Source organism: Mytilus edulis, chromosome 7 (assembly GCF_963676685.1).
Source record: "Mytilus edulis chromosome 7, xbMytEdul2.2, whole genome shotgun sequence".
Classification (NCBI taxonomy): domain Eukaryota; kingdom Metazoa; phylum Mollusca; class Bivalvia; order Mytilida; family Mytilidae; genus Mytilus; species Mytilus edulis.
The window spans coordinates 52,410,581-52,540,514 of NC_092350.1; the positions used below are offsets into that span (position 1 = coordinate 52,410,581).

A 129,934-nucleotide genomic window follows, 5' to 3' on the forward strand; every position below is an offset into this window, starting at 1 on the left:
CACGATTCACGAGTTGAAATTTTTGTCAATCACGATTCACAGAAAACAAATTTCCATGATCACGGATCACGAAAAGATAAAGAAAAAAATTCTGTAGAAAAACGGATCACGATAGCGAATATGCGACGATCACGAAGAATGAAAATAACCCATCAGGCCCCTCTTTGGTATGCCACATATTTAGAGAGGTGTTACAAGGTTTCTTTAACGTGCATAGAGGAAAGATATATATAGATTGCAACTCACACCTAACACTAGAAGCGTCGGATTTAGCGTCAACATTCCGACCGGACATTGAAACGAATTTACACATTTTGCAAGGTTTTTACTATCGAACAGGAGAAACCCAAGGAAGACCTGTACATGTACCCAAATCAATCCATTGAATTTAGATTATAAGTCTTATTTATTAGTCTTTGAGCTTATAGCGAGATTCACTGATACAAAAAAATCACATCATTGCCTCCTGAAAATCCAAGCATCACAGAAAACAAAAAATGAAAAGACTAATCATTCATTTATCTAGTTTTTAAATTCTTATCTATCTATTTTTTGGCAAAAATCTAATGAGACAGTTTGTCCACTAAATAAATGCGAAATAAAGAATTCCAATTTTTCTAACTGAATGTCCTAGAATTGGGCGTAAAGACCGGAACTAAAATTAGATTAAAGAAAATTTTCAAATCAAGTAAAATGATTACGACATAAAACAGTATTTAGGCCTACTGTATATAGGAAGAAATCAATAAAGACTTATATTTTGGTGTAAATTTAAATTTTATATTGAACTTTATGTTATTTAATTTTTCCATACAGTGACAGTAAACTTCTTAGTAAGTATTGCTCATAAGTGGGGTTGGGGGTGGGTCCTCAACATACACGTTAATTTAATGACAGACGTGTGGCTGGGAGTTACCTTAATTGACAACTAATAGTGTTTGGCGAAAGGTGCTTTATTATAGTAATGCATATATAGTTATACCAAGCATGGTATCAATAAGCTACAATGAACAAAATGTGAATATGAAGCACTTGAACCCCAATGTGGGTAATAATAAAAGTAATTAGAAAAAATTAACAATAAAAAGAAAAAGAAAAAAAAAAATATTTTATATCAATTACATAATAAAAGTGGCCTGGAACATGCTCTTTGCTTAAAACCACATGGTAATATAAACCCGGATGAAGTATCAAAGGGAAGCAATTCTTACAAGGTGTTATCAATTATGTACAATGAGAGTTGCCTCCCATTGTACGCAATTGACAACTAATAGTGTTTGGCGAAAGGTGCTTTATTATAGTAATGCATATATAGTTATACCAAGCATGGTATCAATAAGCTGCAATGAACAAAATGTGAATATGAAGCACCTGAACCCAAAACGAAGTCGCCAAACACAGGGGTTAATAATATATACATAAAAAAAAACAAAAAAAAAACAAACCAACAACAACATCAAATCAAGAATATAAAAATACACCGGCGAAAATACCCTAACACTAACTACCAATCAAATAATTCATAGCTGACGTAACCCGATACATATCAACACTAGCTTGTTTAATGTAAGTCTGAAAACAATCAGATCTCCAGTCTCCGTGATGTTTCAAGATCTTTCAATAAAATCTCAGGAATGCCAGCCTTGGTGGCTAATGTAGCCCCTCCGTGTCTCAGCGAATGAAAAGAATAAACTGAAGGGTCTAAACCAACAAGAACAATTAACTCTCTAAAACGGTTCAACAAAACGGATCTAGATAAAGGCAATAATTTACCATGAACAGGTAAAGCAAAAACGGGAGCATTCTTATCACCAGGTATTAAAGACAGAAGATGCTTATAAGCTCGAGCAGGACATATTGATGGCTCAACTGAGCAACACAAAGAAACCTGATGGGTGTAATCATGATTTTGTCTAGTCTTTGACCATTTCAATAAAAGGAGGATACCCTTTTCACTAACAACAACATTATCTCTGATCAATTGTTCACGGGAATTAAAAGATGTAGAGCTTCTGCTGACCAGGTTTGACGCCCTAAGCATACCAAAAAAAGCAAACGTTAGAAAACACCATAAACAAGCATCTAAATAATCATAAATATTCAACAACCTAACAATATCAATTAAATGTGTAGGTAACAATGGTAATTTTGACACAGCCACATGCTGATTCTTATGACTCAATCCTCTTAAAGTCAATTTGAATTCTGTAGATAAAAAAGGTTCCACAGTAAACCAAAAAGTTGACTCCAGGTCTTAATGCCAGAAATATAATTCTTAACAGATGAAAAACTGCTTAAACTCTTGGATAGAAAACATGCATAAGCACACAATATATCCTTAATACAAGGAAATGGTCGAAATTTATAATAAACACAAAAAATATGGTATGCATTGAGTTGACTCTTCAAATTTGAATAAGTACCAGGCCGAAAGGCTGCACCCTTAGCAAGCTTGACCTCTTTCTGCAAAACTGCTCTTCTGGACTTAAGACCTGGAAGTCATAAACAACAGTAATTAGATAAACAACAATGTCATATTAATTATCAAAGTTAGTCTTATCTGACACTAAATATGCGCAAAAAAATGTCAATGTATCATGTATGAAAACCTAAATGTTTATAATATCATTAAACATATGACCAAACACTTCTTTCTCAATAAAATCTGAATTGTAAAGTTTAGATTCGATAAAAAACTGTGATCTGTTCTTCTCCGAAAGATTCCAACGGGATAGCAAATCCGATAACCTATTTTCAACAGATGCTATATAACTCACACGCAGTTGAACATTACTTGACGCACACAAGTACCATATTGACGTGCCAAATTCAACATTTCCTGATCACGTCCTGTTCCCCTATTTAAAATTTCAACACATAATTGATTGTCACAAAACAGCTGTACCCGTTTATTTGAGATACTTGATGTCCAGAATTGAATTGCTATGTAAATCGCATACATTTCAAGCACAGATATGTTGCTTAAAACCACATGGTAATATAAACCCGGATGAAGTATCAAAGGGAAGCAATTCTTACAAGGTGTTATCAATTATGTACAATGAGAGTTGCCTCCCATTGTACGCCATATTTGGATCCCTTCCTCACCTTACACCGCGATATTGCGCCATTTATCGTTTATTCTATTTTCTTTCACAAGACAAAATTTTTATGATTTTTTTTTTAAGGTATGTTTAAAAATGAAATCTTTATTGATTGGGTATAAAAATGCGTTTCAGCTTAACCTTAAGAGAACAAAACACAAATTTTAAATTAAGGTGGCAAAATACATGACACAATCTCCCGAATGACGTTGTTCAATTCGTTACGTCTTTGCACTTGTGACGTCATCATTCAAACGTTTATACGCCATTGCGGAAGACCAGTAAACATGACCCTGTTTCTTCTTTTAGTTTGTATTGCAAGCTTTGGTATTAATTGTGCACCATTCACGGACAGTGAGAAGCATGGTAGGTTGATTTATATAGGATTATTGTTCAAATGAAAGATACCGAAGTCTAAATATATTGGCATTGCTACAACAAAACTAAACGATCTTTCTGGAAATTTCTCGAATAACTCTTTGATTACGAGTTCTCATGTTTTTAAATGGATTTTAGCGGGGACGGGTACAAAGTGTATTTGAAATAAAAAGGCAAGACCGAGAATTAAACGAAAAATATAAAGGGTGACCCATTGCTAAAAAAGATGGGCAGCAGCTGCAGAATCGTATTTTCTGCCCGTTGCATATCATTTGAAACAGTTATTAAGATGTAAAAAAATCAAAAACAATTTCGGTTTTGGGTTGATTGAAGACTATATTCAACGAGAACTGTATTATTTTAACAAAAACTACTTATACTGTATCAAAGTTATTTGTATATGATTATGTCATTCAATGCATTCATGTATATATTTGGAAAATAAAATAAGATATGGTGGTCAAGCAGACGACAGATAGACGACAGATTTTCCACATATCTTATCTTATAGTATTAAATTTTAAGACTTGGACAAAAGCATACAGTTACCCCCTCTACACTCCTTGAATTTAATTGTTGCAATGTTGGTTCCTTAGTTTCTGTGTTTTTTAATTAATTTTTTTCATGTCTTTGTTGTCTCTGCAGTTTTGTATTTTTGTTTTTTCGAAACAGAATTAATTGTTGTGCCCAAATAATATGTATAATCAATAAACAAAAACAAAATAGTTCTGTCTCATTCAACAAATGATTTAAATAAAAATAAGTTATTAAAATTTCTATGATTACAAAACGACTATGTTAAGAAATGGAAGTATTCAAGTGACAAATACACCTTATCGCTATTAGCCTTATCGACCGGGTCACCGGCCGCTTGAACTTTTGACGCATACAACAATCACTTTTCCATTGTGGCGTCAGATATTTTGTTTTATGACGTCAAAATCTTACGGGAACCTTTGTGATATCCAGTAATGGCGGACAAATAGCGATAAGGTGTATACTCATTGGTCCGCTAAAAATGCAACTTTCCATTCAAGCCAATGCCGTACGACTTGTGGTTTAACCCTCTTGTTGTCAGTTGTTTTTCAAGGTTGCATTTCGTGTACCAGAAAATACGACAGTTCGACATCTGTCACAGACGTCGTAGATGTCCAACGATGACGTCATGTCATAATGACCGTTACATTTTGGACCCATTGAATGATGAAACATATAGCCATGTTTGATCTTTAGTCTCTTTACTCTCTCATTTGAAAAAGATACAGCACTGAGGAGAAGCTTAAATTATAACATGGACAGTCCGAGGTTTAAGCGTCAAGACTGATGTTAACTCTGAGAGTGGGGGTTGTATTGTAAATAATCGATATATAAAATAATGTATTTGAAAGGTGGTACGTAAAAAAAGGGAATAAAAAAGAAAGAATAACACTCTAATCTTTGTCTTTGAGTTAAACAAAAACATGTTTCCTTATTGGGATTTTTTTTCTCCAGGGGAAAAAGCCTTTTTTCTCCACTAATTTAAGGCAAACAATATCACTGTCAGTCAGTTTGTTGTGGTAATTATTTCAATATTTGGAACAACCAGAAGCGAAGAGACGACATTGCATTTCCACACACATCGTTTGGACAACTTAAAAAAAAATGGCTTAAAATTATTCCCAAAAAGACAACTTTTTTCCCAAACAGTGCAGTCTCAGTCATGTCAGTAGTAAGTGTGCATGAATACAAACTGAAATAATACTCGTGCCTAAAATGACTATATGTGCACATTTGAGGGTCTATTTATGTATCATCACTGACAAAATGTGGTCTTATTTTAAAGCAGAGTTTGACTCTTGAAAATGGGTCTGTAAATTGAAGTTTCAGTCAAATTCATGGTTTATTTTAAATTTCCCAATTTGATGAAAATGATGCATATTTTCCCAATACACCTTATCGCTATTTGTCCGCCATTACTGGACATCACACAGGTTCCCGTAAAATTTTGACGTCATAATTCAAAATATCTGACGCCACAATGGAAAAGTGATTGTTGTATGACGCCAATAGTTCAAGCGGAACAGATTCTCGGGTCAAGCGGAAATAGCGATAAGGTGTATAAAAAAGGGTAGAGGTCGTTTTGAAAAAAGCGAACAATATCACTGACTGATACTGAAACACCTTATCGATATTTGTTTGCTGGACAGCCTTCACTTTCAACTTTTGAGTCCAAAACTGGCAAAAGTTAAGTTAGAAGCTCAACTTTTTTGAAAATTATAGTTGGATTCTGTTGCCTTGTAGCAAAGAATTTTACACAACAAGCCAATGCCATACTTAGGACTTGAGGCTAAGAGTAAAGAATGCTTGACATCACAAAGATTCTCTACAAAATTTAACGCCTAAATGTCTCACGCCAATAAGGAAAAGCGATTTTTGTATGACGTCAATAGTTCAAATGTTGCAGATTGCTAAATATTGAAATAGAGACAATTCTAATGTCCTACGACGCGTTTTCCCCCGAAAATACTTTATCGCTATTTTTCCACCATTCAATGACTTGACATCTGACACAAAAGTTCCCGTATAATTTTGACGCCACAATGAAAAAAGTGATTGTTATATGATGTAAAAAGTTCAAGCGGGACAGATTCTCTGGTCAAGCAGGGCAGATTTCTAAAAAAAAAACCGATAAGGTGTATGCCCCAGGTCAATACACCTTATCGCTAATCCCGGCTGACCCGGCCGCTTGAACTTTTGACGCATACAACAATCACTTTTCCATTGTGGCGTCAGATATTTTGTTTTATGACGTCAAAATTTTACGGGAACCTGTGCGATATCCAGTAAAGGCGGACAAATAGCGATAAGGTGTATAAGGACAGGTTATTCATAAAGTAAATATTGAAAACTCGTCCATCATACCATATTATATCTTCTTATTTGTATAAAGTACTTTGAAAGGATCTGACAGCAGCTCCTGCTACACAAGTAACACCCGTCGTGTTACACTTTAAAAAAAAGTACATTATGATTAATGAGACAAATCGAGAGATTAGAATAATTACAATAACGGATTGGTGTAGGTCTATTTGATAATAAACTCGCCCCACATTCTGTACGTATGTGCCTGTCCCAATTCAGGAGTTTGCATTCAATGGTCGTCGTTTGTTTATGTGTTACACTTTAGTTTTTCGTTCTTTTTATGTACTTTGATTTATAGGCCGTTATTTTTTTTCGTTTGAATTGTTTAACTGTTACATTGTCATTTCGGGGCCTTTTATAGCTTACTATATGCGGTATTGGCTTTGCTCATTGTTGAAGGCCGTACGACTACGGTGACCTATAGTTGTTAATTTCAGTGTCATTTTGGTCTCTTGTGAAGAGTAGTCTCTTTTGGCAATCATACCACATATTCTTTTTGTATATTAAAATCATCATCGATACAAGGATTGAAATTTTGTATTTGCGCCACGCGCGCGTTTCGTCTACAGAAGACTAATCAGTAGCTCTCGAATCGAGAAAAAGTTAAACAGGCCAAATAAATTTTGAAGTCCACAAGTCAGAAGCTAATTTTTTTCTAAATTTTTAAAAGTTGGACTCTGTTGGCTTGTAGTGAAGAAATTTACAAGCCCGAAAAAAATTTAACAAGCCAGTGGGTAGGACTTGTGTTTAAGCGTGAAGACTGGGGACATTAGAGCTAAATAATCCAAAAACAACATTCGGTTCCGCAGCTAGGGGAGGGGGGAGGTCTTGGAGTTGGAGGAAACATTATTGTCTTCTATAAATTTTTGTCAACTCAAATCCCTATCTTTAGATAAAGGAACAGTAAATGCGCTATGTCGCAGAATTTTCTAAAATTTTGCCTACAACCGAAAATATGCGCCTGTGAAAATCATATCTCCAGGCCAATAGAATCTTTAATGATCTTAGTATCTGTCGGTTTGGGTTTTAATTTAAGAATTATACCATCATGTCATGCTGAGCTCTATATATGCTCATTTTTACATGAGTAGGCATTATATTTGTCGATATTTTACACTGAGCGTAATATTTGTTAGAGTTTATTAAAAGTTAGAAACACAAGACCAAGTTTTAAAGTTACTGTTTTTTTTTAAACGGACTCAAGTATCTAGTGTAGTTAAAATTATCTGGGACATATGTTTCGGATTGTTCCGCTGTTTCGGATCAGTATACCAGATGATATGCCATCAGATTCTATAAATACTAAATAGATCGAGATAGCATTTATTTAATAAAATTTCGTGCTATCTAGAGAATCCAAATGGCATTGAATACTAGTAGGTTATTATTAATGACATCACTTGGATAGTTTAGCTAAGTAGCCATCGTTCAGCATATCTGCTCTAGGATAAAGCGGGCGGCTATACTAGCTGCTACGACATTTAACGCAACCCTGGTTGGTACCAAACAACGGTTTAGTGTACGGTATTGAAAATATTACCCAGGATACTTTAGAAATTTTTTAAATGATTATGTTTTTCGACCACTGAAATTGCCAATGCTAATATTTATCAATTTCGCGTACATATCTTTCAAATTAACTGCTTTTCAATTACAGATATAAGTGTCCAAGCAAATAGCAATGTAGCACAAGACACTCTAAGTCATATTGTAAAGCGAGATGTCGAAGATGAAGTTGAATTATTTAGAAAGAAAATGAACGTTGATTCATCCGAGGATGATGAAGAGAGACGGTCGATTGAAGATTTATCTAATGACGAAGAAAGGCGGGCAGCTGAAGATTTGGCAGTTGACGAAGAGAGACGGGCAGCCGATGATTCATCAAATGATGAAGAGAGACGTGAGGCTGAAGATTTTTCAAATGAGGAAGAGAGACGTGAAGCTGAAGTAAGTCTTTAGATGTTTTTTATGCATACTAATAGTAGTATTGCCAGTGCGTGCAAAACAAAATAAAGGAACTGTCTGATTGGGGTCACAAATTAGAATTAAATGTCAAACGGTCATTTTTTAAATCTATTTATAAGATCCTGATAAGGTTTGTCAATGAGTATCCGAGTCCTGGCCTTGAAGGCATAACACTTTACTCAGTGCTCGGAACACAAAAATCATGCTCAAAACATGAAATCCAGCAATTTGATTGGTTGATTTTCGAGTCTGAGTACAAAAATCATGCTCGAAAGTTTTAGGACCGTGAGGCCTGAAGCATTACGCTCTGAAATAAGTATGTAATAGTTGTCGCTGAGTGAATGAAATGGCATGATTTATATGGGATCTATACTTTAATTAATAAGCATTTGAAAAAATCAAGTTTTCTAATTGGTTTTTGACCAATTGAAGAAGGACATTGGTCGGATGGTAACAGCTGTAGTGTTGTAGGAATGTTTGAATCTTTGATGTTTCCGGGCCAACCATTGGATATGATTTATATATTTATTTTTTCGGGACTGCCCGGAGATGGCCGAGCTTGATTGCTTATATAATTATAAGGAAAATTTCATGTGGAGCAAATGGCTATATAATAAACATTGGCACATACAGCTTGCCTGAGCATGTTGTCATATGTAAATTGTCAAACAATTGCTAGGAACCTGTCACGATTTGAAGTTTGTCTTTGGTTGCTATCTATCGTTTTACTGTTTAAAAAATAAATCAGACCTATGATAATCTATTTTGAAGTTTTAATCATTTTGTCATCCGGGCGTGGCCATTTACAAAGCTTACAGTACGATATTGATTTTGTTCATTATTGAAATCAGTTAACGTGGGCGTACGGTGCCCATTGTGTCATACTCTTGTTTAAATCCTCGTCCTTTGGATTCTTGCAGTCTTGGGGCGAGTCGTCTCATTGGCAATCTTACCACATCTTATAATGATTTTTAATTTCTTTGCTTCATTTATAGGCATTATGTTTTCTGGTCTGTGCGTCCGTTCGTCTGTTCGTTCGTTTGTTCGTCTGTCCCGCTTCAGGTTAAAGTTTTTCGTCGAGATAGTTTTTGAAGAAGTTGAAGTCCAATCAACTTGAAACTTAGTATACATGTTCCTTATGATATAAACTTTCTCATTTTAATGCCAAATTAGAGTTCTGACCCCCCTATTTCAAGGTCCACTGAACACAGAAAATGATTGTGCGATTTAGGCATCTGTGTACTATTGACACATTCTTGTTATTCGTGTTATAAACATGTATTATGTTGATCTCATTAAAATTCAACCCAATCGAAATCTAATTCTAAAATTTTAAAGTTAATGCAATTTTGGGGAACACCTTTAAATGCTCCAGCCGTACGCAACGGTATCACTAAGTGTTACCCTTGACCGTCCGTCCGTCCCATTTTCATTCCGCTAACAAGTTTTCCTCATCCTAATATTATGAAACTCTGAACACAACGATAAGAACCAAAATCATCAGACATAGTTTGAATTTGGGCAGTGAGTCACTAACCATTCTAGAGAGTTATGCCCCTTTTCAACTTTTGAAAAAGCAATTTAGCGTGAGTGGTAGTATTCTTGTCTAAGTGTCACTTAGTCACGTGCTTCTTTTATTCCTTTCAAACACTTTAAAAATTGTCCAGGATTTTCCAAACTGTATGCAATAAAATTGTTAAATAAAAAGTAGGGGTTAGAGGGCACTTTTTGTAATGGACCTACATGACTAAAACTAGAGGATTCCGAATATCTGACAAAAAGTCGAAAACAAGTTTAGCGAACATTCATAAACAAAATTGAACACTGTGTATTTAAACTTGCCTTTCTACTGATAGAGATCTGATTTAAACAAAAGTTTGTTCGAAATCAAGTCTTCTTTTGACTCGGTCCTGGATAATACTGATGGATTGCCATAAGTCATAAATATTATTGATATGCACCGTTATTCTTTTTATTTTATGACAGGATAGTTATGAAGAAGCTAAAAGAGAGGATGTTGCGGAAGAGGATGTAGCCAAACGATCTGGTGAAGTGGCCGCAGAAAATGGAGATATGAGCGAACGAAGTTCAGACGATGATGATGAAGACGAACGGGCACAAAGAGATATAGATGACGACGACGATGATGATGATATGCGCGAGAGGAGAAATCATCATGATGATGATGACGACGATGATGATGATGATATGCGCGAAAGGAGAAATGATGATGATGATGATGACGACGACGATGAGGATGATATGCGTGAAAGGAGAAATGATGATGATGATGAAGACGACGATGATGATGATGAAGATGATGATGACATGCGCGAAAAGAGAAATGATGACGATGACGATGACGACGATGATGATGATGATATGCGCGAAAGGAGAAATGATGATGATGATGACGACGACGATGATGATATGCGCGAAAGGAGAAATGATGATGATGATGATGACGACGACGACGATGATGATGATGATATGCGCGAAAGGAGAAATGATGATGATGATGACGACGATGACGATGATGATGATAAACGTGTAAAGAGAGACGATGATGACGATGATGATGATGACGATGACGATGATAAACGCGAAAGAAGAGATCATGACGACGATGATGATGATGACGAACGAGTAAGACGTGATGGTGATGTCACTGCCAACGAAAATGAAGGTGAGGAGGACGACAAAGCTGAACGCTCTGTTTTGGATTCATTAATTAGAAAAGAAGCCGATGCTAAACGTGATGCTATGGACAACGAGGAAATTAGTGAACGAGACGCTGAGGATGTTGAATTTAAACGTAATGATGATGATGATGATGATGACGATGATGATGATGATGACGACGATGATGACGACAAACGTGAAGCTTTCGACAATGATGATGTTGAATTTAAACGTAATGATGATGATGATGATGACGATGATGACGACAAACGTGAAGCTTTCGACAATGATGATGTTGAGTTTAAACGTGATGCTGATGATGACGATGATGATGATGATGATGATGACAAACGTGATGCTGATGATGACGATGATGATGATGATGATGATGATGACGATGACAAACGTGAAGCTGATGATGATGACGATAAATCAGAACGAGATATCGACGATGATGATGATGAAGATAAATTAAAACGAAACAGCGACGATTATGATGATGAGGATGATGACGATAAACGTGACATTAGCCCTCATGATAATAATCCAGCAAATGATATGAGCCATTCTGAAAATAATCCAGCAATGGATGTTAGCCACGAAGGAGATAGTAATAGTCATTTTCCAACAGGTGACGTTAGTAATAGTTATGATCATTCTGAGTCAATACGAGACACAAGTGATGAAAATGAAGAATCAACACGTGATCTAAGTAATGCCGAAGATGACTTAATGGCTCATATGGAACAACAGAAAAGGGAGATGCAAAACGAGGAGGAGGAATCTAGAGAAAAAAGGGATATAAATGACCAAAGAAGTAAGTTTATTCTGCCTTTTGACAACTGTTTAGTTTTCATAGGGATACAATTTATATTTGCATGCCTGTTTAGTTTGGTTTTTCTATTTGTGTTTGAAGTTTTTTTGGGTTGTTTTTTTACGCTCTTTTTTATTACACGTTACCTCTTTTTGTTTGTCTTTGCTTCACATCACAGAACTTCCAATAGTTTTTTACGTCACTGGAGAACATTTATATTAATGCCTCAAAGTAAAAGAGATAGTTGTATGACATTGTATTGTCGACATACTGTGGATACAAATTTTCGTGTATTTCATGGAAACAGGGGAACCACGATTTTAAATATTCAACGAATTACAAATTTTCAAAAGGACTGGATATGCACTGCAGACTTTGCTTAAACCACGAAATTTAATATCCACAAAAAAAATAGTATCCACACAAAATACAAGTTTCCCTCAATCCACGAAAATTGGTATCCAAGAAATTAAAGGAATCCACAGTAGTTTAAGTGTCTCGCAAATTCTCGGGTCAATTTATTCAGATTTTCAAAAAGGATAAAGTCTATTGCTTTTTGCTCTTTTCGTTTAGTTTCGTTTTTGTTTGCTCGTTTGTTTGTTTGGGTTGGGTTTGGAGGGAGGATAGTCCTTGTATAGTGGGACAGGGCTATTTTCTGTTATCTGTTTTTGGTGTTAGTGAGGTTTTTTTTGGGGGGGGCGATGTTATTTTGGTGTACGAACAATTATACAATTACTTTATATACGGTCCGGAACGACCGAGCCTTTTCAATCTATCATAAAGACTTTTTCTCATTTTATATTTAAATAAACAAGTTTTTTTTAAATGATGACACTATATCATAACTGCTAAAAATGCAATAAGACCCCATTTTCAAATCCTATTGCAGTATGTGCAAAACTGTTTAAAAAGTTGTCTGACCGAAAAAGAAACTTTTCGTCTATATTTTCAACTAAAAAAACCTGAAAATTTCTGTCTGACCGAATGACTTTTTGTCTGACATTTTGTCGGTCAGACAAAGTTTGGGATACGCTGCTATTGATGCAGAAATAATTTAGACATGCCATAAAAGAAAAAGAAATAACCCAAGTAAGAAGGGACATTCATTTTTACAGTGCGCAGGTACCTTCACAGTTATTTTATAATTTATATGATAACTGGTGAGCAATGCAGGCTCCTTATAATGTGAGCAACACAGACTACTAGTAATCAGTGAATCGTTGAGTTCGTTAATCTAATCGTTCCTGTATTTTGATTGCTTTCTTATATACAATTTTAGGTATTGTAAAGGAGAGCCAGAAGATATCAACGGGATATTTATACTCATTAATAAGTCGATAATACATTGACAACTAGCTAAAAAAAAATAAAAAAACAACACCAAAAGTCTAACAAATGTATATGTACAAAACACAATGTTACCATCTAAATACTGAGCAACACGTATACCAGAAACCGGAAGTGATCTAATGTATTCTGGAAGGGTTAGTAGATCCTGCTCCACATGTGAAACTCAGTCTCGTCGTGTTGTTCTAAAACCAATGTAGATTTTATATCTTTCGATATTTTAGAAGTAGTTTTTTTACTTCCCAATATAGTAAGATTATAAATATTGATGCTGAACTAGTAACCTTAAAGGGTAGTTAGTGTCATGATGGAAGAGTTGATGCCATGGTATTGTGATTTCTCAACTTATCTGTTGTCATGGTTGCATAAGTTGTCTACGAGTTTTTTTCTTCCAAAGATTCTAACAAAGAATTTCGTAGATTTTGGTTTCTCCCTCTCCCATACAAAATGTCCGATCATGATACAATACAATAAGGTATACAAACTGACAAAAATACTTCACAGAAAAGATAGTTGGTGTAAGGCCAAAACAAATAATACTTGTTTTTATCCGCTAACTCTACCTACCCTTAAACTTTTTATGCCATTTTGGAACAACTCTGTTAAAGTCAGACTGATTCCCTAAGTTAGGGAAGTAAGGTAGTAAATGTATTTATAACCAGCTACAAAATCTATGTAAAGTAAAATGACATTGCCTGCCTACCTACGCTATTTGTTTTAACACGTTTGCGGAAACACATGTTTTGTTAAGTTGGCCTAATCTTTCAGTCATGTCCGATCAGCAGACGATTTAATCTGAAAGAACATAGCAAACGAGATTTGATTACGTAAAATAATTCTGAGAAATGAAGGAAAATTTGGTTTTGACGTTATGCTGATTCGAGCATTTAACGACTGTTAAAGATGAATGCTCAGTTACATGAGGTCATAACCATTTATCTTCATTTCTGTTTTGTAGTTCGAACTCAAGACGAGGATGACGATTTGTATTCCGATCAACGAAAACGAAGTGAAAAGGCTAAAAGTGACAAAAAATGGTCAACTTACCGATCAGACAATAGCGATAATTTTGAAATTCATGAAAACTCAGACGAGTCCTCTCCCCACAAAGTAGACACTAGAGTAGCAAAGGATGTGAAGATACCCGGGGTTTATTACAAACATCTGGGTGGGAAGCCGTCTGGTCAGATTGCTTTACAAGAATTGTATGAACAGGAATATTTATCTTACTTTTCAAAAGACGCAAAAGGTAATTGTCCTAAGTCACTGTTAGGTTTAAACTTTAAAGCTTAACAAATTCAAAATTCAAAAGATTGAATTTGCGTTAAAAGTAAAATAAGTGTTCTATCTATGAGTTTTTAATCATAATTCACATTTTTTTTTTATTATTTCCTTGTTAAAAAAATTAAGCATGTGCAACCGATTTCAAAAATTGCTCAGATAACAATAATCATAAAACTTGCAAGAATTTCAGTTATTTCAATCGCATAAATATAATCTGAATCTTGAGTTCGAACTGCAAGATAATTGAAGAAATAATTTTTAATTTTTCAAACCTCTATTGGAATCCATTAAAGGTTTTAATGCGTAAAATCCGTAACATTCTGTTTTGTAGCAAATGTTCCGTGGGAGGAACCACAAATGTTAAAGAACTGCTGGGCACAAACAATGCTTGCCAGTAGATACGGCTTTTCTCCTAGCTGTAATATGGACGGCTCATTTTCTCCTAAACAATGCTATCTTGAGAGGTACGGTTTTGTATGAGTTGAACGATTGTGTATCAGTTGTACGGTTCTGTATCAGTTGAACGGTTGTGTAGCAGTTGTACAGTTTTGTATCAGTTGAACGGTTTTGTATCAGGTTTTGTATCAGTTGAAAGGTTTTGGAGTGTTTGTAACACTGTTGTTTTTGATTGTAACTGTTCCTCATTTCAAGGATTCCAATTGAATATAAAAAAAACTGCTTCAACGTTATTGTTTCTCTGTCAGATAGTACTGATACCATTCTTGAATAAATGATTGTCCTCGAGAAATCATTGGAAAACCGTCGCCTCGGTTGTTGACAATGTTTTCTCGGTGTAAAAATCTGCTCTATCAACCTCCCTTCGTTGTGCTATCTATACAATAACATATAGTTTACCATGAAAAGGATTAGGGCTTGGTGAAAACATGACATATATATTTGATGTCTTTGAAAAATTTGTCATGAAATTCAGCCTGTCCTAATTTTTACCGTGCACCTTAAAACAAAACAAAAACTATTCATAGAAGTGTCCAAGAAAGGAGAAAGATTTAGATGACGAGAAAAAATAATCGCAGACGCGTTAGGCCATAGTTATTATATTTTTAGTTTTACGAAATTTTTTGACAAAACCAATGGGTAGGAGGACGAAAAAAAAAAAAAAAAAAAAACTGCTGCTGCTGATTTTTTTTTTAATACCAACCGTCAATATCAAAAAAAAAAATTTTTATTTCACCAGGAGATTTTCTACTAGTGTAACAACTATTTTTTTTTCTTGACAAGGTTTGAATTGAAAATCAATGTGCAACAACTTACTAAATCACCAAGAGCATAAATTTAGATTCTTTCATGCAGTTATGAACTAAAATTTATTTTTTTTGCATGAAAAACACTGGGTCAGAGGAGAAAAAAAAATAAAAATCAACATTTTTAATTTTATTTTTTTTCCTATTTGGCAAAAATTAGGGTAGGAGGGTTCGTAAAACTAAAAATAAAAAAACTATGGCCTTATTTGGAAAATATTTTTACAAATATGTTTTTAGCTCTTTAATCTTATGTACTCATAATTTTTAATTTTGTTTCCCCGTGGCTGGTTAAAGATAGTTATCTCCCACAACCCAGGTCTAACTTATTATTAGAGCTCGTCTGTTTATAGTTGAAATGGTATTGATAGATGCGAGTTACATGGAACTGATAAATTTAATCCTTGTTAATTCTTGATTTAATATTTTTCAGGTGTTGGTGTGTAAACAGAGACGGAAAATCACAAGCACAGACCCCAGACACACGATTTTATTATTCTATTGCGGGAATTATGTTGGTTTGCACTCAGAACGATTGACTGATAATTTCTACTTATTTATAAACTTTATACTGATTTTGTTCTGTTTGTTGATGCAGTTTTATGCGAAGAAAATTCAACACAAAATTTTGATATATTGCAAAAATTCGGCGGGCAGTAATTTCAAGATTATTCAGAAAGAAGATAAATATTTTTGTACTAGTGTAGTAAATTGACTATTTTTCAGTATATAATTGTGCTTTTTTATATTATAATAATATTTATAACAGTATAATAAAAAAAATGTCGGACAAGGAGATCCAATAATATATACAGATACGATTTCTTATTTCAATCATTCCTGATACACGTCAGAATACATGGAATTGCAAGGTAGAGGCCAATGAGACAACAATCCAAAAACAAACAAAAAACCCACAAAATGTGCAAAACTTATCAAACCTACCGTCGAAGTTCCCAACAGACAAAAATCATCTGTTAAACAAATTCCCACAAGATTGGAAACATGCAAATGTGTGTACTGTATTTAAAAAGGGGGACAAACGCATTGCTATAAATTACAGACCCATATCACTCATAATGACACATGCATACTATGTAAAATCATGGAAAACATTTATTGAAAATTGGTATCCAACGAATAATAATGAATCCACAGTATCCAGTACTGAGTAGTATGATGGACCACATAGAAAATAACCAAATTTTGTATGACCTTCAACATGAATTCTATAGCTAGCATCAAGATCATCGGAAACCGATCTTTTATCATTCGTCCGAGAACAATCCAAAGCATTTGACAAAATACTTCACAAAATATGAAAAAAAGAAGGTGTGGTATTATTGCCAAAAAGACAACTCTCCAAAAGAGACCAAAATGACACAGAAATTAGCAACTATATGTCAACGTACGGCTTTCAACAATAAGCAAAGCTACAAAAGACTACTCTGAAAACTGAAATATCATTGCATTGAAAGCAACAACACCTTAATTTCCTCACATCCTGCATACTAAAAGTCATTATTGATGGTTTTTAATCAGACAAAGTAAACGTTACATCTGGTGTTCCCCAAGGAATAGTTTTGGGTCCTATCCTGTTCCGTGTGTATATAAACGACTTTAATGTATACATCGAACACAGCACTAAGAATATTTGCAGATGGCAGTATAATTTATTTACGAAACAAAAGAAAACACACAAAAACTGCAAGAAGACCTTACATCAACAGCAAAATGGGAAGGAATAGGGCTAATGTCATTCGATCCAGTCACGTGCTCAGTCCTTCAGATTACAATCAAGAAAAAAAAACTTTTAAAATTTGACTATACTCTTCATCAACATGTAGCGCAAAAAGAAACATCCACACATATCTTGGCAAAACAATACAAACTGACATAAAAGCTGAACTTTATTCAGAGATTTAATGGTTAATTAAAAAACATATCTACCACTTGTAAGACCAAAGCTAGAATACAGCAGCTGCGCCTGGGACCCACATACCAAATCATAAACTCACCATTGGTCTTGAGATGGTACATCGCAGAGCAGCTAGGTATAACATAAGAGCCAACCATAAAAAAAAATCAGCTGAAAAGGGCTTAAGAACCGTTAGTTTTCTCGTTTGAATTGCTTTACATTTGTGATTTCGGGGCCTTTTATAGCTGACTATGCGGTATTGACTTTGCTCATTGTATAGTGACCTATAGCAGTTAGTTTCTGTGGAGATTAGTCTCATTAGCAATAATACCACATCTTTTTTTTTTATATTAACTCATCATATGGATACAAATAGAAATACATCTAACAAAAACACTGAGTGGACGTAGCCAGGTACTTGCACATCCCAACAACAAATGAACACAAATAACAAATAAGTCCAGACCTGAGAGTACTTGCAGTTACTGAAATCTAGGTCAAAGCCAATAGCAACTAATAAAAATAATCATGTATCTGAGACTCAATTATCAATCCTTAGGCATCCATGTGTAGTACCTTTTAAGTACACCATTTATTTTGTTCCAGTTTAATATTATAGTCATAGATAAGTAGAAACAACTCAAAACTTGATTATGTAGGTACATTATAAGGCATTTGAAATTATAGTACTGAAATACATTTGCAAAAGTAGCTGTGTAGTAAATATCAAGGTCCATATTCATATCACAATAACATGTTTTCGCCAGGATATACACGAAAGTCAAGACTTTGTACGTTTTCAAATATCACTTTCAATTGGTATTCTGAAAAAGAGAACTTTGAAATACGTTTTGGGTATTCTTCAAGAAGGAACTTTGAAATACCTTTAGATATTCTTCAAGAGGGAACTTACAAAATGTAAAGAACTGTCTTCGTTCAACAAGTCAAGGGATGGACTCCGAACCCACCAAGAAGAAAGTAAATTATAAAAATTTCGAACCCCGAGGAAAATTCAGAACGGAAAGTCCCTAATCAACTGGCAAAATCATAAGCTCAAACACACCAAACGAATGGATAACAACTGTCATATTCCTGACTTGGTATGGACATTTTCCTTTTGTATAAAATAGTAGATTAAACCATGTTTTATAGATAGCTAAAACTCGCACGTCTTGTACGACTGGTGTACAATACCATTATATTGACCACACTGGGTGAACAAAACAAACAGGCAATGGACCCATTGGTGGCCTTCGGCTGTTGTCTGCTTTTTGGTCAGGTTCTCTTTGACACATTCCCCATCTCCATTCTCAATTTTATGTAATAGGTAAAAATATCAAAAAAGGAGTACAGCAGTTGATTATTATGATAGTGACGTCCCAGATAGCAGTGAATTAAAAACGAAATCGATTCTGTCAGTTAGATGAATAATAAGCCAATTGGAACCCCCTTTTCTTTTTCACTTCATTCTTAATTTATATCTGGTGATACTTAGTTTTATTAATGAGGTTTACCCTCTCAATTGATTTTTGTTGTTGTTGTTGTGCAAAACCAACAAACAAATAAAAAAACAAACAAACAAATAATTTATTAGAGTCTCACCTCTTTAAAACATTTGATATACAACACAATATAATATTAACAATTTATAAAAAAGAGCCACTCTAAAAAGAGTTATGAGAGACTGTAAAAACACAGATTAAAATACATTTATATTACATCTATTACATATATCAATATATCTTAGCATAAAACACCATACTATTAAAAGCGTTAAGCATTGTTCATGAATGACAGTCCAACTTGTAAATATTCTACAACAGGTTCAGTGACGGATCCCGCAGCAACCCAGGAAAAAAGGGGGTTCAACCATATGTCCCCATTCAAATGCATTGCTCGTCTAAAAAGGGGGTTCAAGCACCCGGATACATTTTGAACCGCCACTGAGATGTATATATACTTGTTTAGGTTCTATAAAATAATTCATGAAATTCATATCTCATATAATCTGCAGTGAGAACGTCCCGATTTATATCTCATATAAACGGCAATGAGAATGTCCTGATTCATATCTCGTATGAACTGCAGTGATAATGTCCCGATTCATATCTCATATAAACAGCAATGAGAATGTCCCGATTCGTATCTCGTATAAACAGCAGTGAGCATGTCCTGATTCATATCTTATATAAACTGCAGTGAGAATGTCCTGATTCATATCTCTTATGAACTGCTATGGTGATTAATGTCCCGATTTATATCTCATATAAACTGCAATAAGAATTTCACGATTCATATCTCATATAAACAGCAATGAGTATGTCCCGATTCATATATCGTATGAACTGCAGTGAGAATGTTCTGATTCATATCTCATATAAACTGCAGTGAGAATTTCACGATGCATATCTCATTTAAACTGCTATGGTGATTAATGTCCCGATTTATATCTCATATAAACTGCAATAAGAATTTCACGATGCATATCTCATTTAAACTGCTATGGTGATTAATGTCACGATTTATATCTCATATAAACTGCAGTGATAATATCTTGATTCATATCTCATATAAACTGTAGTGAGAATGTCCCGATTCATATCTTATATAAACTGTAGTGAGAATGTCTGATTCATATCTCATATAGAATGAAATTCAAAACAGTGTGGCTGTGGCCATTGATTGACACATTAAATTCATCCATTGACTGGGACAATTTAGATGAACGTTTGTATGTAACGACCACTGATCATTATGTACTTTTTAAAGACACTTAAACTATGGGGTCACCAAAAGTAATTCGAAAAAAATAATCAGAAATAACACGATGTTTTGATTTATACCAATTATATAAATCAAAACATAAAGGTTATTCCTGATTATTTTTTTGAATTACTTTATAATTAAAGGCGTTAAGAAACCTTTGGTGACCCCACAGTTTAAATGTCTATCGTAGGTACGTCGTGAACAGTGGTCGTTACAGACAAACGTTCACGTAAATTGTCCCAGTCAATGGATGAATTTAATGTGTCAATCAATGGCCACAGCCACACTGTTTTGAATTTCATACTAAACTGCAGTGAGAATGTCTTGATTCAAATCTCATATAAACTGCACTGAAATAGTCCCGATTCATATCTTATATAAACTGAAGTGAGAATGTCCTGATTCATATCTCATATAAACTGCAGTGAGAGGGTCCCGATGCATATATTAGACAATCATCTCAAAACATAACTGAAAGATACAACAATCAACTAACACTAAGAATAAAGTGCTTTCTTTTTCCTCAATTTCTCTTCATGAGTTCAAAAGAAAGAGTATGTTTGACAATTAAAAGTAATGTTTTTGCAAGTAATGTTTTTGAAACCATGAGAAAACATATGAGTAGTCATTATAATTGATATTATTTAATTTATATTTGATGTAATATGAATATTACAACTAATTACTACATTGAATGATTAGTGGAATGTAACAGGAAACATCAGGAGGAGCTTGGACTCCTGAAGGATATTGTAACAAGGATATCCAAACAATATTTGAAATAAATATTTAATTATGTTATTAAAAAAAAGAAGAAGAATAAAGTGCTTTCTTTTTATTACAAAAATCAACAGCCATACATATTCATCAACAATTTAATTTCAACTTAGTTCAAGAAATAACCTGATGATGCAAAACAATAATGAAAAGTTACCAAAAAATAATATGGTTGGTTTACAGTAACAATAGCTTTTAAATTCCATAATATCATACCTGGTCCATTACTTGGGGGTAACCTCTGCAACATTTTGAAACACCATTTCTTAAATTTATATCTGTGTAATATTTTCTATATATAATTACAAGAATTTGTTTTTTTAATACAAAAGTATTGTTGACATTTCATATATGTATAATTTTTAATACAAACTACAAATGCCTTAACAAAAATAGATTATAAATTATAAATGCTAAGTAAGACAGTAAAATGGACTCTTTGTACAATACAGGAATGAGAGGGATCTGTTGGTCTTACATCACTGCACATTAGTGCTAGACTTACCAGGGGAAATAACTCTGTCAATCCCTGTGGTAAGATTTACTGCAGATTGTAAGAATGTACTTTTATTTAGTCTGATAGTCTAGAAGTTAGTCAGTTTCTTTCATGTTCAATAATTTTATTGTAAATTTTTTTTTTTTTTTTTTTGCGGTTGTATAAAAAGGGGGAAAGGAGAGGGGGGGGGGTCTTAAATTCAAAGTTTCACTTTCATACCTGTGACCTTGACCTACAAAATATCTTCTTTGGCCATGGTCATTTAAGTTTTAAGCATTTGTTTGACCATATTTTGCTGGATATTACACCTTCAATATCCCTTAGTCCTGTACCCAAATGGATCATACTACCACTAGACCCCTTAGAGTATCCATTGATTGAATAAAGATTCATAATAAATTTACCATTCACAATATAAGACCATTTTTTAAAAGGAATTCATAACAGAGGGTGTGGAATAACTAACAAATAAGAAACCACATCCAGACAAACCTAGTATTTTTAGTCATGACCTTTGATATAACATGTCATACGGTCATACCACATTAATTGTTCTTAGAATATGCAAATTTCTTGTTGCTTTTGGCAGTGTTAATATCTTCAAGTGTGGTATGAATCTAGATTTAAAAGTGATTTTTTATTGCTGTATATAAATGAAGATCTGCTTCCTTCTGAATTTTTTTTTTTATGAAAATACCAGTTTTCAAATTTTGTAGCAAGAGGAAATAATACTAATATCTTGATTCATGTTCTTCAATGCATGTGGTTAATGTTTTGATAAGCAAATTTGCACAAATAATATAAAATATGTAAAATTAACATTTTCAGCATCTGATAAGGTGTACAAATTTGCTGTCACTATAACATCCTTCATGATTCAATGAGTCCAACTAAACTACATATATTCTTTGGTTGATTTTTTCATGATAATAACTTCAGAAATTATTGTAAAGTTTTAATTAATGCCAATAATTAAACTCACATTCTGATTTCGGACACATATGGCGCAACGTTAGATATTGCTACTACCACGAAAAATAGAGCTAATTAAATATTTAATGGGGAAATTTTCTTAGAAATTCTGAAATAAATATTTCAAATTATATATGAAAATAAAGATTGCTTCTTAAATTTTCACATATAGATAGAGAAAGAATAAAAATATAATATTTATAGGCTTTGGAAGACACAGATTATCAGAAAAAAACGTTTACTTAGAGTTGTCCCATGTAACAAACTCGATACATAAAACTCGAAAAATTCGCGAAATGTTCACACAACTCTTAAAAATTTTGCATGAATGTTCTATGACGTGAACTATTTCAGTATTGGTTTACATTGCTATCTTCATTTAAAATATTCATAGACATTTTGAAATGAATATGATGTTCGGAAATGTCCCATGGGAAATTTTGTTTGGAAACTTGAAACATTTCAGTTAAAAAAATAAAATTTTGACAGATAATTTATTAAATTGTTAGCACGATTGTTTTGTACTCAGTGTAAGCTCCAAAAATTCAAATAAACAAATACATTGAGCTACATATTCAATCCAAAACAATAGGTTTGTAATGTCTTGCGGAAATGTCCGAGTTAAACTTTCACACCTTCACAAAACTTTTACAGCCAAAAAACAGAGATTTGATTTCGTGGAGATTATTTTTTCGGCTTTGATTTCTATACCAATAAAAAGTACTTTAAAAGTTGAAGTTGGTACATCAAATTGTATTAAGATTACGGGGTTGTCTACAAAAGATAAGGATTAATGAAAATGTCTTGCAAGGTTGTCCGTTAACTACGGAAGCCGATAAGGGCCATTCAAAAAAAAATTTTATGTCGTAATTACGACATAGCATGTCGTAATTTCGACATAACATGTCGTTATTACGACATCGATATGTCGTTATTACGACATCGATATGTCGTAATTTCGACATATCATGTCGTAATAACGACATCACTATGTCGTTATAACGACATCGCTATGTCGTAATAACGACATCGCTTAATATAAAAGAATATGTATTATGATTGCCAAGAGACTAAATGACACAGATATTAACAATTACACATCATCATAATGCCCCCAATAATTAGAAAAGCCCCCGCATAGTCAGCTATAAAAGAGGGAGGAAAGATACCAGAGGGAGAGTCTCCGGCGAAATGCTGTGTTGCAGACAGTGTTTTTATTCAATTATTAGCTCCCTTGGTAAAACTCCAAATTTCATATTTAATGCAAAAGCCATGTTATTGTTAAATAATTTACATGAAGCTTAATAAGTATATACTTGTTAATTGCATAGCTTTTGCTATTTGAATTCATTGGTTAAAGATATTTATTTATATTGTAAAGTTTTAATTTATATTGTAAAGTTTTAATTTATATTTGCATCGTCGCAAAATCTTTGGATACCTTCTTTGAATACCTTCAGTGAGAAACGTATATATTTTATAAAATATAATTGAGGTAAATAAATTAACGAATGTCAAATGGCTGTACAGACAGATTAGGTAGATAATACTATGTGATTATGCGAGCCCAACTTGCCAGCTTAGCATCCCATCTCCCTCAAAATAAGCACATACTACATGGCTTCTTGTTATAAGTGTGATTAAAGTATCAATTGCTCTAATGCTACTTTCAAACGTTGGGCACGATATTCCTACAACACGTTACACTTAAAATGTGACGTCGAAGAGGGTCTTTGACTTCAATTAATTTTTGCAAGTTTTATTCGGTTTTTTATATTGTTGGTTGATTCTGGTTCTGTTCGTTTTGTGATGTCATTTTATAAAAAAAATTACCTCGAGTTGTGGAAATCGATATAATAATGTTTACCCTTTAAGTTATTTCAACTTAAAATGCAGCACTGTCGCAAGTAATGTAGGAAGGAAAGATGGGACGGAAGTACATGTATACGGTTTTCATATTTTTTTTTTATCATAGGATGTTTAACTTTCAAGTTTCATATCATCTGTCATTGTAAAATTTCTATATCTTAATTCATCCCCAATACAAATATATCTGACACTCTGCAAGTTAACCTTGGTTAAATTTGAATAGAACTGTATTTTCCCTGACATATAAGTTGTCGAAATACACCCCTTCAATTACTTGAACCTTGGCTTGAGAATTATTTCCCAAGTCATCTTCAGATATATACATTTTAAAATATAGTAGTCTACTCCTGGGTCGTCCGCGAAAACGGCAAATAAAAATACAATCCCGTTTTTTTTTTTTAATTTGATGAACCGGTTTCGTTGCTGTTTGGGATTCGTCTTTCAATTACCTCCATTTCATGCACAAGTTTATATTGACGAAAAGTTCCGGCTTCGCTAGTACAGGAATTACTTTCATCACGAAATAGCAGGACAAATCGCGAAGTTAAACATTCCGTGAACTGGTATTAAGTGTTTTGATATTGGTGATTGCACCTAACTGAAGTGACGACTTTAAATGATCTATTTCGGAGTACTTCCGTAACATAAATTTCAATTTATTTTATAAAATGGGATTTTTCCCCCATTTCCAAATTCTTTTAAATAAATCGTTAAAAGCTATACAATTAATAAAAATTGCAAAATTTAACCTGTGTCGAACCTATTTCCCCGGGCGGAGTCTTTAGCAACATGCACTATTTTTTTCCGGCAGCAATCATTAACATCTTTCTCCAAATTTCATAACACGATTTGTTTTAATTATCATAAACATTTAATTGAAACTTTAGCACATTTAACGTCGGAAATTAGCGTCTTTAGGATTTTAGACGTTTTCAGACATTTGGAAAAATTGGCTACCGTTTTGTAATGTATGGAAGCATTTTATTTCTTTAAGACCCAAATATGTAGTTAATATTAAAGGAAAGAATCTTGGCATTTTTTACTCTTCGTATGTCTTTGGACAAACTGGCTACCGTTTGAAAAACGACTGTGTAGAGAAGATTTTTATTGAATCAGCAATATTTGAACTCACATGAGGCAAATATTTGTACTTTTGTTAGATATTATTATTGTCTTACTATTTTTATTCATTTTCTACTATAATATACAGTCGAGTCAAATGAAATTTGGAAGAATAAGGGCTTTAACGCCACAAAGAAACGACACATGTCGTTGTTCCTGTCAAGAATCAAGAAGATCAGAGAATAAGAAATAGGATCACTATACATAAGAGTTAAAACAGTTTTTCATAAAAGTAACGTTGGATGGGGACATCCGTTTTTTTCACATAGCTTTCTTTTTTTAATCATCAAATATACTAGATATTACTTAGGAGATGATCAAGAGCTGTAAAAACATAATTTAAAACATATATTGAATTTGTTTTAATATTGGTTCGTGTTTTCTAACATTTTTATTTTGTTTTGCGGATGAAATTTCGGAGATTCTGTTTAAAATCCTAGGGGTTGTAGGAACATCGCACGTGCCCAACGTTTGAAAGTAGAAATAGAGCTATCAATACTTCAATACACCCTTATACCAAGAAGCCATGTAGTTTTCGCTTATTTAAAGGGAGATGGATAGCTTGGCTTGACTTGGTTGTACAATTTCAGTCCTCTAATAATTCCACATTTCATTCTTCCAACATGGGTGACTGCATAGCTTTTCTACCGATAACTTGTTAATCTAAACGACTTTGACTGACTGTACAGCCTTAGCACTATGGGCAATGTTAATCGAAATTGGTATCTATAACATATATAAGTTTCTCACTGAAGGTATCCAAAGAAGGTAACCAAAGATTTTGCGACGATGCAAATATTAAACTTTACAATATAAATAAATATCTTTAACCAATGAATTCAAATAGCAAAAGCTATGCAATTAACAAATATATACTTATTAAGCTTTATGTAAATTATTTAACAATAGAATACATTAAATATGAAATTTGGATTTTACCAAGGGAGCTAATAATTGAATAATAACACTGTCTGCCACACAGCATTTCGGGGACTCTCCCTCTGGTAGCTTTCTTCCCTCTTTTATAGCTGACCATGAGGGGGCTTTTATAATTATCGGGAACATTATGATGACGTATAATTGTTACTTTCTTTGTCATTTAGTCTCTTGCCAATAATAATACATATTCTTTTAATAAAATATAGCGATGTCGTTATTACGACATAGCTATATGTCGTTAAAACGACATAGTGATGTCGTTATTACGACATGATATGTCGAAATTACGGCATAGCGATGTCGTTATAACGACATGTTATGTCGAAATTACGACATAGCGATGTCGTAAAAACGACATGTTATGTCGAAATTACGACATGCTATGTCGTAATAACGACATAAAATATTTTTTTTGAATGGCCCTTATCGGCTTCCGTAGTTAACAGTATTTGACGTCGCCGTAATATGTTAGGGACGGCATGAACTGCATTCGGGGTTCCTTCCTCCACTTAATGTAAATGTCCTGCTTTCAAAGAAACGAAATGATGCACATATTACAAACTACACATATATCAGACAGTCACAAAGTAAGAAAACTTCAGTATCATAAATATTAAGCCATTGTATTGTCTCTTGTACAACTGCTTGAATAAACTCATACTCGGTTTGAATATATAATGCAGCAATATTTCCAAAAAGCACATAATTTCTTGCAGTAAAAATTAATATCCTATGTAAATTATAAAATCATATTGGATTGGAATCTCATGGCATTCCTACTTGTGTGTTATACTTTACATTTACCCAACAAGGAAAGCAGGAAAAATTTGATAGTGCGCATTTCCAAATTAACATCATTTTTCTGTTATGCTAAATGGTAGCAATATCTGACGTTGCGTCATATACATTTTTGTATCTGTATTCAACTTTTCCTGAAATTTCAGTTTTATTTCTGGAATTACAATACTTGAATGAAATATCATTTGGAATCAATACATATAAAAACTATCAATGAACCGTCTTAAAAATATAAGAACTAAACAAAATTCAAATCCATCTTTTTTAGTATTCTACCTTTAAGTTTATGGCTTAGACCTTAATTTCTAACAAATATGACAATATCACAACTATTGAATGGTTTTTAGGTTAAATACAAATACATTAGACCTTCTGTAAATCATATGATTGTGTGTCTTGACTGTCTGTTTGTGTATTACTTTTTGCTTGTGATGCTGACAAGTCTTGATTGGTTTCTGCCTCCGGTTTTTGTTCCATTTCTTTATTTTGCTCCTTTCCCGAATTCTCTTCTTGTTTTTGTCCCTGTTCAGTGTCCATTGCATCTGAATCACGGATTTCACTACCTTCATCACATTTATTGTCAACTTCCAATTTTCCTTGATCAACAATATTATCGAGTGACATCTGACTTTCAAGCGGTACTTTTTCTGATCCTTCCTCAGCTTCCTTTGCATAATGCTTCATTTCTTGTGAATCATCGTCCATATCGACATCATTAGGGGTAGATACTAAATTTGACATGTTGCTGTCATCTGCTTTGTTACTATGACGACCATATTTGTCATCACCTGATTCATAACCTTCCTCAACTTTTCTCATGTAATCTTGAAGTCTTTTTCTTTCATCGTCAGCTCGTAATGTTTCTACCCAATAGTCTTTACAGCTCTCGTAACAGTTTTTCAAAGTTTTCTTCTCTAATGCTTCTTCTATAATAAATTCTAGAAATCTGACTTTCATGTGTTCATATCCAAGTTCTCCAAGACATTTTAAGATTCTGGTTATTCTCAAATAATTGTGATATGACCTGAAAATACAAAAATGTATAAAAAATCAATTGAAACTTTTGAGGACAAAAGGTATAATGAAAAGGTTCTAAAGTAATGTCTCTCAGGGTTTGGGTTAAAATGCATTGACTTTATAAAAGTCAAACTCTCAATTTAAATAGTCTTTCTTGGAACTTTTTGTTTTCAATTTGCAGTATTAGTTTCATTGTATAGTCATAATATGTCAAAGAATCTTTAATTCTTCCCTCCCCCTTTATTTCCCATTCTCTTTTTACTCCCTAATTTATTCTTCTCATCTCTCAACAGACAATATCTTCAGTAATTCAACTGAAGACGGCAATATTTACATAAACTTAATCATGTGTTTGTCCTTGTACCATGTTGGAGTGAAAAAAAATAATCGCAATCAATAGTATATATATTTCATTCTTACATAATACAAGGTCTAAAGTCATTTCAATTTATTTTGTATCAAAGCCTCAGTATGATTAAATGATCATGACCTTTTTGCACCTTCATTTCTTTAAATCATACAAAGAAACAAAACAAATAAATTTTTGTTTTAACTTTACTGACTTAAAACACATTAATATATTAAAACAATCATTGCAAATTCCATAAGGGGACAAAACGTTTTACAATTGCGTCAACTTACGGAGCCACAAGGCTTATTTGTATATTTAAAGTACCGCACATTCTCAAGTTAACCAAAAAAGAATATGTGCCCGTATCTGATTAGCGGTAATTTATAGCTTGATAAGAGTTTAATTTTCAAGTCTATGATAGTTGTCCTTTGTGCCAACAGTGAGAAAATTAACATGGGTGTCGTAACTAATAATAAAATTGTACAATTGTATCTACGAATTGCACGTAAAATAAGAGATAATATTTAATGATTTACAAGTAAAGGACAAATATTTAATTCAAGATAATTCGGTTGTTAAAGGGTCTAAATCAGAAATAAATCTATTAATATATTAATCATTTTAAAAATCTTAACAAGAGTGCACCCTGAGTTATAACTAAAACCTTTTTAATATATCTTTATTTACCACAATTCTTGTGCGTAAATTTATAAATCTTTTCAAAGTTATTGGTGAAGCCCCCTTATGATAAAAGTTATTTGTTTGCTAATATTTATCTTATTGGACATCAATTCTAAAGCCGAATACAGTAAATTACAAAACTGCTTTTCCAATAGTTTTTGTTTATGACGGATATTAACTTGATCTAGTTGAACTTGATATCTTTACTGAACAAAAATCTAACCAATAAAACTGATTGTAAGTTACAGTCTCCAGAACTAAAAATGTCTAGTGTTTAACAAAAAACTAAAATGTTATTGACTTAATTAATTCAATTGTTTCCTTTATTTGGTCTTACAGGAGTTCATCCTGCAGAGCAGAGTTGAATCAGAAAGCAGCCTCTTAAAAAAGATTTTTTTGTTATTTTGAGCAAAAACAATAATTTTTCCAGAGGAAAATATTTAAATAGTATATTATTATAAATTATTGAGCATTATAGGGTAAGCTATAAACAGATAAATTAAATTTTGGTGTTTTAGCATGCTAAATGGGAAACAACTCTTAAAAAAATCTAACATTAATAAAAGACATCTGTTTATAAGACCAGAATCCAGTTGTCAGAGACTGCAGTTACCATATATGTACCCTAAATATTTTCCTAAGATGATTAGATTTTCTGTGTCATTTTGGTCTCTTGTGGACAGTTGTCTCATTGGCAATCATACCACATCTTCTTTTTTATATATAAGAATGTGTGATATGAATTCCCTCCAAAAGACATTACACATTTTGGTCAAGGAGGTGTTGTGTAACACGAGGACTCTATAAACATTTTTACCATTACAAATCAAAAACAAGTGTATTAACTACAAACAAATAGCTCAGAACTATTCAAAACATTAACACATGAAGGTTTTTAATAGCATCTAAAGTGTTAAAATACTAAGTAATTCATGCTTGGTCTTAATCTGTATGTTTTTAAAATTAAATCTTGTTTTATCTAAATCCACCCATATGATGAATGCACTAGGTATCTTAGTACAGTGACTGAACTGTACCTTGTACTGATAGACCACTTGATCTACTTTAAAGATGATATCACAAGTCATTTGTTGATGGAAAAACTTATTTGATACTTCTGCAGGCTTCATTATTTGATTTTAAAACAAGATTTTTAAAGTTTAAAGACAAAAAACAGCTTTCATTTTAACATTAAACTAGATACCTTCTCTTGCAAATTAAGCTAATTTTCTAGAGAACTTAATTTCCCTATTTTTAAGAATATTTATTTTGAATATCTTAACTTTAAGAATGACGATATAAAGGAGACGTGGAGATTGATGCAGGATTGCCAATTTGTTATTTTTGTCAATGGGTTGCTGTCTCGTGGACGTATACCTGAACTTAATTAAGATTATTTTCATGTAAACAAAAAAATACGGAAATATGTTTGATTCATATATTCCAGAAATCAAATTCAAAGTTGCAAACATTACCGGTATATAAATCTATAACAATGACTTCGTGCTCAAATAGGTCTTTAAACTACTTTTTTTCTTCAAATATAAATCATATATATTCAGTCGATGGTCATAAACTTAGTTTTAACACAAATTTAGGTTATTATTCAGCAATATTTAAATAATTTAGGCTATTTTTATCTTTTTAACACCCTGATTTAACGACTTATACAAAGATATATCATATATTTTCATCTAAAGTTTTTGATATAATATACGATATCAGAAATATAATTTTCAATTTCTGACCAAAATGAACAATGGCACTACAAACTCTAGATGATGTATGGTAAATATTTAGGCCTATGTTTGATCTTAATTATCACTATTATAAAAAGTCTTCATTTTCACTTTTAAATACTATGTCTAATCTATTATGCTTTGTACAAGGTGTTAAAATAACCCAGTTTGATAACGACTGTATCAAATTCAATGTTAAATATTAAAGACAGATAATTAACAGTTATGAATATGGGGTAATGTTTTTTTTGGTTATGAATATAGAATATGGCATAGTTTTTATTCTTTTTCATAACTAGGATATATATCTTAAACAGTTGATCAACAAATGTTGTTATGTACCGTGCCTGTGTATTTGATATGGGTTGGGTTAAGGACCAAAAATGTACATGTAATTTCAGACTCTTCTAACAATGATGTTAAAATGAACTTTAGTTTCTCCTTTCTTTTTTTTTCTTATTATTAATCTATTTTCTGTCAAGTTTTATTTTTCTTATTATAAGAGCAGCATAATCATCTTAAGAACATAAAACTCAACATTAGTTTTGAAACATGTATGACAGATGATCAGGATGGGAGGTCCGCCATTTTTTTTCTTTTTAAATTTTTTAGACAATTATTCTTAATTCTCTATCTATTTGTATAGATTATCATTGATCATCTCAACAAGATTGATTTTCTCGCTTGAGCTGGTACGGCGAAATCAGTGCCTCCTTAGTTTTTAGCGATTATTTTCCATCTCAAGCCAGTAGCATGATATGAAAACTTATCACCAAAAAAGATAAATTTAAAGGAAAATTGCACAAAATAGCAATAATGCCAATAATCAATGATTCTTCATATTTTAACACCTCAATATTCATTAAACTTTAATTGTTAGGCTAATTTTCTATATTCTGTATTTTAAGCCCTTTATTCAGCTCTTATTGCCCATTATTTACTATTCTATAAACCCTATCTATGCAGACCCTCATGACAGGTATCCATTTAAAATAAATCAAGACTGATACTGTACATTAACTTAATTTCACAAGTGATTTATTTACTTTATTCTTGTCAGAAGAAGAAAAAACCCAATATGAATACAACATTCTTGCTATTCTAAATTCATAATTATTTGTGGGATATCAATTGTCTTCGATTGCATTGGTAAACTACAAATTTAATAAATGTTTATCAAAGTATTCAGACTTTAGCAAACAGAAAAATCAAATATACACAAATATCCCTTATTTCTGCATTCCAAGACAACCAGTACTAATCAAATGTATCCACAGTAATTTGTCAAATTGTATCTTCTCTTGTTTGAATACACGAAGGACTGGATTTAGGGGGTCCTTCTTCATTTCATTCTTATTTAACATTTTAGACAATTTTTTTCTATTCTGTATTTATTTTTACCCTTTTTATTTATTCTTTATACTTCAGCACTTCATGATTCTCTATTTCCTACAGTTGTGCACCCATTTTTCTGTATTCTTTATATGTTTAGCCCTTTCAATCTACACATATTACCTTTTTTCCCTATTCTTTAAACCCCATTCCAACCCAAACACAAGGACAAAATGTGGAAACTCCAAATAATATGTAAGCGCTCATATACTGATGATTGAAAGAGGGAGACATCTAAATATTCCCAGAAATGAGAGATACTGCTCTGTATGTAATTCTGGTCAAAATTGAAAATGAAAAACATTTTCTTTTACATTGTGTAAAATACTCAACTAAAAGGGCCATATTTTACCAAAAGTTTCAAATATAATCGTTGATCCTATTTGTAAACTTAAAGCTTACTTGACATGGCTGAATGTAAAAATAAGTTGGTTTAATCTACATCATTCTTTTCAAAATTAGAAATTGGAAATTAAGAAAATCAATAAATTCTAGAGGAGTAATTGTTGATAAATCTAAAAAAAAAAAATGGATTAATTATATTACTGTGCAATATGTCTTTCTGGAATTAGATGAAACTCGAGAAAAATTGTCAGTTAAAATGGATTTACCCACATATCTATCTAATACCCCTCATAACTGATAGCTATCGGATTAATTTAAAATCCTCAAATATATGAAGTATCTCAGAGCCCGCCCATGATCAAATTATGCCGAGTCATCCAGTATGGTTTGACTTGAACAACATAAAGATTTAATAAATGTAGTTTTAGCAATTAAACGCATAACCTGAATATTTTATAGGTTAATCTACGTAATGATATAGACCTCCAGATGTCTTTTGATTATTTGTGCAGAAAAACAGCATATAATTTGACTTTGTAAACCAGTCAAAGGGAGATAATTGTGTTCTGAAGTTTATTTTATATGGGTGATGTGTCGAAAGGCCCCAAAATGCCCAAACTCCCTATTAGGTTCTAGAAATTTTGGACTCAATATTAAAATACAGAGAAAGGATTCATAAGGCAATTTTATAAAAAAAAATAACCACCAAAGAGAAAAAGTATGATATAACTTTATTAAAGAGAATTATTTTAGATCTCTGATGAATCATGATTATGATAATTCAATAAATCATGGTACAATTTTAACCAATTTGACTCTAATAGTAGCCTAAAATTACCGTTTGAAGGCTGGCTGTAAAGGGTGTTCCCTGCCCTCTATCAATACGAATAATAGTATTATTCTAGAATCTTTATTATTCATCTGACAGTTAACATAAGCAGTCTCTATGAAATTTATCTGATTTGAGACTGAGAAAAATCCAAAGTTTATGAAAATTCTTTCAGCTGTGGTTGTTTTGATGCAGACATTTCTCCTAATGAGTATTAACTTTGTTGTTTTAATACTCTGCACCCAACAATTCAGTGAAAATATGCATTTTATTTGTTTCATTTCATGCTTAATAGCAACACTAAATCTAAAACAACTGATTCTAACTAAATAATAATTCTTCAACAGTATCAGTAAACTAAACTATTTTTTAACATTTAGAACATATTCTATCATACTTTGTGTATATTTTTTCACTTTTAAATCAATTTTTCAATCAAAACTGTCATTTAACTTTGATATCTCACAAATTATGTGTACCAAGGAATTTTCTATTCTAAATCAACTTTCAATTCTTATGTAAAAATATAAAAATTTTAATCCAGAAACGAACATTATGCTATAATAACTATAATCGTTACGATTAGAAATTGAAAGGATCAGCAATCCCCAGTGCATAGTTGAGCTGTGAGTTGGTAAAATAACATGATCCCCTAATGAGAAACCTGACCACTTTTTGCTTGTAAAAGGATCAGAGATGGATTAGTATAGACTCTTATCAACTAAAACAATGATGACTTTCTCAAATGCACTCTATACAAAAATCTATCTTATAAAATCTTCTACATGGATTTTAATACAAGGCCATGTTGAGGAGAAATCATTTTTGAATGTTTATCAATTACTTATCATCATTACATGTATTTCCTTTTTTTAAAATAGCAGCGAAAATACCAATTTTATAGGAAATAGGGAATAAATTACAAATTATGAAAATCTTATCACAGAATTAATCGTTAGCGAAAAAATAATAAAAAAGCCCCTAAAAGGCCTCAATTTTTTAAGATCATTTAAAAAATTCAGAGAGATATGACTTCACAGGGGGAATGTCACAAGTATGGGATGTTAACCCCGACTTGTCCATTAAAATGTTTCCAGAATTATTCACCAGATGAGATGGCAGTTTTTATACATATAGATCTGTGTTAAGGAGCATGGGAAAGAATTATTTCTGAGGATTTGTTTTTTTTATTTTGTATACATTCTTTGCTTAATATCTTTGTTTATCCTGCAAGTGTTTTATATTGACTTATATCTATTACAGAATTTTAATGCAGTTTTGTAAGATTTAAGCCACATGAAAGGCAATGATGATGCACAATATTGAATAAACTTTGACAGTACTTGGCATGCTTAAAATGTGGTTGTTTCACTACATTCTAAAAATAGTCCCATATGTTGTCAAGAATGAATCAATATTGTGCTGAAGTTTATTAAGCGATATCCTGATATCCTCGTTGAATATATGGGGAAAAAAAGCAAACAAATATAAAAATGTGGATAATCCTTTGCTTAGCTTTGGATGTGTAAATTTGCAAAATATGAAAGTATAAAGATCACCTTAAAATGTGGAAAAAAAAATCATTACAATAATTTTTAGAAAATTGGGCATACAAAAGATTCTTCCACAATTTCAAATATGAGACCAATCTCTGATGGGGCCGGATACAAACAGCAGCCTATGGGGATGTAAATACAATAAAGACCCCCCCCCCTTTTTTCATCTGTCAACACATAATTTTAATTAGGAATGCCTAATCTGACATGGAAAAACCATAAAGATGTCTCATTACAGTAGGGCCATGCAATACTTAGAATGTAGAAGATATAATAGTACCTCACTAAGAGGAGGTCTATTTTGAGAGTTGAAATACATCAGATGTTTCAATGTACAATTAAAGAGGTAACTTTTGTTTTTTTTGTGTGGTTGGTTTGCTGCTGTAATTACATATACTTGTACCACACATCTCCTTGTCTTCATGCCTACAAAAGGGTTGGGGCTGAAATTGTATAGACTGATCAAAACGAAAAATCTGCTATTAAAAGAATTGGGAATCCTTTATGAGGCTTTTAATTGTAAGTTACTACAATTATTGTACAACCATTTATGTAAATAAAGAGCAAAGTTCAATAGAAATGCATTTATAATTATTTAAATGTAATATGCATGGTATTATTATATATAAGTTCTCTTGGTGTAAGATGGGGTGGACTGATTTTTTTCAACATCCTTTAAAAGTTACTTTTTATTACATGTGTTATATGAAATTGATCCAAACTTTTTTAAGAACTTTGACAAATATAATTTGGAGTGATTTTTTTTGCTATTTGTTGTAAATATTTGGGAATATTAATGAAATTTTGCCTCTGATAGAAATAGTTATGTTGGGGTGGAGTGCTGTTTATACCCAGGGCCAGGGGATTGAACAATCAGGTTGTAAGATTTTTGCTTTGTAAAAAGTAGCATGGATCTACCTTTGCACTCCCTACAGTGTGTGGTCAAAGGGAAATAACTACAATGCAGCTCTGCTTTCTTTTTCAATATTTGCTAGAAAAAGATCCATCCCTACCTCTTACACTTAGGTTCCTAGTACCATTATGATATACCCTATTCCATTAAGCATTTTTAAACAAAAAATTGAACAAAATTATGAAAAGAAACTAAAGTTTAAATATACAATGATGAAACCATATCACAAATAATATTTTTTTGCTATAGGATTTAGATAAAGAAAATGACAAGATGTTCAAATAACAATTTTAAAATCTTTCAGCTAGTAAGAAACTAAAAGATCCTATGTGCAAATGAAATATATGTCTATTCCAAGAGAGATCCCCATCTTTTGTGTTAAACCATTTATTTGCAACTGATATTTAGTTTGTTCTTGTTGTAACACCCCAGTCTAAGTTAAGGGGAGATATGAGGGCTTACAAACATGTTTAACTCTGTCACATTCAATATGTGCCTGTCTCAAATCTGGAGCCTGTTTAGTTGTTGTTGTTGGTTCATGTCTAAGATATTTGTGTTTCGTAAATTGTTTTGTTATAAATAAGCATTTCAGTGTCTCTATCATTAAGTCTTTCCACTTTTCCGTTGAAAGACCTTTAGATTTTGTTCTTCTCCTTATTTTTTTAATGGTTTTACATTTACAAACTGTGACTTGGACAGAGAGTTGTCCCATTGGCCCTTATACCACATCTTCTTATATCTATGGCTGTGTATTTAAACAAATAAATGTGCTACTTAGGCAATCATGTTTTACTGCAGGTCTGAGTATATTCTTGAGGGCTAAATAAACACAGTTCTCTGCTACATTCACTATAGTGATTTATTATATGTTGATGTATACTGGAACATGCATGACATGTGCAGAGATATACAAGAATATATAAGCCTCTTTCTATCCATCTTACATGGAGAGGATTTTTTTTGGCAATGCCTTCTGGTCTATACCTAAATGATTCTTTGGACCATTTATACCTAACTCTGTCTAACTTCAGTATTAAATAAACTTTTAGAAACGCAAAAAATAACTTATTTCTTGTATTTGTAGATTGTGTTTTTCTTAACAGTGTAATTATCTATAGTAGAAATGGGTAAATTATACCATGAATGGATTGAACTATTTACAAAAAAGGTATTACAATCTGACAGAGAATGGAGTGTCCCAAAATGGTCAAGTCCATTTATTTCAGCATAAATTATGCCATGAATGGATTGAACTATTTCAAAAATGGGTAAATCTGACAGAGACTGGAATGATCCAAAATGGTCAAGTCCATTTATCACAGCAATGAAATTGGATTGAATACAAGCAGAGTAAGTGAGAAGGGGAACAGTGTTCATAACTGTTCATAACTGTTCACCAATCATTTGAACTATTATGTTTTATCTTCCAATGAATACATTTAATAAACAGTTATGTTCATTAAACCTTTTCATACTTTGTTGTTCAAAACAAACTCCAAGAAATGTGTTTACTTACCAGTGAACAGGAAAATATCATTTGATGAACAGTTAAAACACAGTTTAACAAGTAGTCTTATGTTGGAACTGTTAATATATTGTCATAATAAGCTGATATTATGTCTGTTTGGAGAAATACCTACACGCATGACTTTTGTATATTAAGAAAAATAAATATTTACTGTTTATTTTTTTTCTTAAAACATAAAATATACTTAAATGTAACATAAAATATTGTCCCCCATGATATATTGTCTGTCGGACAAAATTTCATATAAAATATTGTCCACTGACAGTATTTCATAATGAAATGTCTTGGACAATATTTCATTATGAAATAGTGTCCTTGTCCATGAAATTTGTCACCTCCATCTGGACAATATTTCACAATGAAATTCGGTTCATGACAATACTTCACTATGAAATACTGTCTTTTGAAAATATTTTTTAATCGAATTATTACACAATTAGAAATAGTACACAAGCATGCAGCATGCACATTTTTAGATTTATATTATAAACTGAAATTGTTTTGTATAGTAAGGAATTTAAATTATTACTAATAATGAGTTTCAAATTTACATAGATACATTACAAATGGTTAATTAATTATTATAGATTAAAGAATTGTCTAACATGTGTTTCATTTTATTACATATAATAATAGTGTACAAATATAGTGTACAAATATAAGTAATGACAATCGCTTATTTTGTAAATATATACACAACCACGTGTCGCAGAAAAAAAATCCTATATACCTTCTCTAAACTATATATGTTGATCAATAACCTTCTCTAAACTGAATATATGTTGATAACCTCCCCTTAATGAGACAAAATCCCATGACATCTTTCTATGAAATATTGTCTCAATACTCACAAAATATAATCAAATTATAACCTCCCTTTAACAGGACACAATTTCAAAATATTCATCTGTGAAATATTGTCTTAATTCACACAAAATATAACCTCCCTTTAACAAGACAAAATTCCATAGTATTCATCTGTGAAATATTGGCTATATGCATATACAATTTCACTATGAAAATTTGTCCTTCTCTGGACATTTTTCCATAGATGAGGACAATATTTCATGATACATAGTTATGAAATATTGTCTTATGGTACAATATTTCATAGGACAATATTTTGCTTTACATAAACACATTCTCTTCAGATCTCTAAAAACTACAGCTTGATATTCTTAACGTGAACTGTTGTCCTAAAAAAATAAATGGGGGAATGTGTCTATGGAACACAAATAATGCCCCCGCTTGCATATCATATAAAGTAATAAAGGGACATAACTGAAGAATGGTAAAAGTAAAACAACCCCCAGTGGTGGATCTAGAGGGGGCGTAGAGGGCGTACCCTCCCCCTTTGTATGGACTTTTTTTTTGTTTTTTTGTAAAATGATAAATCAACTATAGACTTAGTGAACTTTGCCATTTCCCATGTACTCTAATATTAATTTTTTTTGCAACAATTCTTATCTTATAAAGATATTTTTTGAGGAATTTACTGATTATCAATGTCATTTGACTCAATATGGTGGAGTTGACCAGTGCGTCGAACAAACGTCACTTAGTCATTTTGAAATTTAAATTACAGTAATACATTGCTCAGGCTGGGGATGACAATCATAACACCTTCAAAGCGACAAAGGATTGAGCAAGAACGTATTGACTTCTATTTCACTATTCCACCAAACAGAAAGTAATACTCTATAGACTATTACACTCTTATGAAAAAAAATTCCACAGCAATATTATTTACCTACGAAAACATGTTTAACCACAAACGGCACACCCAGCCTATTTTAAAACAACATAGCTGAATAATGATCTCAAGTCTGTATAAGCTCTAGATAGATTTATAGTCTAAGGTACGAACCATTTGATTTGAGGAGGCAGTCTTAGATATTTGAGAGAAAAAAATTGACTCTGATTTTTGCCTTAATCTAGTTCTGGCCTGAACTATCTTGAAAACAATAATCTTGTCCACTTTTTTGCTTTTAGAAACAAAAATTTCCAACAGAATTATTTAGCATTAAATGAACATGATGAATGAAAACAAGCGTATTTTTTTGTGGCCGGGGTTTGCATGTCTGACCGGAATGTATGTTTCGCTGAACTGAAATACGTGTATTGAAAACTTTTTTCAAGACCAGACTGCAACCTGCCTGCTGGGTGTGGCCTTTATGTCTCCATTTGTCGACCGTCATTCATAAATTCATTGTCATTAGACTCATTCGTAGCCTTTGGTTGATTTGGAACCCCTCACTTCTGTCAATTTTGTTGGGTGAAACAAATCAACCAAACATTGGGATAAAAATTGCTTGTCTTCTTTAGCTCACCTGGCCTGAAGGGCCAAGTGAGCTTTTCTCATCACTTTGCGTCCGTTGTCTGTCGTCGTCCGGCGTCGTCTGTTAACTTTTACAAGAATCTTCTCCTCTGAAACTACTGGGCCAAATTAAACCAAACTTGGCCACAATCATTATTGGGGTATCTAATTTATATAATGTGTGGCTTGACCCGGCCAACCAACCAAGATAGCCACCATGGTTAAAAATAGAACATAGGGGTAAAATGCAGTTTTTGGCTTATAACTCACAAACCAAAGCATTTAGAGCAAAACATGGGGTACAATTGTTTATCAGGTCAAGATCTATTTGCCCTGAATTGGTAATTTTAAAGAAATTTTGCTGTTTTTAGTTATTACCTTGAATATTATTTTAGATAGAGATAAACTGTAAACTGCAATAATGTTCAGCATAGTAAGATTTACAAATAAGTCAACATGACCGAAATGGTCAGTTGACCCCTTTAGGAGTTATTGCCCTTTATAGTCAATTTTTAACCATTTTTCGTAAATCTTAGTAATATTTTACAAAAATCTTCTTCTCTGAAACTACTTGGCCAAATTAATCAAAACTTGGCAACAATCATCTTTGGGGTATCTAGTTTAAAAAATGTGTGGTTTGACCCGGTCAACCAACCATGATGGCCACCATGGCTAAAAATAGAACATAGAGGTAAAATACAGTTTTTGGCTTATAACTCAAAAACCAAAGGCTTTAAGCATTTAGAGCAAATCTGACATGGAGTAAAATTGTTTATCAGGTCAAGATCTATCTGCCCTGAAATTTTCAGATGAATTGGACAATTAACCCATTGTTGGGTTGCTGCCCCTGAATAGGTAATTTTAAGGAAATTTTGCTGTTTTTGGTTATTACCTTGAATATTATTATAGATAGAGATAAACTGTAAACTGCAATAATGTTCAGCATAGTAAGATTTACAAATAAGTCAACATGACCGAAATGGTCAGTTGACCCCTTTAGGAGTTATTGCCCTTTATAGTCAATTTTTAACAATTTTTTTGTAAATCTTTGTAATCTTTTCAAAAATCTTCTCCTCTGAAACTACTGGGCCAAGTTCAATATAGATAGAAATAATTGTTAGCAGCAAGAATGTTCAGTCAAGTAAGATGTAAAAACACATCACCCTTACCAAAACACAATTTTGTCATGAATCCATCTGTGTCCTTTGTTTAATATTCACATCGACCAAGGTGAGCGACACAGGCTCTTTAGAGCCTTTAGTTTTAACTCTTGTCAGTCATATTGTAAATTCCATCAAATAGCCAGGCGTATATCTTGTTTACAACAAGAAATCCGTGAGGTTATGATAACTTAACTTACAACATGTTTAAACTGGTGAGAATTTCCATGTCTATATTTTACTGACAAGTCCCACATCAACTTTATCAGTTTAAAGCTTTCGATCCATACTATCATTTTATGAAAGACAATTAATAGGGAGAATACAGGATCGAAAATGTCCAACCCTTACTCTTTACAGCAACTACAAAATAAGCATGCCCCACGACAGGAACCGTTTAAAAAGTTGCATTTTACAATTATTTTATGTTTTTTTGCCCCAAAAAGGTCCCAAAAATGTTTCGCCTCGCTCCTATCAATAGTCTTCACCCCCACTTTCCAAAATCCTGGATCCTCCCCAGAACCAGTACTTGATTCAAGTTTTGTTAAAATAAATATTGTCATTTGTGAACAACTTTCAAACTTTTATGTTAAGGACGAACACCAAAAATTTCAACAATTTTTCCATTTGTAAAGAGGTATATAAGCCTTATATTCTTTATTTATCTATTTGACCTGCAATCCATATATCAATATTTTATTAAGGAAATATCTACATGTTTCCTCAAAACAAACCTATATACAATGTGACAGTCACTTTTTAATTAGTCCAAAGTATTTATTCGTAAATGTCAATAAAAAGTTCAAACTGTGCATTACATGTTATTTGTCATGTAAATCAAAGCATATTTGCATTTGTTAAATAATTACATGTATTTCAATTCATATTTGCACATATTTATCCATGTCAAGGACAAATAATTTACTTCATTGTATATAAATATAAATCAAGGACAAAGTTCATTGCATTTGCATATTTGTATTTGACAACTGCTGTTGAAAAGGACAATAGATATAACAAGATGTGGTACGAGTGCCAATGAGTCACATTTTGTAAAAGTAAATCATTATAGGTCAAAGTATGGTCTTCAACACAGAGATTTGGCTCACTTCAAACAGCAAGCTATAAAGGGCCGCACAAAATGACTAGTATAAAACCATTCAAATGGAAAAACCAACGGTTTAATCTATATAAAAAATCATTATAGGTCAAAGTACGGTCTTCAACACAGAGATTTGGCTCACTTCAAACAGCAAGCTATAAAGGGCCGCACAAAATGACTAGTATAAAACCATTCAAATGGAAAAACCAACGGTTTAATCTATATAAAAAACGACAACTACTGAACATCAGATTCCTGACTAAGGCCAGTCTGTGCAAAGAAATGCAGCAGGTTTAAATGTTTTAATAGGTATCAACCTTCACCTTATCTGAAACAATAGTGTAACATCACAATACAGAAAGACACACTATAAAATAACAATTGAAATGGCTCAATCAAAAGACAAAACACATTGAACATACACTGAAAATTATCTATTTGACCTGCAATCCATATATCAATATTTCATTAAGAAATATCTGTGTGCTTCCTCAAATCAAACCTATATAAAATGTGACAGTCTGACAGTCACTTTTTAATTACTCCAAAGTATTTATTTGTAAATTTCAATAAAAAGTCCAAACTGTGCATTACATGACATTTGTCATTTAAATCAGTGCATATTCGCATTTGTTAAATAATTACATGTATTTCAATTCATATTTGCACTTATATCCATGTCAAGGACAAATAATTTACTTCATTGTATACAAATGTATATCAAGGACAAAGTTCATGACAGTTGTATACTTGTATTTGACAACTACTGACAAAGTTCATGACAGTTGTATACTTGTATTTGACAACTACTGACAGTGTTGAACAATTCACAATAGTATTTCCTTGAAAAGGACAATGACTTGCTTAAGTATACTCTAGATTTAAGGTCAAGAGCAATAACTTACATGACATTGTGTCCTTCAAATTTTGGGTTTTTAGCATCAAGAAACTTATTATGAATTCAAATGTGACATAATGTTTAGGTACCAGTGCTAAAAAGGTTTAAAGTGACTTTTATAAGATATATACATGTACTAGTAAAATCCCAGATGAAGGTATAGAATCTGCTAAATGTTTGCAACAAGGGTGCACACACTGAAATATCTTGCCAGCTTTACTGATCATTGATTTTATGTTGATAGTCCGAAATATGAAGTTTGACTACAAGTATCAACATAATCCTAGAAAATGAGGCCAAGGTTTGGTAAACCAAGTAGGAAATATATGTTCACCTGACATTCATTCCATACACCAAATATAGTTTACCTATTGCTTATAGTTTATGAGAAACAGACCATAAAACTTTTGAGACAACTATCCACAATGCTCAGTATTTCATGATAAATTCCCGTATGATGTGTAAATTACAATTTTATTGAAATATCAGAATATTTTACTAAAGTCATTTACCGGTATACACTGTAAGGAATTCTGATTTCTTATTTTCTGTGTTTCAACGCCACTTTTAAGCATAGCTTTTGGGCTATTTCATGGTGGCCAGTTTTTATTGGTGGAGGTAGCAAGAGTGCCCATAGAAACCAACAACTTTCAATAGGAAAACTGATAATCCTTGTCAATAAAGATTAGAGTCGAGTGTATCTGGACAAGCGGTGTTTGAACTCACAACCTCAGTGTTGACTGGCTAGTGATTACAGTAGTAACTACTTAGACCACTTGGCCACCAAAGCCCCTATAAGGAATTCTGATCATACTGTTCATATACCAGTAAATATTCAATCAACTTACTATCAGATGTGAGATGTTACATACATTTACCATGATCAGATGCAGTGGACAATATTGACATGAACAATTTATTTTGCTACCTTAGTTGTCATACCTATATCCAAGGGTTTGTAATTCTCTAGTTTGCAATATTCATTACATATATTGTTTTCATAATTTGTTTAAAAAGGAGCCAATAGAAATGTATTTAAAAAAAAAACCTCAAATATCCATGAAAATTAAGCGAGTTCTGGTGCTTCTTGGACTACAGTATGAGTAGAGAGGTGACAACTTTTTTAACATATTTTCATTTTAGCTACCTACTAATGTGGCTTCATTAGTATTCATGGGATACCAATTTTTATTTATTTTGAGGTTGAAGTTGAACCACAAATTCAATTGTTAATCAAAATTTAAATTTCTATAGGATTGTACAATTTTTCCTCAATTCACTAAACTGGTACCTACAAAAACAAATGAATCCAACTTTTCACTGCCATGCAAGAATGAGACTTAGTCTGTGGATTTAATACTATTCCTATGTTGTACTTAATTATTTACAAATATATTGTGGTTATAGGTGGAGCAGGCATTTGATAGTACAATGTACACCAAAATTTTAAATTTCTATAGGCTTGTTATTAGAACTGAGTCAAGATCTAGAGCAAATGGATCAAAAGGCAAAAGCACTGGACGAAAACAGTTCATCTTATAAAAACAATCATCAAATTCAAGTGCATGTCTCAGTTATAATGCCAACAACTTGTTTATTGGGTTTCCACAAATAAATAATCATGAAGACATAGGGTTCTTGGTCTATCTATATCTCTATCTATTGAACACTTTTTTGTTCATTTGTCAAAAAAGACTTAAGTTACCCTTAACTTTTACTCTTAAAAGCATCAGTAAAATAGGAAAGAAAAAATATGTGGATTTCATACATGTAGTCAGGGGGGTAAAGGGGGGGGGGGGGTCGTGAAACCCCCTTGAAAAACAAATAAGCACTGTTAAAGTCAATGTTCTGTTTCAATTCTGACTGTTAAAGTTGATATAAGCAGATATATACAATACCTAAATATGATAAATTAATAATTTATTTATCAGATTGTATTTTGTATTTACTATGACATGACTGATCTGATCATGTTTAAATTATATCAAAATGTTGGGTGGTAAGAAAAAAGGGGGCAGGGTTAATAGCTTCATGGCATATCTACTACTTTTTAACACATAGCACTGAAAATCAACAGACTACACATTCAGATATTATAATAAAATACTTTGCAGAGCACACCCTGATAAGACTGCAGAGGTCGAACCCTAAACAGGTGGTCTGAATTTGGATTGTGATCAAATTTGACATAACATAGGTCTCTGACACATAATAAATGTGGTGAACGATCTTAAAAAAAATGAAATTGGTTAAAATATTTGTATAATCAATGTAAATATTGAAAATATTTAGATAAAACAACAAAAAATTATGAGAAAAAATAATTACCTCTTATTTTTTTTTAACCCATTGAAGTAATCACCCCCAAACTCAATCCCAGCCTTCCCTTTTAGGTATGGTACCTTGAAGTACAATTTCAGAGAGATCTATACACTTAAACACAAGTTATTGTCTGGAAACTACTAAAGTGCTTGTTTTTGGCCCCTTTTTGGCTCCAAATTACCAAAATAATGATACCATAACCCCCCAAATCAATCCCAAGCTTCCTTTAGTGGTATTGAACCTTCTGGTAAAATTTCAAAGAGATCCATTTACTTTAACTAAAGTTATTGTTCCAGGAATCAAAAAGTGTATTTGGATGACGCCTACAACAACATCATACCATTATATGATGCAAAATTTGTTTGCAGTTGTATAAAAAGTAGTTTATTTTCTGACTTCACATCATACCTGTTCAGATGGCTAAATCTTTCTTTCCAATTTTCTGCTTTTTCTATCTCTCCTGTTACTTCATCTTTGATTTGCATCCCATAAAAGTCTAACATCATCTTATAAGACTTTAAAACTCTTCTACGGGCCTTTTCATCCTTCATTATTCCCTGGAAAATATGTGTACAATTTAAGAGGGTGGTAATGCCCATTACTGTCAGGCGTCAAACGGTCATTTTTAGCTACCGTCAAATTGGTTAAAATTTTACCATGATTCGTCAAATTATCCTTATTGTAATTCGTCAGATTCTCAAATAATTATCATTACCATTATTTTGGGGGAAAAAAATAGCGTGATTCTTCAAATTCAGCTGATTTTTTTATCGTCTACAAGAAAGTGTACATTTTATCGTCATGCACTAAAAATTACTGTTAACCTCATTTTGCAAGAATTTTTACTGCCATACGTCATGAAGGTACCCCCATTACTACCCTCATTTAAGCACCAACCTCAATAATGAATCGAAGGAAAATATTTCTAATACATTTTATCAGTAAAGTGAATTGTTCTCTTCCTATTAGTTGGACAAGTTTTAGTAAATGTGCCTATACAAGCGTAAAATTGAGAATTGAAATGGGAAATATGTCTAAGAGACAACAATCCACCAAAAGGCAGAAAACATCAATGAGTCTTCAACACAGTTAAAACTCTAGCACCGGAAGACAGGATTCAGCTGGCCCCTAAACAAAAAGGTGTACTAGGGGGAAATGAAAGCCACATTAAACTCTGAACAAATAAATTAAATGAACTAAAATTAAAAAAAAAAAAAACAAGACTAAGAGGCTCCTGACTATGAATATATATATGAAAATACAAAATAGACTTACTTCTGCTTCATGTTTTTGTAAAATCTGTGCATGATAATTCATCCCTGATTCTCTTATAGGAAACAACCTGTATGTAAATATAATCAGAGCTCAATGTTATGTCATAAAGACAAACAATTATTCGCTTATTTAAGAAATTTCACATTTTACTATATCATAAACAAATATTTTTGAAAAAATTATATTGAGTAATTAATGGTAATATTTTTCATGATGCAATAAACAAGAGCTGTAATAAACTTGAGCTTAAAGGATAGTGTGGTCATGGTGACCTTATTTCTGTGTTATTTGGTCTATTGTAGAGAGTTGTTTCATTGGCCAACATACCACATCTTTTTTTTATCATAATATAATAATGTGTGGTTGTATAACTTGAGTGTTCTCAATACTTCACTTGAGGCACAATTCATGAATTCACTTTTTTTTAGTCAACCCATCTCATAGCACCTGTATAGAATATGTCTGCCATGAATCAAAATAAAATATTTCCCCAAAATTTGCAGTTACCAAAACAAATAAATCATTGACTTCTCAAACAAAAATGATTGTTTTGCTAATTTCATCAGGTTATAAAATTTACATAAAATAGAGGTTAATTGAAGAAGATTCCTGTCCAGTGCTTTAAAAAAATCTTACAACTAAAATACTGCATAATACGTAAACAGCTTTCAATTTTATTCATCACAACTAAATTCAAGTCAAATGATTTTTGTGTTTTTCTTAAAACTCAGTCTTGGAACTTGAAATTAGTGTATTGACTGTTTCAACTCTAAATTGTTATGGCAAAAATAATATCTTGACGGTGTTACATAAATGTCCAATATTTTTATTATAAAAGCAATTTATTATGAAGCCTTCAATTTGAAATAAATAAATAAAATGATTAGTCAAGATAAATAAACTTTGGGAAAATGAAAGATTGATGGAGTCAACATTCTTCCCTTCTTATTATATTTAACAAAGTCAAAATTATTAATTTATCTCAGTTACCTCCCCTCATAAAACTAAAATTTTTACAAGAAAACATAGTTCTGAATACAAAAGGATGATTCTCAACTATTCAAAGAAATTCCTGAGCTTGTAAGTCAGAGGTTGATGTTATTTGCTTGTGTGTTATACATCTGAATAAAAATTGCCTTTAAAAGTGCTCTCACAACACAAACAAATATATATACTTATCCCCAGCTTAGTATATATCTAGGATTTTGATTGGTTAACGCACGTCGTTACAAAACCCATAGCCTTTGGGTGTTGCTAACTCATATCCCCGGACGTTGCTAACCATTATCCCGGGGAACTTCACGCAAGTTTTCCTTAGTTCCATGATTGCTCCTTGTGAAATATTGAATTCTGTAGATTAACCATGATGTTTGTAATAAAATATTTAATTCAATAACGATTTTGTCCTATTATGCCGATCATTAACACTCATTTCATAAAATGCATCACTTGACTGCCACATTTGTAAGGAATGGGACTACTGACCTAGCTATGCAAATTACCCACGTTGACGTCACACCATCTATGGCGTAATGCTCACAACATTGAGCGCCAAATTTGACTCAATCCAGTTTCTCTGTCTCCGTATTAAAAATGTCTTATATTTGACTACCTGTAGGGTTCTACCAAAGGTAGTCCCCTACACCCCATAAAAAATATGTAAAATTTCATTATTTCAATAAAACTTTTTTAGATAATGAAAAAAACGTTGTTTTCGCGTTACACTTTGTACCCGAATTTCCATAAAACTCGCCCGATTCGGACTAAGACCGGGGATAAATTCGTTATCTACGTTCATATCCGTAGATATGGATATTTTAACACCCTTCGGCTACACCTCATGGTGTACTGGGGTACTTCAAGGTGTTAAAATATCCATATCTACGGATATGAACGTAGATAACTTATAATATTACAACCAGGTCAAATTTTAAATTGAAAAAAACCCATTACCATTGGATATAGCCGTGATGTCTTTCAAGTAACTTGTAGTTACCCCACCATTTCTTGTGAATTGTGTCTATTAAATCACCTATAAATAAACAAATAACAACATTCATTTACACAGTATTTTATAAAATCTATAGCTATGACTAAATACATAAAATAGAAAATTCAAATATATTGCAAAATTGCAAATTTTTTTACATTAAAAAAAATATAACAGCCCCATAAGAATTTTGGGTATAGAAATATATAAATTCATCTCTTGGATTTCTCATCTGGCAATTAAACCCAATGCTTAAGAAGTATTTATCTATTTGTAAGGAATATTTAAAGCCACATCTGATGGGGTGCCTCATGTAAAGTGCCACACTAAAAACTACTGCAACAATTACAAGACATTCATAGGTTGCCTTTTGCAAATCAAAAGGTCTAGTCACACTGTGGATTCATTGATTTTTGTGGGTACCAATTTTCGAGGTGCATCTATTTGTATGTAAAGAATGTAATGAGTTATTATAATACATGTTTATTTTTGTATGACATAAGGTTGGTGCAATTTAACCAGATTCCACTAATCTCAATTTCTTCTGGTGGATCTATATACTTACCATCAGGATAAGATTTTAATTCATTCTTGTAAAACTGTAAGTTATCATTTTGATCAAGTTTATCACTTTTACCCTGAAAAAATATTTAAATAAGGTTTCTTGAACAAGAAATAAAATTGATTATTGTCATATGTGATCAGGTGATAGATGCAGTTTTGTGACAAACTTAGTTACTTAAACTATTTACCGGGTTTGTAATAACACAAGCAACACAATGGGTGCCACATGTGGAGCAGGATCTGCTTACCCTTGTGGGGCACCAGAGATCACCCCAGTTTGTGTGGGGTTCATGTTGCTTACTCTTTACTTTTCTATGTTGTGTCATGTGTACTAAAAATGTAATTGTCAGTTTGTCTTTTTCTTTTTTAGCCATGGCGTTGTCAGTTTATTTTCAACCTATGAGTTTGACTGTCCCTCAGGTATTTTTTGGCCCCTCTTAAAGTTAAATACATGTATCATGATCTCATATTTTCAGGTAAGGCGATTGAAAATGTGTTCCCCATCACCTCTTATCAAAGTTGGTTTACTGAATGATGAATGATGAGTTGTTCAACTTTACTCAAAATCTGGAGTATGACAAGTAAACAAGGCCTTTCAGTTATAAAACGTAACTCAGTACTTGGGGAGAACAAAATTTAAGCTTGTAACACCAAATCCAGTTAATTGATATTATAATAATAAAATAATCCTTTTCTTAACCTTGTTAAAGTAACATAGATTTTTTGTAATCATGGTAATGTTGATTTTTATATATTTTCTTCAAATTTATTGCCATTTTCTCCTTTTAAAATCATTACATGTATGTACAAAAAAAAACTATCTCTTATGAACAAGTATTCATCAAATACATGCCTGGCTATTAGGTTATATATCATAAGCTTTAAATCTTACAGGATATCCATTTCGATAATCCTCTGTATCTTTCTTTTTCCAGTCACCAGAACTCCATCCAGTTGACCATCCAGATGTCCAATCATCATTGGTTGAACTGTTCTTAAATCTGGTTTTCTGTAAGTAAAAAAAGTACAATCTTTGTTGAAAGTATATTATCATTATTACCATATAAAATAAGAAGATGTTGCATGATTAACAACAAAACTACTATCCAACAAGCAGCAGAGTCCATATATTTTCAATGTTCACCAAGTTATTCTTCTTTTAGAAGTTCAGTAGTAGTTTTTATATTAACCTTTCTCACACTCCATAGACGGTGCAAACAGAAAGAACTGTCAGTGAAAAAGATTAGATTTTAAGATTAAATGTCCATTTTCTAATAAAATATTAAAAGGGTAACAAGTTAATGTCCTTGCTTATAAACTCATCCTATCATTTCTTTTATAAAGATTGTTTGAATATTACTGTCAGATTACGCCTATTTTATGTATTTCTTCAATATCATTAACAGTGCTCCAGCTAGAAATCAAAAGGGGCAGGGTGCCAGTATAGGGCAGGAAACTTTTTTATGATAGGAAAAGGCACTGCTCATTTCTTTTGTCTACGTTCCTGCGTGTATCACGAGTGCACATATTTTTTTACTCTATATGTTGTTAATAAAGTTGCATATGTTGTTGTTTTGATTATTTATTCTATAAAATTTGCATTAGAAAAGACATTCATACTATATCATATTCATAATACATGGCAATACACGTTCATACTATAAGCCAAAAGAGGCAAAATATACTTACTATTCTCCCCCATCCCCTTTCCTTCCAAAAAAACTACATAAACTAAACACCTCATAGTTTAGCATACATATATATCAGGGATGGGGTTGATTACTTTAAAATGTAATGATTAAATTACAATTACTTTGCTAATAAAATGTAATCGATTACATTACAATTACACCCTATTTTATATGTAATCGATTACATTAGGTTACTTTTCTTTATTGTAATCATGATTACTTAAGATTACATTGTATATTGCTATATCAAAGTTTTTTTATAACTTTTTATTCTCACAATAAAGCTTATTTTGGTAATTTTTTTTAAAAGCCTTAATTCATTCATCTTTTTAAAAGAATTTACAGACAAGACAGTTACAGTACTAGTGTAAAATAGCTATAGACAAGTGTCCTTTCTCTCTGTAAAAGATATTACTTTATTTCTAACTACAAATTGTAACCAACTGTCTAATTAACAAAAAAACTGAAAATATGGAAAAATTAATTAAGTATAGTTTTATTGTCTGTTGAGACATAATTGACACATCCATTAATGTGTTTACAGGTGTTAATCACTACTTCCATTTTTTTAAACAAACAATAGGTGGGCTTGGGTATTAAAATTTTATTGTCTTAATAACCATATCAATAAAGTTAAAAGTGGTTGATTGTCATTATTTGTTTGAAAATTTTTAATACTTGATCTAATTGAAATTAATAGAATTATTGTCAGGTGAAAACACAAAACAGTTTTGTAACTTAGGAAAAATTATACATTTCTCTTTATATTAAGAAACAGTTTTAATATTGTATTGATGAAACTTCTGACGTCACCTATTGTTTACTTTGCATATTGTTTGCAATATTATGCCATATGTATACACTGTACATGTACTTGTTTATACCGGTGAGCCTTAAGGCTTAAAGTTAATAAAAAATAAAAATAAGAAAGCACATATTATACATGTACACAAATTTATGGAAAATAAAATTTATTCAATTTTGTCAATAAATGAAACCTGGTTTTAACTTCCATTTTGAATTAAATGGGCTTATATATTTATACCGACCATCAAAGTCAAATAGGAACTAAATGTTGTCTGCATTTGAATTGAAATGTATTTATGTAAAAATATTGGGTAAACTGATATGAAATTGGAGTTAATATCAGAAGTTTTCAATGAAGGAAAACAAATCCTTTCAAGGCATATTCTTGTATCATAAGAGCTCAATCTCACAAAGAAATATTGGAGAGTGAATTTCCTTTTGTAAGCTGTTAACAAAATAAAACACTTGGTTATACAGATTTGTTATATAGATGATTACATTAAACAAGGTTCCGTCATTGTGATTACTAGTTTCATAATTTTTCATTCAAGCTTTACATTTTCTTATTTTCATCTTGTCTATCAAAAACTATTTTTATATATATACAAGATTTGTAATCAGCAAGTAATCATATGAATGTAATCTTAAAGTAAGCTAAATGTAATCATGATTACACCTGTTTTTTGCCATGTAATCGATTACATTACGATTACTTGTAATCAGAAATGGCATGATAACTGATTACATAGGATTACACTGCAAAATGTTATCGATTACAGCTGATTACGATTACTGATTACGATTACTGATTACGATTACCCCATGCCTGATATATATGCATGTATGTGACAGAGTAGTTGTATTTCAAAATTTTCATCTAGAGCTTGGCCCCTCAAAACCTTTTTTTCATTGTTCATGTTGTTTGTGTTCAGTTTGTTTGTGTTCAGGAATTATTTAGTATAGCTTCAACAAGTTGATTTGTGATGATAGTTTAAAAAAAAGCACACTACCATTTTGAAACATTCATAGCTTAAAACACCATTATGTACAAATTTCTTAATTGAGAATGTATAAAACATGGATTGCCAAAAGTATGATTATCAAAAATAAATTGCAATATATTTTTTGTGTATATATATATCCTTAAGGTAACATTCTTATATAATTTTGTATTCTATTGGTTACTTTTTCCTATTCTTAATACTAGATAATATTTTAGGAGCACAAATTTGTAATAAGCTTTTTCAGGAGAAGTAACTCCAACATTAATTTCCAACATGTTTACGTCTGCTTGTTGAGATGGACGTCGTTCCTGTGAAGGCATAGTTTTATTTTGATTACTTAAACTCTATTCTAAAGTTATGAAAGTCTTCCATTGCGAATTGGAGATGGAAAAAGCCCACCCAAGCTTTAAACACTTGTGTCATATTCATCAAATTTATGACAAAAAGGCACATTGTCTTAATTAAATTACCTAGTAATTAACACCTTTGAAGTCCTATCAACAATAATTGATTGTAATGACTTGAATAACCTGGGGGCAATCACCAGGTGTCACCACTGTGTATCATAGTACAGCAGATATAGGTACTAACCAAGTTGGCGTGGGCGATTTTGATCTTACACGATAACAAAATCTTTGTTTTGTTCACATAATATCCATGTGTACTTCAATCTAAACATAATTGCTGTTTTAAGAAATGATTTTGTCGTAGGTTGGTGATAAGATATGTGTCATTATTTTCCAAAAACAAGAGGGATTACTAAAACATTGTAAAAGCATGTGCAAATACTTGTCAAAGAAGTTGGCTCTCGTCTCATCCGATATAATTCTATATTCATTGCAACTCTTTTTCTGATAGAAGGTCAATGTGTGTGTGTAATAAGTATAGCTGTTTCAATAATTAGCATTGAAATCTTTCATACATATGTTATTTTTCGATATTTGATACCTAAACAAGAGGCTGTCACAACGACAGCAAACCAGATTTATTAATATTTATTTGTGTCCTGGCAATATCACAAGAACCATTACTGATGAATGGTGAAAGTGAAAATCGTCAATATCAAATTTGACCTCCATTTTGTCATCAGTATCAACATCTTAAAATTGGAAAAGCTTAGATTGAATGGTTCATGAGTAAATGCAACAACCTGAATTGAAACGCCATTTCACAATCTTTCAAGAACCATATAACTCCTGAATGGTAAACGTCAAAATCATCATTATTGAACTTGACCTCTAATTTGCCATCAGTAACAACATATAAAAATTTCAAAAGCTTTGGTTGAATGGTTCATGAGAAAATGCACGGACACGACTGGAAACACCATTTTTCAATCTTTCAAGAACCATAACTCCTGTTTTTTGCCATGTAATCGATTACATTACGATTACTTGTAATCAGAAATGGCATGATAACTGATTACATAGGATTACACTGCAAAATGTTATCGATTACAGCTGATTACGATTACTGATTACGATTACCCCATGCCTGATATATATGCATGTATGTGACAGAGTAGTTGTATTTCAAAATTTTCATCTAGAGCTTGGCCCCTCAAAACCTTTTTTTCATTGTTCATGTTGTTTGTGTTCAGTTTGTTTGTGTTCAGGAATTATTTAGTATAGCTTCAACAAGTTGATTTGTGATGATAGTTTAAAAAAAAGCACACTACCATTTTGAAACATTCATAGCTTAAAACACCATTATGTACAAATTTCTTAATTGAGAATGTATAAAACATGGATTGCCAAAAGTATGATTATCAAAAATAAATTGCAATATATTTTTTGTGTATATATATATCCTTAAGGTAACATTCTTATATAATTTTGTATTCTATTGGTTACTTTTTCCTATTCTTAATACTAGATAATATTTTAGGAGCACAAATTTGTAATAAGCTTTTTCAGGAGAAGTAACTCCAACATTAATTTCCAACATGTTTACGTCTGCTTGTTGAGATGGACGTCGTTCCTGTGAAGGCATAGTTTTATTTTGATTACTTAAACTCTATTCTAAAGTTATGAAAGTCGACTGGAAACACCATTTTTCAATCTTTCAAGAACCACAACTCCTGAACGGTAAAAGTCAAAATCGTCATTATTGAACTTGACCTCCATTTTGTCATCAGTAACAACATATTAAAATTTGGGAAGCTTAGGTAGAACAGTTCATGCGTAAATGCACGGACACGACTGGAAACTCCATTTTTCAATCTTTCAAGAACCATAACTCCTGAACGGTAAAAGTCAAAATCGCCATTATTGAACTTGACCTCCATTTTGTCATCAGTAACAACATATTAAAATTTGGGAAGCTTAGGTAGAACAGTTCATGCATAAATGCACGGACACGACTGGAAACTCCATTTTTCAATCTTTCAAGAACCATAACTCCTGAACGGTAAAAGTCAAAATCGCCATTATTGAACTTGACCTTCATTTAGTTGTCAGTAACAACATATTAAAATTTTAAAAGCTTTGGTTGAACGGTTCATGAGTTAATGCACGGACAACATTTGATTGCCACCCGCCCGCCCGACCGACCGCCCGCCCGCCGTACATCCCCAAATCAATAACCGACATTTTTGTCACAAAAATCCGGTTAAAAAGTGTTGTGTACGGTGTTTAGCTGACCACATAAATCCTTATGTATGGTGCATAGTTGTTGTACACCGTACACAAAAACATTATTTTTATACTCGTTTATTATCCAAAAAAATTCAAGAAATGAGTAATCACATGTAGGTTTATGATTGGTGACTATTACATTTGTACTTTTGCCCTGTATTACGTTTCTTTCAGATAAAACATGTAAATGTCTCAACAACTGTATCGAAATTGAAAGTTGGTGTTGACATTCACAACTATTTGCTCATGTACAAGTTAATTGTTCTTATAAGGATATCAAATTTGTTTTATGAATAGGAAAAAATTGATGCAAAAATTATTTGGGAGCAGGAATTTCAAATGTTGAGAAATGTATCTTGAATATTGATAAAGCAAAACAAAGATTTTCGTTACTGTGTAAGGTCAAAATCGATCATGCCAGCTTGGTTAGTACCTATATCCGGTGTACTGATGATACACGGTGGTCACATATGTAATTTAACTTCTGGTAAGAAATAGATGAAACAGAAGGCAATTTAACCAAAACGGCACAAGGGTTTTTCAGAAAAAAAGGTGTCAGGACAGAAGGGCACGGCTGAGGGCACCGGGGGCGAGGCGCCCTTCCATTTTGGGACCAACGAGATCACTAATTAACAAATGATTATGAAGAAATCAATTTCATGCAAATTTTTGTCTGATTACACCAAAAAAAGAGAAAGTTTATGATTTTCTACAATATGTAGAATATACAAAGAATCTGATAGTTAAAAGATTAACAATATTCTTTTAACATGTTTATAACAGAAGAATTCGTTTTTTTTTCAATTACTATTTTTATCTTTGTTTTGTTTTGGTAACTAACATGGTTAATAGCATTTCCATTTCAATTCTTATTTTAGAACAACCCAACAAAATGAGTTTTCCGGGAAAATTTATTCAAAACACACCTGCATGTCTCTTCATCATTTTCAGGGCAGATTCAGGTATAATTTTAATAAATTATAAGATTTTTAATGAAGCTTGTTAAAGTATTAAATGTATTTAAATTTAAATAAACCTGTCAACAGAAGCCATGTACATGTAATATCATAATTCCAATTATGCAAGAAACTTATGATTTATATTGTCTTTGTCTATTACATGTAAATATGAAACTGTTTTATGAATCTTGGTTTTTTTTTGGTTGTATGAGCAAATACATTAATTTGCTGAGCAAAATGGTCATCTCTGGTTGTTTCTTATTTTACCTGTCATTTATTGAATTTATTGTATCCTTTTATTGTCAGTATGCTGTCAGAAGTCCTGGAGCAAAAGCACAGGCCAAATCCTTCTTCCTGTAACGTAAACAGCTGAGCTAACGGAGTATAATGTCACAAGACAGATTATGACTTTATGTAATTACTTTGAGTATTTCACTAAATACTTATTTTATAATAATCATTGTGTTATGATGTTTATGTATCTTGATCGACAAGGGCCCATGATTGGTAAAATAAATAATGTTGTATGTCCTATATTTTATAAATTATGTGAGCCCCTTACTCCATGTACCCAGGCCTGAGCTTCTGTCTCTTATATTCTAGCAAGATAAATGAAATGAATTGTTTTTTTTTCCTTGCTGATATCATTTGAATGCTTAGTGAATGTAAAAACTAGAACAAAATATGACTTGATACAATTTGAGGAAAACGAAAGTACAAAAATTTATGTACCCTATCAATAAAATTTGTGGGTTTATCTTCTTCCATTTTTTCTTTCTTGTCTTTTTCTTTATCTTTAGATTGACGTGTAAAGTAACTTCCCATCGTCGTTTGTTTCGATTTGTCTTTAGAACTTTCGTTCATCTCAAATATCAGGAAATATAAATGCTTGATTGGATACTGCACAACAAATCAAACGATTGTGAAACCGGAAGTTAAATGTCTTATCTTACGAAAGTAAATCATTCGATAGCGCGTTTATGTGATTATAGTATAATCCGTTAATCATTAATTATTTTTATCACCTTATATTATAAAAACAAATTTTAAAGTTTTCTTGTACAATTATGATCTATATATCAGGATAGTACGAAACTATACGTGCACACTTTACAAACATGGCTGCCCCCATAGAAAATATAAAAATTCAGAAATTTTGATATTTCATTTAAATTAATGCAATATGGTTTTCGTTCAAATACAAAGAACGTTCGGCAAACCATTTGCATTTAGGTAAAGCACATATTTTGTAAATGACAAACTCTTTGTCATAAACTTTTAACCTTGGCCAATGTCTTTCCAACAGTGCCTGACAGTGGTACTTTGGGCATGGACCCCCCTTTTTTTGATTATTTTTTTTCTTAAATCATTTAAAATTCTTTGTTATGAGACAGGCGTTTCTTGTTAAAAGAATGAAATCTATATACTTTTTTGGTACTCTGTCAGACTGTCACTGTCTGAGTGTCTGTTATTCATACTTGCTAAAATCTATGCGGTTTATATAACTATAACTAATTTATAGTTTCTAATATGCCTTTTATAGCACTTAACATCTATCAACAGGGAAAATTATCACCGTTTTTGCACGTGTTATGCTAGTCCAGAAAATCATGCTGTCTGCTGTGGGTAAATTTCAATTTTGACTTTTAGGCGACAAAGCATAAAGTCAAAATAGCCTATCTTGCCAAATTACCTGGATCTTCTACATGACACAGTGTTCATCATGCTCATGTACACACACTTTCCGCCTGCCATTTAATATGAGGCAGGCATAACCTGTGAATGGGGACGAAGTCTGTATGTATTATTTTCTTAATTCAATCATGTTGATAAAAGAAACCGAAATACCGTACGTAACGTTCCCGATTTTGGTTCTGTTGTTAGGGAATTAGCTGTGACGTTCTTTAAGTTATGACGTCATATTCGATGTAAACAAAAGAAACGCTTTCATCAGGGAACGTAACGGTTTTTTTTCATATCAAACAATTATTAAAATTGAATTTGTATTGAGATCCAATCTTATGTTTTACTAGACTGATAAATATAAAAAAAAAATCAAAGTCTCATGCAAACAAGACAGATTTCTGCGCAAATGCGGGAAAACCGGAACAGGAACTAGATCTGAAAAAAAACGTTAACGATTTTGAGTTCATTAGTACAATGAAAAATTCGGGAAATTTTCCCAGATTTTTTTTTTTTTTTTTTTTTTCATTGATTTTTCTACCGTAATTGGGGACTTCGTCCCCATATTAATGATTTTGAATTCACATGTCTTTGTTACCATGTATGTGTGTTCTGATTTCTTACTCATACCAACTGAGCCCTCATAAGTAAACTGACTTCTTAACAATAATGTTGTGGAAAATAAAGAGACATTTGGTCATTGATGATGGTGACCAAATCTTTTAGCAGATCACTCTGATCCAATGCAAGAGTGTCGGTGTAAGGAATGAACAGTAAAAAAGTGTGGTAGCAATTTAACAGGAGATGCTTAACATTTCCCTCTCAAATAATCTTCTTTTACTAGTGTTTTTTTAGTTTTAAACATTGGTGAACTACCCCAGAACTGTTGCCTCATGTTTTGTCAGAGTAATAAAAATTAGCCAAATACAAAATAAAGTATGTTTGTGTACACAAAAATCTGTTTATTTAAATACTTTACAAACCATGCAAACAGTTGTTAAACATAAAACATTGTAAATTTTCTTAATCTTTTAATAGGATCCTCAACAGATGTAACCAAAATTTGGCAGTCGGAAGGAACTTAGAAACATGTAAAATAAAATTAAGGACACACTTTAACACAGCATTGAATTCATCATCAAAGAAAACTTCCCAGAATTCCTCAAAATGGCTTTTAGGACTTTCAGGAATATGTGGCTGTGTTACCATAGCAATAAAACACTGTCCTGTGGCACACTGTAAAACAAATGTGATCAAATCAAGACTAGACCATTTAGACAATGAAGATGTAAAGAGTGATGCTAAATTTGATTGGTCAGGATTTTTTAAATTATTAGTTCCAGAATTAGGATATTTAATAGCTGCAATCATAGTAAGTTATATAAATGCACCTGTATGACTTTTTCTTGTTATTGAAGACCTTACAGTGACCCACAGTTGTTAATGTCAGTGTCATTAAGTCTCTCGTGGAGAGTTGTCTCATCAGCAATCATACTACATCTTCTTATTTTTATAAGTCAATTATAATATGGGAATAGTATTATAGTGCTGGTTCATTCGATATTAAACCATTTTAAACACTGCTATATATACCATAACATAGAAAAAAGCTATATATTAACATTTCCAAAAAAAAGTGGCAAAAATTTGTACTTTCATACATTGTTTGTACCTTCTACATAGAAAAAAAAGTATAAATACACTTTTATTTCTGGTGATCATTTATAGGGATGTAATTGTTTTTATTGTTACCAGGTGAAAGCATAAAGAAAGATGTAACGATACGTATACATGTACGTATTATCCTGTACTAAACAATATCAATATGTTCTATTTTCAGAGTGCCTTAGCTGCTGCCTTTATAAATATAAAAATTCCAATAGTTCTTGGTGAATTGGTAAATGTCCTGTCAAATTTTTCCAGAGAAGAGGCTCAAAATATTTTAGACGAAATCAAGAAACCTGCTTTAAAATTAGTTAAATATTATTGCATACAGGTATAATAATTTAGACTTTTTAAAATTCGATGTAAAATAGTGTTATTTGATATTACAGTTTGTTCTATATACACAACTGTTATTTTGAATAAATGCAGATTTCAGAAAATGCACCACCGTTTTTAGTTTACAACATTGTTTGACAAGAGAAAAAATGAATCCATTACAAAATTTTCAGCAAGCAAGATAATATATAAATTTATATTAACAAAACATGACCTTTCAGGAAAACTAATTTACACCCTACTCCAAAGGATAAGGGTTTACCTCTGTCCACCTGTTCCTATCATGAAATTTTCATTGTATTCTCAGGAACTACAAATCAGAGTTTCATAAAATTTGTTATCAAGCTTTTTGTTTAAATAGCATGTTATACATTTGTACCTTGGAATGAGTTAAAATATTTATGATAATTCCACCTTATGTAATAATGCTGTATTTTGATTGGATGAGAAACATGGTATTTTTCACCAATTTATACATATTAAGATTTCTTTTCTCTGCCGGGGTGTTTGCCATTAGGGAATTCCATGTGCCGGGGTATTTGCTAGCAAATACCATGGCAGATATGGGAAATACCCTAGCAAATACCATGGCAGATGGGGAATACCATGTCTAAAAATAACTCAATGAATTATTTCTATTCTAATATGACAAATTCATGGTCATTCCAAATATATGGTTCCAGATGAAAAAATTAGGATAAAAAGCATCATTATTGAATTTGAACCGACTGACGTAAATAATCCGTGAATGACGTCATAAATAAAACTCAAAGGAATCGAATATTGTCAACCGATCACATAAAACTGAGATCCACTTGTATTACGCTTCACTGAAACTGATGAACAAAGTGTAGTAGTCAGTCGAGAACCAGCTTATGATCATAAAAAGGGAGATATATATACAGTCAGTGACTGTACATAAAAAAAAAGGATAAGAAACGATTATACGGTTAATGCAACTTGACTTCGCAAATAGCACAGCTGCAGTGTATAAAAAAATTATACATTCAAGTCGAAGTTTCATAAGATTCAAAAATGTATCTGATTATAATCAACTTTCTGAGGTGGAACATTCGGTGGAATTAAACAATTATATCATGCTTACAAGGGGTATTTGCCAAAAATACCGGTTTCGAGGTAATCAAATTTCCCTCGCCTAACGGCTCTGGAAATTTGTACCTCTCAACCGGTATTTTTGGCAAATACCCCTTGTAAGCATGATATATTTGTATAATATATGTTTGGTATGTATAAACTTTTCAACATATAATTTAACAATGTTGTTTTGTATTACAGGGTTTGTTGACATTCTGTTACATATCACTGCTTACAACTGTAGGAGAAAATGTTGCCACAAGTTTACGTAAACAGCTGTTTGATGCCTACCTCAGACAAGATATAGAATTCTTCGATAGAAATAAAACTGGAGAATTGGTAGACAGGTATAGGATGAGACTCTTTTATACTATTGATAGGTTTTTTATGCTCCACCTACGATAGTAGAGGGGCATTATGTTTTCTGGTCTGTGGCTCCGTTTTCATTCGTCCGTCCGTTCGTTTGTCCCGCTTCAGGTTAAAGTTTTTGGTCAAGGTAGTTTTTGATGAAATTTAAGTCCAATCATCTGGAAACTTAGTACACATGTTCCCTATAGTATAATCTTTCTAATTTTAATGCCAAATTAGATATTTACCCAATTTCAAAGTCCATGGAACATCATGAACATGGAAAATGATAGTGCGAGTGGGGCATCCGTGTACTTTGGACACATTTTTGTTATGTCTAAGAAGTAGATTTTTTTGAGCTGTGTATTATTTTTACAGTTATTTGAAGGATTTCACATTGGACAGAAGAACAAACATTTTTTTAATAGGAAAATTTTAACAATTTTGTTAAAAACTTAAAATTTTAAAGATTTGTTTCCAGATTTTTGTAAATTTTCTAAAATAAGTACACTTTTTCAATTTTGTTCAAAGACATCATTTATTTATTTAAGTACATTTTATCCAAGTTTCATGGATTATCATATTACAAAATGTATTGATATAAACAATTTTTGTATTTATGAAGAATTTCCAATGCAGAGTTTATTGTTTATGGCAAAAATGTTTATGCTGTTGAATTGATATGTCAATTTATACATTCATGTATCAAACAATAAAAAATATTAAGATGTTGGACTTTCATTTTGTATTGATTTTGTTAGGGGGGTTAACACAATGTTAACAAAAATTGGTAGATCTACCACACAAGTATTCTGCAAAAATTGAATCATTTATTAATCACAATGAAAAATTTAGAAATGTTTAACAGGGAAATATTTTTTAATTTTTTTAGTTTTAATTTTTTTTATCTTAAATTTCATTGATGAACATCATAAAATCTACAAAATTTACACATTCAAATAATCCATTGCACAATGTTGTGAGTATATATTCTGCAATCAAATAGGTTCAGTAAATATCTACCTTTTTTTTACACAAAAAATTATCTTCTATAGCATTTTATTGGTACAAATGTATCAAAATTAATAAATGTTATTTTGACAGAATACATGTTTATTGTATTTCAACTCTCAGACAGAAAATACTTTATTCAGGTTATGAATAAGTCATCGGAGTTCACAAATCAATAATTCCATCAAAATTACTACTATAAAGACATTACAATGCTCTTTGAAGTTATTTCATGTGAAATTTTGAATTAGAAAAAGACTGGCTATTCCAGAAAAAAATGTATGGGGGGGGGGGGGGGGGGTGGTAGACTCTAAACATCCAGAATTCTGATTTGTTTTAAGAATAATGAACGCAAGAGGTATTTGTCAAATGTCAAGGTTGCAGGTAGTCAGCAAATAATTATCACAACTAAAAACAAACATTGTAAGGTGATTTTGAGCTTGACCTGTTCAATGAACATTTATTTTTTTATGACCTTTAGCTATCCTGTAGACATCTTGTTCGTTTATCTTCCTTGTTGGGTTGCTGTCTCATTTGTTTTTCTACATCTTGTTTGTTTATCTTCTTTGTTGGGTTGCTGTCTCATTTGTTTTTCTACATCTTGTTTTCTTCATACATTTTGTATTTAGAATAGCTATATATTCTAGGACAAAAGAAATAAATTTGTTCGATTAAAAGAATGGATCAGATTAATTTTACAGCTCTTCTATAAACACATGCAAAAAAAAATTTTGATCAACTTGCTTGTTGTGTCTGCTTGGATGTTTGCAAACAATAGGTAGGCGGAGTTTCAATATAAACTGGGATTTGATTGGACATGAATTGAAGTTAATGTTTATTGCCCAATCAAATTTCATTATATAGTAAACAGACTACCTACCTGTTGTTTACAAACATTCAAACAAACATAGCAAGCAAGTTGATCAATGGTTTGCTATGCATGCTTTAATAGAAAAGCTGTAAAGAATATTTTCTTTTGCAGATTGACCTCAGATATCCAAGACTTCAAAAGTTCTTTTAAACTATGCATATCATCAGGACTCAGGGCCACAGCACAGGTAAAATACTTATGTATATACATTTTATCTTCCATGGCATTAAAATGAAAAAAAAATAATTAAAGTTTTTAGATAACTGTAAGTTCTAATATTAATCTACAAATAGAAATATTACAGCAATTATATAAAAGTAAAAAGAGATGGGGTGATTGCCAATGAGACAACTCTCCACAACAACAGAATGACACAGGAATTAACAGCTATAGGTCACTGTACGCCTTTTAACACTGTACATAGCCCATACTGCAAAATAAGCATATTGAGATCAATTGAAATGTCAAGTTCTTTAGCTTTTTTATGCACTTTGGGGTAAATAAAGATATTATTAGCTCACCTGACCCAAAGGGCCAAGTAAGCTTTTCCCATCACTTGACGTCCGTCCTCGTCCGTCGTCAATAACTTTTACAAAAATCTTCTCCTCTGAAACTACTGGGCAAAATTTAATCAAACTTGGCCACAATCATCATTGAGGTATGTAGTTTAAAAAATGTGTGGCATGACCTGGCCAACCAACCAAGATGGCCGTCATGGCTAAAAATAGGGGTAAAATGTAGATTTTGGCTTATAACTCTGAAACCAAAGCATTTAGAGCAAATCTGACATGGTACAATTGTCTATAAGGTCACGATCTATCTGCCCTGAAATTTTCAGACAAATCAGACAACCTGTTGTTGGGTTGCTGCCACCAAATTAGTAATTTTAAGGAAAATTTTGCAGTTTTTGGTTATTATCTTGAATATTATTATGGATAGAGATAAATTGTAAAAAGCAATAATGTTCAGCAAAGTAAGATCTACAAAAAAGTCAACATGACCAAAGTTAAGGAGTTATTGCCCTTTATAGTAAATTTTTAACCATTTTTCAAAAATTTTAATATTCTTTTAAAAAAATCTTCTCCTGTGAAACTACTGGGCCAAATTTAACCAAACTTGGCCACAATCATTATTGGGGTATATAGTTTAAAAAATGTGTGGCGTGACCTGGCCAACCAACCAAGATGGCCACCATGGCTAAAAATAGTACATATGGGTGACATGTAGATCTCTGAAACCAAAGCATTTAGAGCAAATCTGACAAGAGATTAAATTGTTTATCAGATCAAGATCTATCTGCCCATAAATTTTCAGACAAATCAGACAACTCCTTTTGGGGTTTCTGCCCCTGAATTAGTAATTTTAAATAAAATTTTGCAGTTTTTGGTTATTATTTTGAATACTTTTATAGATAGAGATAAACTGTAAACAGCAATAATGTTCAGCAAAGAAAAATCTACAATTAAGTCAAACATGACCAAAATTTTCAAATGACCCTTTAAGGAGTTATTACCCTTTAAAGTCAATTTTAAACAATTTTCATAAATTTTTGTAAATTTTTAGAAAATATTTTTCACTGTAATTACTGGGCCAAGTTCATTATAGATATAGATAATTGTAACAACAAGAATGTTCAGTAAAGTAAGATCTACAAACACATCACCATCACCAAAACACAATTTGTCAAGAATGTATCTGTGTCCATTGTTTAATATGCACATAGACCAAGGTGAGCAACACAGGCTCTTGAGAGCCTCTAGTTTATTTAACATTTGTATACTTTTAGTACTAAGCAATCTCTTTTTACATTAAAGAGGAAAATATTTGTTTTCATTAGAGCTTTTGAAATAGTTTTCGTGAATATCGGATGACTGAGAATTATTTGAAAATGGTCATACTTTTTGAATGCAACTTATGTTTTTCAATAACCTGTCACAATAATAGAATAATATTAATAACTTACAGTAAATGTCATTGTTATATGTAGCTGATCTTGCCAAAATACTTTTCTAATATACTGTTAATTCATTATCCTTCATTGAATACCAATTTTCATTGGTTTCGATGATACATGTGAACCAAAAATTCAATGTTCTCGAACTGACACATTTTCTGTAGGCTTTGTATGCAGAGATTGAGAAACCACAAAATCAAATACCCACACAAATGCAAGTTTGCCTCAATCCACGAAAACTGATACCCGTGAAAATAAACGAATCCATAATATTCTGAGGATTGGAGGGATAGATAATATAACAAACTAATATTTACAAACAGAATAGTTTGTGACTAGCTGTTTTATCTCTTTTTTTCAGACAATAGGATGTGTTGGGACTATGTATACCATATCTCCAAAATTAACGGGACTAATGATCACAGTTGTGCCAGCTATTATAGGAACAGGGACACTTATGGGGTCTGGTCTAAGGAAATTATCTAAAAAGGCCCAGTCACAGGTGAGGCATTGTACATTTTAAAGTGGGCTTTGTTTCAGAAGGACATGAAGGAGAAGGTAGGTTTTGGAGTCAAAATGACCTTGTATGGAGCTGGTTCTATACTTCTGAAAAACTTGTAATTTAAAAGTAAACTGATACTCGATTCATATTGTATCATAAACCATACAATCTTCATATCAGGAAAGACCCAGTTACTGATATGATAGAAAGGACTTGGAAACAAGATGGATTCATTTGAGATGATATACCAACCACACACCTGAAAGTTATTTTAAAAAAGGAACTAAACTTTTATTCAGGAGAAAAACCGATTTTCAACACATTACATCTAAACACTGATAACTTGATCTTTTTAATGTTTGTCCCTTTTGGGAAGGACACTATTAATCATAAATTTACAAGAAAATATACTTGTACATTGAATTGTAACAACAAGAAGAAATTGAAATAAAAACTTTTTTTTCATATAATGCTATCATTTCCCACACAAAATAGCAAACTGAGAGTACAGCAGGTTATAGTAGCTTGCGTAAAATTGGTTAAACATATTGCTATGCGAATAAGTTCCTGGAGTATCAACTTCAATTTATTTGTACATGTAGTGAAATCTTCTCTATGTATTACATATAGAGAAGGTCACACTGCATGTACAAAAATTGAGACAACCTATTTCAAAACTTATATGAAAAAAAAAAAATAAAAAAATAAAAAGATATTATACAGATATTATACAAATAACCTGATATTTGTAAAAATATTAATTGTTAATTTTTATACGACCGCAAAAATTGAAAATTTTTTGGTCGTATATTGGTATCACATTGGCGTCGTCGTCCGAATACTTTTAGTTTTCGCACTCTAACTTTAATAAAAGTGAATAGAAATCTATGAAATTTTAACACAAGGTTTATGACCACAAAAGGAAGGTAAGAATTGATTTTGGGAGTTTTGGTCCCAATATTTTAGGAATTAGGCGCCAAAAAGGGCCCAAATAAGCATTTTCTTGGTTTTCCCACAATAACTTTGTTTGATTTCATCAAAAATTGAATAATTGGGGTTTTTTGATATGCCAAATCTAACTGTGTATGTAGGTTCTTAATTTTTGGTCCCGTTTTCAAATTGGTCTACATTAAGGTCCAAAGGGTCCAAAATTAAACTTAGTTTGATTTTAACAAAAATTGAATCCTTGGGGTTCTTTGATATGCTGAATCTAAAAATGTACTTAGATTTTTTGGGGAAAGACGGCTTCAAGCCGTCAATCCCCTAGGGGGTTGACCAGAGTGACACTCCCTCACATCATTCATTTTGTTTTTATACATGTTATAATGTGGAAAACCCCCCAACAAACCTTACTTAGATTGAAGAGAAGGAGACCCAGAAATAAATAGTTTGACTTTAAACACTTTTTTACACATTTCCCTTCTGTTTCTCACGAAACTATCGTATCTTGAACTCTCCTTTACACTATTTACGTTTATTTTACAATCCGGAAAAATTAGTATGACGAGATATTCTAAATATATCCAACCTACATTGTATTTTATAGTGAGTCTGTGACGTCATTCTTGGAAGAAGCAGGGATATCCTTCACAAGTTCACTGGTTATTTAAATCAATCTTAGAGATCGTGCATTAATAACAAATTGGTATTTGTTAAATCTAAACATAATATTGTTTACTGTAGATGATTTAAACATCAACATGCAATACTTTAATTTGTAGGTCAATAACTTTCAAAATAAACAAAGATCGTGGGGTTACATGAGACAGGGGAAAGAAACGATTTTATTACTTTTTTCGGGTCTCACTAATTAGAGACAAAAAGCGTCAAGAAGCGACAAGAAGCGTCAAAAAGACTATTTAGCGACAAGAAAAAAAATTCTTATTGTCGCTTCTTGTCGCTAAAATTCTTCTTGTCGCTAATTAGTGAGACCACTTTTTTCTGTAAAAATTCTGAGAATCTTCCTCCAATTCAGAGCACCTCAATTGATGAGTTATCCACTAAAATAAAAGTTAATGTTTTTAAACACTTCAAATGTGACATTTCATTGGATAAGTAGTCTTCTATTAAAACTAAATGTTTGTGTACCTACATAATCATTGTAATGGTAAAAAAATAAATAATAAAAATTTGCGTTTTGTAGTTTTAACATATTTATTATTTACAAATATTTCAAAATAAGATTTGGAAACAAGCTTCACACAGTTTACATTACTCTTAATGTTTTTTTTTTTTTTATAAGTACCTGTTTCCCTGTGATGAGAGTTGTAACTCGGAATTTTAACAATGGAAATTTTAAACTGAATAGATTTTTCAGTCCACACTTTCTAAAGAAAAAACTTAAAAATCCAAGGAGTACTGTCACAAAAAATGGAAAATGGCCCTAGCCTGCAGTTCAGTGATACACAATCAAGATTTCAATAAATATTGTAGTTGTTGTGAAATGACAGAATTCAGTGAGTTTTAGATAATTAGCTATCAACGTTAATCAATGGTTTAGATTTAGAAGATGCAAATCTCTTTCATTGGTCCAAATTGAATCCTAAACTAAGGAAATGAAATTACATACACAACAATTGATTTCAATATTGTCAACCTTTCTACATGTTCTAGCTGTTCTCTTTTTCATTCTTCATATGAAAACTATCAAAAGATACCCCCCCCCCCCCCCCCCCTGTTCCAAAAACATAATTAAATAGAAACAAGGGCCGTCTTTCCCTTCAGAGCTATTCAGCTCTTTGATTATTATTGGCACGGTTTTCAAGTTGGTTCAAATCGGGGTCCAAAATTAAACTTTGTTTGATTTCATCAAAAATTGAATAATTGGGGCTCTTTGATATGCCAAATCTAACTGTGTATTTAGATTCTTAATTTTTGGTCCCGTTTTCAAATTGGTCTACATTAAAATCCAAAGGATCCAAAATTAAACTAAGTTCAAAGCAAAATAAATATTTTAAGTTCATTAGACCACATTCATTCTGTGTCAGAAACCTATGCTGTGTCAACTATTTAATCACAATCCAAATTTAGAGCTGAATCCAGCTTGAATGTTGTGTCCATACTTGCCCCAACCGTTCAGGGTTCAACCTCTGCGGTCGTATAAAGCTGCGCCCTGCGGAGCATCTGGTTTAACCTACCCAGACAAAACTTTTAAATCTGAATATATTCATGAAAAGACATTATTTCTATATTGATAATTTACAATATTTAAGCAGAGTGACATATTCAAAAACTTTGATGTGAGAAATGTAAAATGCTAAGGAACATTTTGAACAAAAAAAACTAGTGACTTGTAAGAGCTTTAGAATTTGTATGTACATGATTTTTTTCCAATATTTTTTTATCAGCATGCAGCAAAGATGAACATTTTTCAAATTTCAGTTTCACAAGATTCTAATGCAATTATCTAAATAAATAAAGAAAATAAAAACATCTGATATCTGATAAATCTGTAAGAAGCTTTTCCTGAAATCACATAGTTAGTATAATATTTTTGTTCATTCTACAAAATTAGCAAATTGCTAATAGCAATACATTAATAAATCTACCCAACAATTTCTAAATTTACATTATTTCGTCATTGTCCATTATAAGTTGTTATCTACTTTTTAGTTATCAAAATCAACAGCAGTAGCAGATGAAGCTATAGGAAATGTTAGAACAGTCAGAGCTTTTGCCATGGAGTCTAAAGAAAATGAGTTTGTACATAAAATTACAAAATATATTTGCATTATTAAAACCTCATTAAAATTTATAAAATAATGCATGAATTCTTGACCGCTGTTAAAAAGAAAAAATATAAATATTGTGAATGCAAATTTTTTATAAAAGATAATTTTATTTATTGCAAACCTGATACTCAGCAAATTTTTCATTTATAAAATTATCTCAAGAATTTCTCCACCTTCTTCTTTCGTAATTCCCTCCTGTTTAGGAGCACTTGGATGAGACCGATAAATGTTTACAGTATCTGTTCGTATGGCCTACTACTCTTAAGTTTTTAGATATAAAACTGGCATGACCAAACACAGAGATATACCCCTTACTCTACGCACCACCTACAGTTATAACTTGTGTTGTTTTGGACCTTGAATTAACAAAAAAGTGTTGTAAAATTTGCCAATGCGAAAATTATTCACTGAAGAAGGGTCAAATAATGTCCTCATTTAAGTTTTTAACATGAAATAAACAAATTTAACACGAGCACGACAGCAACCATTCATCAACAGGTTTCTGTACTATAATTGATTATAAGGTTTTGGGAAAGACAGCACTTTATTTGTGTGAGGTAATTTATCCCTTAATTTTATTGATGCATATATTTGATAGAAGTAGGGAATGTGTCAAAGAGACAAAAACCTGACCAAAGAGTAGAAAACATCCCAATGCCACCAAGGGTCTTCTGAACACACAGAGAGAATATAACTCACCTGGATGTAGATTACAGCTTGCCTATAATCAATAATGTATACTAGTTCAGAGTTTTTTAAATCTTATGAAATAGGAAAAAAAATCAAAGAAACACTCTAGAGATAGTTGTGAATACATGTACCAGTATTGACTCTTTAGAATAAGTTGGCATTGAACTTCATCTATATATGAGGTAGTCCTCTGGTTAAGTTTTCGAATGGTATTATTTTATTCAATTTTCATGACGTTGATAGGTAAAAGTAGCATCTTAAAAAGCTTATAGAGTTTAAAAATATGAAGAAAAAAAACAATTATATTTTATGAGTTATATCTTTTCTTTTTAGAATGTTTGGACAGGAAGTAGAGAGTTCCAGGAAGTTAAATATTCAACTTGGTCTTGGTATAGGAGCATTCCAGTGCTTGGCTAATATTGCTTTAAATGGTAAGAATAAAACTGTAGTGGTGATTGTATGGTAGGGTAAAAATGAGTGGATACCGCTAGGTATTCACAGTTGTCTTGAAATAAAAGAATATGTGTCACAAAAGACAACAACACTCAGATATTTTTAACGCATAGTAATAGTTTTAATGGTTGACATGTTTCACCTATATATATATAGACGTCATCAGGTAAGAATAAAAGACAGATTATGAAATCATCAGAAAAACTGAATGAAGCAATCATTATTATACCAAATGAAATTGAGAATGGAAATGTGGAATGTGTCAAAAAGCAGAAAACAGCCGAAAGGCCACCAATGGGTATTCAACACAGCGAAAATCCTGCACCTGGAGGTGGTCTTCAGCTTTCCCTTTAACAAGAAGGGGTACTAGCTCAGTGACAATGGATGTCATACTAGTACTGAACTCCAAAACATGAACTAAAATTACAGCAGTCACAAGATTCTGCTTTTTCAGAATTTCAGAAAATATGAATTAAATAAGCAGTTATAAGTTTATATATAAGACATCAACCTACCAATGCAAAAAAGTGAGAGAATATATAAATGTAATAACATACCAGATTATCAAAAATGTTAGAAAGATTTACTGTGAATTCATTTATTTTCATGGATTGGGGGAAAATAGCATATTCATGGATATTTAAGTTCCTGATTTTAGCAAAGTATGCATACATTATTTTAGAAAATTTGTATTTTGTTGAACATTCAAATTCATGGTTCACCTGAACCCACAAAATCCACGACAATTGGTATCCAACGAATATTAATGAATCCACAGTATACATGCCTTGAATAGTTGCTGATCATTTATTTAGAATTTGTGGATTTGTTTTTGGTTGTATGCTGAGGTATTTAGAAATATTTGGTGATGAATTAATTTTTGTTTAAAGAATTTTGAACTATGTTTGAATGAGGCAAATTAATTTTCCAGATATTATATTAAGAACCACAGTGGTTGGTGGCACGAAGATTTATTAATTTTTACCCGTAATTTGTTAATGAAGCATGCTTGTTGGAAGACACATGATTTAGGGTATATCTAAAGAACTTTTATTTTTTCCAGGAATTGTATAAGGAACCATGTTTTTTGGTGACTGATGATTTTTGCTGTATATATATATATATATTTCAGGAATTGTATTAGGAACGATGTTTGCTGGTGGTAGATTGATGACAAGGGATGAAATATCTGCTGGTGATTTAATGTCATTTTTAGTATCAACACAAACTATTGAAAGGTAACATAGTACTCATGTACATAAATATTGTCAGCAAATATAATGTTATGAATTGAAAGTCACTAAAGGAAAGACATAAATATGACAGTTAAAAAAAGCAAAGACATGAAGTTATTGTAAAACAATAAGGAGATGTGGTATGATTGCGAAATGGTGTGGATATAAACAACTATAGATAATAGTATGGCCTTCAACAATAAGCAAAAACTATACCATATAGTAAGTTTTAAAGAGACTTAACATGATAATACCAGAAGGGGGGGGGGGTATGTACAACATTAAACATCATAGATAGAACATGTAGAAGAGCTAGATTACACATATCTTCTATAAAGATGCCTCATGGTCACAAGTTTTCACTATTCCTTTGTCTGCAGACACATGTAGTTATTTTTAGGCAGTTAAGCTGCCTTATGCGAGCACCCTGGATTTGGGTTCCCCTCTGGGAATTTTTGAAAAAGTGCCATTGCTCTGATCTGGCAGGTCTGGTAGATTCTTTATAACTAATTAGACATTTTTTTCACACTTTTTGTTATAAAAAACAATAAATATAAGGAAGATTACCATAAATGATCGTCTATTTTCCCAAAACAATTGATGTTCCCCATTTGAAAAAGTGCTAATTAAAAAGTTAAGCATAGCTTTTTATCGTCTGTGCTTTTGATGAAGATGTAAGTGAACTATTGTAAGAATAATTTCATCGCCGAAAATGTTTGTAATGAAGGCATTAAAATTTGCCAAATGGCATGAATGGCGCATGGATATTATTTTGCGGCTATTACGCCGTTGAATTTGGTGGATTCCATCCTACTAAAGGTAAATATTTAAAAGCATTGTCCTACTTTCTCTCTGTGTAAGTCTTGAATTTGTAAGAATACTTGATTATTTTATTTCTACATTGTATGAATTTTATTTAACTATTTAATGCAAGCTGAAAGCTGATGTTATTATTTGTCATCGTGTCTCTCCGTACTTGCTATGCATCGTGTAAACCCCCAAACATTATACTCGATCAGGGCCATTGCAATATCAATCGGGACCTCATTTGAATACGTATTTATAGATTTTGTCGATGTCAATTAAGGTCATTTCAAGATGGTTTCCTTTATCGTGTTTTAGTTAAAAATTACTGAACTTAGACGAAAATCTAAAGTTGACATGGTTAATTAATTGCTTTACTCACAAACCTGTAAACTTATTCATGTAAGACGATACACCTGTACAATGTGACCTTTCACCTGGAAATATAGTTTCGTATACAAAATTCCACTTCTTTCAGGTTTACACTTTCGGCCAAGTTCGGATGGATATCTAGAGTAGATTGAATTGACATGGTCATATATAACACCTGTTATGATTGGATAAAGCTTTTCCGCCATTAACACTCGAGGAACCCTGGTTGTGGCAGGGTTCATAGAGATCGACTCGATATCCCGGATGTTATGACGTCAATCCAATCAAATTTGAATGTAAACATATTCAGAGTAGGGGCCTTGTACTTCCGGTAATCTAGAGACCTTACTCTTCAAAATTATTTACCGTTCATATGGAACTCTAGTCAGAACTCTAGTTCCATCCGAACTTGGCCTTCAGTATTAATGGTTACAATTTACAATTAAAAAATGTTAGGTCTTGATTTATTTAAGTCGATAAGTTAAGAGTTAAACACAAAAAGTCGGAATACGAAAATTTTGATACTTTAATCACACATATTCAAAATGGCGCATCGTGGTTTACTTGTACTGTACACACGTGAATAACATTAAACGAAATCGATCTTGGGAAGATTTCACTAGGTTTTATCTTGACTATAATGGTTTTACCATTCAAGGGTTCATCTTTTATTGATATTCAGGATTCATGTACACTGTTAAAGATGCAATGACACAAATTTTACCAAATCCGAAACAAAGCGGACATTCGATCAAAGGCTGATTTTATGCAAATAACTAAGTCAACACTGTTAGATTGTTTATTTTATTTAAAAATAATAACAAAGAGTAGTCAAGAATACTTTTATTTCTAAATAATACAAAGAGTTGTCAAGAATACATTATAACATTGACAACACATGATGTTTCTGTTTACTTGGCCAAACCTCGTTCAACATCGTATCCCAACTCTGGAAAAAAATTATTCATGAAATTCTATAGTACTGCATAGTCCGCACCCCTTCCATCAATTTCATTCCCAGGGTAAAAAAAACGCGGACTATACGCCCCTTTCAACTGTTTGTAATACATAAACAAACGACAGCTACTGAATTACAGGCTCCTGACTTGGGATAGGAACATACATAAATAATGTAGGTATATCTCATTACCAGAGGCGGATTTAGGGGGGGGGGGGGCTGGGCCCCCCCTTTTTGGAAAAAAATTTGGTTGCTTATATAGGGAATCACTGGAGCGGGCCCCCTCTTGGGTCAGTCAGTGGGCCCCTTATGAAAAATCCTGGATCCGCCACTGATTACCAGAATATTTAGCCCACCCCCTTTGTCATGGTCTATTGACTAATATGTATTAGTTTTTGATTAGGTCAGTTATTGAGGAACCACAAGTGAATGGTCAATGATATTTGGTGTGCAGTTGGATACACTTTGTCACTTTTAATTTCTTGGCTCACACCGAACAACAAGCTATAAAGGGCCCAGAAATTACTAGTGTAAAACCATTCAAACTAGAAAACCAAAGGTTTGTTCAAAAAGGACAACTTATGAAAAGTCAATGGTATTTGGTAAGCAGTTGTATATTCCTCCATGCAGCTTGTAACTATTAGCAAAACCTACATGTATACTGCATAGTTTAAAAGACCAGGAATTACAAATGTAAAACAATAAAAACTAATAAAAATATTAAAATAAATAATTGGACATAACTTTTGAAAGTGGCGGGATTGGATAGTGAAAATTTTAGGCTACAAACATTATTCAATACTTGAGAAATAGCCGAGATAATATTTTCACCAATTTTTCAACAATATTCGTCTTAACTTCTGCCAAGTTTGCCTCTGCTTTTTTTACTTAACTGCCTACAGCGCCTTTGGTGCTTTGATTTGCTCTTTGTATAAAATTTTATATTTTCCAAGACAGAAGAGCTAACAATCAATATTAGGTATATAGATAACTTATGGTCTGATGTTTCTGTCTATAAAGATCAGAAGATGTGGTATGATATCCAATGAGATAACTCTCCACCAGAGACCAGATGTTAACAACTTTTTCTTCATGTCCGGTTAGTTTCTCAATAACTATAAGTGATAGGTTAGATTTATTTGGTGGGTAGAATCATTGCAAGGACATTTCAGTATGAAAGGAGTCACTCATCTTCATTGATCAACATTATTTTTTTGTGTTGGGTCAGATTTTATATAATTTTTAGTAATAGGTCACTAATAAATATATTGTATAAAGAACTATTACCTTTATGTTCTTTCTTGCATCAACTGTCTTAATGTTTGTCTTCATGGTACAGTGGTAAATTGTTAATTTGTTTGCTTAGGGCAATTTCCTCGGTTGCTGGGAATGATGGGTAGACTATATTTGATCTATAAAATCACTTTAAGTCATACATATAAAAAAAAAGATGTGGTATGATTGCCAATGAGACAACTTTCCACAAGACACCAAATGTCAAAGAAATTAACAACTATAGGTCAAAATATGGCAATCAACAATGACCAAAGTCAATCCACATAGTCATGTCCAGTTGTCATAAGTCACATGACCTTTAATTTTAGTTTTCCAATGCTCTAAATCAGTGTTTAGTTATACATGTACCAGTTAGGTATGTTTCTCGTCAAAAGTGTATTGATCAGTTTTTGTGACCTGTTTTTGAGATATTTTTGAAACTTACATACCATTTACATTAAAAATTCTCTTATGCATGTTATTTATATACATGTGTATATATGTAGAATTTGTAAGTTTCATCCCTATACATAAAACAAACTTTAACATTCATGTTACCATGGTTACCATATTGATATTTTTTTCAGATCCTTAGCTCAATTGTCTTTGTTATTTGGTAATGTTGTAAGGGGCCTTAGTGCAGGAGCAAGGGTATTTGAATTTATCAACACCACACCAACTATTCCATTATCTGGAGGGAAGAAGATACCATTCCATTCTCTACGTGGGGATATCAAGTTCCAGAATGTTAGATTTTCTTATCCTACTAGAGCAGAACAGGTTTGAACATATTTGTTTTGTTTTGTAGGATGAAGTCCTCTTTTAAAATCAATTGGCAGATTATCCAAAATCTTTCATTTCACAATTTTCAGTCTTCTGTCTTTTGCATTTTTTTGGTTTAGCATGCAGTTAAAAATCACTTTTTTTTCTCTTTGATTCCCTGGAGATTTTTTGTTATTGTTTCCAATTTGAAGAACACATGCATGGTCTTCAACAGGAAATATTTTCATCAAGGCTTCATTTTAATGCATAATATCTTTCCACAAAATTTACCAAAAGTTAAAACCTTAACACAAATTTCCACTTTTACTTTACATTTAAGTTATATTAGTTAATCATAAACATACAATTATTATCAATGCATTTGGGTGAAAAAACACATAACTTCAATTTTGTAATATAAATCCAAACAAAATTGAAAATAGATGAAAACAGACATTGAATATATGTGAAGTATTTAAGAATTGAGGGCTTTTTTTTGTAACTTCATTTGGGTGTAAAAGCGTTGCCCGAGCACACATTTTGTATAGAGCACAGAAGCGCTTCAATCTTAAAAATGTGTGCTCGGTCAACACATTTACACACCTATGAAGTTACAAAAAATAAGCAATCAATACTTATAATTACACTTTTTTTAGCTAGAATCATGATAAAAACAATTTCTATCAAGGTATTCTTTAATTTGCCTGTGCACTTTATTGTGGGATGTCTTCATTGTGTAATGAATGTTAATTTCAGAAGGACGAGAAATTGCTGTTAGCCAATCAAAATAACTGTTTCTAATGAAACATACATCTAATGTAATTATATTGTAATAACGTACTGAAATCTTTATTTTTCATTAATTGTCAAATATCAAGATACCATCTGATTGTCACATCACTTTGTGAGGAAAAAAAACCCAGTTCAGTTCATGATATAAATGATAAGTGTTAAGATACAATGGAATAATTCTGGAAATTCTATGATAAAATTAAATGATACTGAATAATGTTTCTTTTTTGCAGGAAGTATTGAAAGATTTTTCGTTGACGATCCCTGCAGGAAAAGTTGTAGCACTTGTTGGATTATCAGGAGGAGGTAATTCAGTTTTTCTTTTAAATGTAGAAATTTTCTTGTACATTTATAAATGCAATAGACCCCCTTAGAGTTTCTCTTTCACTGGAAAAAACTCATCAATTATGTGTGCCTCTATGACGTCATTTACCAGATCGAGGGGATCACCTGTGTCCTGCACTATTAATGTTCTTCAAGTGTCTTAGTTACATGTATCATCATGGTGCAGGATAAACTAGAAATAAATAAATAATAAATAATTTGTTTATTAAAGTGTCACACACTAGAAATAAATTTTTTTCTGTAGGTACTTAATAACAATTCCCTAATGACAGCAGTACTAATGGTCAATTATGAGAATTCAATTTGCTGAATTATTTGTGTAATTTGCATTCATAGTTTTCCAACCACTCCCTCATCATAGGAACAGAAGTGACGATGCTCCTAAATCATGTAAATGCACGAATGATGTTCACTAAAACTCAAGTTCTTGACGAAAATGCATCTTACTGGAAAGTTGTCTATTTTGAAGAAAATGGACAAACGTGTGTGATAGATTATTAAGCTTAGTAGATTTTGCCCACTAATGATACTTTAATTTTAAAAAGTTTAAATTTCACAATTTCAGCTTTTATTGATGATGAGTTATAGACCTTTGAGTAGAGTAAAGTGATACTTATAGCATTGTTCATGCAATAGCTTGAAAAGGCTTAGATGAAAATCTTGTGAAGAAACAAGACAACAACTGTTTGAAAATTGGTTTGTGGAAAGTTATTGGAGTGACCACAAGATTCCATGGTTTCATATTAAATAAAGTTATAATCTCATAAGATGTTGAATGCTATAAAAAGAACGTTCCTCTAGAATATGGTTATTTGCAAATAGAAATCGGAATGTAATTGTATTTTAGTTCATTTCATTCAATCAAATTTTCCTTCAAGGATTCTTTTTTTAGTCCAAATGTTTGGCTTCAGGTTTAAATTTTGATAATAAATTGAAAACTTCAAAATTTGTTGTTGAAATTCCTAGTTTTTGAGACCAAAACTTTAAAGTCTATTAAGATTTAAGGACAGCATTTTTTAAAAGTGATGTGTTGACCATTTGATTTTTGGGGAACGAGAATTTTGAAAAAGAATAACTTGGCCCAGTTGAAAAATAGTTGAAAATAAATGATTTTGAATAAGGCACGATGAAAATGAATGATATATTCTGCAACATAATATGCAGTTTAGTTGAGGATACAAATGTGTTCTAAAGCAAAGCCTTGAAAAAAAATTTAACATGGATGTGTGAATTAGAATTTTTTTACCCGTAATTTTTACAAAGGTAACTTTTGGTGGTTATGCCAATTGGGTTATCCCATGATAGGTCATTCCATTTTTAAAAATGTCAATGAGAATGGTTTATCCTATTATTCGGTCCTGTCCATTTTAAAACTGATATATTCATACTCTTACATATACTAAGAATATCCCATTATTTGGTCCAGTCAATTTTAAAACAGGTATATTCATACTATTTAGAATATCCCATTAATTGGTCCAGTCAATTTTAAAACAGGTATATTCATACTATTTGGAATATCCCATTAATTGGTCCAGTCAATTTTAAAACAGGTATATTCATACTATTTAGAATATCCCATTAATTGGTCCAGTCAATTTTAAAACAGGTATATTCATACTATTTCGAATATCCCATTAATTGGTCCAGTCAATTTTAAAACAGGTATATTCATACTATTTAGAATATCCCATTAATTGGTCCAGTCAATTTTAAAACAGGTATATTCATACTATTTGGAATATCCCATTAATTGGTCCAGTCAATTTTAAAACAGGTATATTCATACTATTTAGAATATCCCATTAATTGGTCCAGTCAATTTTAAAACAGGTATATTCATACTATTTGGAATATCCCATTACTAAGATGTGAACACTTTTTAAAGAAAAAAAGTTTAAGTAAAAAAGAAACTGATAAAAAGGGTTCACATGTTCACTCAACTTCTTAATTTGATTTATAATAACTGAACTGTTATCAATGTCTATTTTTATAAGTCACTACTGTTTGTGAACAAAATATAAAACAGATGAGAAATCAAACAAAATTTGAACAGTAATTATTCTGAATGTGAATTCACAATCTAAACATTAAAACTAACAGTATTTTATATTTTTGATAACATCGGTATAGTTAAAAATATCATCACACTCAAATTCTTCCATAATACTATTTACAGTGGTAATGCAACTATATTTCAATCTTTACTTTTTAGCTCACCTGGCCAAAAGGGCCAAGTGAGCTTTTCTCATCACTTGGCATCTGTCGTCCGCCGTCCGTCATTGTTAACTTTTACAAATATTTTCTTCTCTGAAACTACTGTGCCAAATTTAACCAAACTTGGCCACAATCATCATTGGGGTATCTAGTTTAAAAAATGTGTCTGAAGACCCAGCCAACTAACCAAGATGACCGCCATGGCTAAAAATAGAACATAGGGGTAAAATGTAGATTTTTGCTTATTACTCTGAAACCAAAGCATTAAGAGCAAATCTGACATGGGGGTAAAATTGTTTATCAGGTCAAGATCTATCTGGCCTGAAATTTTCAGATGAATTGGACAACTGGTTGTTGAGTTGCTGCCCCTGAATTGGTAATTTTAAAGAAATTTTGCCGTTTTTGGTTATTATCTTGAATACTATTATAGATAGAGATAAACTGTAAACAGCCATTATGTTCAGCAAAGTAAGATCTACAAATAAGTGACATGACCAAAATGGTCAGATGACCTCTTAAGAAGTTATTGCCCTTTATAGTCAATTTTTAACAATTTTCATTAATTTGATCAGTTTTTGTAAATTTTTACAAAATTTTTTCCTCTGTAACTGAAAGGTCAAGTTTATTATAGATAGAGAAAATTGTAAGTAGCAAGAATGTTCAGTAAAGTAAGATCTACAAACACATCACCATCACCAATACACAATTTTGCCATGAATCCATCTGTGTCTTTTGTTTGATATGCACATAGACCAAGGTGAACGACACAGGCTCTTAAGAGCCTCTATTTAATTTATATTTGTACTGAGATAAGAAAACAACTCAATTTTACCTGTATATCACTTACCTTATCTTATATGTATTAAATTATTCTTGGTATTATTTCACAATTATGATCTTTGAAGTAACTTCTGGTTTTCTTTTATATGTTTCATCATGTCTTTTTAAAAGAATGATATTTACATGAATTTTTCAGGATATAATTTTCAATGATAATATGTGAAATTATTTCCCATTATAATACATTTTTTTAACAATTTAGCTTTAATTCAAATACACTATTATTATTTCACAGTATTTGTAAAAAAAAAATTTTTAATAGTTTGACTACCCAGATAGAATTTCACGGCAAAGGAAAAAATATCCCAGGGAAATACTTTCCTCCGGATAAAAAAAATAACAACTACTGTGAAATTTATTCCACTGGATCAAATTTCACCTGGATATAATTTTGCTTTACATATACATGTATCTAGCAGACAGCAACCCACAAACCTTCTTACAATATAATTCTAAGGTTGGGTCCAGCCTTTGCATTAGCTCCAGGACTTAAACTGCAGGTGTACCTAGGCTATGTCTCCATAGTTTAAAGCCTTATTATGTATTTTATTTACTGGTTTATACCACCAGTTTATACTAAATTGTTTTAATCCTGTGTCTGTTAACGAAATAAATACCTGTTAGATCCAATATTGAGTCTCCTCTACCATGAATGCAGTTTCTAGGACACTTAAGCTTATTACACTTGATAAAATAAAGAGTTTCTAGTCTTACTACGGGTGAACATATGTCTTGAAAACCAAACTTGGCCACAATCATCATTGGGGTATCTAGTTTAAAAAATGTGTCTGAAGACCCAGCCAACTAACCAAGATGACCGCCATGGCTAAAAATAGAACATAGGGGTAAAATGTAGATTTTTGCTTATTACTCTGAAACCAAAGCATTAAGAGCAAATCTGACATGGGGTAAAATTGTTTATCAGGTCAAGATCTATCTGGCCTGAAATTTTCAGATGAATTGGACAACTGGTTGTTGAGTTGCTGCCCCTGAATTGGTAATTTTAAAGAAATTTTGCCGTTTTTGGTTATTATCTTGAATACTATTATAGATAGAGATAAACTGTAAACAGCCATTATGTTCAGCAAAGTAAGATCTACAAATAAGGGACATGACCAAAATGGTCAGATGACCTCTTAAGGAGTTATTGCCCTTTATAGTCAATTTTTAACAATTTTCATTAATTTGATCAGTTTTTGTAAATTTTTACAAAATTTTTTCTTCTGTAACTGAAAGGTCAAGTTTATTATAGATAGAGAAAATTGTAAGTAGCAAGAATGTTCAGTAAAGTAAGATCTACAAACACATCACCATCACCAATACACAATTTTGCCATGAATCCATCTGTGTCTTTTGTTTGATATGCACATAGACCAAGGTGAACGACACAGGCTCTTAAGAGCCTCTATTTAATTTATATTTGTACTGAGATAAGAAAACAACTCAATTTTACCTGTATATCACTTACCTTATCTTATATGTATTAAATTATTCTTGGTATTATTTCACAATTATGATCTTTGAAGTAACTTCTGGTTTTCTTTTATATGTTTCATCATGTCTTTTTAAAAGAATGATATTTACATGAATTTTTCAGGATATAATTTTCAATGATAATATGTGAAATTATTTCCCATTATAATACATTTTTTTAACAATTTAGCTTTAATTCAAATACACTATTATTATTTCACAGTATTTGTAAAAAAAAATTTTTTAATAGTTTGACTACCCAGATAGAATTTCACGGCAAAGGAAAAAATATCCCAGGGAAATACTTTCCTCCGGATAAAAAAAATAACAACTACTGTGAAATTTATTCCACTGGATCAAATTTCACCTGGATATAATTTTGCTTTACATATACATGTATCTAGCAGACAGCAACCCACAAACCTTCTTACAATATAATTCTAAGGTTGGGTCCAGCCTTTGCATTAGCTCCAGGACTTAAACTGCAGGTGTACCTAGGCTATGTCTCCATAGTTTAAAGCCTTATTATGTATTTTATTTACTGGTTTATACCACCAGTTTATACTAAATTGTTTTAATCCTGTGTCTGTTAACGAAATAAATACCTGTTAGATCCAATATTGAGTCTCCTCTACCATGAATGCAGTTTCTAGGACACTTAAGCTTATTACACTTGATAAAATAAAGAGTTTCTAGTCTTACTACGGGTGAACATATGTCTTGAAAACCAAACTTGGCCACAATCATCATTGGGGTATCTAGTTTAAAAAATGTGTCTGAAGACCCAGCCAACTAACCAAGATGACCGCCATGGCTAAAAATAGAACATAGGGGTAAAATGTAGATTTTTGCTTATTACTCTGAAACCAAAGCATTAAGAGCAAATCTGACATGGGGTAAAATTGTTTATCAGGTCAAGATCTATCTGGCCTGAAATTTTCAGATGAATTGGACAACTGGTTGTTGAGTTGCTGCCCCTGAATTGGTAATTTTAAAGAAATTTTGCCGTTTTTATACGACCGCAAATTTTGAAAAAATTTTCGTCGTATATTGCTATCACGTTGGCGTCTGCGTCGTCGTCGTCGTCGTCGTCGTCGTCGTCGTCGTCGTCGTCCGGCGTCCGAATACTTTTAGTTTTCGCACTCTAACTTTAGTAAAAGTGAATGGAAATCTATGAAATTTTAACACAAGGTTTATGACCACAAAAGGAAGGTTGGTATTGATTTTGGGAGTTTTGGTCCCAACATTTTAGGAATTAGGGGCCAAAAAGGGCCCAAATAAGCATTTTCTTGGTTTTCGCACTATAACTTTAGTTTAAGTTAATAGAAATCTATGAAATTTTGACACAAGGTTTATGACCACAAAAGAACGGTTGGGATTGATTTTGGGAGTTTTGGTCTCAACAGTTTAGGAATTAGGGGCCAAAAAAGGGCCCAAATAAGCATTATTCTTGGTTTTCGCACAATAACATTAGTTTAAGTAAATAGAAATCAATGAAATTTAAACACAATGTTAATGACTACAAAAGGAAGGTTGGTATTGATTTTGGGAGTTTAGGTCCCAACAGTTTAGGAATTAGGGGCCAAAAAGGGACCCAAATAAGCATTTTTCTTGGTTTTCGCACCATAACGTTAGTATAAGTAAATAGAAATCTATGAAATTTAAACACAAGGTTTATGACCATAAAAGAAAGGTTGGGTTTGATTTTGGGAGTTTTGGTCCCAACATAATAAGGGGCCCAAAGGGTCCAAAATTAAACTTTTGTTTGATTTCATCAAAATTGAATAATTGGGGTTCTTTGATATGCTGAATCTAACTGTCATGACTGTGTATGTAGATTCTTAACTTTTGGTCCCGTTTTCAAATTGGTCTACATTAAGGTCCAAAGGGTCCAAAATTAAACTTAGTTTGATTTTGACAAAAAATGAATCAGTTAGGTTCTTTGATATGCTGAATCTAAAAATGTACTTAGATTCTTGATTATTGGCCCAGTTTTCAAGTTGGTCCAAATCGGGGTCCAAAATTAAACTTTGTTTGATTTCATCAAAAATTGAATAAATGGGGTTCTTTGATATTCCAAATCTAACTGTGTATGTAGATTCTTCCTTTTTGGTCCTGTTTTCAAATTGGTCTACACTAAAGCCCAAAGGGTCCAAAATTAAACTTAGTCTGATTTTAACAAAAATTGAAATCTTGAAGTTCTTTGATATGCTGAATCCAAAAATGTACTTAGATTTTTTATTATGGGCCCAGTTTTCAAGTTGGTCCAAATCAGGATCTAAAATTATTATATTAAGTATTGTGTAATAGCAAGTCTTTTCAATTGCACAGTATTGCGCAATGGCAAGAAATATCTAATTGCACAATATTGTGAAATATCAAATTTTTTTTTAATTAGAGTTATCTTTCTTTGTCCAGAATAGTAAGCAAGAAATATCTAATTGCAAAATATTGTGCAATAGCAAGATTTTTTTTTAATTGGAGTTATCTTTCTTTGTCCAGAATCAACTTAAATCTTTGTTATATACAATATACAATGTATATTCACTTTTTACTACCAACTGATAAATTAAAATAATCTTTACCATTCAGTGATAACAAGCAGTTTTTTTACATCTTAATATTTTATGATGTATTTAAATGAGTAGTTATTGTTGCAAACTCCATTAGAAATTTTAATTGAGATTAGTTTTGGAATAAGGGAAAGGGGGATGTGATTAAAAAAATTGGGTTCAATTTTTCTCATTTGAAATTTCATAAATAAAAAAGAAAATTTCTTCAAACATTTTTTTGAGAGGATTAATATTCAACAGCATAGTGAATTGCTCTAAGAGAAACAAAAATTTTAAGTTCATTAGAACACATTCATTCTGTGTCAGAAACCTATGCTGTGTCAACTATTTAATCACAATCCAAATTTAGAGCTGAATCCAGCTTGAATGTTGTGTCCATACTTGCCCTAACCGTTCAGGGTTCAACCTCTGCGGTCGTATAAAGCTACGCCCTGCGGAGCATCTGGTTGGTTATTATCTTGAATACTATTATAGATAGAGATAAACTGTAAACAGCCATTATGTTCAGCAAAGTAAGATCTACAAATAAGTGACATGACCAAAATGGTCAGATGACCTCTTAAGGAGTTATTGCCCTTTATAGTCAATTTTTAACAATTTTCATTAATTTGATCAGTTTTTGTAAATTTTTACAAAATTTTTTCCTCTGTAACTGAAAGGTCAAGTTTATTATAGATAGAGAAAATTGTAAGTAGCAAGAATGTTCAGTAAAGTAAGATCTACAAACACATCACCATCACCAATACACAATTTTGCCATGAATCCATCTGTGTCTTTTGTTTGATATGCACATAGACCAAGGTGAACGACACAGGCTCTTAAGAGCCTCTTTTTAATTTATATTTGTACTGAGATAAGAAAACAACTCAATTTTACCTGTATATCACTTACCTTATCTTATATGTATTAAATTATTCTTGGTATTATTTCACAATTATGATCTTTGAAGTAACTTCTGGTTTTCTTTTATATGTTTCATCATGTCTTTTTAAAAGAATGATATTTACATGAATTTTTCAGGATATAATTTTCAATGATAATATGTGAAATTATTTCCCATTATAATACATTTTTTTAACAATTTAGCTTTAATTCAAATACACTATTATTATTTCACAGTATTTGTAAAAAATTTTTTTTTAATAGTTTGACTACCCAGATAGAATTTCACGGCAAAGGAAAAAATATCCCAGGGAAATACTTTCCTCCGGATAAAAAAAATAACAACTACTGTGAAATTTATTCCACTGGATCAAATTTCACCTGGATATAATTTTGCTTTACATATACATGTATCTAGCAGACAGCAACCCACAAACCTTCTTACAATATAATTCTAAGGTTGGGTCCAGCCTTTGCATTAGCTCCAGGAAAATTAAATTAAATGGAAGTTCATGGGGGTCACCCCCACCCCCACCCCGTTCAATTTGAAAATGTACTTGTATCTTGTAAACGGTCCAGATCCCCACCCCATAACCATATTTATTCTTGTAGGGGACAATAAAACAAATGAAATGAAATAAAAGGGAAGTCCCGAGGAGGTCACCCCACCCCCTCTTGTTTGAAAACTTGTAAACGGTCAACATCCCCACCCCTAAACCACATATATTCTTGTATGGGACAATAAAACAAATCAAATGAAATGTAGGTAAAGTTTCTGGGGGTTACCACCACCCCCTCCTGTTTGAATACTTGTAAATGGTGGAGATCCCCACCCGTAAGCCATATATATTCTTGTATTGGACAAAAAATCAAATCAAATGAACATGGGACCATATAAATGGCGAGTTATGGGAGCTTTGTTTGGGAGACTTCGTAACAGCATCCTGTTACAATTACTTCTTGTTCATATAAACATTTATAAATGTAGCCAGGTGTATAGTAAGTGAGGCTGATAGAAAGTGACATATTTGATGATAAGATCTTTATTGTTTTACTAGTTAACAAAGGTGGCAGGTAGTCCTGCAAATACACAAAAAGAAGGTTTTTATAATACAATTGTCTACATGTAGAACACAACTTCAGTTATAATGTACACTATAATGTAAATGATATCAGCAAAATACATAGTTACAATAATTTGCTTGCCTTAGCCAATATTACTCAGTATTAATACCAATAACTCTTGTATACATTTAATATGACAAAGTATGGTTTATATGCAGTAAATAGTACTTAAATCATTTCATTAACTCTCTTTCATATTCAAAATGAAGTTTACTTAATCAAAACACTCATTTAAATAGAATTACAAAATATTGTTAAACCTGCATTCCATAACAAGACACATTAATGTTAAACAGGCTTTCCATAGTTTTTATAGCAAATAGCTCTCGTTTGTGTACAAAATAAATGTTAATTAAACTTTACAGAAGTGAACACGGATGGTTATTGTTCCATCATTATAGATGCATGTGATTAATATACCAAAACAATTATTTAACAATGAAAAATACAATGTTTATGCAACAAAAACAACTAACCTAAATTATAGTATTCTACGTGACATAAATTATGTGTTACATAATTACAGAAGATATAATATGATATGTTTGTCAGTATTATTAATTCATAGTGCTGCTGTATACACCGATAATGATACAAAAATATGGAAATACGTCGGCAATGGTTTGCCGTATGAATATTGTTTGTTTTGATGTGTTTATCATGTTTATATATGTGTTGAAGACTTTACACAAACAATAAAAGCAATTTACAATAATATAAAGGCCAGGAAATAATTAATACAATAATAATTTACCTGTAGATGGTATAAAAAGGCTTATTTTAAGATGTTTCTTTCATTCATTCCAGCGTTATAAGTGCATATTAATACGTCATCAAAACGGTGGTTCCGGTTACAATAAAAATAGAAAATTACCGGTTACACATGAATAAATTCCGGAATCATAAGTGACTTGCTCACATAGACTTGCCTACACTTCCTCGATCTCGCTTTAAAACTTAACACGAAACATCCCCAATGGTTTTAGGTACTGTAAATTCAGAAATTAATGCATGCATTTATAATTGCGATTTTGTCATTTTAGACTAAAATGCGATTTTAATTTTTGTTATATTAAAAAAGATTATGTTTGATTCGTATAAAAATTTCAAAATGCAAGTTTTAATTATTTGGATTATAACCCTGTCGCATTTTTCGCAATAATAAAATCTGCATGTACAGTATATAACCTTTATCATTTTATAGTTTCATAGGCAAGTAATGCCATAAATTTATCATTGTGTATGTCAGTTATAAGATAAATTAAATTTTGCCAAGTATTTGCCATCAATATCACAAATAAATCCTGAAGACTCATTGTGTATAAAACTAATGCATCTAGGAGAAATCATTCCATCCTCCACACTAATCAGTACTTTACAATCCTGTCCATCTTTTGATAAAACTATTATTCTATGAGATTTATAGTCTGCTACAATAGTGTTACCGTAAGTATCTAAACAAAGTCCTACTGGATCTTTTAAATCCAGTCCGCATTGCCAGATCTGTTTACCTGATCCATCATAACAGTATACTGCTTTACCATAATAGTCACTATGGATTATTCTGTCATTACAGTAAACAAGGTTACGCAGGTTTGAATCATACTGAACTGGTATTGACTTCAATATATTACCTTCCAAGTCAATAACACAAATTTCATTTGAATTCAAACCTATGGCAAGAGAATTATTGGAGAATGATAAACCTCTGCATTCTTTGTGTAATGTTATAACTTTGATAACTGTTTCATTCTCCATATTGAAGATTTTAACAGCTTTCTCTGAAGGATTAGTTATGGCAATAGTGTTCTGATTGATCTGTGTAACGCTGTAAGCTCCATCTAAAATTTTTAGCTGTTTCTTATGTTTTCCATCAGGAGTCAGTAGGTGAACTTTACCATAATTTTTCACTACTATTATTCTTCCATCCATCAGACAAATCATGTCCCAAATTACCTTATTTATATTCATCTTTATCTTTGTCTCAATATTCATTGTCATGTTGTGTATGTTGGATTGTTCTTGTGATTCTACTTGTGCTTTCTTCCTAATTCTTGTTCCTCTGTTGAAGTCTGTTCCTGTTTTAACCACCATTACTACTCCTAAAGATTCTATTGATACTAGTTTTCTTAGTAATTTTTCAATCTCATTGTTTTGTTTTGTTTTTAAGTCAACTTCTTTGGTCCTCTCATCATTATCCAGATCATCAACAAATTGTTGACATAGGTGTACTTGTTGTTCAATATCATGTACACCTAAAAATGATTGGAGTTTGGAAGTATGTGCTGTGACAGTTTGCAAATGTTCTTTCATTTTTTTCAAGTTTTTCTTTTGCTCTTCAATTTCAAAGATGAAACCTGTTGTTTTTGATTTTTCCTGATTCCAAATGGTATCTGCTTCTTGACATAACTTCTTCTCCATGTGGTCTAAATGTTTATTTATTTCCCTTCGAATTTCTCCAACTGATTTCTTTATGCCTATATATTGATGTTCTCCTGCTCTGATGTTCTTAGATTTGTTGTTTACTAATTGGTCCAAAAACAATAAAATTGAATTAATGTCTCCCTCTACAGTTCCCTTAGATATTTCTATTGTGGTTGTCTCTACTACACTAGCTAGACTCTTTATTCCTGTGCATTTTGCATGAGTACTGGAAGTACATACATCACAGCAAGGCGTTAAATGACCTGGGCAGTACAAGTTTAGCTGTTGACCATGTTTGTCACATTCTGTTTTGATATAACTAAAGGAGGGTTTATAATTTTTTATATCAATTGTCTTATGCTCATGTGTTCCTTTAGATTGTTTATGATGACCTGAACATGTTAAACATAATCCTTCATTACAGTTGTAACACCAGATGTTAGCTGTTATGTTTACTTTTCCTTGTTGACAAGGTCCACATGATATAGGTTTACTGGATGCCATGACCTAAACATATATAAATCATAAGTTATTATTACTCTTGCTGGGCACAGTTCTCATGAAGAGCTGATTAAATAAATATAAAAAGACCAAAAGTAAAACCAAATAAGAGTTTTGACTCATATTTCCTGATTATTTTAATAATGGTGGGTGCAATGCATGGTGATCTATCTAAAGAAGATATTTAAGTGTGTCTACTCTTGTTGTTTGAGTATTGTATTGTATTAAAAGTGTTATTGTTGAAGTTTTATCCTCTAGTGAGAGACATTTCAGTGTGTCCACTCTTTTGTAAGTACAATGTATTGCCTTAATTGTTATTGAAGGAATATTGGAGTATATTTTCTCTCTAGACAAGACATTTAAATGTGTCCACTCTTGTTGTTTGAGTATTGTATTGTCTTAAACGTGTTATATTGTTGAAGTTTTATCCCCTTGTGAAAGACATTTCAATGTGTCCACTCTTTTGTAAGTACAATGTATTGCCTTAATTGTTATTGAAGGAATGTTGGAGTATATTTTCTCTCTAGATAAGACATTTAAGTGTGTCCACTCTTGTTGTTTGAGTATTGTATTAGATTAAAAGGATTATTGTTGAAGTTTTATCCTCTAGACAAGACATTTCAGTGTGTCCACTCTTGTGTAAGTACAATGCATTGCCTTAATTGCTTTTGAAGGAGTATTAGGGTATGTTATCTCTCTAGACAAGACATTTTAGTGTGTCCACTCTTATTGTTTAAGAATTTTATTAAATAAAAATGGTTATTGTTAAGGTATTACCCTCTAGACAGGACATTTCACTGTGTTAATTCACTCTTGTTTAGTTTTAAGTATCGCCTTACAATTAAAGTGTGACTGTAGGAATATTGATAAATATTATCCCTCTAAACATGACATTATAGTGTGTACTTGTTTCAGTATTCAGCCATACAAAAACGGTAATTGTTGGAAAATTGGTGACTATAAATTTTTCTTAGACTTTCTGACTCATACTACATTCTGTAAATTCAGAAATTATTGTGTGCATTTATTATTGCCATTTGGTCATTTTAGACCAAAATGCAATTATTATTTTTGCGATACTGAGAAGGATTAAAACCCTATCGCATTTTTTTGCATTAATAAAAAAAACGCAATAATTTCTATAACTACAGTAGATTAAAAGGATTATTTTATAAGTTTTATTTCTCTCAGAATATTAGTTGTACTAACAAGCATGAACAATACATACCGGTACTAAGTTTCTACAATTTGTTTGCTACATGTATGTGCAACATTTTCCAATAAGGTTACAATAATCCTCTATTAGTTTTCAAACATGTACCATATATTATACTTTAAATAAAGGTAATTTTTTTCATAAATGTTTACCTCTTGTTTAATGTAAATATCACTTCATCTGAATCTAAATCTCTGATATTTTAATCAAAATGTCTCCATACCAGTTAAGTTATTTTTAGAACTTGTTTATACTTGGTATTGATCCAGGTAAACAGTAAATATTTAAATGAGGTATACCTGTGTTAAAACATATTATTATAATCTAAGGTTTAAAAATAAATTGAAAATTATTTTTTACCAAAACTCTTTGTTGTTTTTTTAATAGAATCTGGAAAGTGGAAAGTTAGTTTTCTGTTTTATTTTAAATACTACTGTTATTGCAGTCTGTACAAAACTGTTTTAGGGTTTGTCTGACCAAAAAATAAATTTGATATTTTCGACTATATTTTTAAAGTAAAAATTCCCCAAAAAATTGAACAGAATGATTTTTTTGTCTGACATTTTGCTGGTCAGACAGAGTTTAAAATACACTGTTTAATCCATATTAATTCATTTTTTACTCCTTGAATAAAAGTGGAAAGTTTAGTTTTCAGTTTTATTTTAAATAATACTGTAATCCTTCATTTTTCACTCTTTGCTATAAAAGTGGTAAGTTAAGTTTTCTGTTTTATTTTTAAAGAATAAATCTGATGAGATTGTATCACACGACACAGTAGTTCAAATCATAAAGAATTCTAAGAATTATCAAGTTAGAAATTATAAAAATGTAATAGACTATTTTATAGATTATTCATGTATATATGTATTTGTATTACCCGGTACATATGGTTTAGCATCCTACTATTTTTATTGGATATTATGATCACATGTTTCAAATGTTATTTTACATATCTGTAGCCTTGTTTATATTTTTACTTACATTGACAATATGTTTCTATTTATATGTATATTGGTGGTCAATATAAGAAAATCTTGCTAGATTTAGATTCAATATGTCATGACATCACACATAACAACCACAGAGGAAGCGCTGGAAGTTTTTCACGGGATATTTCAAGAATTTTATGTTAAATGCAGATGCTAAGAAAACAAGAAAGCTAATGCAACAAGCTATGAAGTTGTTTGACAATAACATCATTGGAATTCTTGCAAAATACAATTAAAAAATACACAGAAAGAACATTGAACGTCATTTTCTTATACATTATTTACATATGCAATATAGAAATAAAGGAGACGTTCACTCAGTCAATACGTTATATATGAACCAGTTAGATTATATTGACACTCCGACTTCGTCCTCAGTCAATATAATCTGAAGAGGTCCATACATAATGTATTGACCTCGTCAAAAGTCCATAATTGATAAGTATCTATCATTTATGGACTTTTGACGAGGTCAGTACGTTAAATGGACCTGTTTAGGTTATATTTCCAGAACTTATTTCACATTTGGTCATAAAATTAGTTCTGGAACAAATTTTACAGTGCAGCTGCTGGAACAAATTTCCTGTGATATAAATTCTGGTGGAACATATTTCCTATGAAAGTTGTTCTGACAGAGCAAAAGTCACACGGGAACATATTTTTTGGTTACATATACAAAAGTCATTTTTTGGCCCTTTATAGCTTGCTGTTAGTGTAAGACAAGGCATAGTGTTGAAGACCTACAATGGTTTACTTTTTACTAATTGTGACTTGGATGAAAAGTTGCCTCATTGGCCTACCACATCTTCTTATATCTATGCACAGCGCGAGTAGCTGCTTTTCAAAGAATGTAATATATGGTTATCGATATCATGTACCTTTATTGTTTATTTTTGCAGGTAAATCTACAGTTGCTGCACTGTTAGAACGGTTTTATGAAATAGGCCATGGGAAGATTACATTAGATGGAGAAGATATTAAAGATTTGGATCCATCATGGCTGAGAGGCAGAGCTATAGGTTTTATCAATCAAGTACGTTTTTATGCAGTAACAGTTCATATATGTGATTGCTAAATACTAAATTAACTGCTTATGTCCTGTAATGTTCTATTTAATAGCAAATTAGCTTTAAAAGTATTAAATTTCTTGCAAATGATAGTACAGTATAAACAAATTTCTTGCAAATGAAAGAACAGTTCAAAAATTTTAAAGAGGCATTTAAAATATTTAAGATATTTAAATCAATGTTGTAATTCTTTTTAATAAAACATGCAGTACACATGTATTACTAGTACTTTCATTATTTAACTTGCAAATTCAGTTGTATAAGAATGAGGAGATGTGGTATAATTCCAATGAGACAACTCTACACAATTGACCAAATGACACAGAAATTAACAACTGTAAGTCACCATACTACCTTCAATAATGAGCAAAGCCCATAAAGCATATTTAGCTCTAAATGAAGGAAAAACAACCAAAGAACAAGCCTCCGAGTGGATGTGCCTAAATACCTGTACATTCCAACAACAAAAAGACACGAATACAGATCTGAGAATATCCGCAGTGACTGACAGCTGGCACAAAGCCAAATATAACTAATGAAAAGAATCATGCTTCTAGGACTTAATTATCCAGTACACATATAACATCCATTGAATTTAGTGTTAGGCGTCATAAATAGACAGCGAAAAAACATTACCTTGTGCAAATTGGCAAGATACAGGTATTGATAGATTGTATATCCATGAATATGTATATTACAGTTTGCTTTTAGTTTACTGATAATAAAATCAATATTAATATCAATAAAAGTTCATTTGAAACTTTGTTAAAAAACATACACAAATTATAAGAAGTTGACAATATACATTTTTTAGCTCACCTGGCCCGAAGGGCCAAGTGAGCTTTTCCCATCACTTTGCGTCCGGCGTCCGGCGTCGTCCGTCGTCGTCCGTCGTCGTTAACTTTTACAAAAATCTTCTCCTCTGAAACTACTGGGCCAAATTGAACCAAACTTGGCCACAATCATCATTCGGGTATCTAGTTTAAAAAATGTGTGGCGTGACCCGGTCAACCAACCAAGATGGCCGCCACGGCTAAAAATAGAACATAGGGGTAAAATGCAGTTTTTGGCTTATAACTCAAAAACCAAAGCATTTAGAGGAAATCTGACATGGGGTAAATATGTTTATCAGGTCAAGATCTATCTGCCCTGAAATTTTCAGATGAATCGGTCAACCCGTTGTTGGGTTGCTGCCCCTGAATTGGTCATTTTGAGGAAATTTTGCTGTTTTTGGTTATTATCTTGAATATTATTATAGATAGAGATAAACTGTAAACAGCAATAATGTTCGGCAAAGTTAGATTTACAAGTAAGTCAACATGACCGAAATGGTCAGTTGACCCCTTTAGGAGTTATTGCCCTTTATAGTCAATTTTTAACCATTTTTCATAAATCTAAGTAATCTTTTACAAAAATCTTCTCCTCTGAAACTACTGGGCCAAATTAATCCAAACTTGGCCACAATCATCTTTGGGGTATCTAGTTTAAAAAATGTGTGGCGTGACCCGGTCAACCAACCAAGATGGCCGCCACGGCTAAAAATAGAACATGGGGTAAAATGCAGTTTTTGGCTTATAACTCAAAAACCAAAGCATTTAGAGGAAATCTGATGTGGAGTAAAAATGTTTATCAGGTCAAGATCTATCTGCCCTGAATTTTCAGATGAATCGGTCAACCTGTTGTTGGGTTGCTGCCCCTGAATTGGTAATTTTGAGGAAATTTTGCCGTTTTTGGTTATTATCTTGAATATTATTATAGATAGAGATAAACTGTAAACAGCAATAATGTTCAGCAAAGTTAGATTTACAAATAAGTCAACATGACCGAAATGGTCAGTTGACCCCTTAAGGAGTTATTGCCCTTTATAGTCAATTTTTAACCATTTTTCATAAATCTAAGTAATCTTTTACAAAACTCTTCTCCTCTGAAACTAATGGGCCAAATTAATCCAAAGTTGGCCACAATCATCTTTGGGGTATCTAGTTTAAAAAATGTGTGGCGTGACCCGGTCAACCAACCAAGATGGCCGCCACGGCTAAAAATAGAACATAGGGGTAAAATGCAGTTTTTGGCTTATAACTCAAAAACCAAAACATTTAGAGGAAATCTGACATGGAGTAAAAATGTAAATCAGGTCAAGATCTATCTGCCCTGAAATTTTCAGATGAATCGGTCAACCTGTTGTTGGATTGCTGCCCCTGAATTGGTAATTTTGAGGAAATTTTGCCGTTTTTGGTTATTATCTTGAATATTATTATAGATAGAGATAAACTGTAAACAGCAATAATGTTCATCAAAGTAGGATTTACAAATAAGTCAACATGACCGAAATGGTCAGTTGACCCCTTTAGGAGTTATTGCCCTTTATAGTCAATTTTAACCATTTTTCGTAAATCTTAGTTATCTTTTACAAAAATCTTCTCCTCTGAAACTACTGGGCCAAATTAATTCAAACTTGGCCACAATCATCTTTGAGGTACCTTGTTTGAAAAATGTGTCCGATGACCTGGCCATCCAACCAAGATGGCCACCACGGCTAAAAATAGAACAGGGGTAAAATGTAGTTTTTGTCGAGCCTGCAACTTTTGTTGCAGAAAGCTCGACATAGGGATAGTGATCCGGCGGCGGCGGCGGCGGCGGCGGTGTTAGCTAACTTCTTATAAGCTTTATATTTTAGAAGGTGGAAGACTTGGATGCTTCATACTTTGTATATAGATGCCTCATGTAACGAAGTTTCCGTCAGTCAAATGTCCAATATCCTTGACCTCATTTTCATGGTTCAGTGACCACTTGAAAAAAAAGTTCAGATTTTTTGTAATGTTGAATTCTCTCTTATTATAAGTAATAGGATAACTGTATTTGATATGTGCGTACCTTGCAAGGTCCTCATGTCTGTCAGACAGTTTTCACTTGACCTCGACCTCATTTCATGGATCAGTGAACAAGGTTAAGTTTTGGTGGTCAAGTCCATATCTCAGATACTATAAGCAATAGGGCTAGTATATTCGGTGTATGGAAGGACTGTAAGGTGTACATGTCCAACTGGCAGGTGTCATCTGACCTTGACCTCATTTTCATGGTTCAGTGATTATAGTTAAATTTTTGTGTTTTGGTCTGTTTTTCTCATACTATATGCAATAGGTCTACTATATTTGTTGTATGGAATGATTGTCAGGTGTACTTGTCTATCAGGCAGATGTCATGTGACCTTGACCTCATTTTCATGGTTCAGTGGTCAAAGTTAAGTTTTTGAGTTTTGGTCTTTTTTTCTAATACTATATGCCATAGGTCAACTATATTTGGTGTATGGAAATATTTTATGATCTTTATGTCTGTCGTGCAGGTTTTATTTGACCATGACCTCATTTTCACGGTTCATTGCACAGTGTTAAGTTTTTGTGGTTTGGTCTATTTTTCTTAAACTATAAGTAATAGGTCAACTATATATATGTTGTATAGAAGCATTGTTAGCTGTACATGTCTGCCTGGCATGGTTCATCTGACCTTGACCTCATTTTCAAGGTTCATTGGTCTTTTTTTAGTTAACTTGGTTAATGTTAAGTTTATGTGACAGTTGTAATAAAGCTTAGCTTTATACTTAGGACTATCAACATAATATCAATAATTAGTATAGAAGGCGAGACATTTTAGCGTGTGCACTCTTGTTTGCTTATAACTCTGAAACCAAATCATTTAGAGGAAATCTGACAAGGAGTTAAATTGTTAATCAAGTCAATATATATCTGCCCTGAAATATTCAAATGAATTGGACAACCGGTTGTTGGGTTGCTGCCCTCCAATTGGTAATTTTTAAAGAAATTTTGCTGTTTTTGGTTATTATCTTGAATACTATTATAGATAGCGATAAACTGTAAACAGCGATAATGTTCATCAAAGTAAGATCTACAAATAAGTCCACATGACCTAATTGGTCAATTGACCCCTTAAGGAGTTATTGCCCTTTATAGTCAATTTTTAACAATTTTCATTAATTTGGTAAATTTATGTAAATTTTTACCAAATATTTTTCTCTGTTACTAATGGGCAAAGTTCATTATAGATATAATTGTAAGAAGCAAGAATGTTCAGTAAAGTAAGAACTTCAAACACATCTCCATCACCAAAATACAATTTTGTCATGAATCCATTTGTGTCCTTTGTTTAATATGCACATAGACCAAGGTGAGCGACACAGGCTCTTTAGAGCCTCTAGTTTTATTTTTTCAGGAACCAGTACTATTTGCTACTAGTGTAATGGAGAATATAAGATATGGGAGACCAGATGCTACAGACTTAGAGGTATTGGCATAATAATGATTGTTGAAGTACTAGTTTTAAAGCATTAAAACATTTTTGTATTCTGTTTTATAAGCCAGTCTAAAAGGGGACTTATAAGGGTATTCTAAAGTCCATCCATCCTAACACACTTTGTACAATAACTCAAATTGGCTTTAACCAATTCTTATAAAACTTTAACACAACATTAGAAGTAATGGTTGAAAGTTCCGTTTCATTTTTAGCTCACCTGGCCCGAAGGGCCAAGTGAGCTTTTCTCATCACTTGGCGTCCGGCGTCCGGCGTCCGTCGTCCATCGTCCGTCGTCGTTAACTTTTACAAAAATCTTCTCCTCTGAAACTGCTGGGCCAAATTTAACCAAACATTGCCATAATCATTATTAGGGTATCTAGTTTTAAAATTGTGTCCAGTGACCCGCCCAACCAACCAAGATGGCCGCCATGGCTAAAAATAGAACATAGGGGTAAAATGCAGTTTTTGGCTTATAACTCAAAAACCAAAGCATTTAGAGCAAATCTGACATGGGGTAAAATTGTGTATCAGGTCAAGACCTATCTGCCCTGAAATTTTCAGATGAATCGGACAACCCGTTGTTGGGTTGCTGCCCTTGAATTGGTAATTTTAAGGAAAATTTGCATTTTGGTTATTATCTTGAATATTATTATAGATAGAGATAAACTATTAAAAGCAATAATGTTCAGCAAAGTAAGATTTACAAATAAGTCAACATGACCGAAATGGTCAGTTGACCCCTTTAGGAGTTATTGCCCTTTATAGTAAATTTTTAACCATTCTTGTAAATCTTAGTAATCTTTTACAAAAATCTTCTCCTCTGAAACTGCTGGGCCAAATTTAACCAAACATTGCCAAAATCATTATAAGGGTATCTAGTTTAAAAATTGTGTCTGGTGACCTGCCCAACCAACCAAGATGGCCACCATGGCTAAAAATAGAACGTAGGGGTAAAATGCAGTTTTTGGCTTATAACTCAAAAACCAAAGCATTTAGAGCAAATTTGACATGGGTAAAATTGTTCATCAGGTCAAGATCTATCTGCCCTGGAATTTTCAGATGAATCTGACATACCGTTGTTGGGTTGCTGCCCCTGAATTGGTAATTTTAAGGAAAATTTGCTGTTTTTGGTTATTATCTTGAATAGTATTATAGATAGAGATAAACTATTAAAAGCAATAATGTTCAGCAAAGTAAGATTTACAAATAAGTCAACATGACCGAAATGGTCAGTTGACCCCTTTAGGAGTTATTGCCCTTTATAGTAAATTTTAACAATTTTTTCGTAAATCTTAGAAATCTTTTACAAAAATCTTTTCTTCTGAAACTGCTGGGCCAAATTTAACCAAACATTGCCAAAATCATTATAAGGGTACCTAGTTTCAAAATTGGTGTCCCGTGACCTGCTCAACCCACCAAGATGGCAGCCATCATATATTGATATAAACTATTACACCAAAAATTATCAGCAGGCCAAATCTACAAGTATTAAACTTCACATAGCCAAAATCGTCTCTTGACTCCTTGTAACTGTATTTTTATGCAGTTAATCTGCATTATGCGAGCACCCTAGATTTGTGGTCTACCCAATAAATGCTGAAATACTTGCCATTGTTATTATCTAGCTGGCTACTATGTTATATATAACTAATTGAACACTTTTTTAATACTTTTAATTCTGGATTACAAAAAATATGACTAGAAAAACCTTAAATGATCGTCGAATTACCCAAAACTTTTGAAGTTGCACATAGGAAGTAGTGCTCATTAGGAATTCTTATGTAGTTTTTTATTGCCTGTGCTTTTGGCTAAGGTGTCAAAAAACAATTGTACGAAATATTTAATCGCTGAAAATCTTTGAAGACAAGAAGTTTAGATTTCCCAAATGACAAAAGTCGTAGGAATATTGTTTGTCGTCAATACGTAGTACAACTACGTCAGTAGTCTATTATATAATAAGTTCAACTGTTCATGATGTTGGCGGCAATTTCAAATTAGAAGACGAAATTCGTATCTTTTCAATTTGGAGGCAGGGGTTCAAATTAGCGGTGGTCCGAGGTCCGCAACCTTCCACTTTCGACTTGGTTACTAGCCACGCCTGACGGGCCTTCCACTCTGAGACAACTATATCACAGTTATAGTAGTCTCAGTTCCACTTGAAAGAAAATTAAAAATAGCTTTGAAAACCTTTACGCCAAAGTCTCCAAATGAACGATCTCAAAACTTATTTTAATCATTATTATTCATGACAGCAATGTCAATTTTGTTCAATTGCTAGCTATATACAGAAAATCGCCGACAAAAAATGTGTTAATACGAGTAAAATCGTATCTGACTGACAAAAACAACATTGGAACACAATGACAATGGCTGCCGTGAAAAGACAATTACAATTTCGGATCAAATTCCGGAAGCGGATAAGGGTAATTCCGGGTTTTTGGCGAATCCAGGCAGGTGACAAAATACATCTATGCATGGTAAATGAATATAAACACTAGAATTGAAAACCAAAAGATATATGTAAAAGAAAGAAAAAGCAGAAAATATTTTAAACAGAAACTCAAAATTACTTTTGACAAATTTTAATGTCAAAATCCAATACAATGTGACAGCTGGGAACAGTATATCTAACAATATATATGTTCCTGGTCACAGTATAAATTTTCTTTATCAGTGATAAATGTTGATAATGCATGTAAGATGCTTTTAAAGTGTAAACATACTACTGCAATTTTGAAGGGGTATTTTTTTCTCAATTTTGAAGGGTCAGTTAAAGTAGCTGGAAGATTCTTACTTTATTTTCACAAATAACTACCTGAATGTAGGCAAATCATATCATATATAGGTGGCGTCCTTTGAGCCACTCTACCCCCTCCTGTTTGATAACTTTACAACGGATGAGATCCCCACCTCTCAACCATATACATTCATGTATGGGACTATATATATAACTAATCAAATGAAATATAAGGGGAGTCCATGGGGTGACCCACCCCCTCCTGTTTGGGAACTTACGAAACGGTTGAGATCTCCACCCCTAAACAATATATATTCATGTATGGGTCAATGTAACTAATTAAATGAAATATAGGGGGAGTCCCCCTACCCCCTCCTGTTTGAGAACTTGGAAACCGATGAGATCCCCACCCCTAAACCATATATTCTGCTGTTGTTTTTTTCTATGGTCGGGTTGTTGTCTCTTTGGCACATTCCCCATTTCCATTCTCAATTTTATATTCATGTATGGGACAATATAACAAATCAAATGAAATATAGGGGAAGTCCCTGGGGTCATCCTATCCCTTCCTGTTTGAGAACTTGAAAACCCTCGAGATCCCCACCCCTAAACCATATATATTCATGTATGGAACAATATAACAAATCAAATGAAATATAGGGGAAGTCCCTGGGGTCACCCTACCCCTTCCTGTTTGAGAACTTGAAAACTTTCGAGATCCCCACCCCTAAACCATATATATTCATGTATGGGACAATATAACAAATCATTTACATTTACTATGGGCAGGTCAGTCAGACCTCACCTTTGATCCTTGTAGTAGTGAACAATTGTCTGATTTGTGTCGCATAACTATTGTACTATAGAACACATACTCAGTTTTCTTTACAGGGAAACCAGTCCATTCATACTATTACATGTTCGTACTAAGTCAACATGTACTACTAACAGTCAACTACAACCAACGTTAACTACCAACTAGAACAACTACAATCATTGCGAACTTGTACCACTGCAGACTCACCATAAAAAATATACATTTATATTCATTGTTATTGAAAAGTTGATAACATATAAATTATTTGCCTTAATAATTAATTCATTAGATAAACATAAATGTACAATATATGAATGTTTAATACCACATCAGAGGCAGATTTAGAGGGATTTTACAGTGGGCCCGCCCCCCTTCCATTTTTGAGAAAAAATTTGGTTGATTATATAGGGAATCACTGACGCATGACTGGAGCAGGTCCCTGTTAGGCAGGCAGTGGGCCCCCACTTATGAAAATTTCTGGATCTGCCACTGCACATAATTACGTTTGCCTGGTTTTTGGTTAACTGCCTTCAGCGCTTACAGCGCTTTGATTATCTATTGTCATGAAGCTTTAATACATGAAAACTTTGAAAAAAAAAAAAAAATGAACAAACCAATTCAAAAACCACTTGAATTTTACAACAACAAAAGAGAATTCTAAACGACCTCAGCTGGCTGTACAACCCTTGCACAATCAACTGAATTTTGCAGAAATCATTAATAGGATAGATTGCCCTTATATGATAATTTTTTAACTTTTTGGGTTTTTTTGGCAATAGGCGGGGAGGGGTTGCGCAACAACAAAACAACTTCACAACTTTCTCCTCACTTTGCATTTCTCATTTACAATTTTACAAAAATTTTCCCCTGAAACAACTGTCAAATTTAAACAAACTTGGTTTAAATCACCACTAGGATATCCAGGGACCACTGTGTATAATGACCCTGCCTGCCCACATAGCTGAAATAAAACTAGTTTCAAACTCACTTTTTAGTATTATATCTCTGAAACTAAACAACAGTACAGCAGTTACATTTATCATGCATCAATTGTAAATAAAAATATCAGGTGAGCGACACAGGGTCCTTGGACCCTCTAGTTTTCTACCGGTACTTTTAAATTTGTCATTTCAGAGTTCCAGAACTTTGACCCTTAGATTTAAGGCAATTTTTCATTAACTCAAGTATTCCTGAATTAATTTCCTTCAAACTACACATTATTGTGGTCATACACCTTATCGCTAATCCCGGCTGACCCGGCCGCTTGAACTTTTGACGTTATACACAATCACTTTTCCATTGTGTCGTCAGATATTTTGTTTTATAAAGTCAAAATAATATGGGAACCTGTGTGATATCCTGCAATGGAAGACAAATAGCGATAAGGTGTATTGTTAAAAGAAAGTTCCATTTTGATTTGTTTAATTTTCCGGGTTGTTATTCCAGAGGTTTTGAATTTTAACTGATACATTTTAATGAATTTTGACAGCAAACCTCATCTGACCTACTAAACAACAAATCGTGTTTAACGACCTTGACTGGCTTTTCAGCCCTCGCACGGTCGGTTCAACCTAGAAAAGACCATAGAATCCATAGACCTACTAAAAAAGCCCCTTTGAATTGATTTTTTAGAACTATACATTTTTGTTTTGAATGATGAACTGAAGCTACATTTTAATTTATTCAATTTACTGACTTGTTGCTCCAGAGTTATGGGACTTTAATAAGCTGATTTTAGTCAAATCTTTACATCAATTTTTGTATACGATGTACCATTTATATATAACATGAGTTTGCTTTGATTTATTCAGACGAAACTTTACATAATTGTTGGAATTGGTGATCAAATGATAAAATGCCTTTGAAATCTCCCATTTTATTCTTGTAACAATATCAATAAGGATGAATCATGCTTGTGCTCTTAACTCGGCTCTTTGTTTTATTTAAATTTCTAATTGTATACTTCAGATTCTATTTATAAAAAAGAAGATGTGGTAAGATTGCCAATGAGACATCTCCACAAGAGACCAAATGACGCAGACATTAACAACTATAGGTCACTGTACGGCCTTCAACAATGAGCAAAGCCCATACTGCATAGTCAGCTACAAAAGGCCCCAAAATGACAAATGTAAAAACAATTCATAAGAGAAAACTAAAGGCCTAATTTATGTACAGAAAATGAATGAAAAAACAAAAATGTAACACATCAACATACGACAACCACTGAATTACAGGCTCCTGACTTGGGACAGGCACATACATGCAGATTGTGGCAGGGTTAAACAAGTTAGCAGGATCCGAACCTTCCCCTAACCTGGGATAGTGGTGTAACAGTACAATATAAGAACGAACTATAAAAATCAGTTGAAAAAGGCTTAACTCATCACATGGATACAAATAGACATACATCTAGCAAAAATACAGTGGATGTGTTGTAGGTTCCAACAACAAAAAGACACTAAGTCCTGATCTGAGGGTACTTGCAGTTACTGACAGCTAGTTCAAATCCACTAAAAACTGATAAAATAAAAGTTATGCATCTAAGACTAAATTATCAATCAGTACACATTCAATATCCAATGCATTTAGTGTAAAGATGTCATAAATAGGTAGAGAAAAACATTTAGTTATTCATTGGTTTACATATTTGACCAATGACTTTACATCAATTCATTAACAAACCGCAATAATTGTCTTTATGCCAATTAACAATTTGAATTTGTTATTATTCTGCAATAATAACATATAAATTTCATATAGGGTTATCACAGCTGCTAATTCTCAGATAAGTTAGGTTGAGGACCACAGATTGCTGAAACCAGAAGCTACCTATTGCCTGAAAAATGCAATGAAGAATAGCTTGCTAAAGACAGTCTGTGATAACTGAATTCTTCAATATTTTTTATATATTGACAGGTTTTTGAGGCTGCTGATCTTGCCAATGCTCACAGTTTCATCACAGGGTTTCCTGAGGGATATAAAACTGTCCTAGGAGAAAGAGGTGTCACTGTCTCAGGAGGTCAGAAACAGAGGATAGCCATAGCCAGGGCTCTCATTAAAAATCCATCAATATTAGTACTAGATGAAGCTACAAGGTATAAAATTGTATGCTATTAATACATTTTCTATTGCTAAACCTTAACCCTATGTACATCAAAAAATTAATTTTCATCATAGATTACAGAGGATAGCCATAGCCAGGGCTCTTATTAAAAATCCATCTATATTAATACTATATGAATCAACAAGGTATAGTTGTATGCTGTAATTTAAAAATTTTCCTTTGCTATAAGTTTATAATGGCCGAAGAAAAGTTACTGTATCTTGGATAATTTGTTTTTATGACACTGTTAAATAGGGGGCTTTAAGTGTTAACCTTGTCAGTACGTATGCCCCAAAATTAGTTTCTGTTCTCTGACATTAGATTGCCACAACCAAAAGTTAGGAAAGTTATACTAATGCTTATTTCAACAAAAGACAGATCAAGGTTGAAGTTTGGTAGCGTCACTTTAATCGTTCTAAATTATGTCACTTTATAAATAGAAAATTGTTGAATATTTCGTTTCTGTTCTCTTACTTTAATTTGCGGTAACCAAATGCTATGAAACTTATTCACAATGCTTATTACTATAAATCACAATTCAAGTTTGAATTGAGGTGGAGTAACTTTTTCAGTTTTCTAGTCGTGTACCTTTATAACATTAAATGCAACTTGGGGCGTCATATGTGTCCCCTTTACACATTCTCTATTTCGTTTTTTTTCCATTTGCTGCTTATGAAGTTACCGAGGATTTGATGAATTTTTCAAATATTTTCATTGATGATGATTTCAATGATCAAGGAAATACTATTTTTTCTTGAACATTTAATTTATTGTTTGACAAACTTTAATTACAAGTCTTTTAAGGAAATTTGTATTTTTTTAAAAACCGAAATGCCTGGTCCTGTTCATTAAATCATTTGAATTTGGTATTTCACAATTTTTTGTTGAATCATTTTTTTTTTTATTTAATCCTAAAAGTTTAGAAATACAACTAAATTGACTGTAAAGTTCAAAAACTTTATTTAAAGTCAGCAGAACAAGCACCTACATATCATACATGTTTTGTTTGCAAGGAATAAGGTTTTAATGTATAAACAATCAAGAGAAAATTTTAGTTATTTAGTTTATTACACTTTTTTTAAGACTAACTGAATTATTTTTATGTGCTGAAGTATTCTTTGGTAAAGTAAATCAATTGCCATTTAATATATTTATATAATTGTTTTCTATTTGTTTTCTATTAGTACCTAGTAGGAATTATTTTGACGTCCCAGAATATTCTACTGTTGAGAGAGTTTTGCATTCAAAAGTGCATACAAATGCATTTGCAACAGAAACAAAGTGTTTGAATGAAAAACAAATGCAGAAAAATCAGCAAATTTGTTCTGTTAATAATACATAAAACTTAATATATTTTTACCAATAAATATGTTATCCAAAATATGAAATCTGTTCACACAAATATTGTTTTCTGTAATTTTTTAGTGCACTTGATGCTGAATCAGAAAGAATAGTACAGGAAGCTTTAAATAATGTTATTAAAGGTAATTATATATATATTAAAGTAATCATAGAATTATCTATATACAGTATAACTTTATACATTGAAAAAAAAAGCTGTATTATTAAGCAATTTATTTTGAACAGATATACCATGTTATGGAGGGGTATTTGCGAAAAATACCAGTCGAGGGACTGTAAAATTTCACGAGCCGCTAGGCAAGGAAAATTCTGCCCCAAGACTGGTATTTTTCACAAGTACCCCTACATAGCATGATATATCTGTTTAATTACACCAAATAGATATGGATTGAAACTCTCTGTACATGTATTATGTTTTGCATTATTTTGAGGATAAATGAGTGGATATTATGATAGAACCGCGGGAATTAAACATGCACTAAAACGTGTTAGCTCCGCTTTCTTAATGTTACGTCATATCCGATAAAATATGGGCTGGAATATGCTTGCCAGGGTAAAAAAGGAATATTCAAAATGGCAAATACCATGGTATTTGAGGTATATTCACCGACAGTGGTGAAAAGCAGGCAAATTCGTTTAAAATGAGGAAAAAATGTTAGAATATGCTCAAAATACACTGGCTCTCTACCAATCAAAATCTGTCATTCTTTTATAAGGTGTAATTAACTTTATAATTACGCTTGGACACCCTGAATCATTTCAAGTAAAAGTCTGCATGTATTTTGAAATAAATTGTACAGAAGAAGAAAAATTGTCACAATCAACTTATATTTTTTTTGTCCTCTGCTTGAACAGATTTTTTTTTCATCAATTTGGGAATCAAAATATATTTTTAGGAAAAATACCATAACCCCCTCCTGCCTTTTATAGTTCAATGATCGTTCCCTAATCATTGTCCATCTGAACTTACAATTTTATTTAAGACAAACACTATATGTTAATGTAGCCTAGAACATTCGTCCTGAACATGCATGAAATATTTGCCACTTGACTTTAAACAACCAACAACCAATCAATATACCGGTATAGGACATTGTCTTAGTATAAAGCTGGCATTTAAGGTAGCACCTTCCTCATATTATTTATCATAAGGTTCATGAATATAAAAGATAGAAATCACCCTTTCTGACTGCCAACCCAATTCCTCTTAAAAGCGTAAAAATCATTAGAGAAACAGATTCTTCGGCTATAACTTCGTGTATTACGATATTTCTCCAATCTCAACAGTTAAATTTAAAATATCAAATTTTACTGTCTGAAGTGGAGAAATATTGTAACACACTTGTTTGCAGTTGTGAAATCTATGTTTACACATTTGTAGAACTATACTTGGGTAATATAATTCTGGTCTTGCACCTTTAAGGGGAGATAATTCAATTATACTTAAAGCTTTGCTGAGGAAGGCAGTATGTTTTGTTTACTTGAGGTTCATGTATATTTTTGTAGTTTTTGAACATTTTTACCCACAATGCATTATAAATTGTAGGTAGAACAGTTCTGATAGTGGCACACAGACTGAGTACTATAAGAGATGCTGATGCTATAGCTGTGGTCTCTAATGGAAAAATTGTTGAGGTTGGTTTAATTGATTTAAGATTTGTGAAACATGTAGTTACATGTGTAATGTGACATCATGCTTATTAATCTAAGATTTATATAATTGAACAGAAAATACTCTTGCAAAGATTTTGTGTGAAAGAAAATATCATGGTAAATTTTGACCTGTGATAATAAAATGTAGGACAAAGTCACTGGACAAAAAATCAGAAGACAAAAAGGTCACAATTTAGTTTTCAGACTATAAGATGACAATTATTTTAAAAAATATGAATTGTATTTTTATTTAGCTATTACATAGATAGCAGTTTGGTTAACAAACTTTATCCTGAAAAAAAACCCAGTGATTATATAATTGTTGAAAAATCAATTCGTCAAAGTGGCTTGTTACTAAAATTGGTTAACTATGACAATACAACCAATGTGGAATAATCTATGTGACGTGTTAAATAAGTTTTTTTTTAAATTTCTTTGACATATTTAAGAGTCAAGAATTTTGTCAAGAGCTAATATCAAAATATAAATATATATTTTGTGTGTATAACCTTAGTTTACAAAATAAAAGTACTTTATCAAGGTCAAATTTGAATATCATTATGGTAAAAGAAGGGGAGTAATATGACTATTAATTTTAAGCTCTATACATTTAACGTCAAAATCACAATTATTACAAACTAAGTGAAATTTTGGTCAACCTGATATGATTTTTAAAGCAGTGCCTTAGCGAATTCAATCTTTAATAGGAAGACAATTTAACAGTCTGACAGAGTGAACTTGCCTGGTTCTGAGAGTATAGAAATCTGTTAACAAACTTTACTGTACCTTAGCATAGTGTTGGTTAGCTATGTAAAAGTAAGTCTTATGGTCCTATGATATTTTTTGACAATTCTCTATGGATATAAGATGTGGCAGTGGCGGATCCAGGGGGGGGGGGGGGGTTCCGGGGGTGCGCACCCCCCCCCCTTTATTTTTGCCTATCAATGCATTTGTATCGGGACATATGTTTTGCACCCCCCCTTTGCCCTGGGTGCCCTGGGTTAGCACCCCCCCCCCCCCCCCCCCCCCCTTTCGAAAATTCCTGCATCCGCCCCTGGATGTGGTATGATTACCAATAAAACATATGTCCACAAGAGACAAAATGACAAAGACATTAGCAACTATAGTTCATAAATTGTCAAAAAGAATAAGGATAACAAAAGCTATAGTTCCACATCTGAGTGTTGGTAGATGTTGTCAATATGTAGAATATTAGTACATGAAACAGCTACTTTAAATTTATGTTTCAGCAAGGAACACATGATGAATTAAGGAGAAAGAAAGGACTTTACTGGGAGTTGATACGGCAACAAGAGATAGAGGAAGAAATTGAAGAAATGAGAGGACATTTCTTTTAAACACTGTGATATTTTATTTATTTATAATTATGAAAATCGTCAAAAATTATCATGTGATATTGTAATTACACAAAGAAGAATCTAAATTGCAATTGTAAGAACATAAAATTACATCATGAATTTGTGCTTTTTACTTCAATATTTTCTGAGGTTTTATATGGACATAAACATAAATGATGTCTCAGATTCTTTTCATTATTTCTTATTACTAATTCCTATAAGTGAAATAAGATGAATTGGTTTCATATTGGTTTCATATTGGTTTCATTTAGAGAACTTTGTAAATTATGCATGATCACAACAAACAGACTTTGAGGCAAAGTTGAAATATGAAAACAGTATGTATAGTGGTCCTATTTATGATAAAATAATAATAGACAAGCTTATGTTTTAATCAACTATTCTCAATAATGTACAATACATGTAGCAGATGTGTGCTTCTCCAACACTGTACATTCTGTATGAAAAAACATGACTTGGAATTTAAACAATAATACAGTACAGTGTTCTCCCCAGGCGCTTAAAGGACAGCGGGCCCATGATGTATAATTTTTTACTGTGGTTCTATCGGTCTTACCACGATGTATAATTCTTATCCATGGTGCTAAATTTTCAGGTGAAATCTGACCAGTTCAAACCAGTTCTAACCCAAATTGTTTACACCACGTGATCAATTCACTTATGAGGTTAATCTTGTTGATTTGATTTAATCCATCATTTGTCCATGCAATCAACACTTGTTACATGATTGTTTTTTGTTTTAATTAAGATATTATAATTTTGTGATCATTAATAGTTATCCCACGATGACGCGGTGTGTCAGTGTAAGATCACCCCAATGGCCGGAGGCCAGAGGGTGATCTAACACTGACACACCAAGTCCGAGTGGGATAACTATTTTACATCCCAGCTGTTTTAGATTAGACGAAAAACCATTTACAATTCATAAAATCTAGTTTAAAACGCCACACAACCATTATAATATACTTTATACATTACTATATGATTTATACCCTTTTTGACCCCGAACACGATGAGTAGATATCAAACAATGTCAACTCGCCCTACTGACCAATCGGCCCAACCTATATCGCCACTTTATGAAATAAATCGCCCCACTCTTGTTTACCGACTCGACCCACTTTTTAAAAAGTGTAAAATCAAACTGAACAATCACTGACAACTCACTTATTAACGAAAAGGGTTTAAACCCCACTGAATAAAGGTCTGCCAACTCGCCCAACTTATAAAAAACATCTTGCTTCCTTTAAGGCAGCAACCATTTGATTTTCTGGGGGGGGGGGCTATGGTTTTTTTTTCTGTACAAACTTTTTTTTTCGCCTGGGGCGAAAAACAATATGTTTTTTTCGCGACAAGTCAAAAACAATTTTTTTCTTTCAATTTTAGCATTACATATAGTGGCAGCTGAGGGTGAAACAAACAATTATTTTTCTCAGAATCAAAAACAAATTATTTTTTTCTCCGAAAACTGGAAACAAACTTTTTTTTCCAAAAAAAAACCATAGCCCCCCCCCCCCCCCAGAAAATCAAATGGTTGCTGCCTAAGTATGTTAAATTACTGTTAATTCGTATCCAGTCATCCTGGTATAGTGGTTGTGTCGTGGCTTGATATGCTAAAGGTCTTGAGTTGGAATCCCAGCATATACACTGGATTTTTTCTACGTGAATTTTGATAGATAGTCTGTCCGTTTAATTGTATATTTAATTATAAGTTTTATAGTGGATTTGGCAATCCCGCCAAAATGTTACAGAACAAAGGAAAACATGCATAACAAAAAACTCAAACTAGGGTGATCTGTTAGGGGTGATCTGGCTCAGATCAAAAGCATGACTGTACCTTCAAACTGAATATCTATATCCAGAATTATTAATAAATGAAAGAAGTAAGCAATCACATGTTAATGATGTATTCTTCTGACTTTTCAGTCTCGTTTAGTCTCGTTGAAATCTCGTTCTTGAATTATTTCCAAAACATGTGATAAAAGTGGAAAATGTCAATGAATTTTAAAAATATTATAATCAAACATAAATCTGTGAAAAAATTGTGCATTTACAATGAATTGTTTTTGAGTAATCCAGTTTTCAAATTTTACAACCAATCAAGTCAGTATTTTTAGCCAAAATATTGAGAAAATGGGTGAGGGATACCAAAAATGATTTTACAAGAATCATGTACATCCCATATCATTTTGGTCTTTTCAAATTTCTTAGATATGTATTTTTTCAATCATTTATAACAAAAAAGTGGAAATAATTTTTATTTTGTTCTTAAAACTTAGAAAAATCACAAAAATACAAAATTGACAGCATGGTAAATTTTACACAGGGATACCAAAAATGATTTTACAAGAATCATGTACATCCCATATCATTTTGGTCTTTTCAAATTTCTTAGATATGTATTTTTTCAATCATTTATAACAAAAAAGTGGAAATAATTTTTATTTTGTTCTTAAAACTTAGAAAAATCACAAAAATACAAAATTGACAGCATGGTAAATTTTACACATATAACAGTTCAGGAGAGTTCATTATACTTTTCACATACTTAAATAAAATGATATTCATCTTCAATTACTTGTTTATCACACATATAACAAAGTCTAAAATGTCTCTCAATATGATAAAATAGACCAGTTTCTATATTCAAACAATGGGCAGATATGCGGTATATACAAATAAATGGTTAATAAATATAATATACAGCACGATCTACATAAAGTTGTTACATGTTTGGGTCAAATACATATCTATACATACATTTTGAGGAATCTTTAAAAAAAAGTGAGATAATTTCACTATAAAAGCTACCCTTTACTCTATCTTTAAATTCAATTAAAAACAAATCCACATTTTTAACACCCTGATGTAACCATTCATCCTGGAACCCATACATGTATAATATGTCTCTTATTCGACAGGCCCAGTTGTATTTGTCGTTATTTTCATAAATACACCTCTCAAGTATTTCTTCATAACAGCATTTAAGAATACAGTTATCAGCACATATTTATTAAACCAGTATTTTAACATTCGACAATGTCTTTCTATAAACATAGGGTATTGTCCCAACTCAGAACAAACCATATAATTAAGGTAGATCTTAAATATAGACTTTTGGAGACAGAATTTTCTTATAATTTGCCAAAATGAAGATTTTACTATGCTTTTTATACGACCGCAAAATTTGAAACAATTTTCGTCGTATATTGCTATCACGTCGTCGTCGTCGTCTGCGTCGTCGTCGTCGTCCGAATACTTTTAGTTTTCGCACTCTAACTTTAGTAAAAGTGAATGGAAATCTATGAAATTTTAACACAAGGTTTATGACCACAAAAGGAAGGTTGGTATTGATTTTGGGAGTTTTGGTCCCAACATTTTAGGAATTAGGGGCCAAAAAGGGCCCAAATAAGCATTTTCTTGGTTTTCGCACTATAACTTTAGTTTAAGTTAATAGAAATCTATGAAATTTTGACACAAGGTTTATGACCACAAAAGAACGGTTGGGATTGATTTTGGGAGTTTTGGTTTCAACAGTTTAGGAATTAGGGGCCAAAAAAGGGCCCAAATAAGCATTATTCTTGGTTTTCGCACAATAACTTTAGTTTAAGTAAATAGAAATCAATGAAATTTAAACACAATGTTAATGACTACAAAAGGAAGGTTGGTATTGATTTTGGGAGTTAAGGTCCCAACAGTGTAGGAATAAGGGGCCAAAAAGGGACCCAAATAAGCATTTTTCTTGGTTTTCGCACCATAACGTTAGTATAAGTAAATAGAAATCTATGAAATTTAAACACAAGGTTTATGACCATAAAAGGAAGGTTGGTATTGATTTTGGGAGTTTTGGTCCAAACAGAATAAGGGGCCCAAAGGGTCCAAAATTAAACTTTGTTTAATTTCATCAAAATTGAATAATTGGGGTTCTTTGATATGCCGAATCTAACTGTCATGACTGTGTATTTAGATTCTTAACTTTTGGTCCCGTTTTCAAATTGGTCTACATTAAGGTCCAAAGGGTCCAAAATTAAACTTAGTTTGATTTTGACAAAAAATGAATCAGTTAGGTTCTTTGATATGCTGAATCTAAAAATGTACTTAGATTCTTGATTATTGGCCCAGTTTTCAAGTTGGTCCAAATCGGGGTCCAAAATTAAACTTTGTTTGATTTCATCAAAAATTAAATAAATGGGGTTCTTTGATATACCAAATCTAACTGTGTATGTAGATTCTTCATTTTTGGTCCTGTTTTCAAATTGGTCTACACTAAAGTCCAAAGGGTCCAAAATTTATTATGGGCCCAGTTTTCAAGTTGGTCCAAATCAGGATCTAAAATTATTATATTAAGTATTGTGCAATAGCAAGTCTTTTCAATTGCACAGTATTGCGCAATGGCAAGAAATATCTAATTGCACAATATTGTGAAATAGCAAATTTTTTTTGCAATTAGAGTTATCTTTCTTTGTCCAGAATAGTAAGCAAGAAATATCTAATTGCAAAATATTGTGCAATAGCAAGATTTTTTTTTAATTGGAGTTATCTTTCTTTGTCCAGAATCAACTTAAATCTTTGTTATATACAATATACAATGTATATTCACTTTTTACTACCAACTGATAAATTAAAATAATCTTTACCATTCAGTGATAACAAGCAGTTTTTTTACATCTTAATATTTTATGATGTATTTAAATGAGTAGTTATTGTTGCAAACTCCATTAGAAATTTTAATTGAGATTAGTTTTGGAATAAGGGAAAGGGGGATGTGATTAAAAAAATTGGGTTCAATTTTTCTCATTTGAAATTTCATAAATAAAAAAGAAAATTTCTTCAAACATTTTTTTGAGAGGATTAATATTCAACAGCATAGTGAATTGCTCTAAGAGAAAACAAAAATTTTAAGTTCATTAGAACACATTCATTCTGTGTCAGAAACCTATGCTGTGTCAACTATTTAATCACAATCCAAATTTAGAGCTGAATCCAGCTTGAATGTTGTGTCCATACTTGCCCCAACCGTTCAGGGTTCAACCTCTGCGGTCGTATAAAGCTACGCCCTGCGGAGCATCTGGTTTCAAAAATATAATAAAAAGTATGGGTCACCGTGCTATTTTTCAAGCTGTGAGCCGTTGAAAATTGCCAAAATTTGGTTAGATTGTTCATGAAAAAAATACATTTTTGTGCCTAAAAAAATTCTGTGAGATAGAATTATGAAATAAATTGTGAGAATATAGGTTGCAGATCAAATTTAGTCGTTTATACTTGTATTAATGTACGTTTTTTGATTGAGTTAAGCTTGCCAATTATTATTTTAGCGTGTGTTTTTCTATGTTGTGATGTTATGCTATTATTTCAGAAAAAGGGAGAAGGTTGGATCCATTAAAACGTTTAATCCCGTTGCAAATGTTTGCACCTGTCCTAAGTCAGGAATCTGATGTACAGTAATTGTCGTTTGTTTATGTAATTTATACGTGTTTCTCATTTCTCTTTTTTTTTAAATTTTATATAGATTAGATCGTTGGTTTTCCCGTTTGAATGGTTTTACATTAGTAATTTTGGGGCCCTTTATAGCTTGTTGTTCGGTGTGGGCCAAGGCTCCGTGTTGAAGGCCGTACATTGACCTATAATTGTTTACTTTTTTTAAATTGTTATATTTGGATGGAGAGTTGTCTCATTGGCACTCACACCACATCTTCCTATATCTATTTATTATATGTTTAAAGAAAATAAAAAGAAAAGATCGTGTCTGCCTGAAAGTAAAAAAAAAAAAAAAATCCCTATTAGTCCAGTTTAATCATTTACTAAAAAAGTTATATATATCTCCCTTTAAATGACTCATTTGAAAAAGGCATCTGAAAACAGGCAAAAATAATATTTGTTTAAATATTTTTAATAATACAATAAATCACGAAGTTTTCTTTATATAAAGAAACTGTCTAACGATTAAATTGCAAATCTGTCTCCAAAGGAGTAGGTCCAGTAACACCCCTTTTTGGCCCCAAAATATAGCCGTTTTACAAAATTGTCTAAATGTAAACTTTAAGTTATTTATTGGACAGTAAAATGCTTCTGCTACATAAATATGGGCTGTTTTTGACAATACAATGCACATATATCGGACGGGTACTAGGTCCGTGTATATCTGCGTCCATTCGTTTTTCGTTTTGAAATATCAAAAACAAAAAACAAAAAACGAAAGTGACTTCATTTTTTGTTTTTGATTTCTTAAAAACAAAAATGAAAAACGAAAGTGTTTTCATTTTTCGTTTTTGATTTTTTAAAAACCAAAACGAAAAACGAAAGTGTTTTTATTTTTCGTTTTTGATTTTGCTTTATTTGTAATAGAGGCTAGTTGCGCTTCTGTATTATCATCTTAGATCAACCTTTTCAAACTGAAAAGTAAAGATCACGCACCCTTATTGTTAAGATTGATTAAGACTTTTGCATCCGTCGACATTTTCTTCGATTAAAATAATATTGATCTGACAAACACTGTTCGACAACATTGTTATAATTTCTCTGATGTACCTTTAAATGAATGACAAATTACAACATTGTCAATTTTTTGAATGGCAATTAAACATTGTGGGAAAGATAAATTGAATACACTTTCGTTTTTCGTTTTTTGTTTTTATGAAATCAAAAATGAAAAATGAAAACACTTTCGTTTTCGATTTTAGGTTTTTAGAAATCAAAATTGAAAACTAAAAATACTTTTGTTTTTCATTTTTGTTTTTAAGAAATCAAAAACGAACAATGAAAACACTTTCGTTTTTCGTTTTGGTTTTTAAGAAATCAAAAACGAAAAATGAAAACACTTTCGTTTTTCGTTTGGTTTTTAAAAAATCAAAAACGAAAAATGAAAACACTTTCGTTTTTCACTTTTGTTTTTAAGAAATCAAAAACGAAAAATGAAGACACTTTCGTCTTTTGTTTTTTGTTTTTTATATATCAAAACGAAAAACGAATGGACGCAGATATACACGGACCGTACTAGCACCATTAAGTCATACTAAATTACTGAAAACTTCACAATTCTAGCATTTTAAATAAATTTTAGACGGTTTTCGTGTAAAACGAAAGTGGCCGCATTCGTGTTCATTCTTAATATTTAAATGTAAGTTGTATTTTATGATAATACATAACATATATAAAGGTTGAGGACGAACACGGATGCGGCCACTTTCATTTTTGACAAAAATCATCTGAAAAGTCACATTTTTCAGCACATTTGGTAGATTTTTCATATTTCAGCTTGAATCGATGTTTTTATGACTAAATCAGTTAAAATCTTTCACATAAACTAATTGATTCAAATAAAATAGACACTTAAGTGTTTAAAAAGTGGTCAAAATCTTTCGTTAGATGAACCTGAAATTTGAGGCCAAAATCAGCCCTTACCGGACCTACTCCTTTGCAGATTTGGGCAAATAACTAGACCGTTTTTGTATACTGTGATTGTAAAATCCAATATGGCGGTATACCATGAATCTACCTTAACAGTAGATACTTTCACCTTTAAAATACGTTTTAAGAATTTCATTTGAACTTGTTAACACATTTGTGATGTCCCTAAACTTCACAAGTTGACAAGTATAATTCAAAATACTTGCTACATACATGTCAAACAATGACAGCATAGTTTCAAAATTAAAACAGTCATCCTGCAATTTACTATACAAACTAAAAAATGCTTTACGACCTTGGTTTGTTAATATTTTTGGGTATATGTAAAATAATCCTTATATCTAAATAAAACCAGATATACAAATTCATCACACATATTTATTGAATTTCCATTTAAATACCATCTGTCATTTGCTTTAACTTGATATCTGTTTCTGAATACAACAATTTTTGTTTAAAACAACTGATAAATAGTCATTTAAACAATTAATCATCATTTGTTTATCTTCAATATTTTCACTGAACAATACTGCATCATCTGCATACATAAGTAAATACAAGTTCAACATTTTTAACACATAAGGTTGACATCCTTGACTTAATAAGCTCTATTTCCACGACATTTACAATGAATATAACAATGGGGATAATGATTACCCCTGCATTAAACCAGCATCACTATTAAAGAAATTTAAGAATATACCATCAATTTTTACACAACATTTAGGTTTTGAATACATAGATTTGAATACATTTAATAATTTACCAGTTACACCTAATCTGATAAGTCTAAACTATAATTTCATATGTGTGACATTGTAAAAAGCCGGCTAATATAGTCTTCGAAACAACAAAAAAAAACTTTACCATATCTCAAAGATTTTGAAATTAAATATGGCGTCTGTGGTACCATATATAAACCGGATCGGAAGTCAAACTGGACATCTCTAAGTACATCATGGTTTCTACTCAATTTTGAAAGACGAGCGTTGATGAGAGTTGTAAACAGCTTTCCAATGTGGGACACACGATATATCTCGAAAGTTTTCAGGCTCATTAATGTCTCATTGTTTTAATACAGAGATAATAATACGTTTTACCCTTAGTTCAGGAAAGTCACCATAACTAATCCGAAACAATTCTATAGGAAATTTCATTCGTTTACTTTTATTTTTATTTCAATAGTTATCAAAGGTACCAGAATTATAATTAAGTACGCCAGACGCGCGTTTCGTCTACATAAGACTCAACAGTGACGCTCATATCAAAATATTTATAAAGCCAAACAAATACAAAGTTGAAGAGCATTGAAGATTCAAAATTCCAAAAAGTTGTGCCAAACACGGCTAAGGTAATCTATGCCTGGGATAAGAAAATCCTTAATTTTTCAAAAAATCCAAAGTTTTGTAAACAGGAAATTTATAAAAATGACCACATTATTGATATTCATGTCAACACCGAAGTGTTGACTACTGGGCTGGTAGACATTAGAAGTGATAATAAGTGGTGCAGACTCTGATTGTCAGAGGTAATGAAAGCAAGTCTGCAGATAAAATTGAGAATGGAAATTGAGACAACAACCCGACCAAAGAGCAGACAACTATAGATGTATGTTTTTGCTTTGGTTGTTTAAAGAAACAATTCAATAAACACATACATCAATTCTCTGGCTTACATTAACTACATTACTTCTCACATATAAAGTTCATATCACATATCACCGTTTGTTATATTTTTATAAACGCTAATAGGGCCTCTATGGCCGAGTGGTATAAATTTTTCATCTACAGCGTTCACTAGCATGTCAACACTGAGGTTGAAAGTCCGAATCCTGCATGTAGCAAGTGTGTTTAATCCAATCTTATTTGACAAGGATTTGATAACATTTTGTTTGTTCCATTTCCCGAAATGACCATAATTAATTTTACATTTTTGTCCATTCTTCGCAATAACTTTCGAATTAACAGTTCGTTATCCTTCAGGATAAATTAAATTTCGCCAAATATGTGCCTTCAAAATAACAAATAAACCCTGAAGACTCTCTATGTTTAAAACCAATAAACTGAGGACTCGTTATTCTATCTTCCTCGCTAATCAGTACTTTACTGTCCTGTCCGTCTTTTGATATTACTATTATTCTGTCAGATTCACAGTCTGCTACAAAAATATTACCATAAGCATCAGTACAAAGTCCCTTTGGTCCTGATAGATCCTGTGTATATTTCCATATCTGTTTACCTGATTCATCATAACAGTATACTGCTCTACCATTATAGTCACTATAGATTATTCTGTCATTACTGTGAACAAGGTTGATCAGTTGTGATTCACTAGGAACTTGTATTGACTTCAATCTATTCCCTTTCAAGTCTATAATACAGATTTCATTAAAATCCAAACTCATGGCAAACGAATTATTTGAGAATGACAAACTTGTGCATTTTTTGTGTAGTCTTAAAACTTTGGTAATTGTTTCATTCTTAATATTAAAGATCATAACGGCTTTCTCATAGCAACAAACTATGGCAATACTGTATTGATTGATCTGTGTAACACCATATGCTCCATCTAATTGTTTCAACTGTTTCTCAAGTTTTCCATCCGGAGTTAGAATGTAAACATTACCCCTCCTTTCCACTACTATGAATCTTCCATCCATTAGACAAATCATGTCATCAATAAGAATATTCATGTTAATCTCTTTCTCTTTCTCAATATTCATTGTAATGTTGTGTATGTTTGAATGTTCTTGTAATTCTACTTGTGCTTCCCTCCTCACACTTCTTTCTCTGTCCAAGTCTGTTTCTGTTTTAACAACCATTACTTCTCCTAAGGATTTAATTGAAACTAGTTTGCATAGAATCTGTTCTATTTCATCATTTCGCTTTATTTTTATGTCAAATTCTTTGGTCCTCTCATCATTTTCCAGATCATCAACATATTGTTGACATTGATGTACTTGTTTTTCAATCTGATGTACACCTAGAAATGATTGGAGTTTGGAAGTTTTTGTTGTGACTGTTTGCAATTTTTCTTTTATTTTCTTCAAGTTGTTTTTTGTCTCTTCAATTGCAGAGATAAAATCTGTTGCTTTAGATTTTTCCTGATTCCAAATGCTATCTGCTTCTTGGCATAACTTCTTCTCCAGGTGGTCTAAATGTTTATTTATTTCCTTTCGAATTTCTCCAATTGATTTCTTTATGCTTATATACTGATGTTCTCCTGTGTTTATGTTTTTTGATTTGTTGTTTACTAATTTGTCCAAAAACGATAAGATAGAACTTATCTCTCTCTCTATAGTTCCTTTAGATTGTTCAGTGTTGGTTGTGTCTACTACACTAGCTAAACCTTTTATTCCAGTGCATTTTGCATGACTAATTGAAATACAAACATCACAGCAAGGCATTAAATGGCTTGGGCAGTACTTGTTTAGCTGTTGACCATGTTTGTCACATTCTGTTTTGATATCACTGATGAACGGTTCTAAAATTTTTACAGCAAGTATCTTATGCTCACGTGTTCCTTTGGATCGTCTGTGATGACCTGAACATGTTGAACATAATCCGTCGTTACAGTTGTAACACCAGATGTCAGCTTTTATGTTTACTTTTCCTTTGTAACATGGTCCGCATAGTATAGGTTTACTAGTTGCCATGACCGAAACATGTATAAATCATAAGTTATTACGCTTACTTGGCACCGTCCTCGTGGTTCAGCAATGACCTAAACATGAACAAATCATTAGATTATTTTGGGCTCCTTCCAAATGGTATTTGTCTTATTCAATACTTGATGCATCAATACTTGATTGGTACCAGGATTATAATTCAATACGCCAGACGCGCGTTTCGTCTACATAAGGCTCATCAGTGACGCTCAGATCAAAATAGTTATAAAGCCAAACAACTACAAGGGTCAAAATATTTTAAAATTCAAAACATAATGCGAATGTTGATGAGAGTTAATATTTTTTTTCGACAGGTTACCTTCTCTGTGGTAGGACATCATTGAACTTTGTCAAGGAAGAGCAACGTCAAAAAGTAAAATTAAGCTTACAATCGGTAAATTTGGGGAAGAGGGGGGGGGGGGGAGATGGTAATCGGAAAAGTTATGAAATCTAGAGTTAAAAATCGTTTATACTGGCTACAAGGCTGGTGAAAACAAATCAGGATTTTTCAAGTCCACCAGCAGAGGTATCTTATCAGTGGCATTATTAACCTCTATTAACACTTATGTTACCAATTTTACTGAACCAGATACATATCCAGCAAATAAATTATGATTAGTGATGTTAAAAGGCCAAAATAGTATTAAAGTATCAGTGGCGGATCTAGGGGAGGGTTCCGGGGGTTGGACTCCCCTTTTTAGTACGAACAATGCATTTGATTAGGGACATATTATAATAGTTGGACCCCCCTTTTGTCCTGTGTTGGGATCCCCCTTTTAAAATGGCTGGATCCGCCCCTGTGTATTGCCTTACAATACATGTGCTATTTGAGGAATATTTGTAATACTATCATAAAAGACCTAACATTTCAACGTCATTGTTGTGCGCACTCTTGTTTTGAGTATTGCCTTACAATAAAAGTATTATTGTAGGAATATTGGTGAACATTATCCCACTAGAAATTACATTTCCATGTGCCCACTCTTATTTTAATGACCTTATAATGTGATAGTGTTCTTGTTGGAAATGTTGTGAGTATTATCCCTCTATACATGGCATTTTTAAGGGGTTACTTGTTTCAGTATTGTCATCAATCATTCAATCAATCTTATTCTATCAATCCATCAACCTTAGGTAAAGAGGATTATTTCAGGAGTAGTTTCCCTTTCAGATGTTTAAATACTGTCATCACTGGATTTCACTTAAATTTTTGTGTATGTATCTGGTTCAGTTTTCTTGAAGGAATATTGGCGAATATTATCCCACTAGACAGGACATGTGGCACAGTTCTCATGGTTTTGATACATAAGACGGTGTTAGTGTTGGAAATATTGTGAATATAATCCCTCCAGACAGGACATTTTAGTGTGTCTAATGTTCCAGTATTGGTGTTTAAAAAAGTTATTGTGTGAGTAATGGTAATACATCTATTGTTTTGAGTATTGCCTAAGATTAAAATGGTTATAAGCAGGGGCGTAGCTAGGCATTGATTCAACTGTAGGCACAAATCGGCAGGGAGTCTGGGCCGCTCAAGGCCCCCAGCAGGTCACAGGGCCTCTGCCCTGGTGGGGGGTTCAGGGGGCAAAGTCCCCCGACGGAAAACGGATTTCAGCGTTTTGGCTGAAAAATTTTATGCACAAAAATATTAAATTATCTTGTTATTTAATTATGATAATTATAATATACATGATGAGAAGTTCAAAGAATTATGAATAATTTACCATAACATCTGAATGGTGAATTAAATAACTCAGTACAATTGGAAAATCAAATATTAAAAAAATATTTACAATATGTACTGCCCAGCATAGGTCCGCGTATCCCTTTGATTTAGCAGTACACCCTGTTTTGGTATTTTCAAATCTATTCGTTATGATCGATGTATACGTTTAACTTAATGGATAGTACATATTGACGATCCTTCATTTAAAAAAAAATAGGCACGTGCACGTAAACACTGATATTATACTATATAATAACACTATCCTTTTGGCTAGAAAGACATCAACCATCAATCTTTTGATTCTTAAACCTTCACCCTAGCCACACAAACACATACGCACATAGTCGATGTTTAATGCAAAAGTTCTATTCTGTTCATACTAACGTAACAAAATTCAAGAAATTCGTATTTCTTAATATCCCGCTCTACTGTAAAATCCCTACCTGCTTAGGAATTTGAAAAAATTGTGGGCATTACACGTAGATCTGAGAGTACTCAAAACTACTGGAAGATAGTTGATAGATTTTTAAACATCCAGTGTAAAATATTTATGCAAGTTTAGAACAAAAAAATCCCAAATTGATTATTTACAATAAACACAACAGGGAGCTTAGTCCTGTAATAGGTGTTGTACAGAACGAAAGTCTGGAAATTTGAAAATGTCATGCATTGGAAAATGAGGGATTATTGGATAGGAGCAGAAACTTTGCCTTTCAAAAGACCAACTAAGAACTCATCAAAGAGTGTCATTCTCTCTACAACTAGGCATAAGATTAAATGTCCCCATTCTGACCAGACGTTACTACGTATTTATACATCCAGCACAGCCAAACAGACGACCAACATTTGCAAGTCGGTAGAAGACAAAGTGGAAAGGTAGTTGAAAACTAACAACAACTAATTAAAAATTCATGTGTCTAAGTTGAGGTTCTTTCAAGTTTTTGTTGATAGAATTGAAATTATCTGAACCAAAGTTCTAGTTTATAGTTTCTATATAAGGTACACACACACAAAAAAACATTCAATTCTATCCAATATTCCATTCACTAAGGACGAGAGACTAGTTTACACATGACATTCGATAATTAGAGTTGTGACAACTTCACTGGAGTTCATTTCTACATATAACGTTATTCATTATTTTTTTTAATAAAAAAAAAATATTTGTGAAAAAATTATGTGTAGGCACGTGCCTAAAGTGCCTGACGGCAGCTACGCCCCTGATAAGGATCTCATCTTAAAATATTATTATTATATCAATCATTTACAAACCGGTACATGTACAGTGTAAACAGAAGCATTTGTTTTACTGTTTACCTCTAGATTTTGATTAAGGTAAATATTTTTTCATCTGTGAACTTTGATTTTCTTTTCAAAATCTTCTCTCTGTCACTTCCCCAAAATGTCGCTATACCGGGAAGTTATTTGTTAACATGTTTATACCTGATGCAGGTATATTGTTGGTAAACATTTAAATGACGTATTATACATGTATATATAATATTTTAAAGTTATTTTACCTTTAATGATCAAATTAAAAATATTTGATATTCTTTTTTTATATCCTTCATTCTTGTCCAAAAAAGTGGAAAGTTTAATTTTCTGCTTTATTATATTAACAAATATGATTATGTGAATAATGTATAAATGTATTCGTGTCAGATACAAATGCATTTGCGTTTAAAAAAAAATTAATGCTTAATCTGTATTTCATTCTTTTCGACATTTTTGTTTCTGAAACTACTAGAAAATTTCACTAAAATTTGGAAATCTAGTATAAAGTTTCTGTTTTCTATTTTTATTTTTTCAAATTAGAACACTAATGTTACTGTCTTAATTGTTATGAAAATCCCCATAGACTATCAAAAGAGAACAGAGATTGTGACGATCTGCTTTCTTTCTATTTCCTCCAATTTATTAAAAGACTGCTTTTAGGAATTATTGGCAGAAAAAGACAAACATCTTCCAGTTTTCATATTTTTGATATATATATGGTAACTTTAGTACATACATTTCTGTAGGCAAAAGCTGTAAAAAGCAAATATGTGTACATGAACAAAAGATTTACAGTAGGACAAGCATTCCTGTGTCAATCAGTTGATTGCTTTTAGGAGTTATTGCCTCTAAAATGAATGTGTGTCTTTCCTAAACAAAGTCGACTTAAGCTTCCGTTAACATTGCATTTAGGATTTTTTTTCCAGACAGGTTTACCCGAGGATTTACCAAGGTTTGAAAACATCAACATGTGAATCATATTATATACCAATATCTAACAACAAATTTAAAGTATTTCGTGTCATTTAATGAAACTGTTTTTAAAATATATTTGATTTCCGTCATTGATCGTGATATGTAAGTGTAATCATTTTCAGTACTAGAATATTTTTTTTATTTATTCAAAAAGATTTTGAGCAATATGCACTTAATCGACAGCTTTAGTTTATTGTTAACATATTATCTATAACAGTGTATGCCCATTGAAAAACAATTTATAGATTGTCATTTGGTGTTAGCCAAAGCTCAGTGTTGAAGGCCGTATTATTGTTAACATTATATACGTTGTTAATAAGATATACCACATATTCTTATTAATATTAAATACATTTTACTATTAAAAGCATTAAAATTGCTTCGCATAACAGGATGCAGCAGTTACCAATATAAATACGGGTTTTTTTGTAATGAAATTATCACTTCAAATTTCCAGCCTGCCATAAATACGTGTTTTTTAATCTATGTATTGTAAGTGATTAATTTGTACAAACATTAAATATATTATTTACAATTGATGCATGAAATAATACAACTGTTATACTCTTGCTTTAGTTTCAGAGATATAAGTCAAAAACTGCATTTCCCCCATAATCTTTTTAGCCATGTCTGTCATGTTCGTTGGCAGGGCAGGGTCATCGGACACATATTTTCAAACTAGCTACCCTAATGCGGATTGTGGTCAAGTTTGGTGAAATTTGTCTCGATCACTTGTTTCAGGAGAATGTTGTAAAAGATTACCAAAATTTACAAAAAATTGTTAAATTTGACTTTAGCAATATCTACTTCTGGGGTCCATTGAACAGTTTGGTAATGTCAACTTATTATAGTAAATCTTATACTTTGCTGAACATTATTGCTGTCTACAGTTTATCTTTATATTAATTATATTCAAGGTATTAACCAAAAACTGCAAAATTTCCTTAAAATGACTAATTCAGGGGCAGGAACCCTACAACGGCTTGTCTGATTCGTCTATAGATGGCTTAACCTGAAGAACATTCTTACCCATTGACAAATATGCTCTAAATGCTTTAGGTTCAGAGATGTAAGCCAATCAAAGTGCTTCAAGAACGGTAAAGATTGCTTCAATTTATCAGTGGGAAGTAAAATTAAGGCAGTGTCTGCGCGTACCCGCATGCGGGTACGAATAGTCAAATTGCCATTCATAGGGTACGCGTACTCACATCTAGTTTCATAATAAAGTGCCATCGGATCGGGAATGAAACGTGAAATATAAACGAAAATTATCGATAATATGGGGATTTCGTCTAGAACAAGATAAGATTATGAAAAATAGTACTGATTTTCATATTGTATTTATGAGATAATAACTATTTAGATAATAAACATTGCAAATTAAATGCACACTCATAGAAAATGAAACTGTACAGTCCCTGTAAAACGATACAAAGTAATTTTATTATTAAATGTAAATGCAACTTAAAGAATTAAATTTTACTGAATTTGAAAAATACCCATATGAAATTTAAAAATAATATCCTTTAAATCATGAACGGGTTACAATAGAATAACTAGAAGTATTCGACATATTAAAAAAATTACTAAAGGATGAAACGCTGAAAATTCGATTTAAAAATACAATTTTAAACAAATACCTTGTATTTAGTAGGCAATTTTCCTGTCGAATTTGTTTGTATTTTTTTTTTGCATCCGTGAATCACAGGATAAAATGTATTCTGTTAAACTTTAATTCCTCTTTAATTTTTGTGTTTCCAGTTCTTCTTCTCTCTGCAGCTGCAATTGACTCAGAGTTTCTTTTATACAATTGTACAAAATTAATCGACTGATAGCCTAATTTTGAACAAATTGTTCCAATTCATGATAACTTTGAAATGTCTTCTCCACATGTATATCACTCTCTTCCATTTTAAGAATATTTATTAATTGAGAAAAACTGTTCACTGACCTACATCTACATCTACGACATATTCGCTATGTCGTCTATGTCGTCACTCGAAAAGGGTACTTCGACCCATCACTCAAGTATAGTTTAACTTTTGACGTCTTCCAACATGACAATAAACTTTCTATATTTACAACCAATAGTTCCAAAATTGTGCTAAAAATTTATATACAGGTGCAGGTTAAAACATTTTCTACTAGTATCTATTGTTTGTGTTGCTTAGCCACTGCAGAGTAGCTTGGTGAGTTTGGTCTTGAATTCCTCACTGCTCTCAATCTCTAATAGTTCATCTGTTAGTTTATTCCAGTCTCTGATGGTCCTAGGGAAAAAGCTATATTTGTAGATATCTTTGTTTGGCCTGATTTGTACATATCTTTTAGTGTTCGGTTGATGGAGTCTCGAAGTTCTTCCGTTGGTTTTATAATGTGCGTTGGAATAGGTATAGCAACTCTTTCGTGGATGGCTTTATGAAAGAGCGTTATACGTGCTATTTATCTTCTAATTTCTAGTGGTGTTAGTTTTAATTCTTCTAGAAGATTTGTTACTACCATATAAATAGTCATAAAACTTCTGAGTGAGTAGTTTTAATCAATTTATTCACTAGTTGCGACAAATTCCCTATATATATTTAACGTTTCATTCCCGATGCGATGCCATTTTATTATAATACCGGATCTGGGTACGCGTAGCCTACGAACGGCAATTTGACTATTCGTACCCACATGCGGGTACGCGCAGACACTGCCAAAAAAAACCCAAACAACCCTTATGTTTATATTTCTAGCAAACATTGATTTTATAAAACTGTTCATTATTGTCAAAATTTAATGACTTCGTTTCGTTGTGGACATTTTGTTAGGAATGCCAGGGACACACCTTCTAAAATTAAAAATCCTATGTCAAAAGCTGTTTATCAAATATGTTGACTCTAACTTTTATTTCTACCTTTTTTTCAATATTTTATAGTATGACTGTTAAACAAGAGGTCTAGGGACATGCCATTATGGTTATTTCAGTTTAAACATATTTATTTATAGTGGATTGGGAAACAAGTTTTGCAACTTATATTAATCCCTTTTCACTTTGCGGGTGCGAGTGCTGCCTTGTAGCGGCATTATCCTGCTCTTTTTCGAAATCTACAAGGGTGTCTTTAACGTGCAAGAGATATGGCTCTCTCTTAACACGGGTCAGCCATTTATCGTCCCCTTCCGTTATTTTGAACCATTCAAGAATCAATATCTTATTAATCCCTCTAAAAATAGTATGTTTTTTCCTCAAAAATGTTAAATCTAATTCAATTTTCTGACTGCACAAAAAATTACTTGTAAAGATCAAACACATTTTGTTTAAAGTGTCTGGGACAAGAAATCACGTTTTTATTGAAAACGCCCCAAGACTTCATTTTTCATTCAGCAGTAAGTAAGTAAGTAAGTAAATTTTATTTAGAGTCGGCATATATATACACAATAACAGAGGAAACATGAGCTCTTGTGAGTTCTTTAACCGACTATCACATAAAAAACATGCAGCATCATGCAAATACTACCAAATAAAACTAAAAAAAAATGCAATATAATGAAAGCAATTCTATTTGATTTGTGAGTCTCCAGAGTCAAAGTTCATGTGGCAAGCGCCTCTATGTGCATTGAAACGGGGGAATCAGCAAATCACTTGGGATCATAAAATATAACAGACTAAAAGCATAAAAACAATAAATAAATAAATATAAGCACTAGCATTTAATGGCAGATATATTAAAAAAAAATGCATAAAAATGCATAAAAAGCAGAGCAAAAGGCCATTATAAAAAGAAAGAAAGAAATTTCAGCTTTGAGACAGCACTGGGTGGAAACGACATGAACTGCAGTAACATTTTTGACCCCCACACCAGGAATTTATATAATTCCTAAACTGGTCAAAAGAAGTCATGAGTCTAGCCTCATTAGGAAGTGAGTTCCATACTTGTGCTGCCTCAAATCTAAAGGATCTTTTACCATAACTGGAGGTTCTAGGTCTAGGTACCTCAGCAGTGTTTACATACCTGAAATTATAATGAACTATTTTTTATTACAACTAAATCTTGAATAAATAATGGGCATTTTTTATTAATTATTTTAAAGGTCTCCAAGGCAATTGAGCGCATTCTACGAGTTTTTAATGATGGAAGGTTCGAAATCTGCAGGAGTGTTTCGTATGAGCTCTGATGGTCTTCATAAATAAATCGAAGCGCTCTTTCTTGTATTTTTTCTATTTTCCTGGTATTTTGTTCCCCACAGAAATGCCAAGTCAAAGGGCAATAACTAAAGTTTGACATAATAAAAGAATAGTAAATTGTAAGCTTACTCAGTTTGTTTAGATGTTTCCCAATTCTTTTCAAAACATTTAATTGCCTTGCAGCCTTTTTACAAATATTTGAAATGTGTAAATTAAAGTTTAATTTAAAATCAATCGTAACTCCAAGTAGTTTAACCTCATCCTCACATGATATAGAAATACCATTCAAATCAAACACAATCTTTTTATCATGTGTTTTTTTGCCAAGAGAGATAGCTTGAAATTTCTCTGGGTTGGCCTGCATTTTATTGGAAGAAAACCACTGTATTAAAAAATTGCTGTCTTCCTCAAGAGCAGAAATTACATCAGCAGGTCCGACGTTTGTCACAAAGTGCAGCCTGAGGTTCCAGACTTGGGACACACACACAGAGATTGTGACGGGGTTATCATAGTTTTGACATGCGAGTTTTGATTATTCTTTGGTATTTCCCGTATTTTTTCACTTGAATCTGTTTTGCGTATCATATTAGTATCTTCTGTCAATAAAAATTAGAAAGAAGATGTGGTGTGATCCCAATGAGACAGATCTCAACAAGAGACCAAATTACATCGAACATGAAAAGTTAACAACCATATTTTTCGTCTATTTTTATTATTTTCGTTTATAAAAAATATAAGCGGAATTTTAGGCTCATTCAGATTTTTTAATTTTCCGTTCAGCATGTTCAGGTCGGAGTTTTGACACCCCTACAATATTTTTCATATATATATATTTTTTTTATATATTATCATTATATTGAACTTTTTGTTTCACATAATCAAAAGTTAAAAGATATCCACTGAATATAAAAAAAATTGAAGTTAGAATTAGCCCGACCATAGATTTTCAGGTCCCTTCAGGTCTTTTCATTCCTCCGTTCAGGTCCAACTTTTGGCATCAAAAATTTGTTTTTAATTTAATAAAATACAATTTTAACGAAATATGGATATTTACAATTAATAAAATTCCAACTTGAAGAAATTCCATCCAATAATAAAAAAGTTATTGCAATTTGAATAATTTTAGACGTATATTTTCAGGTCTTTTCAGGTCTTTTCAGGTCCAAAAGAAACATGTCAATGTGAATCCTCTTCTACTTGTTTTCATATTTTGGCTGCAAAAATTAGTATAGGGTTAGAGTCAACACAAACAAATAATGTCGTTAGTTTAACTGTTTAAGGGCCCTTTCAAAAAATAGCAAGAAAAAAATTGACAAAAAATCAGGAAGAAAACAACCAAGAGCAAATGATTATGGAATTGAATTCGAACCTGCGCCAGATTCACAAATTTCTATAAATACTCCCTTGAAGCAAAAATTGATGACAACACCTTCAACGAATGGTAGCATAAAACCTAATAAAACGCCTAAGATATCAACCGAATTTTCAACTCCTAAATCGAAAAAAAAACTTGAACTAAGTGTAATCGAAGAAGATGCGGGGGAAACACAAATTATAGATGAGAAAAAAAATTCGATCGAAATTAATAAATCACTCCCGGTGAAAAAAAGAAAGATAGACGATATCAACTTAGATGAAATGGAAACCCCCACTAAAAAAACAAAAACTCAATCAAATCTCCCGTGGATAGGGTATTGCAGTCTACAGCACAAACAAAATATTTTAAATAATAAGTATCTTTGTTCTGATATCATTATTTCGACACAAAATCTTCTGAAATTTGAGTTTCCAGAAATAAATGGGTTCCAGGAAACAACTTTAGCGCCTGTTAAGGTAGATGGTAAATGGGTAAGTGAAACAGGTTTTCAATCACAAGAGTCACCAAGTGTACAAATACACCATAATGGTAACGCTCATTGGGTTTTGTCTCTTCAAACTAGAGATGGAAACATCTATCTTCTAGACAGCTTATCACTAAATTTAACAACTTCATTAGAATATCAGTTAACGCAAATCTATGGTAAAGACAAGAAAAAATTAATAATAAGAATACCTGATGTCCAAAAACAACAAAACAGCATAGATTGTGGACTTTTTGCAATTGCAAATGCTCTTGAATTTTGTCAAACTGGGTTTAAAGGAGGTACTCATATCACATACGAGCAAAAATATATGAGAGAACATTTAATTCATTGTCTTGAAAATGGTAAATTCTCTTATTTTCCAAAAAATTATTTCGGTAAAACTCAAAAAAATCTGAAAACTAAAACCCACATAATCTCAATAAACTGTGGCTGTGGAAAACCCGATACAATAGAGGATATGGTAGGTTGTGAAGGGAAAACAGGGCGTAAAATGTGTGATGTCTGGGCACATCGGTCTTGTGCAAAAAATATGAAAGGAAACAACTGGTTCTGCGAAGTACATAAATAGTTTAACTGAAATTTTAAAGAAATTTACAGGCCACGATATACAGTTTTGATAAATTTGAAATAAATTTTTAAAAATGTTAATTTAAAAAAATGTAAATTAATCACAATACCTATTCTTGAAATTAATTTAAACATTATTTTTCCTTCATAAAATAGATAATAAATAGATAAATTAATGTCAAAGAGTGTAGTGTATCAATAAATAATAAAACAAAATAAGAAAAAAAAAAAAAAAACAATAACTCCGCCAACGCCGGTCCCAAGCCCGGGTGAA

At 32.1% G+C, this 129,934-nt stretch overlaps 5 protein-coding genes across 7 annotated transcripts; 2 read left to right on the plus strand and 3 right to left on the minus strand.

Moving 5' to 3' along the window:
• Positions 1 to 3,312: 3,312 nt before the first annotated feature.
• LOC139481766 (protein starmaker-like) lies at positions 3,313 to 16,550 on the plus strand. 3 transcript variants are annotated; one of them, XM_071265260.1, is made up of 6 exons: positions 3,313 to 3,470; positions 8,041 to 8,330; positions 10,335 to 11,847; positions 14,150 to 14,440; positions 14,807 to 14,939; positions 16,168 to 16,550. In XM_071265260.1, the coding sequence occupies exons 1-6, from the start codon at positions 3,392 to 3,394 to the stop codon at positions 16,271 to 16,273; spliced, it is 2,412 nt and encodes an 803-aa protein (XP_071121361.1). In that variant the 5' UTR covers positions 3,313 to 3,391; the 3' UTR covers positions 16,274 to 16,550. The 3 variants fall into 3 exon arrangements, with proteins under 3 accessions (XP_071121361.1, XP_071121362.1, XP_071121363.1); XM_071265261.1 differs by lacking the exon at positions 14,150 to 14,440; XM_071265262.1 differs by lacking the exons at positions 14,150 to 14,440; positions 14,807 to 14,939 and having other exon boundaries at positions 3,314 to 3,470.
• An 11,089-nt stretch (positions 16,551 to 27,639) lies between these two features.
• On the minus strand, positions 27,640 to 57,408 carry LOC139481769 (opioid growth factor receptor-like protein 1). The gene is made up of 7 exons (XM_071265265.1): positions 57,201 to 57,408; positions 50,264 to 50,380; positions 49,373 to 49,445; positions 48,771 to 48,849; positions 46,818 to 46,884; positions 45,951 to 46,099; positions 27,640 to 28,415 (listed from the first exon to the last, which is right to left on the minus strand). Exons 1-7 carry the CDS (start codon positions 57,330 to 57,332, stop codon positions 27,755 to 27,757), a joined length of 1,278 nt encoding a protein of 425 aa, XP_071121366.1. The 5' UTR covers positions 57,333 to 57,408; the 3' UTR covers positions 27,640 to 27,754.
• A 148-nt stretch (positions 57,409 to 57,556) lies between these two features.
• On the plus strand, positions 57,557 to 108,185 carry LOC139481767 (mitochondrial potassium channel ATP-binding subunit-like). The gene is made up of 17 exons (XM_071265263.1): positions 57,557 to 57,701; positions 59,190 to 59,523; positions 59,992 to 60,147; positions 61,449 to 61,594; positions 63,589 to 63,664; positions 65,793 to 65,933; positions 69,546 to 69,631; positions 70,688 to 70,785; positions 71,940 to 72,045; positions 76,039 to 76,231; positions 77,239 to 77,311; positions 92,490 to 92,623; positions 96,885 to 96,956; positions 103,439 to 103,617; positions 105,051 to 105,109; positions 106,534 to 106,622; positions 107,891 to 108,185. The coding sequence occupies exons 1-17, from the start codon at positions 57,652 to 57,654 to the stop codon at positions 107,996 to 107,998; spliced, it is 2,100 nt and encodes a 699-aa protein (XP_071121364.1). The 5' UTR covers positions 57,557 to 57,651; the 3' UTR covers positions 107,999 to 108,185.
• LOC139481768 (uncharacterized) lies at positions 87,590 to 90,858 on the minus strand. The gene is made up of 2 exons (XM_071265264.1): positions 90,754 to 90,858; positions 87,590 to 89,391 (listed from the first exon to the last, which is right to left on the minus strand). The coding sequence occupies exon 2, from the start codon at positions 89,386 to 89,388 to the stop codon at positions 87,706 to 87,708; it is 1,683 nt and encodes a 560-aa protein (XP_071121365.1). The 5' UTR covers positions 89,389 to 89,391; positions 90,754 to 90,858; the 3' UTR covers positions 87,590 to 87,705.
• Positions 108,186 to 117,404: 9,219 nt separating the features above from the next.
• On the minus strand, positions 117,405 to 119,081 carry LOC139483204 (uncharacterized). The gene has a single exon (XM_071267236.1). The coding sequence runs from the start codon at positions 119,079 to 119,081 to the stop codon at positions 117,405 to 117,407; it is 1,677 nt and encodes a 558-aa protein (XP_071123337.1).
• Between the last annotated feature and the right edge of the window lie 10,853 nt (positions 119,082 to 129,934).

What these genes read in the sequence shown, in the direction of transcription:
- LOC139481768 (XM_071265264.1), bottom strand. Translation starts at nt 89,388, where the DNA reads ATGGCATCCAGTAAACCTATATCATGTGGACCTTGTCAACAAGGAAAA.
- LOC139481769 (XM_071265265.1), bottom strand. Translation starts at nt 57,332, where the DNA reads ATGAACGAAAGTTCTAAAGACAAATCGAAACAAACGACGATGGGAAGT. An exon ending in TACAAAAACATGAAGCAGAA is followed by an intron (nt 46,100 to 46,817) that starts GTAAGTCTATTT and finishes CATATTTTCCAG; the next exon opens with GGAATAATGAAGGATGAAAA. An exon ending in AGATTTAGCCATCTGAACAG is followed by an intron (nt 28,416 to 45,950) that starts GTATGATGTGAA and finishes TTGTATTTTCAG; the next exon opens with GTCATATCACAATTATTTGA.
- LOC139481767 (XM_071265263.1), top strand. Translation starts at nt 57,652, where the DNA reads ATGGTTTTCGTTCAAATACAAAGAACGTTCGGCAAACCATTTGCATTT. An exon ending in ATGGAGTCTAAAGAAAATGA is followed by an intron (nt 69,632 to 70,687) that starts GTTTGTACATAA and finishes TTTTCTTTTTAG; the next exon opens with AATGTTTGGACAGGAAGTAG. An exon ending in TGTTGGATTATCAGGAGGAG is followed by an intron (nt 77,312 to 92,489) that starts GTAATTCAGTTT and finishes TTATTTTTGCAG; the next exon opens with GTAAATCTACAGTTGCTGCA.
- LOC139481766 (XM_071265260.1), top strand. Translation starts at nt 3,392, where the DNA reads ATGACCCTGTTTCTTCTTTTAGTTTGTATTGCAAGCTTTGGTATTAAT. An exon ending in CTTTTCAAAAGACGCAAAAG is followed by an intron (nt 14,441 to 14,806) that starts GTAATTGTCCTA and finishes TCTGTTTTGTAG; the next exon opens with CAAATGTTCCGTGGGAGGAA. An exon ending in AAACAATGCTATCTTGAGAG is followed by an intron (nt 14,940 to 16,167) that starts GTACGGTTTTGT and finishes AATATTTTTCAG; the next exon opens with GTGTTGGTGTGTAAACAGAG.
- LOC139483204 (XM_071267236.1), bottom strand. Translation starts at nt 119,081, where the DNA reads ATGGCAACTAGTAAACCTATACTATGCGGACCATGTTACAAAGGAAAA.